The 121896-nt window shown below is 39.4% G+C and overlaps 1 protein-coding gene across 6 annotated transcripts; it reads left to right on the top strand.

The window, feature by feature from the left end:
* The first annotated feature begins 7712 nt into the window (after positions 1-7712).
* Positions 7713-121655, top strand: SPTLC3 (serine palmitoyltransferase long chain base subunit 3). 6 transcript variants are annotated; one of them, XM_064707069.1, is made up of 14 exons: positions 7740-7789; positions 40172-40252; positions 40576-40744; positions 71096-71287; positions 72744-72898; positions 73803-73951; positions 84607-84731; positions 87329-87422; positions 96539-96644; positions 103885-104104; positions 106232-106358; positions 117480-117615; positions 118615-118744; positions 121046-121655. In XM_064707069.1, the coding sequence occupies exons 3-14, from the start codon at positions 40628-40630 to the stop codon at positions 121157-121159; spliced, it is 1665 nt and encodes a 554-aa protein (XP_064563139.1). In that variant the 5' UTR covers positions 7740-7789; positions 40172-40252; positions 40576-40627; the 3' UTR covers positions 121160-121655. The 6 variants fall into 6 exon arrangements, with proteins under 6 accessions (XP_064563140.1, XP_064563139.1, XP_064563142.1 ...); XM_064707070.1 differs by lacking the exon at positions 40172-40252 and having other exon boundaries at positions 7713-7789; XM_064707072.1 differs by lacking the exon at positions 40172-40252 and having other exon boundaries at positions 7751-7789; positions 40579-40744.
* The last annotated feature ends 241 nt before the right edge of the window (positions 121656-121896 follow it).

Raw genomic sequence — 121896 nt, forward strand, 5'->3', positions numbered from 1 at the left:
AAATTGTAAGCAAAGCATCCAGTTGGGATTTACTGGAATGTTTGATGAGGGATAAAGTGCTGTGCTCACACCTTTCTATCCAGTTTGTGGTGTGACACATTTTCTGACAATCTAACCTAATACTTGCAGTATGATTGCAGGGACATGAGGGAGAAGGTTACAAAAGCAAATTTTACCCTTCTAAAGGTTACATGCCCAAGGCAGTTTCTCCATCACTGTAGAAAGATGCTCCAAATTCCCTCAGTAAGTTTCTGTACAGAGTAATGCAGGACAACATCTCCTTCCCTCTCTTCTCTCTTCCTTCCACCTGCCTGGGACAATAGATGAAGAGATTAACCTTCTTAGTTTAAACAGAGCATGGCAAACAGTTCCCAGAACATTAAAGTGACAGAATTGGAAAAAAACCTATGAAATCTTCATAAATAATAATGAAAAAGGTGAACTGATAATAAAGGCTTCATGCTTGTGAATCTGAAGGCTGCCTTCTGCCCTAATGGGAAAGATAATTTGCAGAAGCTAATTTTCTGGGTCTATTTCCAAAAAAACTCATAAGAGCACTGATTATTTTTGCTGGTAATCTGTCAAACCACAACTGGAGTGAAATAATTACTTTATTTCATGTAGACCATCAAATAGTTTTCTCCACATTAATTCTCAGCCACCAGTGATGCTGGTTACATCTGAATCACTGACCTGGAAAAGCTCTGAAAGTTGCTGCCAATTCCCCAGAGCCATCCAGATTCCTTCCCAGTGTGAGGCAATTGTATGGGAGACCAATTAAAATAGCATCTGTGAATTAAATAAATCTATAAAAAGCATCTATTTTTCTCTGCAGTGTGCATGGAAATTAGCAGAGTATTTTTAAATAAATGCCTGATGAACAAGTAGGCCTCTTGGGGGAGGAGGGGAGTAGATAAATTTCCTGTATCAGCTTGGAATAATGAAAGAGTAAATGATTAATTGTTGAAGGTTCCACTTGGTATAATTTGGGATTTTTGTGGTTAAGATTAATTTCAAATTTTTTACATAGTAAAAAATAAAAATCAAAATAATCTGAATGTCTGAAGAACTAAACTGGCTTTTTAAAATGTCCCTGTTAAATACTTTTTGTATAATTTTTGCCTTTTCCACTTCAATTTGGAGCATCCAAATTCTGTATCTTTTGAGGAACAAAAATTCCTGTTTCTCCACACAGCATTAGAGATCTTGTCATTACTTCCAGTTAAAAGAATGATGAATGGTGTCATTACGGCTTGATAGTAGTTTAGGATGGATTAACCTGCAGTACTAAATCAAAATTCTGCAGACATCTTCAGAGATATAGATTCTTTCTTTCTTTTTCTCGTGGTGATGCTTTTTGATTGTTCCTTAGACTATGAGAACTTTCCTAGTTTTCATGTAGACTCATAAATACATGGGTTTGATAATTTAGCATAATTTTACTGCTGCTATATTTTATCATCACTAGCCTTGAGTTTTATAGATCTGACCAACTGCTATCCAGAGATAGGTTTTATGTAGTTTGTACCCAAAATGGATTGGCACAGGAAAAAAGGGAGCTTTGACAGGAAAACTAAGCCTGTTCATTCTCCAGATTGTTTTCAAACTAAAATAGGCCTTAATTATGTAAATACTTTTACATAATTAAGTTATACAATAAGTTATACAAAAATTCAACTTTATATCTTGTAGCTCATATCAGTAATAATATAGGAGCAACAAATGCTCAGTATGTCAAAGAATGAGCTTTGATTGTTCTGATGCAGAACTGCAGGCATGGAAATGGACAGTTTGCAGTGATTGGCAAGTCAGGTGGTGAACACAGGTGTGTTTCTGAAGCTCCTGCTTCTCTGTAGTTATTTGTCTTGCAACAGGCATTTGCCAGCAAATCCATTTTGATGGTGATCCTCACAACCTCTAATTTTCTTCCCTGCTCTCTTGCCATTTGCCAAAGATGCTTGGCCACTGCTTGCCAAGAGAGAGCAACGCCCTGCAATATGGCCATGTGTGTTATGCACCTACAGCTAAGGCCCAGGCAGGTCTGGAGCAGATTGTCCTACTGCTTTTGGGGACCTCCAGGGCCTGCTGTGTGACAGATTTTCTAGGAGTTTGTCAGTCAACAGATTTGCCACCCACAAAAGTACAGGCTGCTTCATGCATGTCAGGTTACTTAATGTCAGATTTTTTGCTAGACAAGATGAAGGATAAATTAATAGGTTTACCTTGAAAACATAGCTTTGCAAATGTGGAAAACATTATTTTTAAACAACATGCATGTTTCTTTTATGTTAGATTGCAGATGCTCTAGACATTCTTGTGCTCTTAAGCAGATAATTGCACTTGACAAACTTGGAAAGTTTCAAGACATGGCACAGGCAACCTGTCCATTTTCAAGCTATTGTTCATGTAGCTCCTCTACCCCCTTATTTGATACTGTTTCTGGGAGTATTGTTCACCAGAAAATATCATTCAGCCTTATAGATAAGAACTGTACTTAGACTATCACATGGCCATTAATCTGCTAATGCTCATCCTTTTGGCAAAATGTGACTTTATCTCTGTTCTTTCCTGTCACATCCCAGTCTCTTTGCTTCCATCCAGCTCTTTATGGCACTCTCTAACAAGTTCTTAACTTTAACAGACATTGGGTCTTTTTCATGCATCAGAACCCAAAAACTTGACACCTGTTTAGGTACTGAACTGCACTCTTGAAAAGCTTTGCTCAGGAGGAGCACAGTGAGCTGCTTGCAGCCTGGCACTGCCGTGGTGCTCTCTGGAGGTGGGTGTTGGACTCCCAAGGTTGGCAGTGGAGACTGGGAAATGCTGTGTTGCTCTCATGGACCTGCATGTGCAAATTTGTGATACTCTCATGGACCCACCTGTGCAGACTTGTGGCTTTCTGTGTGATAAATTGCATCTCTCTCATTCCATCTACCTTGGATGGAACTATCCATGAAAGGCACAAAAAATGTATGCCTTTCTGGAAGAAGATTACAGTACTCCTGATTAAACAGTTGGGATTAAACATAGAAGCAAAATTAAAATAATAATAAAGTAATAAAGCTCTTGGCTTTCTGGCCCTAAATACTACAACCCTGTGTCTACAGTGATCATGCTTTGTGTTGTCCTTGTGTATTTGTACATAGAGAATGCTTGTATCAGCTTCTTGGTTATTCTCATTTATATCCACAAGTTGCAGAGAACTGGAAATGATCCAGTGCTTGCTCCCAACAATAGCACCTTTAACCAGTCTCTGTTTGAAGGTTGGCAGTGTAGACAGGGAACTGCTGTGTTACACTCATGGACCTGCATGTGCAGACTTGTGGCTTTCTGTGTGATAAATTGCATCTCTCTCATTCCATCTACCTTGGATGGAATTATCCATGAAAGGCACAAAAATTTTATGCCTTTCTGGCAGAAGATTATGGTACTCCTGGTGCAATTGTGGTTAAACACAGAAGCAAAATTATAATGAAGCTCTTTGTTTTCTGGCCCTAAATCACTACAACCCTGTGTCTACAATGATCATGCTCTGTGTTGTTGTTCTTGTGTATTTGTACACAGAGAATACTAGTATCAGCTTCTTGGTTATTCTCTTTTTTTTCCACAAGTTGCAGAGAACTGGAAATGTTCCAATGCTTGCTCTCAACAATAGCACCTTTAACCAGTCTCTGTTGGAACAGATTGTATCTCTGGAGTTTATTTGCTTTTTGCAGACATATTCTCAGTTCTTCTCAGGTCTTTGTAGCTACCATTTGAGAAAGAGGGGAAAAAAAAGAAACACATTTTGATTACAGCTATTGATCTTTAATATTTGCTGCTCAGGTACAGGTATGCCTTGCATACTTCTTGACAGACGCTGAAGATTTCTGGAGCTTGAAAGAATTAACCCTAAATTCAAGCTCTTGGTATTTTTTTCCTCCTCATTTAGGGTTTATTTTATTATTCAATGGATGGACTAAAACTAGCTCCCTCAAACTAGTTCTTAAGAGCACATGTATAGAAATAGACCTATCATCCTATCAACTCAGGGATTAAATCATATTAACATTAATACTTCATAAGCAAAAACATATTCTATGCATGGGTTATGTGTTAGTGCCCTGAATGAAAGGTAATTTTTTGTCCCAAGTTTCAGAACAAATTAAAGCTTGTCCACGCTGACTGGTTTTGACTGATAGGTATCCAATAGATAGATATTTTTATAGTATTTCTGAAAGAGTTTTTCATAAAGGATTACATATTCTGTAGGAGTCTGCTACTTTTCCTGCACTATTGCTTGTTATTCCTGACACTTTCTCCACCACATTTTGCAGAGGGGAGGAGAAAACACCTTGTTTTGTGGAGAGCAGTGAGCAAGCTATGGGTGGTAGCCAGGAAGAGGGGGAATGCATTTATTTTGGCCCTCCTTTCAGCCCTGTCTTTGTCCATTCCCCCTGCATCTTTGGAATCAATAGCAAGGCTCTTGGGTCAGAGCTATCACGAGAGATCTACCTTTGTGGAGTCTAAATAAATTAGATTCATGGTGTGTCATTTCTTGGGCAATAGGGACGCCACAGTTCTACAAATGACTCCTGTTCATTGAACTGCTATCACCCTGAAAGTGAGTCTTTTCTTTCACTCTACTCTTAGTTCTTCTCATGGGACACAGTGATCACTCACTGTTCAAATAATCCATGCATAAAGTTCAAATCTAGACAGATGGATACTAGTATGGATTCAGCTCTCCAGTAACACAAATACCAATATGCTTCCAGTAAAATTTCCTGAATACACAGTCTTCATGAACAATCTTCCCTCCATGACTCCTTCATGTATTCCTCAACCTTCATTCCTTCTGCTAGTGGAAAAGTCCTTTTTATGTAGAGAAGTAGTTAAGATGTGCATGTGTTGTTAGACATCCATGGAGCTTGATTAATTAATTCCCATACTATCTGCCATCACTCATTCCAGAAATAAATTTCACAATATCAGCTAAAGAACCCTAAAATAGCAAACAAAATGCTGACAAATGGAGATAAGGAAAATCTTTCACTCACAAAACTTGTGCTGTGTCAAGTGGACTGTTGTGAGAAATGTGTGTGGCAATTAAGAATTGGTAGAATGTTATACTGCCCAAAGAAAAATGTTTTTAATTAGCATTATTCTCCAGTATTTTTTGAAAAGGGCATATTTGAATATTCCAAAATGTTCATACAGTTAAGTGCCTAGGGCCCTGACATGTTTAGAACTGATACTACACTCATATGCAATTTAATCTCTTTCATTTCAAATTATCATTGAGGGATGTCATACTTGTAAAGCCAGCAAGTATGTCTGCTGTGGGGTATTGAGAAGAAATACATATATTTTATAAAAGTATGTATGTGTGAATGTATGTATATATCTATATATATGTGTGTATGTGTATATATAGACACACTTCATATATAGATATGTGTGTATATATGTATATATTTATTATTTTATTATATGAAAGAAATACATAAAATATTTAGCAGGAGCAATAGGAAGCTGGCAGTCATCTTCACAGATGTGATGACAATAAAAGGTACTAAGATTCTCTGCCAGAGGTTTGAGTTATGACAATGGGTGCAGATATCTTAGTAGAACTTGGAAAATTCCAGATTTAATGCTATTGTTCCTGTCTAAATTGTTGGAAGATATAGGTTTGTATGCTAATTACATTTTTATCTTTGTCATTCTCTAATAGTTTAGAAATGCCAATCAGTGATCGCTTCTCAGCTTTTCAACATCTGTTTTTTAAATTAAATCCCTGCATGATTTACAACACATTCCTCATCAGCTTGTCCCCCAAACTGTCGTCAAAACCAGTTAATTTGTTGCCATGTCTAAATAACTAAAATGGAAGAAAAAAAGGCATAAAGCTTTGTTAATACTGTTTGATATGAACAGGTCTAAAACAAAGCACTACCAAACCTACAAACACTGGCAGTACTGTCTCTTTGCTTTTGATGGCTCTACATCTCAAACCCATTGGTTATTCTTTCTAAGCACTGTACCCTGTAGGCTTAATTTCCTTGTGTAACCCAAACCATTAATCTAAAAAATAATAAAATATATTCTTGCAAGATCATGTTTGAGTGATAATGTTGGTCTGCAGAAACTCCAACACCCAGTCTGGTTCATTCCGTTTCTTCTTCTCTCAGCCTTTGTGACAGGCTTTGAATAGACACCTTTGAATAGCAAAGGTGTCTTTTCCAGGATAGCAGAGGTAGATAGCCATGCTCCAAAATCACAAAAGATTTTGTAAAGAAAGTGTACAACTAGCCAGAGTTGAATATATACAAGTGTATAGGGAAATGTAGAAATGCTTTGCTTTCAAACACAAAGGCATTTCATCTCTTTGCCTTCTTTAATAGAAATGCTGTGTCTCTGCAAGATAATTTTTCTGTTTGTTTGTTTAACTTCTGCCTGTTGCAGGGATTTTTTTCAATACCCATTATGTTTGTTTTCAGATTGTATAATATTTCTTTTTGCATTAGGCTGTTCAATTACGGCAGGCACACAACAGCAGTGCAGGAAAACAATAAAGAAATTTTTACAATGTGGGTAAAATATATGAAAAGAAATACTATTTTTCTTTTTAGCAGCCCTTTATTAAGCCAGAATTTTCCTCCAGGGGACAGACAAAAGAGATCCTCACAGTGCATTGCAATGCTGGTTTGGTTCATCTTTCATTTTGAACTTGCTGTGGATACAAATTGAAACCTTTCCAAGCAGCCTGGAATCTTTGAAGCCTCCCAAGACCTGAGCCTCCATCTGCAGCTAATTTTGCAGATGATTCATCTCTTGTCTTCAAAGATGATATGGGTGCAAATTATAATCACACTAAGTCATCTCAACTTTTTGAGATCTTCAGCTGAATACATATATGCATCTGTTTTCTTTACAACAGAATGAACCAAACTTTAACACTTAATCCCCTGAGCTCTCAGAATACTGGGTGCTCTGTAGTTGTGAAAAAGAGTCCAGTCATTTCTGTGCTTTTCCATAACTCTTGATATCTATGCTGAGTGCCAAGTCCATCACAATCACAGTTTGTCCAAGGGTAGAGCTAACGCAAAAGAGCATTTCAACAGCTGCCCAAATTACAGCCAGAACTGAATCACAGTTCTGAATAATACTGAGCCTACTCAGTGTGCTAGATGGTGAATCTTCGTCTAACATTGGGGAACAGCTGGCTGTTCCTTTGGACCCAGAGAAGCTTCCTTTCACATGAGGAGGAAAAAGGTGTTTGCAGCTTGGTCTGCAGTACACTGCCTTTACCAGCCTTACCTTTCTACCACCTTTCCAGTTTCCCCTTTGGTATTTAGTGTGCCTGCTGCCCCTGCCTCACCTGTGCTCTCAGACATTGACTAGGCAGAAATATCAGAACAATGCTTATGCAGTTTTAATGCCAAGTTTAGGGTCCATGTCTGCACTTTTAAGAAGGGTGAATCTCCACTGATTTACTTCATTGTAGACAGTGCCTGATCAGACTATTTAAAATGTTCTTTTCATTTTCAGTCTTTACTTGTGTCACCTTTCTGTGTCAACTCTATTACACATCACAGAAGCTCTGAGCTCTTACCTCTTCCTTTCATTGTCACTTCTTGCAGGGGCTTTTACTCTGCTTTGGAGCTGCTCTTTCCCACAAGCTCTGTGCCCTCCTCAAAGGTGTGTCATGGACTGGCTCACAGGGAATGGGTCACCACCCCAGCCTTCCCCAGGACACAGCCTGGTGCATCTGACATCTCTCTCTGATTCTGCCAAGGAGCAGCTGCTGGTGGGTCACTTTTCATACACCTCTTTTGAGAAACTCTGAGAGGCTTTTAGTTTCTCTTGCAGAATAGCTTTGACTCTTTGTGCTAGCTTTCAGGAGCAGAATGTTTTCAGCTTCTTCATGATCCTATGTAATCTTAAATTTTACACACTGTTCTTTTTTGAAAATGCTGTGGATTCCTTCTATGTTGTTGGGCTGGGTTTTTTCCCCTTCCTTCTTAGCTTTTCAGCTGCTAAAGATTTTTTTCACCTCAATGCTGCAGACAGCAAGATCCCCTTTAGAGGTAATCAAAGAGTTTCTGGTCCCATTAATCAGGGATAGAGACTCCATATCAAACTGCCCTGTTGATTTTGTTACCACATCAATGGCAAAATCTTGGCCATTTAAGCAGTCAGGTTGTTGCTTTATCTTGTTTCAACTCCCATCTTGAGTCTACCATTTTTATGCCAGGTTGTTCATTTACAGTAAATCATCAGAAAGTGGTTGGGACAAAAGAGATTTGCATGGAAACTACAGGATCTGGATTTGAAATTAATTTTTTCTGTACAATCAGCCCTGGCATGCTGGTAATACCTCAGTTTTAGCACCTTGTTCTCAGCTTCAAATAATCAAAAAATCTTTGCACTTTAATTGTATTTGTGTGTACTTTTGTTTTCATATATGCAGAAATATATGTGTTCTATACCTTATGTATGTTAGAGTGTGACAAAATGATTGTTTCTCTTTTAAAAATATCATAGAGGAAGTATAGAAATATACTGATTTCACATATCTTGGTAGTTCTGTATAAAGCTTACAGCTAGAAAGCACTAGCATGTAGCAGTGAAATCAGAATGCAGAACAGAAGCATTTTGTATTAACTTGTAGATTAAATTGGTTGCATAGCAAATGTATTGCTGAGCTCTACATCTATTTGTGTTTCTGCAGTACAATATAACTTCTTAATTCACTCTGTCTCTGAGGAATGCCTCATTCTACAGGAAAAATGGAGCACTGGATAGTTAGTCTTGAATAACTGGGTAGTTAGTCTTGAATCTGCTGTTGACATCATTGACTTAAGGGAGGAGACAAAGGACAGGAGAGGGATCAAGGTGCTTTGGGAAGGAACAGAAAGGAGAAAGGGGGCAAAAGTTACTGATCTATTGCTCACTGCAGTTTGTCCCGTATTCTCAGTTATCTCAATTTCTACAGGTCCTGCTGGGTGAGGGGCTCTATTTTGAGTGCATCTGTGTGTGCAAGGGGGCTCAAGGACAGGGAGTAGAATTGGACCAGAGAATGGGCTCATGTGCCTGCAGTGACAGCAAAAGGACCAACTGTGTGTGCATCTGTGTAAGACTGGACTACCAGTATGAGAGGCCTGTGAGCTGGGTATCAAGGCAACTGTGAGTCATGGTCAGATAGATGTGAGACCAGGGAGCCTGCAAGTTGGTTTCAGGAGGGTCCCAGAAGCCCACAGCCAGGGAGACTAGAAGATCCATAAGCTAGGAGTGGGATCCATTTGCATGTGAGTGTCTCTTTGTGAAGCAAACAGAAGTTAAAGGATCCAGGGCAAGATGCTGGACAGGCTGAGTGCCTGTGGCCAGTCACTGGAGGGTTATCTAATGTGCATGGAAGAGTGTTTGTGGGCCAGCAGCTGCACTGGGGCTGCTGAGGTGCTGCAGCTGGGGAGAACAAGGATTGGGGGCAGGCTGGTGGATAGACTGAGGCCAGTTAGATACAGATATGTAGATACACCTGTTAATGTGTGTGTGTGTGTATTTTCCATGAAGAGACTTTAATCCTGTTCAGCCAGAGAGGAAAACAAGAAGCTATTGCTGTTTGTGTGAGTGCTTGGTGTTTCTGTCTGCTGTGAGCTGTATAGCTGGCCATGTGCCTACACATCTGTTGGTCATTTATCTATGTTTTATGGGCACCAATTTGGCATAGACACTACCTGTGTTTTATGGGCACCTATTTGGGATAGACCCTCAGCCTCACTGCTCATGGAACCTGGGAACATGGAGTGCAGCAGCCTTGCTCTATCTGGCTAGTGCATTTGACAGCTCCTAACATGTTTGTCACAAACCCTATGAATGCTAAAAAGCAAAAAGGTATTCACTATATATTTTTCTATTGTGACTGCTGAGAAATAACAGTAGGTCTTCGCCAAAAAAAAAAATTGCTTAAATTGCTTCAGACCTCCTGCAGCAATAATTTGCTGCACTGTTTGGTGATCACTGAAAGGCTAAGCCAGAAAACAATATTCTGTTCTGTACAGACAAGAACAGACTGGATTTTTTTTGTGTGTGTCATAACATCCATTCTGTAACAGGCTGGAAAAATCTGCTGGAAAAAAAATTCTGATGAGGAAGAAAAGTTAGTTGGCTGAAAAAATGTTACTGAACAAACACACACTCCATTTTGAAGCAAGTTCTTGTGCAGATGATAGACTGCCCTCAATTGGTACACTTAACTTCTGCTGACAGAAGTCCTGCTGCAACTTGCTTATAAAACATAGTGACAGAAGGCTCTGAACAGTCTTCCATGTTAACCCTAGTGAGTATGTGATGTAAGCCCACCAAACCAGCATGATGTCATTTGTTCTGCATTCTCTATTCATCTGTACCTTAGTTCACACAGAGCTCATTTGAGGGAAAAGCTTCCAAACCTCTTACAAAAATCTAGACAGCAGCTCTTGAAATATGGCTGTGAATGTACTTTACAGGGCTCTATTCCATTCACTGGCTTTGTTTTTGTGATCTTGTTGTTTGGTTCCCTTTTGAATAAAAAGAGAAAAACAAATTGAAGTTTCCAAACCATTACAAGGTTTAATCACACAAAAAAAATAATATGTTGCCATCAGAAGATGAACACCTCACAGAGCTCACTTCAGGATTTGACATCTTCTAGACAAGCAGCTGCAACCTTTGAGATGAGCTGCTGTTTATGCCAGATCTGAAGCTCCTCCTCCCTGCTGTCAGTCTGATCAAGCATAAGTAATGTTGCATGGTGTCTTCTGCAGGGGGTGAAGGGTCAGAAAATTGGCTCTTCCTGCACTGGAATACATTTAGTTATGATCTGTTTCGAGCCTTATTCATTTTTGGGAATGGGCCATGAGTAGCTGTAGGTTAGGCAACAATTTGCTGACAGACTGACTGTCAGAATAATCTCTAATTATGGTTTTCTTGGTCTGACTGATGTCTCAGCAGCTACTGTCAAGACCAGCCTTAGGTAGACAAATCACTGCTGTTGCACCATTGAAACCATTTCAAGTAACACCACTGTTACACCCACAGCCTCCAAATGATGATACTGAGTGTCAGCAGGGAGGGTGGCTGAGGAGGCAATTTGCATTTAGGAACATTTGGTTGCTGCTTCTCAGGAGAGTCCATTGCTCTACAGACCCAGGCTCCTCCTGAAACCTAAATTCAGTATGTTCACATCAAAATGTTTATTTAGGAACATTTAAATGGTCAGATAACAGCAGCTGGGTTTCTCTTCTACATGTCCAGGGTGTTCTCTCATCTGACATTTCTCATAAAAAATCTTTTCCACTCACCCAATCAAATCTAGATCTAAGCACAATCCCCATCTGTCACAACCTCAAAGCCTGGTGTATCCTCCTTACTCCCCCTGACTCAAAATGGGAAGATCCAACTACATTGTGCCAAAGAATATTTCTCTTTCTTGAGGTGTCCCTTCAGACTGTGGTTTTTTATTATTATTATTATTATTATTATTATTATTATTATTATTACTGCAATATCTGCAGGCCTGGCTGTGCTGGGAATTGTAGAAACAAGGATGGTGGCTCTCACCCTTCTAATCTACTGTCAGAGACAAGATGCAGCACACAGGGAAAACAAAAGCCTGGGGTTAAGGTGGGATGAAGAAGTAAAAATTATGTATTTGACAATGCAGTACTTGGCTGTTTATTTGCTAAGCTTTAATACTTTTAATACTCACCAACATATACATAATGTTATGAAGGCATAGGGAAAAAAGGAAATTCACTCAACTGTTATATCTATGAATTTTTGGTAATGTTTCAGAACTGTAAGGACTTTGTGGTGATTCATCAGTATTGCCTGAATTTTTTCCAGGTGTCTCTGATAGGCATTTGCTGAATGATTTTTTATGCTGATGCTTGTATAATTCAGCTCAGAAATATTTTGAGTCTGCTGTTAATCAGATCTGGGGAAAAAAAAAAAGAGCAGTATTGCTTGCTTCTAAAATTAATTTAAAGCTTTTTGAATGCCCGGATCACAAATGTTCCATATCTAATTACCCAATGCCCTCTTTCAGTGTGTCATTGTATTACTTTTTTTTCTCTTTTTAATATTATGGAAATGTAAAATAACTTGACCTTGAATAGATACCTTGTGGGGATTCCTGTAATATATGCAGTGAATTAGATGAATGCCCGTTGATAGCTGAAAGAATTTTAGCTCTTCTATTTGGTAATAGAGCTTTGCACTTCAGAAGAGCAAAGTTTCTGGTGCTCATTCATTGAATTTTTATTAATTTGTAATATGTCAAATGAATAAGTGATCTCTCCTACTTCTGCTGATTAAAAAGTTCCATTAAGAACATAGATGATAAATATATATTATATGAAATGAACTGAGTTATAAATCCAAAATGTAGATGTAATGTAATTAATAAACCCACCTTTTCTTCCACCATCATACTCCATTTTTCTAATGTGTAGACACCTATTGTCAGCTTAATTATTGTAAGGTAAGATCAACCTTAATTAATCAAAGGAGAGTAAGACTGCCTTTGTAATAGTTAATTTTTAAAAAGAAGGGGAATAGATGTATCTATTGTTAACAGAGACCAGATAAATCCAGATATAAGAAGATATACTAGTAAATTGAATCAGAGTAACCAAGGATGTAGTTGAGGTTTATGCATCCTTGACACAAAGAGGGATAACTTGCTGTCTTCATCTCAGAAATAAATATTACTGTGTTAGCTGCCAGATGCACCAAGCAGAAAGCTGATTTAATGACTGGTGTGCAAGGGAGGAAGAGGAGAGGGATGCATCCTAAGATTTCAGAAAAATGGGCAGATGTCAAGCTTATTACCAATTGTTTGAGTTGTCTAGTTTCTGTGTAAAATAATTCTGAAATCATAAGCCAAGACCAGCCACCGTCTTAACCAGTTCAAGCAGTCCAGCATCATCAGGGTGTTAGAACAAATCCAAAGCTTGCTGCTAAACAGCTCAGGTTTTGTTTGAAGTGTGGTGTTTGGGCTATGGTTTTTTCTTAGATGGATTCAGACTACATTGATCCAGGGTCTGTTTCCTGTGAGTGAGCACTTTTAGGAAGTCATTAATTAAGCTACAAGCTGAGTTCATTCCTCCCTGTAGAGGCACATTGGCTGCTGCTTTGGCTTTTGTGAAATCCATTGGGATCTTAGGACTTGCACCGCATACGTTTGAAGTTCCTGCTTATTCCCACATGAATTCTCTGCATAGGGAGAAGCAGGATCCACAAACTATGGCAAGCCTTGGAAGAGAAGGCCAATGCTGGCAGCACCTTCATCCAAAAGCCAAATGAAGTCCTTTACCTGCTTGATTTGATAGCCTGGGCAAAGGAAAAGTAAATTCTGCAAAGGGCTCCAGCACTGCCTCTGCTCACACCTCATTATTCCCATGTTCTCCTGTCTGGGAGATGAGGTAGGACTGGCAATGTCATCTTTGTGTCCCTGCCTCACTCAAGTGTGGTATGCTATATAAGGACTTTGGAAATGACATTCCACATCTAGAAACAAATCAGTTTTAAATTGAAGATTGGTGAGAAAGATCTAATTTTCCCTTTTTCAGTGTGTGTATGTATATTTGGGGGAAGGGGATAAGAAGGGGTGAGTAAATTCAGACCTGAATGTGGTGGGATTTTTGGGTTGCAGGTATTTGTATGTTGGTGTTGCAGCCCTCATTTACTCTCACCACAAATCTGGCTGATTCTCTTTTCCTCAGAGTGGAGCTTGATTTATTTTATTTATTATTTTTCCACACAGCTTTAGTGCAGTGTTTTTGTGGCAGTTATGCAAATTATATGTCACACCACCACATATTTTCCACATAATTTGATTTGACCTTTAAAACTAATAAGAGAATTATCATTTTTATGGGTAATTTGTGTTTCATGGTACGAGACAGCAGGACAGGGACTGATGGGAAGAACATCAGGATGCAGGAGTCGTGTTGCAGGATGGAGGGCCATAAGTAGGTATCCAATATACAACTGTGGCTGCCGTGAGCTCCTAAAGAGTAGATTAGAAGATACATTGTGGAATAAACTTCCCAGGGGGGAATTTTCTTTCCAATAACCTTCAGTGAGCTCTGGGCTAGCCATTGTTCTTCTGGCTCATTATTGTTTATAATACCTACATTGATATCTTATAAAATATATACATGGATGTGGCTATGTATGTATTTTAGGTAATGCAATACAGGATATTCATCTTTCCATACAAATGTTGATGGCTTATATGTCACGATACATGTGCATGTCTAATCCCACTTAATCACAACAATATACTGCTATATTTTCCTTAGTTAATCAATTCTGCTGGTTAATAATACACTGTGTAATTTTTCACTTATTTTTGATGCTGCTATAGTCAACTTTTCTATGCATCCACGTGCTAAACTACTTTGAAAGGTAAAATGCTAAAAGCAAACAGTATTATCTATATATTGGCTATAGAACAAATGTGATTGCTAATAGGCCTATTAGCAGCACTGTAATACTCTCCTTTCAACCTCCTTCTCCCTCAGAAAGACCTCTGGAAAGTTCAAAGTGTCAAGAAAATTGTTGCAGAACTGTGATAAGGCATGACATTCAAGCAGTGAAGACTTCCATAACACTGGCTAGATGCTTTATTAATCTAAGATGTGTCAGTAAGATTTTCTGTGTGCTTGGGATGATGCCTGGCAGGAGTGTAGGATCTTCTGTGTGGGCTGTAGTTTGGGAAGAGGGAGGCAGAGTATTGTTCTCCTGACAGAAAATTAGTATTTTATGTGTACTCAGCTGGGCTGGGAAGTCCCTGTATACAGAGCCCTAGGATGTGATGGGAGGGCTCCCAAATGGAATAATGTACACCAGTATTTTGATCACACTTAGCACTTCCCAGCTTCCCTCATTCCTTTTATATATTTTGTCCTCTTATTGTTTGATTAGTCATCAACAATTTTGTTGTGTTTTGTTCCCTTTTTGCCCTTTCCCTGTTCTTCAGTTCCTCTCTAGACTTCTTTCTAACTGGTGTTTGCTTGTACTGCCACATTTTGGGTGGGTGGTTCTGTGTCCCACCACAGCAGAGCCATGTGGAACTTCAAGTACTGGAACATGAAGTTCTGCTCTATGCTTATCATGCAGTGAAAACCAACCTTACAGTGTTAGTGTCAGATCAGAAATCAAACTAAATAAAAAATCACAAGGCATTTTTGGCATAACCTGATTAATTTTGCAGTTACATAAGACCTGTGAGTATCCTGTAAATACTTTTCTCACCTTGAAAAGAAGATTGCACCTGTTCCTCCTCATCTTGCAATGCATTTGGTTCTTTTCCCGTGTTCTGCTTCTTTCCTTTTCTGAGCATGCTTTTTCCTTTTCCTTGACACAGCAATATCTTGAGGCTTTTCTTCACATAAGAAATGTAACAAAAAATATGAAAACCATCTGACTGGAACACAGAGGTACCCAGAAACTTCATGCCAAATTCCAGTTTTTTCAAGACAAATTACAAAAATGCTAAAATCTTGGTAACTATAGCAGCACAAACACCACCACTACAATATGCCGCAACAGATTGTTCATATGTCATTATTTTTCCAAAGTTCCTTGGCAAACGTTTCCATCAGTAAACAAGTCAAGTGAAAGAATTGTAAAATGGCCAGCAAACCACTCAGATCTTCTCTAGGTAGTGAAATAAAATTCTGCTACTTATCACTATTATTGTGTTCCTCAGCCCCTCTTCTTTCACCTGTGCTGACAGACTGCAGTTGTCTTTGTTTCTGCCTTCCCAGCAAGGCTTTTGCCTGTCATGTCACCATCTTCTTTATACTGCAAGTTTATCAAAGTAATGTCATGTCTAAATGTTGGGTCACATTCTCACCTGGGGAGAAAACGTACACAGATCCATTAACTTTGTCAGAAAAATGACAAATTGCATGAACTGCTGAGCTGGCACTGCATGTTGTATGTAGCATGGCAAGCATCAATGGAACTGAAAGAAACATTAACAGTGCCAGTTCACTAACAAAATGATGATTCGTTTTTTTCCCATTATCTATTTTTCTTTGCTGCTTAATGTGCTGGTATCATCAGAATTTACTGTTCAAAGAAATGCCTGGGGTATGGGCCAGTTTATGCTGCGTCTTAATGATGTGCAAATGCTAAAGGTTTGGGAGTTCTTAATTGATTATTACTGGAATAATCTCTTGAAGCCTAAAAATATGTATTTCTACCATGCTAGTACATATGGCATTTGTAAAACTGGAGTTGGAATATTGGTGAGTTTATGGAAAAAGTAATCTGATTAACCAACATTTAAAACTGTCTTCCTGGTTAGAAATGGAGGGGATTTTGCCTTTTATAACTACCTAAAATTTGAATATTCCTTAAAGCTATATAAAATTACAGTAAATTGCACTGGAACATTTTTCTCTTCATGTATTGAAATAACCTGGAAAACTGTTATATTCACTGAAACCAGCAAAAGCTTTGTCGTGAGCTTTGAAAAGAATGAATTTAACTTCCAACTCTTAATGGTTTCACTTAGCACATAAAAAGATGTTCTAGCTGTGCTTTGACTTTGGCATTGTCTGGAGTTCAAAGTGACAGGGATGAGTGAAAAAAATTATATAAGAGAAAGAAATATTTCATCAAACACCCAATGAGATTTAAAAAACCTGAGAGATAAATGTTTAAATGTATATTTTACTGATGAAAGGAAAAGGAGATATAAGTGGACACAGATGCAAAATATTACGGATGTATCAATAGCATGTATCTTTAATAATAGAAAAAAATTTAAAACATCAACATTATGGAGGTCATACAGAAGAAAGGAAGGAGGAATTTTTTTTTTTCTGGGCATGTGAGAAAATGAGAAAAGTCCAAGATACTTAGCTATGTTTAATCAAAATGTATAAGGATGACTTAGGACAGGGACTGGAGCACAACAGCCCTTGCTTCTTCTTTATGGCCTCCTCAGTCCTGAATTCTCCTTTCACGCCCCTTCTTGGGATGGGGCAATGAGTGTCTGTGGAGCTGACTGCCAGATGAGAAAAGCTTTTAGATTTGGGAGGGTTGCATCCCTTTCCCTCCCAATCCCAAAGTAGAAATGGAGTTAGTGTTCCATTGCTCAGGAGGTGGTCTTTTGGATATACTGCAGTGTTAAAGAAGTGGGCAGTCTTGCTGAGAAACAGATCTTGTGAAGCCCAGCTGCAGTTTGTACAGGGCATGGGTAACTGGGCATTCTCATAAGTCATGATGTGTATCAAGTTGTGTGCTAAAAGAAAATGTATTTTATTTCCCTTCTCTGAAAGATATGTTATTTACTCCAGGGTTGACTTTAGCTCTGTCCCTTGAATCAAAAGAGTGAGGGGGCTTGAGGGGCCTCTGTTGTTCCCACTTGGCTGGCCACAGTGTTTTATCATAGCAGTAGCATAAGCAAAAGAAACGATTAAGCACAAGTCCTAGGTTGTCCCCTGATCCGTTTTTAGCAATTTAACACATTCATCACTTACTTTTATGCCATCCATCCTTGACTTAGCAAATGTAACGGACTGCTCAGCCAGGGCTTTCTATCAAAGCTTTCAGAAAGCTCCATCCATCCATCCATCCATCCATCCATCCATCCATCCATCCATCCATCCATCCATCCATCCATCCCTTTCTGTGTTTATTTCTCCGAGTGCCCTTTCACAGTGCTCATTTCTCTCCATGCAGCATCACAAAAGCTGTGCTAGGTGAGCTGAACTCTGGGTTGCTTAACTGCTGTCATGACCTCAGATTCCTGCCCTCACTAGCCTGAGTTGATTGTGACAACATGAGCAACAGGACTTTAACCCTAACTTTTCTTCAAGGACCCTTCACAATTCACACCTAATTCCCATGGTGAAATAGAGTTGAACAGCCTGGCTTGTCCTCTTTCCAGCATTTATTCCTGTGTATGAAAGCAGTGAGTTCCCAACAGGTTTAAAAAGGCAAGAGTACAATACCAACCCATGTGCGACCTTCTGTTGATTTATTCGCATCACCCAACAGGTGCCTCATACAGAGTTCAAACTAATAAATGCTGAAAGACAAAACTGACAACCTTACAGCAAAATGTTGTCAGGGACAACTTCTAATCCTTTCTGTTTTTATAGCAGTGAAAAGATGAGAGGGGAAAAAAAGAATAGGGAAAAGGAGGGGATGGGAGACAAAGAATAAAATTCTGAAAAAGTTAGTGCCCCAGAGAGCCGCATAATGATTAACAGTTCTTTTTTCAAATTGTGATTCCTTTTCAGTCCTGGATGACAACAGAACCATAACTTCATCAAAATTACTTTGAATAGCCTCATTAATGACACACAGTCTTGGTTTGTCCCTGCCTCAATGTCTGATAATATTTTCATACCTCCTATTGAATGTATGTTTAGCTTTGTCCTCCTCATTTGCACAATGCATTCATACATATCAGATAATCTTCTTTTGTTCTTTGATGTTCAACAATTCAATGTGATGTTAGCAATACAGGGGAGGGGGTAAAAAAGGAGGAGGATAAGAAGAAGGTTTCTTTTCAGTTCAAGCCAGCTAAACAATGGAAAGGGAAGTGTATTATATGATCTGTAGAAAGCAGCCTTGTTCATCCAACTCTAGCTGCAGAGAGTATTTAGAAAGCACAGACCTTAAATATGATTTATTGAAGTACAATATTGCCTTCATTGCACATATTAGAGGCATTTTCTTCTAGAATAGCTGATTAACAGAAGAAGCTCCCTTAAGAACAGCTGCACAGAGTATTCCTGTCAAGCCTCTACCTTGTACAAATATTTTTAATTAATAGATGCCTTCATCAAATACAAGAAAAAATTAAGCACTAACACTCACCAGAGACCCTGCTATTAGAGTGATTATTTTAGATTTAGTTTCATTTGCAGATGTCATTAATTTATTTTTAATAGATCACTAATTTAGTTTTGTCTATTTCTTGTTCAGTTTTGTAGATATTAGCAGGCTGTGCTTCCTTCAAAGCTTTCCCCTCCCTCTTCCTCCAGGCTCTGTACTCTCCACAGTGCATCTGTGTTTAAATTAGCTGGACTGCTGCAGGCTGAGATAGCGATTAATCTGCACATCTGCCACAAGAGAGAAGTTAACAGTCTAGCTGAGGGACTCAACGCAAAAAACAGCATTACCACTGCAAGTCATCTGTTCAGTTTGGCAAAGCAGTAGTTGTGTCACACAGGAGCAGGCTGCCCTTGAAGTATCTTGTGTTTGAGTGAGTGGCAGTGGTGTTGTTGTGCAGTACATAAACCTCCTTTTGTCAGCTTGCATTAACCACAGAATTGACTTGTAAGACATTTGTACTTGGGGAGAGAGGGATGAGCAATGTCCTGCCTGTAACAAAGGAAACATCAGTGCCACAGCACAGAGCAGAGATACTAGACCTGGTTTATTGGAAAACTACAGCAGCCTGTTCAAATTCCTCTATTGCTGCAGCTCAGCTACTTGTGCTTCATAGGTGCTCAGATTCAGGGTGTCTGTGCAAATGGACAGGATGAGGTGAGTCCCAGAGCAACGTGTCCAACAGCTGCCTGTTCCCAGGAGCTCAAACAACCCTTTTCTTGGTGTCAGTCTCCGCAGTTTTAGGCTTGTGCACACAAGAGCACTTCATTGCTATGAACAGGCTAAGGAAGTTGGGGCTGTACAGCCTCGAGAAGAAAAAGTTGTGTGGAGACCTCAGAGTAGCCTTTGAGTGTCTGAAGGAAGTCTACAAATCAGCCAGAGAGCAACTCCACAAGAACTTTATGGGATAAGGTTCAAACTGAAAGGGGAGATAGAGGTTAGATATACAGAAGAAATTCTTTACTGTAGGGGTGTTGAGACGCTGGAACAGATTTTCAGTGTTCAAGGCCAGGTTGGATGGAGCTCTGAGCCACCTGGCCTAGTGGAACGTGTCTCTTCTCACAGCAAGGGATTGGAACTAGATGGCCTTTAAGGTCCCTTCCAACTTATACCATTCTGTGATTCTATGTTTCTACAAATATGGTGTCCAGGATAGTAAGAGATGGAGATAAATATTCTTTACCCTTTTAGACTAATATGAGGAGTGAAGAAATAGAAAGTTTCTTTGCCTTGGTTTTGATCTGACAATTCTGATTCAGAGGGATGGCATGCCTTTTGGTTTTTTTCACTCACACAGGAAATTTAAGAAAGAGCTATGAGATGAATATAGACCTTCTTTGTCCTAATTCTTTGTTGTTTTATTACACATGAGTGGCATTTCCTAAAGGGCAGTGCCATAGTCTGGTCACCTCTGCTCCATTGCAGTCAATATCACTTTATCACTGACTTTAGAAAAAGCTGAGTACACACTTGTTCTAAAGTGAGTACATGGTCAACCACAACAAGACAAGAAACTGCTGACTGTATGTTGGTTGAGTGAATATGCTTCTCCAGCAGTGTGTCAGTTTCTAGCTGAGGATATCTCTAGATTTAATTTTAATCGGATCTCTCCTAAATGGAATTAAAGAGTGTTGGTTGTAGTGGGAACCATGGAACTTCTATCTTCTGCAAACATTTTTGTTTTACTTCTGTGGGGATAATTTTGACTTGTACCATTCTTAGGCTGAATATGCAACCTGTAAGATTTAAGTGTTTTTCCTTGTCAGTTTGCTGTCTCAGTCAGGAAACTGAAAATGTTCATTCATAAACTTTTCCAGTAAGTGACTGGATGGAGACAGGTATTCAGAATTTTTAGACATTCTATTAGTAAGCACATCATAGTAAAAGAAGACAAATATTAATGAAATAGAAGAAGGAAATTATGATTATTGTCTCCAACCTCAAGATAATACTGGATATTTTTTCTGTCATGTGTGTGATTTACTTTTTACTTCCATACATTTTTCTCTTTTTTTTTTAAGTATATGAAAGGTTTGGGGTTTTTTAATATTAGTATCATTACACAAAGTATTACTTGCTTAAAGAAATCTTTATCAACATACTCCATTTAGAAAAACAGGATGTTTTCTCCAGCTGTGTTGTTACTTCTGTAAATGATTCCTCCACAATAAATATTTGTCCTCTCCTGAAGAGTGTAAAAGCAGAGATGGTTCCCCTGTTTAAGGAAGGATAAGTGTTTTATGAGATTAACCTAACTGGGTGATCTCTGGGATCTTCCTGCACTCTAAATTACCTCTTTCCTATGATAGCTGTTATTATCTCTTTCACAAAGACCCTCTGCTACACAATTTCTGTAATAACCTATGCAATCTTCATCCATTTAGGTATTGCCAAAGATCTACTGGATTGTGGCACCACGAGAATCTTCCAAGACCATTTTTTTATCTAGGAATGAGATTCCTGTGGTTTGCCAGTCACTTATCAAGTACATCTAGAGAAAAATCCACTAATTGCAACCTAATCTTACCAACACCCCTACAATGAGCATAGGGATAAGTGTGCAGACATGAAGCCAAAGCATAGTTGCCCCTTTTGTGTCTTTTAAGTCAGCTCCAGTGACATTGGGATGTTGATCATGATGAGGAGCTCAAGGAATGCAGTCTGTACATCCCCTACATCAGCAACTGTGAAAAATTTCCCAATAGAAAGCTTATTGCTGGGCAGGGCTGTGAGTGACTGCAGAAACTCAGGAGCTCTGGGTGTGAGGAGCACTGCCTTAAAGACTTTGATAGAGGATGAGATGTTCAGTCCATATCTAGAAATGTGGTGCTAAGTCTGCTGACTTACAGGCCAGCGGGTCTCACTAGCTTCAACTCAGAAGCATAAACAGTTGCAATATTCTGAAGCAGATGGGAATTTGGTAAAAAGGGATGGAGACTCCAGGGAAGAATTGCAAGTTCTAGTGGAAGTGATATGAAAGCAAATTAAAGTAAGAATAAAAGGTTTGACAGCTCCATTATGAATGCATTAGCTGTAAATATGAAATGCAGCCTGCTTAGCAGAAGCTGTGGATAGTGTCCATCAAGGCTGGAATGAAAAGGTACTAATATTGATAGAGATTTTGGGAATATTTCACAGTGACCTTTCCAATACACTTATAGGAAAGGATGTTACTTCTCTCTACTGCTAATGGCACAAGTTATTTTTGGCTGCTAAGGATTTTAAGTTTCATCTAGATGCCAAGCTAACCTTGGAGTGTGTTAAGGAGACCTGGCTGTAGTTGTTCCTCTGTGGGTGATAGCTTCTGAGGAGACACTGTCAGTCTCTCTATCAGCCCCACATGGAGATGAGTGTCTGTGAAGAAGTTGTGTGTGCAGTTTCAGCAGAACCCAGAAATCTGGACAATTCCCATCATCCTGGCTATGGAAAACTCTTCTGTTTAAATAAATACGGTCCTACAAGAATACATTGTATGCAAGATAATCTATCTCCTGTATGCAAGATAATGAGACCATAGATTTTAAGAGTTGCTGAGAGTCTGAAAAGAACTTGGTTCTTAGCAGTGAGGGTGTTGATGTTTGCTTGGTGAGTCCCCACCGTGTAAACAATAAAATTTGCCTTAGGCTGCAAACTGTGTCAAGTACTAGGCCAGGAACAATTTTCCTGTGGTTGTTCACCTCACAGATATACTGCTCTTTAATACATTCTGCTGCCATATAAATGTGGGCTACATATTTTTCCAGAAAAAAAACCCTGGTCATTGTTTTCCTTTTTATGCTACACAAAAACACTTGCCCTTTTATTACTGCAGATTACTAACCTGTTCACAAAAAATACACCACAGTAAACACAAGATTGCATTAATTTGCAGAAGAAATGTGAGTTTCTTATTTACTCTCCTGTGTCCAAGTGTTGTTGCAGGATGAAGTGTCAGGGTGGATGGAACCAAAAAGACCTCAGGAGTATTGTGCCTGTAATCAGTGTCATATCCCTGCTGTTCTGGGTGTTCTTGCTCTCCAGCATGTGAATGTACTCATCATCCTCCTCACAGTCTTTGGCAAGTTTGGGAGGTTGGACTCTGGTGAGACTCCACACAAGGATATTCTACAAAATCATCATCTGTCTCTTCCTCTGATTCTGAGCTCATGCTCATGTTTGACTTCTGCCATGTCAAAAAAGAACTCTTCCCAACACTGAGGGAAAAGATAAGATGAGGATTTGATACCCTGTGGACTCTCTCCAAAGTAAGTAACTGTAGATTTTTATTTTCTGTCTTAACAGAGCCTTTTGCTTAACCATCATTGCCCTCTTTCCCTGGAAGCCCAGTTTTGTAAGCCAGGCAACTGCAGACTGCGAAATAGTGTGTAAAGGGAAGTAGGGAACAGCAGAAAATGTATTTGACACATTTAACTTTTCCTTTCTCTTTAACTTTTCCTTTCTCTTTAACTTTAGCAGTGGTGTTTTGCCAAGCATATTCGTTTAGAATGATTACCTGGGCGACTCTGAGCTATAAATTCCTTTCAACATCTGTTCAGAAGAGTTAATAATTTATTTGATGTGTTAGTTGTGTGAAAGTGTTTCTGTTCTCTTAATGGCTGAGCCATAAACATTTTTATCAGGATTCTTCATTTTATCCTAGAATAGTTAATATGAAACTATTTTTCTATGTAGATTGGGAATTTCATTCTGAAAATGCTGATTTATTGTAAATCTTTAAGTCCATTATAGACTAGAAGTGTTCAAAATTATTCTTGATGAACTACTGAACTAAATTTTTTTCCTTCTGTTCCTGAACTGATCAGCTTTTCTATGAATGCATTAATTACTCAAAAACTTCTAATATTTCCCACTTCAGAAAAAAAGAAATTGTTATAAAGGCTTTTTATAAATCCCCTGCTACTGGTTCATTACATATCTGGTAATTTTTTCAGGCATTTGATTTGTCTGCTTACTCAAGTCTTCTTTTTCTACACTATGATTAGATAATTTAGTCTTCAAATGAGAAAATCACCAAAAATATCTAACCCATAATGACTTGCAATATTACTTTACAACATGAATAATTATTCACTGACTATTTGCAAAGTATTTAGGATTCATAAACATCTTCAGGGCAAAAAACATTTGTCATGCAGATACGCATATGCAGTCGTTAATAATAAGCCACAAGTAATAACTGAAAGAGCTGACAGTGCTTATGACAAAATTATTCACTATTTTTTGTGGTATTCAGCCAAGTCTGCCTAGGCTTTATAAATAACTGCTGACTTAGAGATTCTGAAGGCCAGGCAGAACTACTGGGTCTTTTTTTTTTTTATTTCCTAGGTAATATTGATCAGGTATTTTTATTTCCTAGGTAATATTGATATTCTTCCCTAGTTGTGCTGGATGATGATTATATCCATGTGCATTTATTGTTTTAATTCTGCTGAATGTAGATAGACTGAAAAGTTTTAAATAAAATTTTAAATAAATAATCTGGCATAGTAGTTGATGAGGCCTAATAAGAAAAAGGAATGTTTAGTACAGCAGTCACATATTTAAACAGTGCAGCACTCAAGTCATAGTTAAAATATTTTCCATGTACAAGGTAGAATAGTTTAGAGACTTTCTTATTCCTTCTTTTTGCAAAATCGTGTAGAATCCTGATGGGAAATAGATTGCAGAGAGCAGTGACAGTCATTTCTCTGTAGCAAATGCGGTTGTTAATGGAAAGAAATGCAAGACAGCCATCTGTTGGCTCATGCAGAAACCTGTTTGGCTCCCAGTCCCAGGGCAGGCTGCCTGCAGCCCAGGCAAGAATGAGTACAGTGCTCCCTGCAAGGGCAGGTGGTGTTTGTGCCCAGCTTCAGTTCAGGCTGAGCACCAGTGCTCTGAGAGGGAAATGTATGCCTGTGAAAATGGGTCCTGGAAGTGCTGCAGACACCTGGGACGCAGGCAGGGCTCTGCCATCAGCACCTTACTGGTTGGACAGAGCATTTCTGCATGTTTTCCCTGATATTTGGTCTCTTCCAGCCAGGTCTCATAAGCTCTTGGTGATTTATATCACACCCAAGATAGCTCAGCTACCTTTGAAGGCATAAAATCAGCAAGATGGCTTCTGTGGTAGTGTTGGAAACAGAAAAGTTTTAATAAAAGGCAAAATAACAAAACCTCTTACAGAGAGAAACTGAGCCAGGTGCAGGAAGTTCTTGCCCCTGGTAAACCACCTCACAAAAGCCATTGGTTTCTTTGTTCTCTTCTTTTTCTAGTAAATTGCTTAGGCTGGATTTTTTACCTCCTGTCCAATTAGCTATCCTTAAGTTTAAAGTGAAGTCCCCCAAGTCCTATGAAGAGTCTTTTTACCTAATCAAAAAACCCCAAAAACTTCTAAGATTTTTTCCTTTTTAAAAAGACAAAAGATAGTTTTGTCACTCCACCAATAAAAAGCACATTCCTGTATTTCCCAAGCAGCTATTGTGTGCTGCAGGACGATGTAGCCAGGTGCTATCAAGGGTGATGGACTCAGCACTGATGCACTTCCTGAGGAGAGCAAATGCACAGCTGATCTCTAAATGTGTGACAGTGTAGAACAGGAGATTTGTTTCTCCTGGGCTTGTGGGACACCTTCATATCTACATTGCAAAGAGCACACAGGTGAAGGTAATAATTTATCTTTAAATACTCAGGGTTCTGCTAAATTTGAATTAGGTATCTTGGATCTTTATGGTTTTTAGGCTATTGGCTTTTATTAAAAACCTTTTTCATCATACAGATCATTAAATGAAAAAGTCAATAATTGGGTCTTTGACTGTCCCAGATCTCCTGACACAGATTTACACCGATAAACAAGACTAGTTACTATCATTGCTATTTGTGCTGAGGGGCTGACCAGCACATCTTTCCCATCTGAGATACTCTCCCAGGCTTCTGTTTTGAACTGGGACTATTTTTAACTATTCCAAGATCTGGGACCATTTAGGTAGGTTCAATTCCCAATAAAAAAGAGGTAACTTTACTCTGCTGTCTGTCTCTAGATTTTTTATTAGATACAGATAAAATAGTGGCTATACTGGCTCTCCCTCTGACCACAGTGTAATGATTGAGCAGGTTATATCTCTTTCAGTGACAATGACATGAAGGAGTGCTCTTAATATGTTACTGTGGTGCTGTGTGCTTGGGCAGGGATTTTGTGAGCCTCTCACATATTGCTGCTGTCAATAGCCAATACAGCTGCATGCTGGTACTCAGGATTAAGCTCCAAATCACAGCAATTTCAATGGAAATTTTATCAATGTTCTTATCTGGCACAAACTACAATTTTCTAGAGGTCTCTGACTTTGCTTTTTTTTTGGTCCCTGCTGTGGCCAATTGCAGTTAAAACTAGGAAAAATTTGAAAATCACACCCTATACATTTCTGAGCAAAGACAGATTGAATTTCAATAAAAATTAGAGTGAAATACATGGCCCCTTGTTAAATCTAATGTAATTTTAAATGAGTGTAAATTAATTCTGGGCATTTTTCCTCTAAGTTCTTCACATATCCTTTTGTAGATCAGTGAAATCATAAGAAGGGAGTACAACCCTTCTTGTAATCACCCATTGATGTGGCAATATACCCTTAATGCACAGAAATATTCTCAATATGTACAGGAGTTAAATCTTGTGGTCTGAGTCCAAACTTAATGGACAATTCAGCTGGAAAGGCATTCCAGTCTATGTATGAACTATTAGAATAGGAATATTCCTTACATCCTCACATTGCTAATAGAGTCCTCTTAGCTGAGCACAAGGGCCCTGAAAGAATGGAAGGAGAAGGTTTACATGATTTCAGGGGAGATGCCTGACAGATTATGTGCTGGATTTGAGAAGCTGGCATTTCTGCTAGGTAAGGTTTTACTCTTGCTTCATCAGCAAATCATGACAAAAGGTCTAGACTGGTGGTGATTTTGTTATATTTAATATGAATTTCATGACTTTGCCTCCATTTTAATCTATAAAGTCTGGATTTTCCCCTTTAGTTTAAATGACCTGGTTTTGAAATTGCTGACTGCAGGTCTCTGGGGGTATTCACTTCCAGAAGCTTCTGGGGAAGAAGGACTGATCCTTAATGCCAGAGGAAGGTACACCTTTTATCCTGCATGAATAACTTCATTCTCAGAGCAACTTGGAGTGGGATGTGGGAATTGATACATTATGTTTGTGTTGATGGCAAGGGAAAGGTAAGACAGCTTTGACAGACATGGTGATGGGGGCTTTATGTTTACTGAAAGCTAATGAAAAACTCTTAGAAATTTTGGAACAAAACCAAACCAATTTCTTTAATAGAATGGAATGGTTTCCCAGGAATTCTGAATATGTTTGATTCTGTTAATAACCTTATCCAAGCTTTGCCTTTGATCCCAAAACCAAGATAAGAAGAAGGTTTTGTTGCTCAAAACAGATGAGCTACTACTGTTAGAGCAAGCTAACAGGTGTGGATTATGTCACTACAAATACAGAAGGGTAAGGTGACACTTGAGGTGTTTGCCTCTGGCTAGCTGTGTGAGGCCAGTGCTGTATTCCTGTCCAAGCAAAGACTTTCTGCTTACCTTACAATAAATTAAACTGACTACTTGTCACTGGGGCTGAAGCAGCTTTTTTTTTTTTTCCCTCTTTCTTCCTTTCTTTTACCTCAGGGTAACTAATGCACCTTTGTTTTCCTGTGGTAAAGCATAGTGAAAGCAAGACACTTCAGTTTATAATATCCATGCTATGCATCTGCCTAAAGCTGACATATCTCCCAGTGAAACTGAAGTATTCTGACATTGCTGCTTTTTTGTTTGTTTGTTTTGTTTCAAAAACCAAAACAACCCTACAACCTAGTGTGTGCTAATTATAGCATCTTGAGCAATGAATGCGTTGTTTTAGGTGCAGAATTCCTAATATATGCTGGTGTGGAGGTTCCAATGCTGACAGTAGAATTTCTGTCTTGGAAGTAGTCAATCTCCTCCCATAGGCAGGCAGTGTTCCTTCTTTTCCTGGCTGTTACTCACTTGCATATTTCAATTTGATTCACTCACCTGCCATTCTGCTCTTCTCTTCCCAGAGGTAGCTGCTCAGATTTAGTCACTTTTAAAGTGCTTGTCCAGCTGTGAGCTTCCTGTTTCACTGTCACTTGCTCTCCACTGAAACAGATATTATTAGCTTAGGACCAGCATTTGCTATCTCTGCACAATTTATCCTTCCACCTCAGAGTGGCAGCCTGAGATTTGTTGGTTTCCTACACTTAAATAGACAAACTCCATTTCCCATGATTCTTATTTAATTGTTTCTCTTCTCTGAATTAACAGGTGAGATTTTAACCCTATTCCTGTGCCACTCAGCTTCTTCATTTCACTGCACAAAGGAAAAAAGTCTGTATATCGATGTAAAGAAAATAATTTCTTAATTCCCACTGCACTCAGGATTTCCTGACTATACTCTTAAAGAAGTTATACTGGATTATTTTAGATACTTTCTAGCACATAGTCTCACTCTTGGAAGTTGCTGCCCATAAGGCTCTGTTAAAGGAGAGGCACAGGGCTCAGCTCTAGATATTCTCAGAGTTTGCATCAAGGACAAACACAAGGGAAAAATCTTGTCAGAATGAAGTCAGATTCCCCCTTGCCCCCTACCATTTTTGGTGGCCCAGGTTGGTCCATTCCAATAATCACAAGGTAGTTTCTGCCATGCTGGCAGTGATTTAAGTACAAATGTTTCTCCTGACTTAGCAGCCCTAGCAATTGGATCTTCTCTGGTGTATTGTCAACTCAGCGGCTGTGGAAATTGTGACAGTAATTTTTTTTTCATGCTCATGTGTCTTTGTTTTCTGCCTTATGAAATCATTTATAAAGAACAAATAAAGTGGACAAATGTTTTAAGAAAACATTATTGGGAAATTTCCAAACACACAAAACAGAAAACCCAGCTTCCCACTGAAAATAACTTCTTTTTTTTTGCAAACACTTGATAATACATATTCACCATGCTTTCAAAAGAGAATGGTGATGCAAAGCAAAAAAAATCCCAGGACTCCCTTATAAATAATGTAGTTTCCACCTCAAAAATTCTTCCTTCTTGTTGTGTCAGCATTACTTTAATTAGAGCACTGGAGCTCCTAAGGAAGCACAGATAATTGCAGGACCATGTTTCATGCACATTCCCAGCCATCAGAGGTCAGTACAAGTTCATTCATCCAAGCAGCTTTCAGGTCCTTTATTCCTCCAGTTTTGCATAGCAGGTTTTTGCTAATCACACAAATGACCCTTCACATCTCTAACACCTTACTGGGTAGGAAGGTTCTTGGGAACAGAAGATGATGAACACAAAATATATGCTTAGGTATATGTCTGGGCTCCATGCAGTGTCCCAGGAAAAGCACCACTTCATGTTTGATCTGGTTTTGGATTTGTTTGTTTGTTCTGGTTTTGGATGTCCAACTCAGCAGTTGAACCAAGACTGGAATGGGTGGAATAGCTACACCCAGTGCTCTTCCAGGTTTTGGTTAATTCTTGTGCCTCACTGAGCTCTGTTTGACATTAATCCTGCTGGTTATGAAGCTTAAGGTGCTAAGAGGGGCCCCAGGACAGCTGCAGCAAAGAGCCTACACCTTGCCATGTATTATTTCAGTGGCTCATTGGAGTCCAGTACTAATGGATCACAGTGAAGTGCACTTGGAAAAAATATCTAAATAGTCTTCAGCTAAAGAACATAAACGTTCAAAGGCCACATTCTGTGGATTTATAAGTGATTTTAAAATATATTTATTTTAAATTTAAAAAAAAAATGCCCATGCTATGAACTGCTAAAAATTTGAAAGCTCCAAGGTGAAAAAAGATTGAAGAAGTTTTGAATTTATTTTCCCAACCTAGTGCTTATTTCTGTATTCTTCTGCATCTGTTGCACTGAAAGATTTTCCCTAAGGGAATGTGTATAAACTTTTATTTGACTATAGAGGCAGAGAGTGAAAGCAAGCAGTGAATTTGGTGGTTTAAGTCCCTGGTGCAGAAAGGAGCTGAGAATATGTTATGAATCTGGCAGAGAATGAATTTGAACTTCTGTCTCTTACTATGAAAACGGTCTATCAATTATGGAATCTTTGCCCTCTAGAGACAAATGGAAAAGGTAAAAAAGAAAAAAAAAAGGCAACTAGAGTGGGCTTAAGTGTTTGGGAAAAACTTGCTAAACAATTTTGGGTTTGACCCAAAAGAAATATTGAAGCATAGGAAAAAATTTATGAAATATGATTATTCATTCCCTGGACAGCAGAAATAATAATGTGAACTGCTTCTTATCTGTAACTAAGGTCTGAAAAAAAATTCAAGTGTAGAAGGTCAGTTGAAAATTAAAAATGCAGTTCATTAACTTGATTTTATTGGAACACTGAAACTTGGTCTCAGAGGATAATAAAAATTGCAAAATGGTGCACAGCCAGAATTACCAATGCTTCAGGTTCAACATGGGTCTCACTATATTGATTGTTTATTTTGAAGCCTAGCTCCCACAGCTATTTATCATCTCAGCTTTCATTAAGATATCATGAATTTATCTTTGTGCCTGTAGAGGACCATTATGAACTAGAAAAAGCACTGAACTAAAGTCAGTTTAAAAGAAAAAAAAAGTACTACTAAAAATAACGAAAAGTCATTAAAAAAAAAAAAAAAGACACTACTCTCACAAAGTTCCATTGCTTCAGGAGCTGGATCTACAGGAAAAAACATTAGATCCTGTTAGACTATTGATAAAACTGTGCCAGTTGTAATGCTGAGTACGGGAAGAGAATTTTCTCCCAGTATCTAGCTCAAATGTGAGTCCAGTAAATACATGTTAAGAGAACAAGCTTTGAACTGACTAGAAAGCCTTCACAGCCCTGCTGAATCATGTATGCTGTGAGGTCAGAAGAGAGACTTAGCATGGCAGTATCCTGACTTTTGTTGCACATTAGCTCTGTTAATCCAAAAGTCTTTGCTTTTTGCTGGTGTTCATTCAGTCATAATTACCTGTCTCATACCTTTAGGAGATTGCAAAATAACTTGTATTTTACTGACAGTGATGCTGAATAACAAAGGTACAACATGAGGTCTTAGGAAGGTCATGGCAACCCTGGAAAGAAAATCCCTTAGAATTCAAACTGTAACCACATTTAATAATCATGATCTGAGGAATGTCATTAGAAGGGTCAGGAATTTTGGTGTAATTTATAAACAATTATTTTCAGCCTTAACTTTACATTGTAAACAGTTATATTGATTTGATTGGAAGTGTCAAAAGTATGTATGGAACTGTAGGAAGGCAAAGATGTCTGCAGGAAAAGCCTTGGTGTGTGGAGTGACTAGTTTGTTAAAAAGATTTAAGTTAAAGGTGGCCTGTGTTATCAAAAGGTCATGATAGTGAGCAGTGGTTTGAATTCTTGTGAAGTCCACCAACAGTTCTGATTAGGCTTATGTGGGAAGGAGCAAATGTGTGGATGGCTTTCTTCCTGTTCTATAGTATATGAAATCTGGGATTTATCTTTAATTACTTCCTGAAGTTAATTAAAGTATGTCCCTAAGCATCATGTGTAAAGTGGGTTTGGTCTGAAACTTCTTGTGCTTGGTGTCAGGGTTGATATCTAAGTTTCTTATCAAGTTCAGTAAGATAGTGAATTAAATAGTAAGAATATAAACAAATATAATCTAGGCCTAGATAGACCCAGGTATAAATCTTTATCTGGACAGAGTGCCTGAAGTCAGCAAAGCCCTGTAGAGGCACATGTGTCTTCTTAAGGAGAAGGCCATGACTCACTGCAAGAGTGATAAGAGAATTTTTTGGTTTCCTCTCTAGATTTTGTTTTTATACAGAACTAATGATTTTGTGTGTGTGTTTGTTCGTTTGTCTTAAACATCAAAATCTGGTCCTGGATAATTTTGAACATGTTAAAAAGGTGTTACATTTCCCACTGTTGAGCAATTCTAGTTACATCAGGGAATTTTCCTGAGAAATGCTTTAGTCAAACTGAGATCACTGATAGAGCCCCAGGCTTTGGTCTAGAAGAGTGCTACACTGTCTGAGTAAAACTGTCCTAATCTTGAATTTAATTATTTTAATCTTGAATCTAATGATTGTCAGTGTCTCCTGGCCTCAGAAATTGAGTGATAAAGATGTAATTAATTGTCACACTGCTTTAAAAGGCTAAAAACAGTATCATAATTCTGAAATTCTTCCATGACAATGAGTGGCACATCCTGTAGGCACACATTGATGTCACCTGCTCCCAGGGCTGTAGAAACTGGTCCCCATGAACAAAAGCTCCTGCCAGATCTGTTCCACCACTGCCTTACACAAAGAGAGCAGTCCGAGGGCCATGGCTCAGCTGTCTGCATCACCAGGACCAGAAATCTTATGAGCTAACCTGGCTGCTAGGACTGGCAAAGGTTGCAGTTTGTAGCATGGCAGATGCTGTGGGAAGGAAGGGAGGAGTAAGGGCTTTTCCCTGGCATTTCTTTCACAGAAGTACAATAGTAAACCTTGATCTGGAGAATTTCTCCTGGCAGTTCTCAAACCCTGCTCTATTCCTTCCCTCTATACACCTGTTTTCAATGACAACAGTCTGTTATTCTTCCCCCACCCTGCTGGGGGTGATGCTGGTCCATCCTGCGCAGATTAGCAGGTGTACCACAGCCAGGCCCCATGGTGAAGGGGATGAGCTGAAGCTCTGAACCATCAACCAGGAGAAGACCTTGCAGCAGCTCTGCTTTTGCCATGGTGAGTGCATGGCACTCTGGAGAGGCTGGGGTGGGGGATCCAGCCAGGTCTCCCATGGTTGTGGCACAGTCCAAGGGGCTGAGGTGGTACCAGGAATACATCTATCCCATGGATGAACATAAGCAGGGAACCAGTTCAGGCAGTGGAAACCCTAGCAGAGCCTTTAGTGCTGAGTATTTAATTTTTGCCTATCTCAGTCATGAGTCATGAGTCACCTCTGTTCCATTTTTAGCAGATAAAAAGAGAAGGAAACCTTATGCAAAGAAATTGTAATGATGCAGTAACTGCATGACATCAGCTGCTGTTTGCACAGCAGGTGAGGAGAGGAGCTACTCCAGGTAAGAGACAGTTTCAGATGTCTGTTAGCCACAGTGAGAGTGCAGGAGCTGGAGGACATGCACTGCTCTCAGAGCACGCTGCAGCTGATCACTTGATGGCTTGAAAGTTTAGCAGCATTGAAAAAGCAGCTCAGGACCTCTATCCTGTGTGGAAAAGATTGCTTTGAGAGCCACTGCAAGCAATAGGCTGCTAAATGTGGCTGTGATGGTTGCAACAGTTCCCTCCCCAGCTCAAGGATGAAGGGCTGGATAGTGGAATGACACCTATCTGAAAGTACTCTAAAGCTCAACTTGCCCAGCTCTTCTCCAATGATATGAAATATGCTTTTTTTGAATAGGGATTTGTTTCATAAGAGAACTGTAGAGACTGGAAAATGGTAACATTTGTTTCCAATTCTTTACTGAGCTCTGACAAGCTTACTGTGCATAATATTAAAATTAGAGATTACATGGAATATAAAATCAAACAAATATCACAGGAAAGAAACCTTAGTTTTCTAATGTCTTGGCAGGAGATTTAAAAGACTCCAATAAACTTGAGAGAGTTTAATGAAAATCTTTTGTGACTGAAGCTGTGTTGAATAGGACCTGCTGCTCTGGGAAACCTTCAATTGATTTTATTTCCTGTTATATTTACCAGCTTTGGACTGAACTCTTGGAGTTGTAGCTCCTGAAACATGGCAGTGTTTCTGGAATACCAGACTGTGCTCCTAAAGCCTCTGTAACAAATGTAGGGTGAAGTAAGGAATAACATTTAATCTTGTTGTTAAAATGATAAATAGAAATATAAGTCTTAAACCAGCTTCAAAAAACACCTTTCTCAGAACTCATGGATTTTAAAAACTCTTGAGATAATTTTGGACAATTACCCTTCCTGTATTTGGCAACAATTTCTAGAATGAATTTCTCAACTCTCATTCCCCCTTTTAGTCTCCCCTCTGACACTTGGTGCCTCTTCAGAGCTCCATTGACTTCAGTGAGGCATGAAATTGAGAAAGAACTGCAGTGAAGTCTGCTTAAAACAGATTTGCAACTGTTTATGCCAAGCCATAGGAAGACCAAACTCTGAATAGTCAAAAGAAAATCTCCACAAGTGAAAATAGAGAAAAATTGATCTGAAAAAGCTTTTGAAAGTTTGAATGTTTATAGTTAAGTAGGTAAAGTGAACAGCATTTTGGTTTCTTCCATCTGTTTGACAGTGTAGGGTAAAAATATCTAATGTCAACTGTAATAAAGTATCATGAGGCAACTGAACAAAAAATATAAAGTTTTTATAAGGCAGCACAGCTACCACCCCTTTACCATAACTGGCAAATACAGGTTTTGGAGTTTTGTTTGGGTCTTTTTCTCTCTCAACCCTGTACTTCCCTAAGAGACAGGATGAACAAAACTGAAATGGTGAATAACAGAACTGTAGGCAGTGACAAGAGGAAATAAATCTCCAGAGAGCCCATGTATGGAGTCACATTTAACACCAAAATCTAATTCTGTGGCAAGTCTGGAAATGATTTGTTCACTGGCAGTGGGGAAGGCAAATAATCTACTGTATCATGTCAATAAGTTTAGTAATGCTAATAAAAAGGTTTTGAAGCATAACTACTACTTGCATTGGGTAGGGCTATTGACCTCACTGGGTCTAATTCAGTGAAGTGCTTCAGTGAATGAGTAAGAATTGCAAAACAGAGCCACTTGTTAGATTAAAAAACGGGTATTTTGCAATGCTACTCTTTTTTTTTTTCCCAACTGAGTAGCATTACGAGTTCTCATCTGGGCCTGCATAAATCTCAGGCTTCTGGAAGCACTGAAAAATTACATTGCAAGAACAATAAGCAATAACTTTTAACTTTTGTGTGAAATCACTTCATAATTTCCTTTTCAGAGACTGACATTTCATCATTAAACATAGGTTAAAGCTATGTCTGTTTTGTTCAGTTTTATTACTTATAGTAATAAGAAGAAGAATGAGATTTGTCCACCTGGTTAAATATTAGTTGTCTTAATGTTCCAGATGTTTGTGGTGGAGAATGCCTTGTCTGAATCAATGTGGTGATGACACAGAGCTGCCCCTGCTCCATTCATCATGTCCAGTGGAAACAATGACAATACCATGCTGGTTCTCAGCAAATGACAGAGCTCTGCAAATTAATCAGCCTGACTGGCAGAGGTCTTGGAAAAGTAAACTGAAATCTGCCTTGCATGGCTCTAGAGGTTACGTGGCTATGGATCACATTGCTGCTGAAAGAAGTCAGTAAAGAAATGTCCCATGAAAGAGATTTTGCCTCTACCTAGTGCTTGTAAAGTGCTTTTTTAGCCTTTGGCTTGGCTGAGTTGTTCTATTGGCATCAGTGGGTCTAGCTATCTAAGCTTTTTTATTTAAGGTGTAAGAATTGCAGGTTCAACTTTATGAGAAATTTCCACATAAGAGTGTAGTAATGGCATCAGCCTTGTAATTGCCAGAAGATAGAGCAGAAGGCACACCGGGCTCTCTTGCACTTGCTGCTGGATTTTTGCAGCAGGCTCTTAGTTGCTTTATGGTTATTTTTTTTTCTTGGTGTGATTTTTGAATTTGTGTTGGTTTTATCTGATTATGACATTCTAGTCAGATTTATTTTATTTTTGTATCAGAAGATAAGGACAGAATTGTATCAATTGTGCAATTTATGAAGCCTTAATCCTTGAAAGGAGATAAAGGTCACAAGTTCTACAACTGTCCTCAGGTTAAGTACAAATTCCTAACCAGATCTGTGTATCATATATCAATCAGACACTTGTATCAGACAGAAAATCCCACAATTTCCTGCTGCTAGGAGTACTCAAAGCCTGTTGACACCCAGATACAGTCAGAAAACTGGTTCTGGTAATATTGCCTAAGAACCAGGCTGACAGCATCTTTAAATGCTTAAGGTTTTCAAGCATTGTCTTGTCATCTTACTGTGCCCCATGAAGAACAAGGAGGTGCAGAGGTGTCAGAAGCAGCTGTGCCAGCCCCAGGGCTCTGCAGGGGCTGTGTGGACCTGCAGACACAGAGGAGCCCTGCCTGTTGTGCCATGCCCTGCCCTGTTGCAACACTGGTTGCATGTGTCCACCTGTGCCATGGCTTTGAGTTGCTCTAGATTATTCTCTGACCAATATCAAACCATTTTGTGTATCCTTCAAGCTGTGCAAGGGCAGTTGAAAGGATCTTTCAGCATCAGTTTTATTTCCAGGTGTAGTGGCTTATCCCTACTCAATCCCATGTATGTATTGCTAGATAGGGTGTAAAGAAAAAAAACACAGCTGGGGGTTCTTCCATGTAAGGATTTAGGGAATTTAGTCTATAGCTGGTGCTGATGAAATGTGGATGACTCAAAAAACACCCTGGGGGTGACTGACCAGCTGATGGCTGGTACTTGCTCTTGCTTTGTTGTTGTGATGTCTCCCCATTTGTTCATGAAGTCTTCTACACATCCAAGGCAGGAATTGCCTCCAACATCCATGTGTCCACATTTGTCAAATGTAAGTATAAGTCATCAATGGTACACAGAATTTAAGAGATGGATTTCTGTTTTAAGGAAAATTATTGTGAGAACAAAAAAGTTGGTTTTTACTCTGTACCCCATTACCATCATACTCTGCTGCCAATTTAAACACTCCTAGAATCTTGGATTTTAACAGAGAAATAGATTTGGATTCCCAGTTTCTTCAGCTCTTGTTTGACATGGGTATTTGTCCACTGAAAACAAGCATAAACCTGGTGTCTTTGTTAAAACCCTTATTGTTTCATGTAGTATGTAAATGGGAATCTGTCATGACCTGAAATTATCAAGGTCCTGCCATTAGATTGCAAGACCATTTCACAACACTGCTGTAAGTAACTGTACTCTGGAATGAGCAGGAATCCTATGAATTCCTCCCAGTTTATGACATTACAGCTTTTTGGGATGCGCTCTCATGCTTTCTTCCAACTTTTTTTTTTTAATTGGTAGGTAATGCGGTACTGCTATTATAAATGGGGACACTGTGAATCCAGTATTGTTATTTTAAATGGGGACACTGTGACCACTACAATGACATTGCATGTCTGACTGGGCCAGAATCTAATAGAATGTTTTGTCCCCATTTCTTGAGTGGACCAGCAGAGTTCAGCCTTTTAACCTGTCCTATGTAACAAGAGAATTTTTACTAGAAAAGTGATTTTCTTCAAACACTGAGAGACTACTTAGAGCCCTACCCCTCTCTGTTCTCTCTGCTCTGTTGCTAAACCTTGGCTAATTAAACTGCATATATTTTACCTCACTTTTGCACCATACTCCTCAGCAATTTGTCTCAGAGCATTTAAAAAGGACTTAAACACTTTTCTTCTCATTTCAATGTGAGTTAGCAAAAATGCAGTGGTGTTACCAGGATGATGACAAAGCAAGGAATAAAACCCAGAACCTGGGGATTCATAACCTAGAACCTGGAGATTCATTGGTGGTTTTCCTACAGATAGTAATTGTAATCACATCTTGGAAACTTCACTAGCATTTTTGTAGAACATGGTGTGTGGTCTGCTGGTAATCTTAGAAATTCAACATCTTCTTGTCGAAGTATGAAGAATGACCAGCACCCAAGCCACTAAAGAGAAGTGCACGTACAATCTTAGTAGGATTGGTGTCCCCTGCAGTTAAATACACACAATTCTTGTACAGCACAGCAGATGATTTCCTTCCATTTCCCAGAACAATACAAATAGGATATCGCTGGTGGTGCTTTTGGTGTTGCAAAGCAGACAACTACTGAGTCCTTCCTCCAGTGTCCAGCACAGATCCTCATACATTTGAGTAATAGATTTAGATGCAGGTAACAGGTAACATGACAGATATGTGTATAGAAGTCTGAGTAATAGATGAGATGGCTTTGAGTAAGATAGAGTTCTGAAGGGCACAATGATTTCTGGTTGTTATTTTTTTCTGGCTTGATTTGGGTTTTTTGTTTGGTTGGTTTTTTGGCTTTTTTTCCTGCTTATTTTTTTGTTTGGTTTGGGGGTTTGCAGGGTTGTTTATTTGTTTGTTTGTTTGTTTGTTTTGGGGGAGCTTGGGCAGGTTTCATGGGGGCTGTTGTTGTTGTTGGGGGTTTTTTTGTTTGGTTGGGTTTTTTTCTGTTTATAGATAATTTTTGTGTATTTGTTCATCCCTTCTATAACTCTTTTCCTCTGAATAGGATCAGGGTAGGAATTTTAGTCGGCCTCTAGTGGTATCTGTTTTGTGAGCCCTGGCTTTTAGGTCATGGTTAACAGATATCCAAATGGGCAGCTCTTCTCTGAGTTTATTTTTTTAATTGCTTATTTAAATGAGGTATTTTTTAAAGTTATATTTGTTTGTTATCTTAAATAATATAGGCATTGAAAACTAAAATTACCATAACATATTTAACTTGCTATTTTATTCATCCTGGTAATTTCATGGGTCTTGAAACATAACAAGTCTAGACCTAGAGCCTTTGCATTATCTGAACTGTTGTTTTAACTGGAGATTCCACTTCCCTCATGAACTTAATTGGGGAGGAAAAAAGACACGTATGATATGTTAATTTTATTGCTTTGTGCCTTGAAAAGTGCAGAGCCTGTTGGGAAGAGCAGCTGGCAGAGGTGCTGGCTGGGACAGGGGAAGCTGCTAAGGGGAGCAGCCCTACTCTGGTGAGTGTCCTTATCTATATCACACCAGGAGGAAGATGATCAGTGACTGACCAAGCAGATGGCATGTTTTACAGGAGTTTGGTTTGCTGTGACAATCAAGGACACAAATCCCAAATGAAGAAAGCTCCTGGATGGGAGAGGGTTGCCAAGTGCAGAGAGAATTCCTTGCATTACCTTGTTCCATTTGTCAGCAGCCCACGGAGGATAGGTGTGCAGGAGATGTTACCAACCATTTTTCCTGCAGGCTTATCCTCTCCTCAGTCTCCTTTTTTCTTTGCAAATATGAACTCTTAGCCACTTAAGATCAACATCCCATTTTGCCACTATATTTGACATTATTACATTCACAATTCATTTCTCAGTGAGCTATACTTACAGATGCCTTAAGGAGACCTAAGCAAAACTGATTATACAGAAATGAGATATCTTCTTGCCTAGGAAAAGCACCAAAAAGATAAAACTTAAAAAAATCTGATTTCTAATGGTGAATCTAGTAAAACTGTGAGTCAAAAAACTTTTGGTGTTTTACTGCTTTTGTGTCATTTTAATCAGCTAAGGGGTATTTTCTTCCCCCAAAATACTACAGTCTTATTAATTTAAGTTTAGATCACTCTTAAACAAGACCCAGAAGTTTTCTAGTACATTGATGATACCTCACTTTGCAAATACTTCAAAGAAGAAAATGTATTTTAGCAACTTAATATGTGTGTAAGATAAGTTTTCAAAACCAACACAGTGTATTTCCCTGTGTATTTTCACAGTGGTTTGTTTAACATTTCATCTCCTGCATTTCATGTACTCAAATTCTAGGCTGCTCTTTCTGTATATAACTTACATTTCATTGCCAGGATGCCATAGCAATTTTTTCTAACTAAAGAACTTCAAGTATTTTTATTCTCCCAGCCTTTCCTTCAAACTGTTTTTCAAAATTGATATCATAATACAGCTTTCCTTTAATCTATCTCCACACTAATTTGAATTATTTTGGGAGGAAGAGATTCTATTAAATGCTACCAGAGAGGTTTCTACATTTACTTTTTGTCACTAAAATCTGAAGTACAAGAATTTGAGTCAGCAAAGACTGTATATGCATTTTTACAATTAAAACCCTTTTTTCATAAAAGAAGGGATGTATGTTAGTTGTCCTAGTAGTTTCACATGTGATTAAAGCCTGACTTGTTTTAAAACCAAATTAATCAGCTTTATAAAAATCCACTTCCCATTCATTGTAACAGCATGCCATTTATCCTACTACTGCCAAACTGAGTTTAAAGGGACAGTTCACTCTAGTGAATACTTGGGCACGTTCTGTAGAATCTATCTCTAGATAAATTTTCATTTTATTACTAAAATGCTTTCCATTTCTTTGCAGGTATAATGCTGTGTCTATCATGCTACTTATATAAGAAGAGATTAAAAGAAATTTTTGAAGCGTTTCTTTGCTTTACTCAGGGAAATACTACTGGTTTTCAGCTAAAATACTCTTAAGATGAACCATGTAATTGTACAGATTACACTGTTAAAATTTTCAAAACATTTTGGCAGTTTCTATGGCGTGACCTCGCGCTATACCGCGTGTAATTCGGAGAAAAGAAACAAAGTTTCTCCCTTGGAGGTATTTAAGAGGTAATATATCTTTAAGTGTCTCCGCCTCTGAATCCTCCCACTTCTTGATAGCTGCCGCAGCCTTGTTGACTCACGGGAGCCGCGTTCATGCAAGAGCCAGCAAGGAGCAGTAATTTCCAGAGATTTTAACAGCACACCTCCTGCCATGTATTTCACATTCTAGCTTGCTGGGGCTGAAGCTGTGTGAAAGAAAGTTTTATGTTTTGAAGAGATTGCAAAAGATAGTTCCTCCTCTCATCCTGGAAAATCCTGACAGACCAGTTGGATACCTTTCAGGCCTTAACCAAGAACTTTATCTTCTCATCCCACTGTCTTTTTTACAGTAGAAAGACCCGAGACACCCTTAAGAACTGAGAATCTGACTAATTTAAACAGATGGCTAATCCCAGTGCTGTGTGCAATGGACATCTACATCATCACAATCATCAGAAACAGAATAACCTCTTAAAAAGTGGAATATCTAAGAAAAATGGAATCACTAAAGGAATGAAGGTAAGGTTTAATTGTTTACCCTAATTGCCTCAATATTGAAAACAAATAAGTAGTTGCAACATTACTTATTAAGCTATTTTTATGACCATCTTAGTGTCCATTGAACAGCTTGTACGGATTAGGCTTGTGTGTGAATTTGTAATCTTGAGACCTTATGCTGCTTTTGTCTCTCCTAAACTGAAGAGAGAGTTGGGAGTGCTCATGCAAATGCTGTTGATCCCATGGACTGACTTTGTGTCTAGTTCATATCAAACACAACAAACACAAGTAGTAACTTCCTTCTGAAGCTTAACTGGTGGTGGACTTGACTTTGCAATGTATCAATCACTAGTGTAAAGCTGTTTTGTCAGCTTCAAATGTGTGTAGAGTAATTTTTAAAGTGGGATTTGTTGCTGTACAAATATAACAACAGATGTACGTAGGCAGGCAAAGCTACTTTTTCATGATGTTTACATTTATGCAGGGATGGCATAGCTGATCCCAACACTTTGCTGATGCCTTCTATCCAGCCTTGGACTGCTTAAAATCCAAGCCAGTTTACTTTCTGTTTTCTTAGGCTGTTCTCTTTGAAGCAGCACTTCTCACATACATGACTGTTTGTAGAACTGTTGGCCTGTAACATCCTGAAGAACGAACAAATCTAAAAGTATACTTTTACAAAAAGAGCCCAAATCTTAAAGGCTGTCTCTCTGTGATACCTGTTCTGACTGGGAGCTTGCTGTCTGTCTTGGAATGTCCTAATTCTGGATCTTGATGTGATCATTAGGAGAAAGTCTTGCAGTGACTGTAAGAGGGCTGGCTTTACAGCACGGTGTGGTAGTGACAGGGGGGATGGAGAAGGGTGCTTGTGGAGCCTGTGCACTCACCTAACCATCCCTGCTAGGTTAGGAAGCTTTGGACAAGGACTGTGGTGAGGGCTCTGCTGTTTTACAAATAAACTGCTATCTTTTATCTTTCTCTAAATGGGGCTCTCACACGCCTTAGCACTCTAATGAGGGCACGCCCAGTGTCATGCTTAATGGTTGTCTGGCTTTAGGTGTCTCCCCTGGTATGAGTATTTCCCAATCACTGGCTTGTGTTGGATGAGGAAAGCAAAAAATCTTGCACAATGATTGAAAAAAGCCTTTCTTGGATTCGCTTCCAGAAACCTAATTCAGTATCCTCTTGTACATTATATACCCCTCCTTGTCATTTTGTACATTAGCTATTTGCCTCAATGAAGTTCTAAGTTTTTGCTTTCCACTTGGGACAGATTTCAAGGACTAAGTTTTGTCATTAAGTTACTGCTAACCTGCTGCAAATAAGTAATTTTGAAATCCCAGAAGGGCATTAATTAGGATTTCCTCCTTAATAAAAAAGAGAAGTAAACAGGCAGAGAAGTAATGACTAATATTACTGAGCATGAGCAAAAAAAAAAGGAAATAAATGTTGGTCTGAAAGGGGTGGCAAAGAAATGAAGGAACTTAGGTGCACGTACAAGATTAGTGAAGCCTTACAAGCACCACATGGTCGGAGGAGAAAGTTTTTTACCCTGCTGTGTGACATCTGACAGTAGCACTGAGCCACTTGTAAATGCCATCCATGGCTGAGGGAAGTGGTGAGGAAGTGAAGGCTTAGAAAGTACAGGAGGCTTATCAAAGGCAGATTTGGCAAGTCTGGGTTGAGCCCTGTGCTCACAATGACATACTATTTCCCCTTTCTTCCTGCTCCAAACACAGAAAGAAGGAAACAATAACATACAGGAGTCCTGAATGAACCAGGAATCTCACTCCTGGCAGGAATCTCCCCATTCCTGTCTGGTCTGTTTCCCCGCCCCAGCTGCCTCACCCTGTTCAGTGCTTATGCTTGATGCTATTTTACAGGAGCAGATTCTGTTCCTTCCTCCCTGTGTGTTTAGGAGCCTCACTGCTGGAGGTGTGTACTCACACTGGCCACTCCTCGCTGGGGTGTGCTTCCCACTTTGCAAGCTGGGATCTGAGAGACAGGGAATATGGCAGCTTGGTGCACAAGGAGGCCTCCACAAGGCTTCCAGGTTTCTCTTAATTCCAGTCATTCTTCCTTCTTCCTCTTTTGCTTTTCAGCCACCTTGTCCCCATTTCCCCTAACACTCTGACACACACATTTATGTATTTTACTACCCATGCAGTAAATTAATTGACCGTTAAACACTTCATATAGCAGAAATATAGTGCTGGTATATTCAGGGGATGTGACTGGTGATTCTAGACTTGTGATAGTTCCAAAACTTTTGGGCTTAGTTACAGCTGTGCTACTTTGGAAGGAGGGGATGAGGGAGAGATGCTGTGGTTTGAGAGAAACAACTATTGCAGGGACTGGAGTGAGTGAATGGCACAGTGAAGGCTTCTAGGCCTATGCAATTGTCTGACTGGAACATCAGGCTTTGCAGCAATCAGCTCTATAAACCCTTTTTTTTCCAAGAGAGCCCCCAGGAAGCACTGGCTTCAGGAAATGCTGGCTTTGGAAACACTGTTTGTGAAAACACTTGCTCAGGAACAATGTGTTTTGCATCTTAATGATGTAAGAACATTTTGTGTGTCTGTGCGTGCTTAATAGAAATAGAGAAACAATTCTGATACCACAAACCCCCCTGGGTTTCTAAAGAAAGGATTTTGTTTAATGGGTTGGGAAAGGTAATTAGGGATGATCAAATGTGGGGGAGCAGGGAGGCTCTGTTTGCTGCTAGCAATCTGTGGCACGCCAAGGACAGAGAGGAGGTAGCTGAGTGATAAAGAAGCAGTGAAGCATCCTACCAGAAAAGAAGCTGTTGCTTTTGGGGAAGTGCTGGAGTGCTTTGGGGTGGGACTGCTTGTTCAGACAGCTTCTGTGATTGTTTTAAGTCAGGTTCACTCAATTCTAGCTGATAGCACAGACTCTCCATGTACTAATGGACATCAGGCTTAACCATGTCCCCACAGCCATGCTGTATCCTGGTATTCTTTGGAAGCTGGGCTGTAGTAAGACCTAAACTTTGGGAGGTGGGTTGTGGACCATGTCTTCTACTTTGTTTGTGCTTTTAACAGAGGCACATGCTTCATGTTCTTCCAGAATCCATAGTCTGGGCTTGCCTTTGCCCAAAGCACAGTTCAGTACATAACCTGTTTATTTATGTAACTGTATAGGCCAGGAGAAGGTATTTTCCTAGTGATGTTTTCTTTGCTGTTATATTGCTGTTGATTGGGTATCAATAATAGGGGAAATTGTATTTTTAAGATAAATATGTTTGTCCAGTGGAAACTTTTTTCCCTTATAAAACACATGTAACAGTTCCATTTCTTCAATAGATTATTTCCTTGGATGCTTTAGCCTCCAAGACATTATAAAGCTATTTGTAAACTCATTTTTTTTATGTTCTGCACTGAGAATGGCAGGGCTTGGAAGAAATGTGTAGTCAGCAAGACTATGGGCTTTTCCAAGGATTTCAAGCTCCTGTGTGAAAGCAAAAAAGAACCCAGGATGAGATCCAACACAGTAACATCTGTCCCATTTATCTGATGGCCCAAAAATGTGATAGTCTCCAACAATTGGAAGGTTCAAAATTCAGAAATTGTTTAAGTTCTGTCCTGTTACATCTGAATCTCCTCCTAGCTGTTCTACTTAGCTACTTGGTTCAATATTTCAGCATCTAGTCTCAGTCCTTTCCATGCTCTTGGCACCCTAGTTTCTTTCCTCTCTTTTCTGCTTTCCAATGTCATTTATTGCCCAATGACCATCTTAAAGAAAACATTGATTGTTTAGAAAGAGAGTCATGAAAGGAATATGCCATGCAACTGTTCTCATGGCAGTAAGTTTCTTTTATGTTGTAAAGGCCTCCTGTGATCTCTTTGCTTTCTCTTCACAAATGTGGGCAGCACTTCAAGTGTTTTTGCAAACCTGGTGTAAGTAGGGCATTTGAGATGCATACTCAATGTAAATGTTAAAGAGTCTGGTAGGAACAGAAATAAACTAATTCCCACAATCAGAGTCAAGCAATAAGGGTTATTATTAATAAGGGAAGAGCAAGGAGAGATCATTAAGGCTGATCAGGCCTTTCCAGCAGTTTGCAGCTTCAGTTGTGCAGCCGTAATGATCTACCAACATAATGGGATTTTTTTCTGAAATATCTTCATATTTTGATATTGGTTTGGGTAAAAACAAATTGAAAGGGAAATTCATTGAGTCCACCCTGTTTCACTTGGAGCAGGTCAGCTTTTCGGGCATTTTTTATTGTGCATGTGTTTGTGGAAAGTGCAACTGCAATTTTCCCTCAGGAAAATGTTGAGATTTGGTTTTTAGTCAAATTCTCTGCCAAATACTGTACCTGTTGCTTCAGCTGCACTACAGATATGATCTCCTCATCCTCAGCTCCTGCCTCCTTTTCTCCTTGGTTTCAAGCCTGAGAAATGTGTTGCTCTGCACCTGCCCTCTCAGATGATAATCACAGGTCTCGGATCCACGCCCTTGTTTCTGTCATCTGCCCTGCTATGTGATGAGCTCAATGCATTGGAAGCAGGAAACACTGGGGATGTCTTTCTGCAGCCGAGGTGTCACCACTGTGTGGGCACATGTAACAGTCTCTGACTCTTGTAGCAATGCTTTGAGCGTGTTGCATGAGACTTTACATGCAAGGCTGAGATTTTTCACATAGCTCAATATATAAGGTTGGTCTGAAGTTATTACCCTCTTAACACCTGGAAACCTCTAAATGCAGGTAATTAAATTTTGGAAGGTAAAGGCTTTACAGAAATAGCAGATAGTAATTTACTTTGGCTTGAAAGATTCAGCATGTTGGTTCTTTAAGGTCAGCCTCCTCTTAGCACAGTAACAGCTCATCCTTCTACTCATGAAAGCAATAAATATGTTGGGAGACTGGCTTAGCTACACACAACTAACTCATGGCTGAGCTCCAGTGCAAAAATAAGCAGTATACAAGAGATAGAAACAAGAATGGCCTTTGAAAGAGAAATTTTGAAACATTCTGGGGGCACCTTTGGTAAGCCAAAGATCTTCCGGAGTCAACATTTGCAAGGAATATCAAGGGAAGCAAGAACAGATCTCACTGCTACATTAGTAGTAGATGAATGAAAAAGGAAAATGTGTCCCATGAACAAATGGGGTGGATGACTTAGTGACCACAGATGCAGGTAAGATGTACTCTGTGCTTTCTTTGACTCACTTTTCACAACCAAAGTCATCCAAGCCTCTGTGTTGTCAAACTACCAGCAGTGAAAGAAGGTTGATTCAAGGATCTCTTGAGAAATGGCAACCCATACAAGGGCGTGGGATCAGGAGGGAAGTATTCATGTGTGGTAGGTGATATCACAGGGATCTCACACACTATCAGCTTTGGAAGCTCCCAGGTGTCAAAGATCCCTGATAACTTAGGAGAAATGTCCCACCTGTCTTCAAAAGGCAGGTCATTTCTAGCAGAGGTTGCTTCTGGGAGCATAGAGATTTGGAACAGCAAGCATAGATGTACCAGAGCTAAATAGTGTTTGACTGACTATCTTCTATGCTGAGGTGACTAGATATTATTATGAGAGGCAAGTAATAGATGTCACCTACCTTGACACTGGCCCCACCACCCTCATGTGCTGCTTGGGGCATTACAGTCTCGATGGGCAGACTGCTGTGTGGGTAATAACTGGCTGGATCATCAGGCTCAGAGTGGTGGTTAATGGTTTATACTTGGCCTGCAGGCTGGAGGGGTTTCACATGTGTGGAGAGGGAGGGGGAATCAAGACACGGGTAACAGCAATGGGACATATGGAGCCTTTCAGGGCTCAGCTGGGCAAAACCCTGAGCACCCTGCTGGGAATTTGATGTTGACCTGCCTTTTAAATATGCAGATGAAACAGAGGCCATCCAGTCACAGTGAGTTTGTGACCTTTCAGTGCAAGGAGGCAGCACTTCTGTGGTGAGTCAGCAGTAGTGATCCAAAAATGGATGGAATTGATGCAGATCCTCAGTCAGGCTTCAATGAATATTTGTGCTCAATAGAGGTAACTGGTAATAGAAAGCCATGGTGTGGCTACTGCTATTCCCTGCCTGATAACATCCCTTCAGTATGAGAATTCATTACCTTTGCAAGCTTTATGCAGCAGTCTGGCTTTCAGAAATGAGAAAGGTGAAATGCATCTTCTACCTGCGATGTCAGTGAGGGATGTGGCTGGATGTGTTCCATTACAGAAGCAAGTCCATGAATAATAATGAGCTGAATGATAAGATAATGATTGCTTAGGGCCTGTTTGGGTCTTTGTGTGCGCTGCCATATACAGGACCCAGGGATGACCACAGAACACTGATTGAAATGAAAACAGTAAATTCATTTCCATTACCTTGTCAAACTAGGGATCCCCAAAGCAGCACCTGGGCAGACCCACATGGGCAGGGACACCAGAGAACTCAGTTCTTGCTCAGTCCTTGCTACAGGATCTCTGAACCTGCTGTTTTCACCTGTATTTCAGGGGCTGTCACAGGTGTAGATTACCTCCCTGCTGTGATCTTTCCCACAGCAGGGAAGGAATCTCAAGCATATTTGATTGAGTGCCTGTAAGTCTAACTCAGGCCTCTTATTGAAACACAGACATTGAACTTAGCCAACACACAAAGCTGAGCAACTATTGGTATGTGTGTTTTTCTACACCTCCACTGCAGATCGCTTCAGCATGTTTATAATTCTCCTCAACAATCTTCTGTTATGTTCCCACAGTTTCTATAAAATCTGACCAGATTTCACCAGAAAAATGTTTAGTAACATGCTGCCTCTCGCACAGCTTGCTCTTTGCATGTGTGCAGTGGTGTTTCAAATCCTGGTTTATAGGGTACAAGACAACCATAAAGATCCTAATTCATCATGATATGCAGGTCTGTTTGTTCTGCCAATAGACGCATGAACTCTCTCGTGGAATTTTGTTTTTTTACTTTCCTTTTAAAGAAAAGTGATTTTTGTTGTGGCTAGGACTGTGGTATTAACCAGCAAAGCAGGAAATTAAATTTCCCTACAATGACCAGTGGCTCAGCCAGAGAATTTCTGCCATTCCTGGCAGCTAATTTTTCCACAGAAAATACTTTGAGAAAGCAACCTAGCCAGGAATTTTGCGAGGCTATTGTCTGAGAGTTGTCATTGTGGGATGCATATGGAATTATGGGATGGAATATGGAAGAAAAACACCAGTTAAGGAGAAGAGCAGGCAGCAGGACCAGCAGTGTTTTGTGCCAGATTGAAGAGGTACTGAATTCAGATTGATGACCAGAACATTCTGTGAGATACCTTTAGTATAAAACTGTGAGGTGAACAGCTGAATTTCCAGGGTAGATGCCATCTATAAACACCCCTGTCTTCAGAACAAAGTAATATTTAACCCATCTTGGCCAGGTGTCTTTCTCCCACCTGAGGTATTTTGAATTTCTAGAACATCCAGTGTAGATGTAACATAGTAATGCCTTATCTGTTCTACTGATCATCTCAGGGGTTTTTTGGAAGTTATTCAGCTGTATTCTTGCCTTCATTCCTTTGATCAAGCACAGGCATGTACTCTGTCATTTCCCTCTCTTCCAAAAAATTTGGTCTTCTCCATCAGCCTACCAAGACATGAGGGTTTATCCACTTAAAACAGAAATATAGAAAGACAAATTTGAGGTGCAGAGCTGAGACTTGTAGCCATTTCAGCTGCCATGATGCTGCACTCTGCTTCCTCCAGGAATTTCCATTTGAGTTTCTACTTCCCTGTTGCTGCTGCTGATTCATACAGCCTAAAGAGTTGCCACACATCTCTCTATGTGACTCACATGTAGCTAGCTGAGACTTCAGCCTGGCTAATCTCTGTCAGCTTACACTGGTATCACAGCAGCCAATTTGTATGTTCTTGAGCTTCCCGGGCCTGTTCAGCAGGAGAATGCCTCAATCTATCTTAGAATTTCCATTTCCTGCCCATTTGTTGTGTTTCCACAAAAATTTGATTGTCTTCCGAAAGGAACACTTCTTCCCCTGTCATCACCAGGCTGCATTTCCTGCAGGTAAAGGTAAGCTGCAGCCAGGTTCTCATGCACACTGTTGTGGGGCAGATCTGTAAAGAACAGCCCCACTGCTGCCTGGAGAGGGCAGGACCCAGATGGTTCCACCCAGTTCCAGCAGCCATGTGTCAGTGACTAGTGATTTACATGAGACCTGGGAGGTCAGGAAATACAACCTGAGAAATAAATTTAGGACCACCTGTGGTTGTCACGTTGTACCTCATTGTCAGCTATTCCCTGAAAAAATCCCAGCCCTGTGATCAGATCAAATGTATTTCCTGCTGACCAACCTCAAAACTTTGGGTGCTGCACAGATCCCAACACCAAACTACAAAACAATTCAAATTGAACAAGATTTTTTTGAAGGCATTTCATAGTCCAAGAAAGCATTTGAAAAGTCATGTTTCCTCTGCTTTTTGAGATCATATTCATGCAAGTTTCTGAGTTTGAGCTTTGAACTTCCAGCAATCTCTTGACATCAGTCATGCTCAGAGGGAATGTTTTACTTTGTCTCTGGCACAAAATGTGTGTCTGCAAGTCTCTTGAAGACATCTCTTTTTTATAAAAGGGTCTTTATAAATTGCTCCCCTGTGCAATATTTTCCTCACATCACTGTTATATAAACAGCTTCTCTGTTTGCATATGTGGGTGGTAAAAGTGTCTGGGAGGTTCTAGCAGATAGAAGGGTGTGTTAATCTTGAAGGGGGGAATCTTCTTGGCTTTTGATTGTTCTATTTTGAACAGAAATGAAACAAAACTCTTCATCAAAATGCTTTGATGCAATCTCCACCCTTTTCCTCTCTTCTAATCACAATCATCCACCCCTGTGGGCCTTATCCTTGGTTTCTTTCCATATGCTTTAGGTTACAAAAAACTCTTGGGGAAATAAGCCTTTAAGTATTGGATTGGTGCATCTGTGGGTAAATAAGTAGTAAGGGGTGTTCCAAAGCAGATTCTCATTTCTCTCTGTGTAAAACCCAATTTTATCCCAAATAAGAAATTACTTTATCAAATGATCTGGGAAGAATCCCATGTGGCCAAGACTTGTCTGTTGTTACTTTTTGGCTCTCAATACATATTTTAACAATGTCTTTTCAGGTTGAAGTCAGAACCTTTGCTTCTTAAATTTCTTACCCATAACCAAGCAGGAAGTACAGATTCCAAAACAAAAAATATGTGTTTGCCAAAATCTACAACTTTTAAAGAAAAAAGTTGGTATTTTTGTTTTTCATTCTGAGATAAGTATGATGTTGATACATGCCAAGTCTAATTGCTTTTTCTTAAAATCTGTTTTCAAGTGTTGGAAAATGTACCAATTCCATAATTTGTGTCTATTTTCAGATGTATACTAATGGTGTGCATAGTGTTAAATGTGGGATATGCTATGAGCACTAGCAAGTTAGCAAAATAATTATGAGGCTGTGTCCAGAGACGGGAAACTTGTGCTTTGGGAATGGAGATGCAACTTTAATAAAATCTGGTTTCACCTTGGGCTGAACCTATTGTCCATGAAGAGGTGTAATTTATTACCTCCCTGAAGAGGAATTAATTGACCTCCTTGCATCTCTTACTCACCAGTGAAAGGTAAAGAAATAAAATTGTGCACACTGTGACTGTCTTGAGCCAAAGATACTCATGATCAAGAAGGGTTTCAGGCAGGCTGTCCTTTTTCCACGTCTATCATAAGGATGGGGAGCTGAACAGACTGGCCCCCTGGTGCTCTAGCAGAGGATTTGTTGTTACAGCAGCAGTTTTCAGTATAAAGTAATGTCTGCAAGATCATTCCACCTCCTTGATGTACAATGCACATGTTCCAAAGCACTCAAGATCACCTGTCCCTTTCCAACAAAATGTTCTCTGCACTTCATTGGCATTGTGGCTCTTAATAAATTTCTGTTGAGGTGAGAGAAATCTTTTCCTTTTATTGTCTTCCTCATTATGATTTGGTAAAGAAATCACAGTAGGTTTTGTAGCAGAGATACATATCTGGAGCTTATGCAAGAATTAAAGTGAACATACACTCTAGTAGTAATAGTAGGACAGTATAGCATGACATATCAAAAATGGAGCGCTCTTGGCTTCCATCTCATCCCCAATGCAAAGTATCCATTCATTTATACTTTTGAAAATCTTGTATTAATTCCTTATGCTTCCAACGCAGCGTAATTAAATCAAGCAAGTCAGAAGGTAAAAATTAGCTTTACCTAATAACAGGTAGAAAATATTTTAAATTTGCAGAGATAAGGGGTAACATTAGGAGGTTTTTATATCTGTGATTCAGTATAACCAAAGACCTTTACAATTCTTGCATGTGGGCTGAGAATCACATGGATTTATTTAAGTAAATTGAAGAATGATTTCAATCTGTGTTTTTGGGATCATTATCAGAGACTTGGGCTTTTTTTACTGTTTCAATGTATGCCTGCTGAGAACCAGTGTTATAAACTTGTGATTTTGTTATAAAGATGTTAACATCTATAGGAAACAAAATTTCAATCAATGGCAAGTTATGCAAATTCTTTAAACCTCAGATAGGCATATCTGGTCCTATTCCCCACTGAACACTTTGTGGGTGTCTGAAATGTATGTGATCAGGGAGAGGAGTGTTATATGAGAGGAAAAACCCTACCTATATGGTTTGAGGTTTCAACAGGGCAGCATTATAAAATCTTGGCTGGTTTCCTAAAGAAACAAAATTTATATAGTGATGCTATCTGTCTGTCAACTCCTTAGCAGCTTGTGAACTCATGACCCATTTTCATATCATCCACTCTTTGCTTTGAGCAGGCTTTTGGACACATGAGAAAGGCCCAGCACCTTCCTTTTCTGAAATAAATAGAAGCTGCAGTTTGAACTCATTTCTCCAGTGACCTGGGCAGTCTGCAGCAGGAAGGAGATTTGACCTATGCTCCAAATAAGAAAGAAGCTTCTGTCAGAGTGTTCCTTTATTTTACAGGAAAGCCAACATGAGACACACATAAAAACCCCCAGAATTTATTATTCCCAGAGCTCACACTGCTCTGTTTACTTCTGCTCCAACTCATTTCTGCATGGTATGTATCTTACCATTGCATTTCTCAGGAATTCCTTGAGTCCATAAACTTTATGACATAGACTCTTTATTTTGTTCTCTGCTTGTGAAATACTTGGTACACAAGGGATCAGTGTCTATTAAGGGTACCTTTATTCACAGGGATTTTTGTCCAAGGGTGCCACTTTTTCAAATATCAGTGATTTGTCATCAGTATTGTGTAAAGCAGTTGCCTGTCTCATGTTCTAGCTGATGCTACTAAGTGAGAATGAAGTGTTTTGGTGTCATTTCTCATGGGACATTTCTGTTCTACCAGTCTATCTAAGAGATGAAACTTGAGTTCATGTTAAACATTATTGTTTTTCCATAATTCACTTCTAATCCAGTCAGGCATCAGTTCTTCATCTTTAGAGAAGTTTGATCCAAATCCAAAAGGGATCAGACATGGAACTTTGCAGTTCCAAACCCATCATTGTTGTCTGCCTGGTGTTTCTCCTGTTCACAAGGGCTGTGTGATTTCAGTTCACCTCCTGTTGCTCCAGTCTCTCACCTGCTCGGCAGCACCATCCTCACTGGAGCTGTGTTTCAGGACACCAGTTTAAAGACAGAAATGCAAACCTCTCACTCGGTGACAGGTAATTTGTGTGAGCTCAGGCTGGAGGTTGATGGACAGGCATTTTGGAGGTCTTTGAGTACCTCAAGTTTGAAATTAACATGACCATGATGAGAATATTTTATTTTTCAGGGCTACACACAGAATTACTTCATAGTGCAGAAAGACTTTTAGCCTTTAACCAGATATTCAAGAAGGCTTGCACCTTTAAAATATAGCTTAAAGAGACTGACAGAAGATAGTTCTCAAACTATCTTCACTTTTTTTTATTGAGTGATTTTTTGCTGGAGAAGCTAATCAAAACATCTCTGCACTTTGACACTTCTCAATAAGTAACCACCATGGTTGACTGACAATAATTTGTTCTCAGACTCCACTGTTTGCAGCTTATTCCTATATTTCTTTTCTCTAGCCCTGGACATCTTCCTGATTTATGGCTACATTTCAAGGCTACATTTAATCACTACTGCACAGTATGTGGCATGCTTAGCTGTGCTACATCCCCACTTAGATGCATGGCCAAAAAAAAAAAAAAAGACATTTTCCACGGGAAAATGTGGAAGGAAATTGCAGGGTTTGCAATGCAATATTTCAGAAGAGGTAACAGAGATGGGCATCAATCATCTGTAACAAATTATGTTTGCCAACTGGACCTTGTTGGAATAAGAAACAGCTTTATCTGTGAGATTATGGTGATAAAAATATTTACCAAGTCTGATGATAAATCTTCTGACACCATTTCCTGAAACTTGTGGTAGAGGCAAATAAACCAGTGTTACTTTCTATGCTATTGGATAAAGGAATATTTTTCTTAACTTGAAGCATGTGCTGGAATCTTGTTTCTTTATTAGCTTCATTTAGCCATGGTTAAAACAAGCTGACACACCTGTGCTTTATTTATTCACATTTGCAAAATTGAATAGGAGTTTGTGATTTTGGAGTGTTTTTTCAGTTGATATTGTTCAACATGTAAGGTTTAGCAGAGCTCATCAACAACAGTGTTTTTACAGTTGAGTAGGTAAAAGCAATAGCAGTGCATTGAAACACTCTGAGTTTTGAAAAGAGAATTCATTTAGGTGGAGGAGATGGGAGGAATAAAAAAGTGCATGCGTGCAAGGCTTTGAAAGCGAAGGATGTCTTGAACACTGACAGAAACAGGTCTTTATGTATGTATACTGGTTACTTTTGCCTTAGAAAAATTAATTGTTAAGCTACCTGATATCTAATTTACCTAAAAATGGTTAGTTTCACTTTAAGGGTGATCATCAGCTGGAAACAAAGCTGCTTATGTCATAAGCATGTTAGAGCTATAAACAAACACTTTGGTTTAGGTCCCACTTTCATGCCTGAGAAAGACATACTTGGAAATGAGACACTCATGTCTACAGCAATTTGTAATTATTTTACAAATTATTTAGTATTTATTTATGTGAAAAATGCCAATCACTTGGGTTTAAAATTTTAAAAGTTTTATAGTAATAAAATGGCTATAAAAATAGTCATATAATTAGAGTAATAAAAATTTGGACAATTAGGATTTAGGACAGTGCAAGACAATAAAAACAAAGAGTTATGGACAGTCTGGGTACCTCTTTCTGGGCAAAATAAGCCCAAAAAGGGACCCACATTAACAGAGGATTAACACTTAAAAGCAACAGCCTGTTGCATATTCATACCCCTCATCCATGATGCATAAATTCCATTCAAACACAGGATTCTGTCTGGTCATTGTCAACTTCTTCCTCTGAATCCTGACAGCATCTTCAGGGCTGAGCAAGGTGGGAAGAAATTCATTTCTTCTGATAATGGAGCAATAAATTCTCTTTCTCTGAAAGATTTAGGTGTCCTGGGGCTGCTATCTCAGTGTGAGTACCTCATTCCTCTCTTTAAAAAAAGTGTCTTACATAGCATAGTTTCTATTTTAACGTTATGTTATAGCCTAAACCTGTATTTAACACACTACTTAAGAAAATCAAGACAGCATAATTTTCTAACATAACACATATAATATTCATTTTAATATTTGTGAAAAGCCAATAATAAAATATGCATTTTTCACAATTTTTAATATAATATTTATTTAATATTTAATTATCCAGGTGTCAATAGCGGGGACAAGGAATCACAGTTGAACTGTTGTAACTTATGAAAATGCGTATTTCATGATGACTTTTCACAAATATTAAAATGAATATTATATGTGTTATGTTGGAAAGTTAGGTTGCATTAATTCTCTTAAGTAGTGTGTTAAATATAGTTTTAGGTTATGACATAATGTTAAAATAGGAAACTATGTTAGGTTAGATACTTTTTTTAAAAGCGAGGACTTGCACTGAGATAGCAGCCACAGGACACCTGAATCTTTCAGAGAAAAATAATTTATTACACCATTATCAGAAGAAATTAACTCCTTCCCACCTTGCTCAGCCCTGAAGATGCTGTCAGGATTCAGAGGAAGAAGTTGTCACTGACCAGACAGAATCCTGTGTTTGAGTGGAATTTCTGCATCATGAATGAGGTGGATGAATATGCAATAGGCTGTTGCTTTTAAGGGTTAATCCTCTGTTAACTGTGTCCGTTTTCGGGGTTATTTTGCCCAGAAAGAGGTACCCAGACTGTCCTTAACTCTTTGTTTTATTGTCTCATATTGTCCTAATCCTAATTATCCAAATTTTAATACTCTAATTATACTACTATTTTATAACCATTTTATTACTGTAAAACTTTTAAATTTTTAACCCCAAGCGACTGGCGTTTTTCACAAACTCCTCCTCATTTCCAAGCCAGTCTCAGCGCAATCTGCGCTCGCGAAGGGCCGAGGAGCTCTCTCCAGGTGCCAGCGGGCCCGGCCGCCTGGAAATGAGGGACTCCGATAAAGCAGCGGCCGGACCGGCGGGTCCGGCTGGCTGGGTTGAGCCGAGCCGCTGTCAGCAGGGCGGCGCGGGGAGGCTGCGGGGAGGCGGGGCCGCCGCAGGGAGCGAAATGCGCTGTGAGAACTGGGGCAGGGACGGGACGTGCCGGCTGCGCTGGGGGTGCCGGCGTAGCCCCGGGCTCCGGGGAAAGGCGAGAGGAGGTGAAAGGTGGACGGGCTGGGTCTGCGGCGGGTGAGCTCAGCCGGGGTGACGGCGAGCAAGCGCAGGGAGTGGTTCAAGGAGGGGAGATGGAGATCTGCAAGCAGCTGCAGTCTTGAAGGGAATTGTGAAAAATGCGTATTTTATGATTGGGTTTTCGCAAATATTAAAATAAATACTGTATGTGCTATGTTAGAAAGTTATGCTGTATTTATTCTCTTAACTAGTGTGTTAAATATAGTTTTAGGTTATAACATAATGTTAAAATAGACAGCTATGCTATGTAGGATACTTTTTTTTAAAGAAACGACTCACACCGAGATAGCAGCCACAGGACACCTGAATCTGTCAGAGAAAGAGAATTTATTGCTCTCTTATCAGAAAAAAACGAACTTCTTCCTGCCTTGCTCAGCCCTGAAGGTGCTCTCAGGATTCAGAGAAAGAAGCTGACACTGACCAGACAGAATCCTGTGTTTGAATGGAATTGATGCATCATGGATGAGGTGGCTGAATATGCAACAGGCTGTTGCTTTCAAAGGTTAATCATTCTGTTAATGTGGGTCCTTTTTTGGTCTTATTTTGCCCAGAAAGAAAAAGTCAGGCTTATTTTGCCCAGACTGTCCATAACTCTCTGTTTTTATTGTCTCATATTGTCCTAAATCCTAATTGTCCAAATTTTTATTACTCTTATTATGGCCATTTTATTGCGATAAAACTTTTAAAATTTTAAAAAGAAGTGATTGGCATTTTTCACAGAATTGATTTTCTCTTTGTTTTTTGTTCTTCATAAATGGCAAAGAAATAAGACTATGAAGTGGGGATCTGCAGAATCACAAATAATTTCGCAGCCAGCATGTGTATTGACTTGCATGTAGTACTCAGCAATGAAGTACTTTAATGTTGACTGAAGGTTTATTTAAAACAGAGCAGCTGCTACTGCCAGGTCTGTTCTATACTCCCATTAGGAAAATTCTAGCTCTTTTGTAACTTCTTGCAATACTTTTCTTCACTTTGTCTGAGTCTGTAAAAGTGCTTTAATCCATTTTGTCATACATTCTTCAAAGATATACTTCTTAAAAATTTTCTTTCTTGCTCCAAAATCGTAGTATTTCTGGGGAATTGTGATGTCCTCTGCAGCATGCCTTTTAAGATAGCAAAAATGGATTTGAGGGCTGTGTGGGACTGAGATGGATCTTAGGAAATAAGGATAGAATTGTAAAGATTTGTGTAGGAATGCCAGGCTTCCACGTTATTCTACTGAGATTTGTAACACAGGAAGAAGTTGTTAGTACTTAAGTTGACTACAGAGACAAAGGAACATATATGGAATTTCAAAATAATTCCACTCAACTTTGCAAACAAAGTTGTCGGGTTCTTGGAATGGCTCCCACAGAAAATAATTTCAAAATTCTGTGGTCTGTGATCCTCTCTCTTGACGGTGCAGGAATGCCTGTGTCAAATATTTTCCATTCCTGCCATGGCTTTATTGCCCCAGTTATTTTCTGTTTTAATATAAATAATCTATATGATGTGATGCACCTGAGAGAGATACTTTAAAGATTTTACATTCCATTACAGTCAAGACCCATGAAATAATCTGAACTTTAAGCATAATTACATTTTCTTCCTGAATCTTCCTGTATATCTTCACTGCAATGTCAGTTGCATTTTCAGTTCTCTTGGTGTAGGAGCAAACCTTATTCCTTGGCTGATAGAATCCTTATTTGGATACTCCTCCATTGGTCAGGTTTTTTTTAAATGAAATTCTGATCTTTTTTGTTCATTAACAAATAACAGAGGATACTGGATTTTACCCCATGCTTTGGCTTACTGAGATTCTGTCAGAATAAAGGAGAAATGGTCATTGGTCAAGTAAACGACTCATACAGAATCTGTGTTTTAGAATATTTGATATGAAGTGATATCCTCTCCTGGCATGCTTCTGTCTGGCTCTTCCAAATTTGGCATGACTTTTTGGTGATACCTTTCAAGGTCTCTTGGGAAAGCCATTGTATTTCACTGGACATTTCTGTATCATTTTCACACAAGAGCTCCATGGAATGGCTGTACTGAGCACTGGACTTAGTCTGAACTGCCTTCATCCAAAAGGGGAAACCTTTCATTCACTTCTCTCTTGACCTAAAGCTAGAGCTCATAGAGCACTTCAGGGATTAGGCTCTGGAGCTGTTTTTCTGGAAGCAAGTTTCATCATTTTTCAAAGTTTCTCTAGAGCCTTGTTCTGGTGCCCCCAGCTGTGCTTCCCAGGTACCAAGTTGTGCTTTTTTGGAACCTCGTACTGCCTTAGCTGCATTCCCCACTGGGAAATGTGCATTTGCCTCATCACGTGCTGGGGAGCAGCTCTACCTGAGTTTTGTTCAAGGGCTTCCACTGTCTTCCTCCTGAGCAGAATGCAGACAAAAAATTATGGTGTAGGAAGTGCAAATGGTATTTTACTATACTTGCTATCTTCCAGCAGCGTTAAGATTAGCTTTGATCCATGAAAATAAAGAAAAACGAGGGATGGAAAAAGAGACAATACTATCTAGGATGAATATGGTCCTCAGAGGGGGATACTCAGAGGGGGATATTCCTGAATTATGATGGTTGTTCTGCATGTCCTGCTTACCATTGATTTTGTATCAACTGATATTTTTTGCACAGGCTGATGTTATTCCTTTGGTCCATAACATTGGCGATTGTGCCCAGGATGGGCACATTCAATTTCTTAATTATTATTAATTTCATATTGAGTATGAGGGGAGTGCCCAGCTTTCCCTGTGGACTGGGAAAGAACACAAACTCAGGAGTTATCAGAGTATACTAAAATTGTTCCAGAATCCACTGTAAAGCATTATGTCTGAAATCTCTAAATACTTCCCCACAGGAGTGTTTCCTTGGACATATTTTGCTAGGAGTTTCTGTCATGAGATCTCAGGTAGTTTGTTGGGGTGTTTTTTCCTTGTAGCTCAATGTTATTCATTCTCTATTAACTGATTTCTACCATGGAACACACTATTGGGGCAGTTTTGTATATGTGGACATTTTTCACAAGTAAATTATACTTTTCTCTGCTGGATGGTAGGCTGTAAGTATGTAAGTATCCTCTCAGGGGAGTTCTGGAGGGACTAAAGTTGTTGGAACAAATTTGAAACCTCTCTCCACTGCAGTTGAGAGAGAAAACTGGGACCTTTTGTCATTGCCATTATTTGACTCTTTGCAGAAATACATTTGTAACAGTCGTTATAGAAGGATGCAACATTTCTCTTATGCTCAGATTTGTATTTTGGGGGTTTTTTTTGTTTGTTTTTGTTTTTGTTTTGCAAATGTGAAAGGGTAGAGGTAAAACATGAAGTCTTCTGAAAAAAGTTTCTTTATCTTCTGTGTGAACTTTTATTTGCTTATCATGTATAAGTTTCAGCAGTAACTTCTTTCTTTCAGAAGTAAGAGACTACTTTACTAGTATTTTAAAATCTTTACATTTTATTGGGCTTTAAAACCACGTTTCATTTACATGAGCCTTCCTTTTGGATTGTATTGACAAGGAATCAGATTGGTGTCTAGGCATCTTCTGTTGCTCTTGAAACATATCTGGTAGCTCAGAAGAGTGTTCTTGGCCAGAGCTTCTAGATCCTTCTAGGTGACCCTGCCAGTCTTTGCTTTGCCAACTATTGTTGCTGTATCTCTGTACTTTCCAAATTTGATCGATAAATTTAATTTTAAGCAGAAAGTCTGTATACCTATTTCCTTCTTCCAGCATGTCTGAATCAGAGGTTCTTTCTATCTACTTGCATTTCACCCTCTGAAAATATGTACCAACTGTTTTTGCAGTTCTCAGTCATTTCTGTTCCACATTTCATGTCATAGTGAGCTTTAGGAATGTGAGGTAAGTAGGAAAATAGGACATGGGGCTTATATGTGTTTTGAGATGTTATCTAGTCTATTTCTGCAATCACTTTTATCCAGAGCTGGTTTTCTGCTGGAATATTTTGAAGGGTCTTCTGGAGCCTCTTACCTCATAAGATGTGTCACTGTGTTTTGGGGTTTTGTTAAGACTGACAGCACTGCTTTCTTCTGTCTTCTGACGGACAATATCAGCTTTGACTTTACATAAAATGTCCCCACCAGAGGTTTATAACAATCTTAAACACCTCCATTGCTCTAGATTCACATTTAACTGATATTATCAGTACAAAGTTGTTTCTCATATCTGATGAAGATCACTTTGGGTGTAATTTAAGCATATTGATGCTTAACAGAGCACAGATTACTGTCCTTCTTTTGCAGTTATCTTTTACATGTTTGAACACTCTTAGGCTGCCAGTCATTAGGGTTTTCTCTTCTCTTTAAACCAGACAATTCAGATTTGTTCATTCTTTCCTCATAACTCACTTGACCAGACTTTATGCTTCTTTTCCCAGTTCTCTCCATCTGGTTCACCTCTTCTTTCTCATAAAGCTGGATGGACACTTCAGCTGAGACATGCATCAGTACTGCTCAGTAGCTCTAGAATGGTTTGTCCTTCTGCCCTTAACATGCATTTATTTCTTAAGAGATGGCTGTTTTTTCTCTAACTCCTTTTACTTTTAATGTTGCTTCCTATAGCATTACTTGCTACTTCTGGGTACAGTTATGCTCTCCTGTAATCTGTGATTCTGCTGTTCCATTTCCTGCTTTTCCTAATTCCCTTGATTTCTACCATTTTATGATCAGTATAAATGAAAACTTTGAGGTAATACACCATTAATGTCTCCTGAAATTACTTCCAAAGCGCAGCAATGTTTTGAGTATTGTCTTTCAATTTGCCCCATGGCAGTATGGGAAGAAATAATAATGGAGGTAAGAGAAAGACTTGTGAAATGCCTGTAAGCATTTGTTCCCACAAGCAGTGATTTCACGTTGTTACATATCCAGCATCTTCCACCACCCTGGAACATCCCAGCTTGCCTACACATCCTTTCTTTCCAGAGGGGAAAGAGGAAGAGTGTGCTGAACCTTGTTCAGACCTAAAGAGATGCTGGTTCATGGGTTATTGCAATTGTCTTGTGTAATTCACTCCAAGAATGGCTAAAGAGCCAAGTTATTGCTGTCTGTCCTTCAGTTCAGGGATTTAGATCCCTTTGACTGTCAAGGTTACATTTTCCTGAAGCTTTTAGAAGAGTTGATATCATGAAGGCCTAATTTGATTTGATTGAAATTGCTCTATGAGCTCAAAAGCTTTAGTAGATGAGTGCTTGCAGACAGAGAGGTACCATGAGAGAGAAGGCCATTGCTTTCTTTAAAAAAAAAAAAGGTTAAGATTGTTCGAACACTAATTTTCAACTTTTTTGCTATGCATTTGTAAACGTGTCTTCTTTTGCTGAAACATCAAAACACTTCAGTCACCCCTTTACCTCAGAAACCTTGCACCTGATTTTTGTCCCTTGAACTTCTCATGTGCTTCTTTTTCCTAACCCTTGTCTTTTCAGCCAAGAACCACAGGCTTTAGGTGTTTACCTCTAGGTAGGCATTGATCCACTGGTGAAAATCAGTACCTGGTGGGGTGAGGACTTCCCTTTTTGTCTGTATCTAGGCTGCTGTAAAATCTGAGGAGAGATTTATTTAAGGGTGTTTCTGCAAACCTGGATAGGTACAGAAGGTTCAGAGGAGTGAAAGCCATCACGTCTCATGTTCAGTGTTATGACTTAGATAATTACTGGAACAACTTAGAAAGAACATTTCAGTGTATAATGCACTTTTAAAAGAGCATCAATTTATTTCTAGATTTTTTAAATTGATCTTCAAGCAATTGAAGTAAAATAAAATTTTTTGAACTCTGATTGAATTATTCAATTTAATAATAGTTAATATAAATTAACTATTAAACAGCAATTAAGTCATATAGGCCAAGATCATCTTTTCCAGTAGTACCAGGCAGAAATTGAAATTGATGGGAAGAGGAGAGAACCTCCTGCAGAACTGCTGTACCTGGAGGCATCCAGTTGTGAGTTTCTCATAGGTGTAGATGTGGGCACTACTTAACCACTTTTCCTGGCAGTTTTCAAGCAAAAAAATAGCTGGAGCAGTATGTTACTGCTTCTGTAGATTTTTAGGTGAAAAATAAAAAGGTAATTGGTTGTCACTGGTTAAACTATGTACCTTTTCTACATTAGGGAACAAGCTGGTGAATATGGGTTACTCTAGACTGGGGTTCTCTGAGGACACTTTGATGATAGGTGGGTTGGCAGCCATCATCACGTTGTTAAATTAAATGGTGCAGAGATTTGATCACATGTACCAGTTGTGATGCTGGCTTTGGTGTAGGACAGCTGACTTTAATTAGCCATGGTCACTGCTACCAAGTTGCCTAATGATTGGCTAAATGAGTTTTTGTCTTCTTGCTTAAAACATCTTTTATTGTGTTTGAAGGTGTCAAGCTATTAATTTTCTTGACATGTTCTTAAGGATGGCTATTGCCTTCACCTTCCTCGAAATCTTCTGTCCTACAAACCTATATGCTATGCCTTAACTGAATTTATTCTGATTCTTTTTTCACCCTAGGGCTCTCTTTTGATGCTGAATTCTTATCCTAACTCAGAGGTGGTCCTTGTCTACCCAGATGGTCATCCTCCTACTGAGTTTTTAATCCCCCTGTCTGTCAAGCTGGCGGCACAAATTTGATTGCCTCTTTCTCAGCTGTTCATGAGAAATTCTGCTTTCTCTGTTGGGGATTTTTGCTATGGAATTTCTTATCTCTCTCTCTCTCCTCTCCATCTGTGGTATGTCAAGATATTTGTACTAAAATATCATTTCAAAGTAGTTAATTACCTTGGAGGAGGTGGCATAAATCCAGTTAAACTGATTGCATTAACAAGATTGGCAATGACTTTCTCTTTCATCACATTTTTGAAATATAAGGTACTCCTTGCAATCATAGGAATGTCTTGGAATGCACACAGTTTCAGCTTAACTTGTGCATAACTCTCAGAATCAGGAAAATAATGTGCAAATTATCCTGATGATATGCAGCTTTCAGGTAAGAAGTGTGAATACATTTGTCCTCTTTTAACAAGGTTATTGTGCCTACCAGAAGTCTTTATCCAAACTGGTGCCATACTCTTAGGAACTAAGAATGGCCTGAGACTGCTTCTGAATGTTTATTTGGCATGATCCAGCATCCATGTCCACTTCCATTCTGATAGGGAAGGTGTGTTAAACTCATTATTAAATCTCTGCAAAATCCTGGCCCTGTTTGAAGCTGTTGTGCCATATAATAGGGAAAGGGCAGGGGTCCAATGAGGATTCATTATGTTAGTTTTAGCAGAAAATGAAGCATTTTCTCCACAAGGGAATTTTGCATGAAGAGGACTCTGATAGCTAACCTAAACATTTTCTGGTGCAAAGTCACTGTGTAGGAAATATGTAGGAGTTGGTGGATTGCATCATGTGAGTATTAATTCAGAATCCACACTGGGCAAAATCACTAGCAGTCTGCTTAGCACATCTTGAGAATCTTTACACTATTACAATCTTCATCTCAATAAACAGTTTCATATCAAAAATGTATGTGATATCCATAGGATTAAATTCTAAATGCTAGATCACTTCTGATAGCAGATCATCACCAGTCGTGCAGAAACTGGCAGCCTTTGAAGTGATACCACTTCATCATTATAATCTCGTTTGTTTGTGTATTTTTAAAGCCAAAGCCATAGGATTTTTATGATCAGGAAATATTCTGATGCAGCTAAGCAATGTGAATCCTGTAATTTACCCTAAGCCTAGGAAATCATAGCAAACACTGCAACTTGACACCACCAACAATGTGGGGATTGCTGTAACCCAGGTGTTTCATCCACTTCTCTCTGATTCCACATGCCTGGCTTTCTGCTCTGTAATTGCTGTGAGGTTAGGAAATACCTTTTAGTGTCTGTAAGTATTTCTCTGGGTAGTGAACTTCATTGTTTTGTGTCTAATAATTTAAAAATATTGAGCTGCATCTTTGCCCTCATGATTTCCTATGTACATTGGGTCACTGAAGTTTCTGGGAGTAAGAGAATTACAGCTGTATAAGACAATCATGTTACTTTTTCTGTCTAGTGTTTCTTACTATTGCTTCAAATGTACAAATGTAAAGCCATTGGGAAAAGAGTTTGCTGTGCATTTTTTTTTATCCCCCATGTACTGTTTGATCTAAGTGCCTTAGATATTTGGTATTGGGGAGTAGCTGTTATGGTTTACATTGCAATTTATGAACCTTGAAGTTCAGAACAGTGTTTTCTATGATTTTTCTCCCCTTCATCAGATTGCATTTTCATGGTTTACAACTGGGTTTTGTCCTGAGTCTGGGTGCATCAGTCTAAGTTTCTGTGCTATAAAGAGTTAGAGGTGGCTTTTCTTTTGACAAGCACTGTGGCCATTCTGCAGTGTGCAGTTCTGCCTGCTGGACTAAATTCATGCAAGATGAAAACACCTGCTGATGTTTTCTGTAGGTTTTGCAAAAATCGCACGCAGAAGGAAGTTTCTTAATAGGAGAAATTAAACATTCATTGAAGCTGGAGTGCATGTTGCCTGTAATAATGTGTGCAGTGGTAGAATTTCAGATATATCAGATAAGATATTTACTAAATTCATATAAATATCTCAATAAAATCTGACAAAACTAAGATAAAATGTGTACTTTCTGAGTTAATATTTATTCTTCTTTGGAACTCTTGCCACTGTTGAATATTCTTCCTGAATGTTACTTATGAGAAAGTTTTCTGTATCATCCCAGCCTCCTATATTGCAATCAAAAGTTTCATTTTAGCATCAGAGTAAAGTGTTAGCCTGAAAATTATACCATATGAGTATTTTTATCCTCATTACATAACAACATTTCACAGTATATTCTGTTGTGTTTGTCATTCACATCTGTATTTTCATAGGGTTAATGTCATAGTCAGCATTGAAAGACTTGTGTATTTGATGCTAAAAGAATTGCTGCAAGATTAATATGTTGTAGTTTAATTTGTGTTCAGCTGAAAAGAATAGGCAAGTCTTCACAAGGAAGGTGAAGATCCTGTCTTTTCATACCTTTGTGGTCTTTGCCTCTAGTGTGCTGTCTTGAAGACAGGCTGCAAGTTTTTAGTCAGCAGTTAGATGACGGTTCATTAACAAATGAAAAGCCATTTCCTGATGCTTGTGAAAAGTGTGGTGAAGACCCATCCTTCTAACAAACCTCAAACAGCAGAACAAGCAGCATTTAATAGTGTATATAGGGAGTGAACTTTTTAGAGTTTCTGAATTGTTAAATCCTAAATCTCTGCCAGTTCAAGAGTACATTTCCTAAGTTATTTAAAGGGTGTCCTATATTTACTAAACCTTCTGGACTGTCTTGAAGATTTTACTCATAGTCTTTATTGATTGTATTACTACCAGGTGACTATTTTTTTCTTGAAACTTCAGTAGAAATCAATCATCAGTCTAAACAAGGATTCTGCAGGCACACTAATAACAATCAAAGTTTTTTTGGCTTGGTTGCTACTTGTAGTTTGTGTTGTAGCCACTTTCTTGTGGCTTTGTCACACTGCAAGAGGCAGTGACCTTCATTTTAGCATTTATAAGTTAATTTCTAAGTTATAAGTTAGAAACTTATAAGTTTCACAACTATATTTAATTTAAGTCTTGTCTTTATAGCTCAGTAATCTATGAATTCCCCATGTAACTATTTTTGGCTTATGGTTTAGAAACTTGAGCCTATAAGATGTGAAATGTGTTGTTACAGAAAGGAAATCACTCATTTAAAGTGAAGGATATCACTGCCAGTAAGTGGGAGATTTATGAAGTAATCTAAATCAGTAGTATATTCATTACAGGGAACTTCTGCTTTCATAATTTCAATTTCCTTTTTTTTCTCCTGGGAACTGCACACAATCACCCAGATTCCTCCAGTGTCTAATGGATTCCTAAGTGATTTTGGGAAAATGTAGTAATTGTGACTGTCAACATGGTGAGTTTGCACAGAACCTGACAGTTTTACTCTTTGGGACCCAGCCCTCTGGTGGCAATGATCTATAGGAGACAGAATTGCACACCAGACCATTACAGTTGTGACTATCCAGTGGTAAGTGGGATTCAGCTGGATCATGCCCTTCCCTTGGCTGAAATGGAATCCTGTAGTACTCCAAAAGATTACAGGCCTCTGGAGATCCTGTCACTCATTTATGTCATTATTTATGGAGATATTTATATTCTTCCCCATGTGGCTGTCTCACACATCCTAGGACATGTAAAATCATCTACATTTAGGGTCCTGTCCCAGATGCTCTTCAAATGCTGGGGGGGAAACATGCATTTAGAACCAAACTGTCTGCAAGCAATCAGATGTTGCATTAGCAATTATGTCTATCCTCTCATGGTTTTTTTGGTTTTTTTTTTGTTTTGCTGTAGGAGCACAGTGTCCTAATTTGCTTAAGATTTCACTCTCACCTTGTAGGTCTGTCAGATATTGAGCAAACATGGCTGTCACTGGGTTTGCAGTTTTCGACACCTCTCTCTTCATGTACATATCTGTATGGGAAGCATTATGGAGATCAGTCAGCTTCCATTGTATGAATGTATAAAAAACCTTGATAAAATCTGATCCAGAAACATACATAAAGTTGCATCCACCTCTGGATCAGATTTTATTCCTGGCAGGGAACTTTTATTTAAAGACAAAGACTTTATTGTTCCCCCAGTAGTTTTATTTCAGGAATATAATATCTGCACCTACTGCTGCTATATTGGAAGTGGATGTAATAGCAGGAGAATATTTAACTAGAGCTTGTTGTCTCTGTAGAACAGATTTGCATGAAAACATGGATTTTGGGGCTCAGTTTCCTTGATACAGCTCCACTCAACCAGCATACCTGGTTACCTCTTTGCTGGGGAGTTACTCATGGCCACAACACAGGTTTGGTATTGTGGCACTCTGTGCTGTTCAATTCTTCATTCTCCCCTTGATGCAAATTTGGCTCATGCAAATCAGCACAATTCCAAGCGCTGCAGGACCTAAATGCAATGAAAAATTATCTCCTAATTTTAACAGTAGTGTGAACAAATATTTAAGTATTATTCATGCTATTGCATAGCTATAATTTTTTTCTTTGCTAATGAAAATATATAAAATATAAATTGTAACTATTACTTGTAAAGGTGTTACCAGAAGTGTGTTTAGTAGACTTCAAGATGAGTTTACATTATTAGTAGAGCAAACTATTTCAATTAAAATTGAAATTTTAAGTGTGTCCCTTATATTCAGTATTTTATACTGATGTCCTTTCTAATAGCACTCTGAGATTTGTTGTGAGAATTGATTTCTCCATTTGAAAAACTGGAGGCATTTTGGAAAGGGTTCCTCATTAGGGGAGAGTTTTGAAATACTACAGCTAATGGGAAAATGGGAATCTAAGAGATATTGTACTTAAAGCTGACTTTGCTGCATTGCAAAGACTTCCTTGGCATCAAAATCTTGCTGCAAGGAATTCTCTTGCTGCAGTATCTCACTGGAAACCAGCTAAGCAGGGGATCAGCACACAAAAGTTGCATATCCTGATTACACTTTTGGTTTCCAAGAAGCTGATGAAATCCTAGACTTGTAAAACTCCTTGGTAAAACATCCATTCTCTCTGAATTTCACCCATTGCCTTTCTGTGTTGAGTGTCTTTATGTTGCACCAGTAGATTGCCTGCATTTGTGCCTGGAAGGTAAATGTACTTTGTGGCAGGCCACTGAGAAACTATTTTGATTTGAGATGCCAGCAGAATTTTTTAAAACAAGCCAGTAAATTGTGGATTAACATATCCTCAAGAGATGTTTATTCAAGATTTTTAAAGGAAGCCAAAGATTAAGTTGCTGAGTAACTCTGGGCTGCTGTTTATGTTGCCCTTTATGCAATTTTTTGAGAAATTAGGGGTTACAAATAAACAATTTTTGAAAAGATAACGAGGGAAATGCAGGGAATGGAATCCCCAGTGATCACTCTTTGGACATGTGCTCTCATATTTTCATCAGTGGTGTGGAAAAAGGAGAAGGAGATGACAATATATGTTGACAGTATGGAATTCTTCAGGTTGCTGAAAAATTAGATCTGAACAAGAAACAGTGCAGAAGTTTCTCGTTGGTAGTTTGTATAATGTTGACAAAGGATCAGAAAAAAATTGCAGATCTCTAAATAAAAACCAAATAATTAATTGGAAGGGAAAATGGTCCCAAAAATGCACAAACAGCAATGTTCTATAAATTTGGTCTTTTTGCAACTGAGGAAGGATATATGTAATCATAAGAGGTGAAACTGTAAACTGTGGCAAGGAGGCAAATAGAATGTTAACAGTCTTTAAAAAGCAACAGAAAAGAAGACAAAGCATCATTTGCAGATTTATAAATCCCTACTGTGCCCTCAAGTGGGGTATGCAATTTTAATTCTCATCCTCTCCATCTCAAAAAGGTGTTGAGAAGTGAAGACAAAGTTGAGCTTGAAAATATAGAATTTTTAAATTTTTTTTTTGGAGTTTAAATCCATGGAAGGACATGGAGACTCGACTAGAATTATATAGATTAGGATTTTTCTAGGTTGGGAAGAGACAAATGGAGAGGCAGAATTTTCTAAAGTATAGAAAATTATGAGTTGTGTAATTGAGTAGGAAAGCACAGCAGTTAAAATAAACTGTCTGGTAGTTTCATTATAAAAAAAGGAAACACATTTTTACAGATGAAATTAATTATCAAAAGTCACAATTTATTTCCCAACATTTTTAGGTTCAAAAATGATGAACACATTCATAGTTATCCCCTGATGGCTGTTACTAGTGATAAGACAATCTTAGAGTCATAAAACCTCAAAGCCACCAATTGCTAAAGTTGGAAGGATTTATATGTTTTTTAGAATCTTTGCCCAACCAATTGCTACAGTTTAAGGTATGGAGTAGAAAATGTTCTGTCTACTGCTGGTGTTATTACAGGTAATAGGACATAATTCAGCAGAGCAGCTGCTGTGTAATGGTGTGACTAATGATCTCTGAATGGTTTCAGGCATTTGTAGGAAATCTGCTGTATTTGATTTCAGTGCCAGCAGCAGTTGAATTACATCTCCCTTCACTGTATAGCTGCTGTTCTAAAGCACAGTCTACAAATCCATCTCCTTCTGAGATAAAACTTTATGATAACACAGAAAAAGTCAAGAGTAATGCAGTGCAAAATGACAGCCATTGCTTCGCTGACCAATTCAGCCAATTTAGACTGGCTGAAGTTGAACATCCACATGACATTCAGTCAGTCACTCATATACCCCATGCTTGGATCAGAAATGCTGCACAAAAACATCCCTGCTATCATTTTCCCACTCTCAAGAAGCAGCAAATCCACTTGTTTTGATTATTCTTTCTTGAGGCTCTCTCTTTACTTATTTGTGGGACTCTAGGGTTAGTTTAAATACTCTTTGTTTTCCTCACTTTATTTTTAGACAGAGTGTCACTGTGTTGTCTGAATTTGTTCTCCCAGCCTTGTACCAACTGTTTGAAGACTCTTGGGTTTTGTCCTTCATAGCCTGAAAGATGTGAGTCACACCTGGCTGCACATTCTTCAAACTTCACTACTGTCTGTGCTCATTCCTCCCAGCCATTTGTGTTAAGGTGACAGTGGTTACCTGGTTAAATACTGTGTCACACTGACTGCATCAAATGGCACCTGCTGAAATGAGAGTTCCACAACAGCACGGTTTTGTTGTGGAAGAAGGATGTTACAGTGCAGAAATCCGATAGGAGCTTTCCTGTCCCTTCACCAATAAGGTTTACAGCAATAAAGTGTTTCTTAATAAAATCAATGAACAGAAACATCATAACTCTCTCCTCTGGGCTCAGGTGCATTATCACATCATCATAGCTTGATGCCAATTGATTCAAGAACATCAAACTACAATGCCACTTGAATTTCCACAGGTGACCATAAACATGCTTTTAGCCCATGGCAAATGTAATAGTACTGAGCTTAATCCTTTCTGAAATATTTGCTTTATCTCATCCCTATGTGCACACAGCTGTTGTGACTCATGTGAAATTTGACTTCACCATGTATTTAACTCATACTCATAAAATGTTTTTCATGGTAAATAGGTTGCCCTAAAAGAGCAATTAGCTTGAGGTAGGAGTGCAGGTGTATTATTTCTTCAAAGGTGTTCCCTCACATGGTGAGAGCCAGTCCTGCATTCCTTCTCCCTTGCAGGGCAGTAAGTGTTTCCAAACTCTAAATATGTTTCTGTTCAGCCCAACCAGCATTTTTTTCTTTTTTAAGTTTCCTTAACAGCCTTTCTATTTTCTCTTGTGCCCAAAAATGCTTTACTTTTTTTTTTCTTTTTCTCCTCCAAAACCATTGGGGAATCCAATGATTGGACCAGCATGTTACAACAGAAATCTAAATCCTGTGAGGGCAAAGACATTTTAATGCAATATGAAGATCAATAGTTATTCTGTCCTTACAAGTCTAGTGAATTGGCAGTTGTTCTTAATATGAATATTCTATTTCAGCTTGCTACATTACATAACTAGGTAATCTACATCTTTAGTTCATCCTTCCCACAGACAGAAATGGTATTTCTTCATATGCTGGCAGTTTTGCTTTATAATATGTCAAAATATATGTAATGGGTATTTGTTTGGTTGGTTTTGGCTTTTTTTATCAGGGTACTTTTTTTTTCTGGATTGTGTTTTGTTAATTTTGGATTAGCAGATTGGCTGTTACTAGACAGTATCTGTAAAGGCCATCATGTTTTGCAGAAATAAGGGAGTTACCACTCTTCCAAAGAATAGTCTAATGAGGCTATTGAATATAGGCAACTGAAAAACTTAGCTTCTTTAATTTGGAAATTGAAATCTTGATATATTTTAGTTACAAAATATATTGTCCACACACTGTTGTAAATTTCTAGAATTTGCTCACAATGGAATCACTGACTCCAACAAGCAAGACTGTCTGTGTGTGTCTTCTTAGTTTTTTTTCTTTACTTTTCCTCTTCTCTATTTTGTCTTAAGTAGCCTTAGAATTAGGGGAGATGTTACTGAAAATAGGATTAAAAGCATTTATGAAATCAGAACAGAGATAGAAGGCAGGGATCATAAAGTTTTGGATACTCTTTCAGGTCTGGAGAACATGACAGCAAAGATGCCCTGGTTTAGGCAGGATTTGTTTTATATAGGTTAGTTGCTGCAATGGGTTGGTTACTCAAGACTTCCAGAAGCAGTCAGGAATAGTGTAGGTGAGCTTTTAATGCCGCCCTTCCCTTTTTATAGCTCTCTCTTGCAAGACAGAGTATTGTGGTTTCCATTTAATCACCTTTGAAATAATTGTCCAATTGCACAATAATACACAGCCAATCTTTCATAAGTTTCATATGTTTCAAAATAGACAAGGGTGTGGTGTTGAAGACATCTGCAGCTGAGGACATGAGAGGAGGGAAAATGAAATACTTGTAGTGGTCAGTAGCAACTGCAATGTTAAAGGTCCTCTTCTTCAGCTGATAAATAGTGTGAGGTCTAAATGTCTTTCCTAATTAGAGAAAAAGATTTGCCCCAAGGTCAAAGCTGCGATGAGATTAAATGTATTAATTAGAAATTTCTCTTCTGTTTTTTCAGAAGAATGGAGTATCAAACGGAACCCTCTACAAAAAAACATTTATTGAGCACTTTGAACAGGCACCAATGTATGTTGCAGTTTTTACTTTCGTGGGGTTTGCAGTGGGAACAATATTTGGCTACCTGCGAGATTTTATGAGAGCCTGGGGACTAGAAAAACGTAACATTGCTGCGGAGAGAGAACAACAAAAAGTATGTATGAAAAAGTCATTCTGTGTCCACAGCTGAGTTTTCCTCTGGTTGCAAGTGATTTACAGCAATTTGTGGGAGTAACAAGGCAGACAACTTTCATTTTACAGAACGTTGCACAGGGGTGAGAGGAGTGACACACCCTGCCAGTGGAGTTGTATGCATGTGTATGATTATGTACCTACATTTATGTAAAATCATCATTTTTACCCAGGGACATGTTCACCTCATTCTAAAAGTGCCATAATACTCTCAGCAAAACAGAATCTCAGTTTATTAAGTCAATCCACGGAAAAAGAAAATTCATAAATGCCTTATTGTTTAATATTTCATCTTTCCAAATCCCTTCGACCCAAATTTTCCTTTGTCCCATCTAGCTATCTTATGGTGCCTTTCATAGTGAGGAAGTTCTGATTTTGTAATAATTGAATTCTTGTAACTCCCAACATTTTTTCATCCCATATAGTTCCAAGTGAAACTTGCACCTTAGCAAGATCAACTGCCTTCCAACTTTGCTTACAATTTTTTGTTCCTCCTCCTACTCTGTGCAGTTTGATTCATCATTTACGGTAACACCTGACATAATGAAGGAAAAACATGGAGAGTTTTACTGTTTCTCTTGCAAATAAAACTCCTGAAATTGTTTCCTGATTTAGATTTTGAAATATCACTTTCAATTCACTTCATGATCTGGCCATTTGTTAATTCCAGTTGTGCCAGTTAAATTTTTTTGTCTTTCACTATGGATTACATGTTTATTTAATTTTCCCACATATGTTAACTGCATGCCATGTTATTTTATCAGTTTATTGTATGCAGTGCTGAACATGGATATATTGCTGTTTCATATAGAGAAAAAGCTATGTTTAAATTTAATTTCCAAGTAAAATCCATAGATATTCATTCATTCTCAACCAAAAAAATTGTCATAACTGGATGTTTGCATTTCCACCCTAGGCCAGTAATGCCCAAGTCACAAATATTGGACTAGCTTTTGTCTTATGTGTCCAGCATTTCATGAAAGGTAGTGAGTTCTTTATCCTACTTTTCTGCAATCTGCTCCACACATAGAAGAATGCTCAATTTGAAGCAATTGGTTTCTTCAAGTGAAAGAATCTTGATTTCTTTTTTTCGATTTCCAACTTTCAGTACATATAGAGAAAGTTAGACCAACTTGTTTACCATTTAAAAAAAACCTGACCAACCAAAAAAGAAACGAAAAAACTCCTAATCTTTAAACAGAAATAAAATACCCTCAAAGAAATACAACACTGTGTTTTAAAGAAATTATAGAAAGGATACAGTATTGCTGTTTGGAGTTGTAAGCAACACAGGACCATGTGGCTGCTGTGACTCTCTGTTTATTGATTAATCAGTTTTTCCTTGCTAATAGGAATGACTTTGGTACAGAAGCAGTTATTTTCACAGCAACATAACCCTGTACATGTTTTCAAACCAGGATTTTGTGCCACTTTATCAAGATTTTGAGAACTTTTACACCAGGAACCTCTATTTGAGAATACGGGATAACTGGAACCGTCCCATTTGCAGTGTCCCTGGGCCACAGTTTGACCTCATGGAACGTGTTACAGATGATTACAACTGGACATTTAGGTGAGTCATCTTACACTCTGCAGCTCTCAGCCTCAAGAGCATGCTCCCGACATCTCTGCAAAGCACACAAAGTTGTGTCCAGGTCCTTGTCTAATATCCACCAGCATATTTCATTCTGCAGTCAGTACCATGCTGGCAATCTGACCCTTTTCTTCTGAGTATTTGTTTGGAAATGCAGTATAGATTTCCAACTCAGTTGCAAATGGGTTTGACTGTGTCAGCACAAGACTGCTCATGCACCATTTATAACAACAGACCTTCTCAATATTACAACAAAATTTGTTTTATCCCTTGGTTAGGTTTTATATCATAAGTTTTTGCACTGCACGAATATGGCTACCTACCTTCACCGGGAGTCTTTGGCAGTGGGTTTTAAGCAGATTACAGCTTGAAGGTTTTGGTGTATTGCAGCTGAATTACACAGCAATGGGAATTCACAGCATAGACAATGTGTAGGTTCGCTATATTTGAGCTTATTGGGAATGTATCATAGTGTTTCCCATATTTTCATCAAGTTTAAGTTCTGTGTGTGAGAGAGAGCACTGGTGACTTAATGGAAGCAGTTCATAATTTGCTTGAAAAATTAATGTCTGTAAGTTGTTCCTTAAATAAATTCCTATGTTTGTTTGTTTATTTAAATCCATAAAAGCAGACAGTGATCACACACCAGTTTATTGCCATCTACAGTGTGACTTCTAGAAAGCATTCTGACCATGAAGAAGTACTTAGGAAAAGAGGAAGGCTAGAAAAACTTTCGGGGTATTAGAATATGAGGATTGTCAATTCACAAGTAGAAATTTAACACTGGAACAAAATCTGGTGGGAAAATTTTGGCATTTTTTTTCTTTTTATTTGGGATTGGAAGGAAAATTGCACTATTGTTCAAAATTTGCTTTAATTACAGGTTTACAGGAAGGACTATCAAGAATGTAATCAATATGGGTTCTTATAACTACCTCGGCTTTGCAGAAACAGATGTTAATGCTTTGAAAACTGTGACCATAGAGTTAGAAAAATATGGGACAGGAGTCTGCAGTACCAGGCAAGAGATGGGTGAGTAAACAGAGACATGGCCACCAAAGGTCCTGTAACTACACTCTTCTTCTCAGGCATCTTAAAAGAATTGGATGCAGATACAAAGAATCACACCAGCAATTACTTGTTTCACAGTTAAAAGAAATGCTGTGTTTTATTTGTTCTCACATGAGGGGTTTTTTCAAAAGGAAAACCAATACTGATTTTTGGAAAAGCTAAACCAAGTGTGTCATCTACTGGCCTGGGATTTTTAATGATGGAAACACACATTGGGATTTCAACAATTTTTCTGGGGCAAATTCAACTGCATCACAGATTTATATCAGTTACCACACACAGAGGTTTCAGATTAGTTAAATGATCTTTTGCATAATGTTTTTAATCCCATGTTCTAAGAATGTATTGGAATGTTTTATCAGATACTATTGGCACAAAACAGAAATTTCTAGTTTGCCATTAGCAAATAAATTCAGGAAGGCTCCATCTGACATTTTTGGTTTTATCTGTTATGATTGTCTGCTTTGTTTGTTTGTAGGCTGCATGCAGTGTTACCTTCTACACAAAGCCTTGCATTGTTTAGGGTACAATCATCTTACATTAAAAAAAAACAGTTTCAAACAGAGAAATGCAAGGGGAGGTTTCCCTTCAGACTTTATCTTTCTTAGGAGTATTAAAAAAAGGAAGGCTTCCCAGAATGGAGAAGTCTATAAAGTCTGTAAAAGATTTCTTTTTTTTAATCCAGCAACCTAAAAAATTGCATTATCTCCAATGTAAACTATGTTCTTCCATAAAACTTACAGAAAAAATACTGTATTTAATTTAGTTTTTTTATTTAAAGTCTCAATTTCAGAAGAAAAAGTAATGCAGACTTTGTGATCTGCTTCTTATCTTGTCATTGTGGTTTGATTTGCCAATAATAATTACGTCAGTGACACCACTCAGAGAGGGTTTACAGATTGACCCCACTTTCCTTGTGCAGGTGACCCATCTGGTGACTGCAATATATTATTATTTAACCTGAATTTCATGCTTGAAAGTGGTCACCATTGCTAGTCCTTTAAGGTATTGAAGAAAGCTTTCTCTCTTTTTCTTCCAGATTCCATTTTGTCTAAGAACATTTCAAGTTGTTTTCAGGACATCTAAGATTATGGCTGGTGTTCCTTATTCTGTAGCTTTTGCTGAAGTTTTTTACTGGAAGATTTATTCTTAAAAGCAAACAAACAAAAACAAAAACAAAAACAAAAAAAAACAAAAAAAAAAAAACCACCAACCCAACTTCTTATTAAAAGAGGATTCTGTGTTCAAATATTAAAAATCTTACTAAGTAACTTCATCCTATCAATCTGAGAACCTCTTCATCTGTGCTGTACTCAAAGTTGTTTTGACTGATTGAGCAAGGATTTAGATTCATTCTAATTGCCTTCACAACACACAGTCCCATGAGCTGCATCAAGGCTATTCACAATGCAAGAATGGGCTGCAGATAAAGAGCGTCCTGAAAGCCTTGTGAGTCTCAGTCTTTTGGAAGTGGATTTTGGAGAGCAGCTTGGACAAAGGAAAGCAGGGTGTTTAGGCCTGGCTTAGCTGGTGTAACTGAGCAGTCACAGCAGTTTATCCTGGGCAGGTAACAGAGGGGCTGTGTTTGTGTTCTCCTGATTGAGAGGTGGCTCCACAGGGCAGGGCTGAGCAGTGGCTCCTTTGTTGGTGCTGGCTCTTTGGAACTCTGTCACCAAGGTCTGTATAAACAGCCTAAGGAAAACAGCTTCTTATCCAGAGTGGATAACCTCTTTCCTTGTTCCTTTATGTTCTTTTGCTTCATTCTCATCACAGTATGACAGAAAAATTCTGAGTTAGATATATTAAAGAGAGAGACAGGGAAGGGTCTGAATGAAACATCTTACCTTTATAAATTATCATTTCTCAGCTTCATCTTAGATAAAAGGAACACGATGAGTTTGTCTCTGGGCAGATCACATTTCAAAACTTCTGTTGTTATTGTTTGTGGAGCTAAAGTGTTTTGAAGTAGAAGTGCAGTGAGCTGCAAGAGCCAAGGCTGCAAATTGCCTGTAGGGTTCTAATTCAAGAGAGCACTTGAACGTATTTATGTTTTCAAGCTAATTCACTTTGAAAGTACTGCTCTGCTTGTGTGCATTTAAGTGTCTGGCATGTCTGAGTTTCACCAAGATCTCTCTCTAAGCAGTGCTGGCTCTCTTTCTGAGAAATCATTCCACTACTTCCAGAGGATTTCAGATAGAGGGTAAAACAAAGAGGACACAAATGAAAGTAATGTGAGTGGTGTTTGAAAGAATACATGATGGTAAAACTGCCCTTTATGTCTTCTGCCTACACTTCTCCTCCTAAAACTATGGAGGCTGTGGAGAGGACACACAATGCTGTCATATCAGAATGCTGTTGCAGGTAGTTTCCTCTGACAACAGGGTTAAAGCTGATGAAAACAGTGGCTGAACTTCCAAGGCTTATCCCTCATAAAAAGATTTAAGGCTTTTCAATCCATTTTTAATTCCATGCTCTTCTTAATTATAATAATCATAATAATTAATGTCTTACTATAACAGTGTCATTTCAGACATGTTTCTAAGGGGTTTGTGGGACTTTCAATGTGAAAAAAAAATACTTTCCTTTTTTTTAAGACCAAGCTAGCTATTAGCCCCTAGGAGCAAGATTTTGAAGTTATAAGGGGTACATCCATGGAAGAATTAACTTGCTGTTCCAGATCAGAAAGCCAAACAAACTCTAGAAATTAGAAGAAAGTACATAGAAAGCCAACCATAGAGCCTCAGTACACTACTGCATAAGGCTGCTGTTTGTTGTTGTCGTGAGTACTCTGTGCAGGTGTGATCAAAAATATTTAGCAAAACTGGAAAGTGTTAAGAGCCACAGGGATCATCAAAGACCACAGACAGCTTCTGGATGAAGAACTACTGAGCTTGCTGTCTCCAGCTGTCACAAATGCTTGTCATCTGTCTCAAAAAAAGAGCTTCAGTGGAGAAATTATAGGCATTCTCAACATAATGTGTGATGTGGAAGAGTGGTCAGGATTCACTGTCCTTTCCCACTACCAGATATAGGGGGCATTGTATGAAGCTGGTAGAAGGTTTTCACCTAAGTGCTGGAGGCTGCCACACCTGAGGAGCTCAGCACTGCTGTGAAAAGCATGTTCATTCTCCTGTGAAAATGTAAAAAGTTTAACAAGGAGACCAGGACCATAGAGCAAAGGTTATTATGGCCAGGTGCGTCTTGGCACTCAGCTGTCACCTGTCACCTTGGCACACACTGTCACCTTTGGGGACACCCTTTAAATGCCTTTTCCCTTACAAAAACCTGTTGCATATTCATATATCGTTATGCATATCCATAAACTACTTTACATATTGTGGGAACTATTTTACATGGCCTCTCCTTGGGTCTGCGTTTTTAGAGCATGTGTGTTTCTTGGCTGTGGTTTTGGTTCCTCTTTTTCACTTCCAGTTTGGGCCTTGGTCCACTCTGTCTTCAGACAGCAGTTGCTGATAGCTGGCATATCAATAGCAGGGTCCTCATCCTGTGTTCATTGAATATTATCCCATCCAAGCATGAATTTTAACACAAGCACAGCTATTTCACTGCTATGTCTAAGCTTAATTATCAACAGAAATAAAAAACTATATCTTTATAACAAAGTTACTTTAACATCACACATATAAAATCCATTTTAATATTTGCAAAAAGGCAATATTATAATATGTATCTATAACACTGCAGATACCAGAACTTCACTCTCCCTTGTGTTCTAAGGGAGAGTGGCCATGTGTGCAGAGGTGCTCTCCCTGATAGTTACTAGAAATAACCAAACTGTACCTGATTCAGGATGTCCTTATGAACTCTGAGAGATGCCAAGAGAGGATACAGAGATATTTGCACCTACCAAACCAGAGAAAATTGACCATGGGTGTTATTTAAATTAAAACAGTTTTGTTCAGCAGCAGTTTCTCCTGCAGGTTCAGGAAAATGTAATTTTAAAAATTTCTTTGCCTTATTCATTATACGTCAAGAAACCAACTTGGACATAAAAAAGTAGGAAGTTTTGTCTTTTAGGACTAAATGTTGGGTCTGAGAAAATTACTCATGAATGTTGAAGGATTTAAGTAGCCATCCAGTAACTCAAGGTGGTTACAAGAGAGCTGAGAGGGATTTTTTACAAGGGTGTGGAGTGACAGGATAAGAGGGAATGGCTTCAAACTGACAGAGGGCGGGGTCAGATTAGATTTCAGGAAGAGATTCTTCCCCGTGGGGGTGGCGAGGCTCTGGAACAGGCTGTCCAGTGGATACCCATTACTAGAAGTGTTCAAGGACAGGCTGGGTGGGGCTTGATGCAACCTGAGCTAGTGAAAGGTGTCCATGTCTCTGTCCAAGGCATTGGAAAGAGATGATCTTTAAGGTTCCTTCCAGCACAAACTATTCTGTGATTAATTCTGTGATTCTATAAGTAACAGAACACGAGCTGTTCAACTAACTTGAGTGTTGGGAATGTTAGGGCATTCCATATAAACTGCCCCACAAAAATATCTCTACTGTTATTTGTATTTTAATTTTTCTCTCAAAAGTGTTATTATTTTAGCTTAATAAAACTGCCAGCACATAGGAAACTAATAAATATGAAATAGCAAGTGTTCCCTCCATATAGTGAAAAAAAATGAAAGAATGACAACTTGAATGTAAAGTCCTATTTTTTAATGGCTGGAATGGAAGTTGGCTGCTGTTAAAGGCAGATTCAAAAGCCTTTTCTCTGAGCCCATCCTGGTTTTCAGTGTTTATAGTCAGCCTTTTCTAAGCAATGTGACTGCGAATTGTTGAGAAACATGCAAATTAGTTTCCTGCTTGCTGCTTGCAGATAACAAAATCAGCAAAGTTACACTTTTTTTTTTTTTTTTTTTTTTTAAGATAAGGCAGATTATCATGCTCTGAGTGCTCCTAGGGCCAGGCTGGTGACAGGACTGTCACATGGACAGCCAGTGCTAACAATTCTCTGTTTATCTAACTCCCCAGTGTTCCTCATGGAGATGACATACGTGAGTAACCGGAGCAAACGTGTGATTAGTGCTGCTTAAGCAGCCAGGCAGGATTCCTGCCTTTTGAAATCCTTCTCCTGTGATTATGCCTTGGACCAAAAAACAAGATGGAGCCTGCACAGAACACTTGCAGGGTGATTCACTCTGGAGGGCATGTTAGGAGATTGCCCTTTAGCACCTAACTTGCACTCAGTTTTGAGGCTTTTTCTTTGTTTGAGGATTTTTTTACGCTTGATTGTGATCTCATTTCTAAAAAGCTGATCTGAAAATCTGTGCCAACATTTAATACAAAAGTAGTTCAGACTCATTCAGCTCTTTCCACTGGGTTTTAAGGCCTAATGTGAATTTCTAGCAGCATTTCAAGAAGATGAAAATAGTTATTTGGCCGTTCTTTCTTTTATACTACTTCAAAGCTTTAATTAGGGCCAAGACTCATTTTAAACATAATACTGTACAAACATGAATAAACGTTTCATTTTTCAGTTTGGAGAAAGAGATAAAGAACTGAATATCCCATAATTTACAGTTTCCAAGTGAGATCTTAAGGAGAAAAAGCCACAAAAATGAGAATTTGTGTGCATGTATGTATATATATGTATATATACACATATTTAATAATCTTAGCTATTTTCTGATAGGGTATGGTATAAATTAGGAAACAGTTTTGTCATGTTCACTAACATCCTTTTCCTTTGTGTGCCTACCCTTTCATAAATAACTAATCCAGCTTACAATCAATTTGTAATCATAGGGTCAGGTTTGTTCCTTGTATTTCACCATTGCAAAAGTATGCTTTGCAATGCAAGATTAATAGTCTGGATAGCCCATCTTCTAGCAGGTGGAATTGAAGGCATCTGTAGGAATTAAGGGCTGTGTGACTTGTTTAATACCTAAAGTATCTCTGATATATGATTTTATCTGCATGCAAATATTTAGATACTTAAGATGCTGCCACTCAGGCTTTGGCATGAAGATGCTGGAAATTTTAACTTTGTGTTTTTCTAAAGGCAAAAGAAAAAAAAAAAGAAACAAACCCAGAAGATCTAAATTCAGCTGGAAGTTCTGTTAAAACTAATCTACTTTTTTTTTATGAGAATTAAATTACACAGGTACATTATTAGATTTATGACACCCATGGCATCTTTGTGGTATGAAAGCCCTGTCAGTTGGTAGCAATGTTAAGAAAACTTGAGCATTTCCTTTCCATCAAATGATTCATCAAAATCCCCTTATTTTGGGACTCTTTTCTGCACAGACAGTGCTAAATGAGGCAACTGCATAACGTTACTGTGTGCTTCTCTCCTTTTCTTTCCAACAAGTCTCATTCTACAAGTTGAGGCTTTCCTCTGTAGGACAGTGATACCATCTGCATCCTCTGCTCTGGTAACGTGTAAAGAATTAATATAATTTCCACAGTTTCTGTTTCTTCATCTTGCTATTAATAACTCATCCAATCTTGCTTTTTGTAAAAGCATGTATGTCTTTCAATTATACAGATTTTTTTTCATCTCTGACAAGCATCTTACCATGCAGTGTACTCATCTTAGCAGAGTGAGTTTGTAACCTTAAGTTTCAGCTGTGACAAGGAAGTTGAGATGTTTTGTTCTGCTCCCCACCCTCCCAAGGATGCTGCTGACAAACCCTCATTTCCATAGTGCAGTGGTTCTCAGTCACCTTGGTGAGTCACGCCAGGGATGCACAGGGTTCCCAGCCACTCTTTTTTCTTTCAAGGCCTTGTTGCTTGTATCAGTTTACTCTTCCAGCTTTTGTTTAACCTCAGGGGAGCAGGTGTTTCCCTGTCTTCTCTGGCTGTTAGAATTCCAAACTTAAAATTCTACGACAGGATACTGTTGCCAGTGTTGGCAGTTCAACCAGTCTGTGTCATTAGTGTATAAGAACCTGAAAGACTGTATTGGGCAGACTAACCAGTGGCATAAACCACTGAAAGTCCCAGCTGAAAATGTCAAACTAAATAATGACTCTATGGATCATGGGAAGTCCATTTTCCAGCTTTATCTCTCTAGTAGTCTGGCAGTGACTTTCAGCCCAACAGCATGGGTATGAAAAACAGCAAGTGTATGAAAAAGCCTGTCAAAACACAGTGTACTTCATGTTCCCTGTCACCAGAGTGCAGTGGCAAGTTAATGGAGGGAACTGGGTCATCAGATTTTGAAAAGGAGGGGATTTGCTGTGAGAAGTGTGGGAATCTGTGGAGGTGGTTCCCATTGTGAAAGTCCACTTTTGATATGATCTGTAATCTTAATACCTATATAGTCTTGGATCACAGTAACTCCTGCTGTATTGTATTACTTACAGCTGTTCAGCAGGGAAGAATAACTTTCAAAAGGATTTTGTCTCTTAAACATGCAGGTACCTTTCTCTTTTTTTGTCTTAAATCTTTCCTGGTGATTTGGTGTACATTATTTAGTCGTATCCTCATTTGTTGGGTCAAGACAAGCTCTAGTCACTCAGTGGGGAAATTCTAATTTCTGTTTATAGGACAGGTGTGTGTATACAGTAGATTAAAAAGATATATCTAGTATATCACTTTTCATTCACCAGATCATGATACTGATCTTGAATCTAGTACAATACAAAACATTTAAGGGCCAAGCTAACCTTACTTGACATCTCTAAGGTTGTATTTAATGAGGAGCTGTGTAATTACTGCCTTTGTTATATAGCTTGAGATGCTGAGATGTTTCAGCTTGTGCCAGTTCCTTTGGATCAAATTTGCATCTGTCTGGCAGTGCTGTTTATGCTTGTCATGGTGGTGGCTGGGACCAGCTGGGAGTGCTAGTGGACAAACCTCATCCCAGCAGCACATGACTGACCCCTTGTTTCTTCCAGTGGAGAGAGGTGATAGAATTGATGCCATTTGCACAGTGTCCAAGGACATACTGTATAGAAATATCTCCTGATATGATTAAATAATTGCATAATTATATGCTTTTTCAACTCTGTTCAATGTATACAGCTGCCATGAACCTCCCACTGAGAGTACTGGTGTGTGTTGTATTGCTTCTGCAACACCTTACTTACCACCAGCAATATTGCCATGGCAATTAACATGATTCAAAACTAGGGCTCAGTTTGCAAATCTTTGTCATTCAGGATTTTGTTTTGCTAACCAATTTCAATTTGTATTCCAGGATTTGTAGGGAGCAGTGATGCTTACAAATGCAGTATCATCTTCATTCGCATTTAGGATTAGCAAATAATAAGTAGGAATCAGTCACTATCAAAATGAGTCATTCTTCACCATGACAAAATCAATAAAAATAGGGGTAAAATGGGCTGTTCTTTTATGGGTCATCTAATAGGAGCTTCAGCAGAACAGTGTGTATTGAGTCAGGCCTTTCCTGTTTATAAAAACAGAAAACATGTGATGCAACCCCAAAAAGCAATTTAACTCCACCCCAGTGTCAGACTTATCCCTGGAAGAGTCAGAGACAATTGTGTCATGCCTTAAAATGCCTGCCTTGCAAAGCACACACTGCTTGTTTCTCATGCTTTCACAAACCTTCTAATTTAAGCTGTGACCATAGTGTGCTTGGCTTTGAGCTTCCATTTCAGACTTCATCTTCTTTTGGTGTGCTGAAAACCCTGGAGTGACAAAAATATCATCTGCACGGAGCACTAAGGCAGCTGATCCTCCTGGAACTCTTAGTTGTCCATGGGTGCTGTAGATTGAAGACTAGATGGGCCCAATTTCCAAAAATACAAAACCACAGGAACCTGCTGGGTCCTGCTGGGCTTTCACCTTGAGACAGATTCTTACCCACATTTCCAGTGAGCAGCTTAGCTCTGAAACACTGTTTTGTATTTCATGGAACCTGGGTTCTAAACAGTGGTTGTGTGCAGAGCCAGCTCATATCCTCATGTGTCTTGGGATGTACAAATTCAAAAAATAGCCATCCTCAAAGACCTTCACACAGACTCAGCTCACAGGTAGTGGAGTTTCTGCACATTTTCTGTGAGAATGAGAGAGCGCCACATTTTCTGTGTCCCATTACCTCATTCTCAGAGTACAGAGACAACCCAGCCCCAGGTACATGCAGTGTGATACAAGGAGTGCAGAGACACTCTTGAAGCTCTGCTGGAGTAGGCTCAGCTCTAGCACAATCCAGGAAGGCTCTGGCAGAATCTCAGCATTTCTGCTGTTCTTTACTGTCCATGTAATCCAGGTTTTTCAAGAAGCCACATGATCCTTGCTCCTTATCTCCCTGATAGCTGGAGAGTTACCTGCCTGCCTGATAGATATTTGTCACATTCTATTTCCAAATGGATGTCATTCTTACTTTAAATATTTAATGAGAAAAAAATAATGAAAACACTCCTTCACTGTAACCAGCTGCTTATTGCTATTGCTGAAACTGTTCTCCTGACATTTATATTTGATTTTTTTAATGAGCTCTGCTCCATGATGAAGGTAAGATCATCTTCCTGACTCATCATTCTTGTTGAGACGCTCTAGCCAAGCTTCTGCATTTCTCCACTCATCTGCCTTTTGTCCATCACAGTGAACACAGCTTTCTTGTTCCATCCATTTAATTCCCTTTATATCATTGTGCCATCAGCTTGTGCAGTGCGAGTGAGGTAACATATTCGCTTGCCTAATTTTTTTCTTCTGTTCTCTGATTACAGCCTTATTCATAGGGGAAATGTTCTCTCAGAATCCACAGGCCACTCTCTTTTCTTCCCCACAGATCATCCTGTAAGAGTTCCTTCTGCCTTGGTCCCTGCAATGCACAGCCAGGCAACCAAAGACTAGAGAGCTGGCAAGTTGAGATGATTCCTTACTGTTCAAAGCTATCTGTTATCTCAGTCTCTTAATATCACTCTTTTGTTTGTTTGCCTTCTGTACTTTGCCATCCTTCTCTGTGAGCTGGGCAGGAAGGATACTGCTTTTGTTGGATAGCTGGAGAGCCTTACTTGTTTGGAGACTTCAAGCACTAATATTAGATAATTAATATGCAATAAAGAAGAGTCTAGTGTTGCATTATCATTTGTGTTTGCTGTTGAGAAGAAAGAAAGAGCAGAGTTGTCATCAGTTATATATTGTCATCAGCTTTTACCTTCCAAGGCAGAGAAAAATATGGAGAATGCTTTTGTTTTTCTAGCCATATAAGATCCTAATTAAGAATTTTGTACACATATATCGACAGACAATAGAAAAGGAAGAATTTTGTTGTCACCCATTTTTGTTTTCACATCTGGAGAGAACTCAAGGATGCCTAAAATGTTTGTCCCAGGTTTCCTACAAGAAGAAGGTATTTTTGTCCTCACTGCAGGGGAGAGAAAAAGACAACAAATTAGTCTTCAGAATAAACTATGTCAGAAGTTATTGTGGGAAAATAAAGCTTTTTTCCATAGCAACTGCTTTGCTGCCTTAACAGCAGCAGTGTTTGTTAGCAGCAGTCACAGCTGGTTTGTACCTCTTGCATTAGCCCACATGAGCAGGATACAAATGGAAAACCCTCATCAGAACTTAATGTCACATAGCTTAATGACACACTTCTAGCCTGTTCTTTTGTGTGTTTTGTGTCATACTAACTTTCACAGTTCAATGAGATTTAATATTCCCTGTGCTTCTTTCTGCAGGCACCCTAGACAAACATGTAGAACTAGAGAAACTCGTGGCCAAGTTCCTTGGTGTGGAAGATGCTATGGTGTTTGGCATGGGCTTTGCAACTAACTCAATGAATATTCCAGCCCTTGTTGGAAAGGTGAGTACTCCCTTCGGGAACACAGAGAAAATTTATTAATTGTTTTAACTACTGTTGCAGTACTCTGGGCTTTCAGTGAGGGGAAAGGCTCCATCGAGGAACAGAGCTTGGTATCAGGAATGTGTGACTCATAAAGCTGATGACCTTGTGACTTTAAATGTGCTTTTTTATCACCTGTGCTGGCACTGAGTGTTGCTATCACACATACCTAACATCTGCTTAAGGATCAGTGATGCAGCTCTCTAGCTCCTCTTGATGAAGTTGCTTCTCCTTAAAAAGTAACCAAAGGTTAAATCCCATGTCCAGGTCTTGTGGGATGAAGTATTTAGGCTACTTGCTGAGATATTTCCCAGCTTCCTGTGATGAAAGATGATGATTAGGATAGTTTTTACAACACTTTGATAAAAGGAAAAGCACAGTGCTTAGCATTCCTGGGGAACAGAGCTCCAGCCAGCCCTGCCAAGAAAGCTGGCAGCAAAATCAAGTCTAAAGCTGTGATCATGTTACAAAAGTCGGGTTCTTGGTGCTGAAGGAACCTCCTCTCCAGTTTGGAGTACTTAACTCAAAGGCATGGATTTCCATCATCCTGTCACTGGTAGCTGTGTACATCACACACATTGTGCTGATACTGATAGCTGGAAAATGGGTAACTCCTCCTTGGCTTGTCCAGGTGTGGAGCACCTTGAAGAGTGCCATGCAAGCACAAAGCATGACCTCCTTCTTGGTGGAAGTAGAATGAATTCATTTTGTTGTGTATGACCAGGACTTCTGAAACACCAGCGTAGAGCTGAAGTCGCTTCACTCTCTGTTGAAGATGACTGCAGCTTTTGCAAGATCTCTAAAATACATGTACACAAGTGTTGGGCAGGGAGAGTTGCTTCAGTCATCCAGAACATGAGCTTCAGTCTTCAGCAATGCTGGAGAACTTGTCCAGCAGTTTCAAGGGGAACAGATACAGAGAATTAATGAAGGTAAATTTATGAAATTGGAGATATGCAGTGTGAGATATGCACTTGTCTTAGCTGTATAATAATTTTCCCTCCCTTATCTGGCTTCATGTAGAGATTCAAGCCTCTGTCAGAGGTGGGATAGATATAAGTGGCACAAATAAAGATATTAATGTATGTATTTTTAATAAATAATGTGTAATTATATATATATATTTGAAAATTCTGTACATATTCTTATATATGTTACAAATATTATTCAACTACCCTATGTCTGAGAGATTTACTCCTATGTTTTCCACTATAATTAAGTCTAGCAGCTACATTTTCTTGTCAAGCTGTATCTACACTTATTGTTAGTTCTGCAAACCAGTCTCTGTGGAGATTGTGTGAGTATCTCTCAACCTAGGCCTATACTATGATTCCAGAATAAGTTTTTGCTTAATTATGTGTTGCCCTTTGGGTAATGAAACACAGCAAAACATGTTCAATAGAAAGCAGAGCTAAACAAGGGCTCAAGCTTGGATTTCAACTGTGAGTCCTGTCCCTTGTTAATATGATAGACAAATTTACTTCTACCACATTTCTATTTTCATTTCTAAAAACAAAAGTAGTTGTCAACTGAGTTAATTAATAAAAAGTATACTACAGGTCAACTCTATATGCATTTACCAGAGAAAGACTCTGGTTCCTATACTTCACTCACATCCTAATGGAGGTGGGACTGACAAGGTATCAGTCTCTCCTCATCTCATTTCTGCAGTCCAAAGGGCTGATGCCAGGCCAGCCTCACTATTACTGCTCCTTACCCTACTGCCATGCAGCCTTTATATGCGGGGTGGTGGCTGCATTTTCCTTACAACTCAAAATGAGCTGTAAACAGGTGATAGAGGAAGCAACATTGCCTGATTTTATATAAAGCACTCAGTCTTTAATAGGGTTATTTTCTGCTTTCCAGTTACAGGAAATATTGGGCCCCTGTGCATCACCTGGGAATGCCTGAGAATCTGATCCCACTATTTCAGCCTGTCTTTGCAGTGCACCCCTGTAGGAATGTGCCCCTTTACTGACGGAGTGACAAAACAATTTTATGTCTCTTAAAAAAGGAAAAAAAAATCTTAGAAGTTTCTCTCCTCAATTAGGTAAAAAGACACCTCATAAACCTTGGGGACTTCACCTCAAACTTAAGGATAGCCAACTGGACATGAGCCAAAAAGTCCTGCCCAAGCAATTTACTAGGAAAAGAAGAGAACAAAGGAACTAATGGCTTTTGTGAGGTGTTTTACCAGGAGCAAGAACCTCTTGCCCTGGCTAGGGTTTTTTTTTTTGTTATTTTGCCTTTTAATAAAACTTTTCTGTTTCCAACACTACCACAGAAGCCATCCTGCTGATTTAATGCCATCTGAGGTGGCTGAGCTATCTGGGGTGTGATATAAATCTCCAAGAGCTTACAAGACCTAACTCAAAGAAACTCTATATCATATTCCAGCACCTTCAGAAAATCGGCAAAAATTTCATTTAATGTTTAATCCTTACAGCTGAACTGGTACAGTGCTCTATCACAGACACCTGTGTATGCTGGCACACACATGCACACAAGTCTGCAGCCTCCCAGTTGATGCAGATGCTCACTGTACTCCTTCTCCACAGGGCTGCCTCATTCTCAGTGATGAGTTGAACCACACTTCTCTCGTTCTCGGTGCGAGGCTTTCAGGTGCCACTATCAGAATCTTCAAGCATAATAGTAAGTATTGAATTGGAAAACTGTACAGACAGAGTTATTCACACCTCAAAGGCAAGAATGATTTCTTTTAATGCTTATTTTGCTGTCAGTTGCCAGATGATGCTTTTGTCCAGGCAGGAGAATCAACTGCTTAATATTACGAGTGGTTTCTGATGGGAAAAATTATAAGTGCAGTACTATAATTGCTATTGTGTCTTTTTGACTTGCTGAATGACTGTGTGCTGCCACAAAAGTTTTATTGTTTTTGTCATTGTAGCCCAAACAGTAGAAACATACTTACAGACGTGCCTGTTTCCAGCAGGTTCAGTGAAACCAGAATTACCTTACCATGGCATTCATTTGAAGCAGTTAGTCTGAATTCCCAGGGATCTAATGGCAAAGATGCAGATGGTTATATCAACAACATCATCCCAAATATTCTTTGAAATAGTATTTTAGTATAGAAATCACACATCAACTTTGCAGTTGTATAGTTATCTTCTAAAATGCTCATGCTCTCTAACTTGTATTTAGTTAGTGCTGCTGTGGTTACTGTCAGAGACGTTGGGACTGCCTTTGTGACAAGAGCTTCTTCTTTTCCCTTATTCCTCATTAGAGTTCCCTTTTCTATCCTCACTGCTGCCAGCAGGCAAGAAAGGTTTAGAAGCTACTGTAGTGGTGAGAAATCAGAAGAGTGGTCTGATTACCTTTCTTAATGGCTAATACAAACCCTTGTCCTTACTAAGTGTTGCTTAAGGGAAGCAAAAATGAATTATGCATATGTTGTAAAAGGCCTAAGGAGGAGTTGGAATGAAAAGAACACCATAATTATACTATAAGATGTTGTTATACTTAATATCAGTTCATAATTTGGGCAAGAAGCAATTTCTGAAGATCATTAAAGACCATCTGAACATGAATATTTTTACAGAATTAACTATTCATATAACAACTGTAGCATAGCCCAACTTGGTCCACTTCCACAAATGTGGATATGCTAAGCATAGTTTCCACACCAGTCTTTTCTCAACTTTTGCTTGGTTGTTCAAAGTTTTATCCCATTCAATCAGGTTGCATCATACTCTGAATGCTGACCTCTTACTACTCAAATCCAAACACTCCCAGCCTCTCCACCCACCTGTGCTCTGTGCAGTCCAGCTGGCTTGTGTCATTTCCCACATCATTTCAGAAAACATTTCAGGTTGAGGAGTATGTTACTCTCAGCTGTGAAGATATCACCTGGAGCTGTCATGCTTGCTTTAAGGAATTCAGTTTCTGACCATTCCTCAATATCTCACTCCCCTCCCCAGAACCTAATGCCTAACCAGCTTGTTGCACTGACAGTAAATTAAAGCTAATGCTCTTCTGAATAATGGGTGAGCCTAGAAATAATACTGAGCTACCCAAACAGCACTAGTCTAGCACTGGAAAATGCAGACAGTTGCTTTAAGGATCTTGGCAAACCTCAGTGGAAGCCCATCCAAGTTGCTTTGGAAAAACTCATTGGTTTCAAGATTACAGTTCGTCTTTGCCAAAGATTAAAGCCCTATATGCCATTGCTGGGACATCACCTTAGCTTGCTTCCAAAACGAAACTTTGGGAACTTTTGCAAGTGATGGGGTCTTTGGTGTTGAGATGACTTTGAGGTGTTAGAAAGTCTCTCTTTCTCAGCTTTGAGACTGAAGAAGAAGGCAGAATTTTTTGGCTTTCATTTTCAAGGTTGTTTATTGGCCTTTATTTAATACATTGTCTTTCTCTGACTTGCTGAGATCTGTCTAGCATGTCGGTTTATGGCATACTGACCACCTTGGGGCAGTGTTATCTTTTATACTAAAAATTATGAGTACATTATTTACAATAATTTTCTAATACTTATCACTTATGTTAGACAGTTTGTCTTTACTCTAAATTAATTTAAAAGTGTTACTATCACAGCAGAAGATGGAGGCTAAGAAGAAGGAGAAAGACTGGATTCAATTCTTCTATTTTGTTTCTTGAACCCCCATTCTAAAAACTTTAAAATTCTACATTTTCACTTGGTGATAAATTCACTATCATTCTACTCAAACTCTTGTGGCTTGCAGCTCTTCACACAAAGTTGGTGATTGTTTCTAAGGATTAAAATCAAAGGCACAGGTGTCTTTGACTCCGTGCCAAGGTCTCTGAGCCTCCATCAGGGTCTCAAGTCTTCTAGGGCAGTCAGATTAATTTCTTGGGTTCCGACGTGCAAGTACTGTTTGGAATTGAGTGACAGCTTTTGTTGTCACAATTTTGTAGTCCTGACTCTAAACTTCATTTAGAGAGAGCTTCACATGCCCATGCTTTCTCTCAGCCCACTCTGAGCCTCTCAGTTAGTTATTTCTGTGGTTAGAAAGTTGTGTCTTTTAGTATTTCCTTAATCATACCATGAGTTACACATCACTAACAACTAAAATCACACATGCAGAGATGCACGTGGATGCCTTTTGCTTTGGGGGAAATAGGATGTGTTTTGGGGGAGATAGCAGTGGAAAGCATAACCCAGCAGGGCTGATGCTTTTGTAGGATGCATGCTTTCACGCAGAATGGAGCAGACAGCCTTGTGCCCTCTGAATCTGTCAGGGAGTAGTGTAACACAAGTCAGTACAGCACAAAAATTAAGGACCAAAACTGTATTAATTAAGTGACCAAAAATTCCAGCTCGGGTTGGGAAGGTTCTTTTCATTCAGACAGATTTTGTTTTGTTAGACCAGAGCTGTGTTGCTTGTGCTGCCAGAGTCATTCTTGCTATATGTGGGTATGTGCCATATACAGGCATGCCCAAATTGTCAGACTGTGCTTGTGCTGTTGTTGTCATGCTTAGGAAGAGGAGAATTGAGCCATGCTCCATGTCACAGTGCTTGCTGTGAATGCAAGGTTCCTTCTGCTGTATTGGCCCTGTGCAGGAATAGAAAACTTTGCACTTTGAGCTACTGCTTTAAGATCTTTAATAAGCATTGATTTCACCATCAGGTTCTAACAAGTGCATAAATCTCTCTCCCCTTTACTTTCCATGCTCTGTTATGGAAAAACTCTCTGTCTAAAGAAAAATGATACAAAACTTTGTTCTATGATAAAAATATTTCACAGAAAAGAGAGTAAAATCTACCATTTTAAACGTGCTATGAAGTACCTTCATGTCTCAGAGGCTGAACTGTAGCTAGCTAATTCTGTAAAACTATTACTTTATTTCAAAGCATGAAATCTGTAATAGAGGATTGATTTGTCATCTTTCAAAAGTAAATAATTATTATTTTATTATTAATAGAGAATTCTTTCATTTGTAAGATGAGAAAGAATCCCTACCTATTACCTTAATTATGTATAATGTAGTTCTTATTCTTATAGAAGTTAATGAAGTTCTATTTCAATAAGTGGGTAGCTCTCTTAGACATTACACTTTCCATAAAATTCTGTATAGCTTTTCAAGAACAGACAAAATCCTTAGACATCTATGCTTTTCCTAGGCGAAATAAAAGGCATCTGGGTATCTTTCATTTTGACAAAAACATTGCATGGATGTATGAGAAGGTTTTTAAGCCCTAAAGTGAATAATAGGGGAAAAAAAGTGCTGTGGACCTGTAAGTCTGTTTTTATTTGGACATAGGAATGCGCCCTGCATGCTGACTTCCAGTGAACAATCCCTTCCTTGTAAACAGACAGGAATTTACAGGTCTGGGCTGAGAAAAATGCACAGGCACACACACCTACAGGTCATCTGTGTGAGAGAAATGTAACAGAATATTCCATCTTAGCCGAAATCTACTGAACAGGGACTTCCCTTCCTGTGGGCTCTCATTAGCTCTGTCTCCAGTCCATACCCTACTAAGGGCACATCAGTATTGGCACATGGGTTTTGGCCTTTAAGGGAGTTTTTCTGTGTCAGGCATCTGTGAGGTTTTGTTTGCAAGCAGCAAAGTTCAGCTCCCTGGAGCCCCTGCTCTGAATTACAGGTCTAGGGGATTTAATTTTTTTTTCAATTTTATTTTAGGGTGTAAGCAGTCCTAAATGTATGCAGTAGTGTTTTAGTGGACTAAAGTCATTCTGACCTGCCCACAAAGCACCTGCCTTTGTCTCCCCTGCTGTGGGGTGGACACGACTCAGGTTGCCATTTCCTAGGCAGCGATTTTTTTGGGAAGATAGGACAGAGCTGCAGTGCTGCACTGGAATTCAGGCAGCAGCAGTGTGCAGTGGGAGAAGGTGGGATGCTCAATCACCTCTCCACCATTGGGGCAGTAGTGGCCTGGGCTTGGTCAGTTTTTTTGCTAGAAGGTTTCTGATGTTACCCTCACCAGCTTTGGTCTCCAGGGAGTTTCTCCCACCTTCCCCAAGTGACAGGCTTGGGGAGTCCCTCAGTTAAACGGGGGCTAAACTCAGATGCTTTTACTTTCTGGCTCAGGGAGAGATTGACTGGGTTTGGCCTTTTTTTCTTTTTTTTGTTTTTAATTTCTAAGGCAATCTTTTACTAACATCACACATTTAAAAGCCCTTTTTCAGGACCTCTGACCTTTATCTGGTTAAGTATTAGCTAAAATCCTTGACCATTCCAATAAAACCTGAAAAGCAAAACCAAATATTTAACCATTAATCAGGCTGTGATTTTATCAAGGTGTTTCTCTCACAGCAGTTCTGGGTCTTATACAGGTGTCAGGTGCTCCTTCGGTGAAAAGATGAGGGTGTTATGGACTGGTTATATCCAAGTGAGTTCTGTTCTGACCAGCCTGTAAAAGAAGGCACCATACAAGGCTTAGGATTTGTTTATTCTTTCTAATTCTACATTTTCCCATTAAGCAACTCAATTGCAGTCTCATGTTCATGTTTAGATTTGCAATTGCCTGAAAAGTTAGTGGGAATGTTGCGACAAGGCTCAGAACTCAGGCCATGGGGGAAAAAATATTTGCAGTTCTCTTCAAGGGATTGCAATGCATTGATTGCATTCAGTGAGCAGTCAAAACAAGTGATCCTATGAGAAAGGCAGGAAATTACAAAGCATAACCAAGCACATTAGTTAGGTGAAAATCCAGCCTCAATGTGGTGCTTGAATCTGCATCTGAAATGGCAATCAGGGCAATGCATTTCTAGCTCCTCCTTATGCACCTTTTCAATGTTGTGAAAGTAGTAAGAGATTTTTTAGTTTCTCACAGATCGAGTAGTTGTCAACAATTGTGTGATGCAGGTGTGAGCTGTCCAGGTTTTCATACAAAACACTGTTTCCAGCTTGGACAACAATTGTGAATTAATGTTCATCCAAACTCTGACATTTCTCAAATTACTGCTTTGCAGTTCAGATACAAGTGCCCTGAGGACACCATGAGAATGCACAGCTACCTGGAGGAGCTGTACTTAAAAATGAAGGAAATTCTAGGTGGCAAAAGGCCTTCACCTTTTAGAGCAAATATATTCTCTAGCTAAAAAGAAGGAAATTAAAGGAAAATTTGAAAAAAAAAAAAGTGGAAACTAAGTACAACTAATTAAGCAAGCAAATAAAATAGGGGGGGAATGAAAGAGATAAGTAAGCAGGTAAAAATTTTTAAAAAAAGATCTTTTTGGTTGGTTGCAAAACTCCAAGAGTTTGTGGTGGCTTAGTACAAGATGGTTCCTTAATTTTTAATTTTTTTTTCCAACTGTGTAGGTAGCCCTTGAATTTCAGAAGAGAGGGCAGTGTTACAGCAGTTACAGAGTAGGATGAAAGGCACATTACCCACTAAGGTTTTGTGCTCCATGAAGCCTCTGGCCACTATCAGAGACAAGATTGCTGCCCAGATAGGTGGACTGCAGCCTAATCCAGTTGGGTGTAATTCCCTGTGACACACACAGACGCTGCCAGGGCACGGAGACTGGTCTGTCCTGCTCCCTGCATGCTGCAGCTGCCTTCCCCCTCTCTGCCTTGAGAAAGCCACATCTGACTTGCCAAGTGTGCACAGGGAGCTTTCTTGAGCCATTGCCCTTTACTTTCAGAGAGATTGGTATTTATTGAGGGGCAGGGAGGGGAGTCTCAGACTGGTGCTGTGGCTGCAGTGATCACCACTCCCACGTTCCAAACAAAGATACTTGTGTGGAGCCACGGGGTCTGTGCCACCTTGCATGAGAGTACAGAAGGGAGAAACTGAAAATCAGAGATACAAGCACAAAGCAAAAAGAAGAATGTGATAAGAATAACAGCAGTCTATTTATTTTAATTAAGCTGACATCACACAGGTTTCCAGCCCACACAGGGGAATGGTGATGACATCCCCAGCATTGCAGTGTAAGGATGAGGGGTGGAGACATCATGTCTCCCTGAGCATGCTGTGCTCCCTCCAGAAGCCTGCTGTCCCACCTGCACTGCAGGCAGCATGACACTCTGCCTGCCCAGGTTCAGACTTGCTCCAGCCCACTGGCAGTTTGTGTTCCTGGTATTGCTCTTGAATTAACTATGAGAGATCTCAAACAAGGATGATGCAAGTCCACCAACCCACTGATAGATGCACTGTCCCCTCTTAGGAAACTTTAGCTTCCATATCTGGGGAAAATGCTGTAAGGAGAAGGTGGAAAGTGAAACATGAATAGATTTGGTTGTACTGTGACTGATTAATCAAGTCAAATTCTTAACTCCACCTCTTGGGCTGGTGAGCAGCTGTTGGCCATTGCTGCTGCAAACCCTGGGCTGGTGATGGTCAAACAAGGAAGGACTGTTATTTTCTCTATAACTGGTTATTCAGGATGGACTCGTGCAGCTCATCATCTTAACATCCTAATGTCTCTCAGTCTAACTATATTTAATGAGTAAATAATTTGATATCTGAAAGTCATCTGGGGTTGTGCTGTTGTTTTTCCTGGCATTCAATGGATCCCACTTTCTCAAAAGCTTAAGCAGAAGCACATAGAGCATTGATTTCACCTTGAAGAACAGAAGCAGCCTTTTGTGGGGAATACTAAAGATTCTTTTCTTTCTGCCTATTTCCCCTTTCCAAATGAGGCAATTAATAGATCAGTAAAATTGATTTGCACATGAATAAATTGTGTTGACTATTACAGGCTTCAAAAAGGGTCACACAATCATGTTTTTCAAAATGAGATGTCAGAAAGAAAGAGAGATAGCCCTGATCCTGCAGACAGATGTGTTCTTAGCCTGTACTCCAGCAGGACTATATTATGTGTAAAATCAGGGAACTTCATCCATTGGAGAGATTCTCCCAGTCTGAAGTCTCATGTTCCATGGTAGTTTGGATAGAGGACCTATTCACAGCCATGTATTTTTAAAAACAGAATTATATACATTTCACTTCATTTCCTCTCTCCTTTTATTTTTCTTTTCCTGTGCATGTGCTAAAACAACTAAATCTTCAAGCCATGCTTTTAGTTCAGAGGCAGAATGGCTTTTCTGAAGTCAAGAGCAGATCTGGACTGACATATAGAACACAGAATTGAAAAACCCTGTGTGATTGAGAAAAGGGATTCAAAGGTCCCAAAAGGATTTAGAAGACACTGACATCAGTAGAGAATAATTTGGTGGAGAAAAGGGGGTGTCCACATTTTACTGTGAGCTCTCTGTCATCCTGAGGGAGCCCTAAGACGGTTTCTAAATATTGTCTACTTGAAACAAAAGACAAGTGAGCAGCTGCAAATTCTCAGCTTGGTTTTAACTTTCCCATGTAAAGCACCGAAGAACTTTCATTTCCTTGATTGCCATCTAGTGGAAAGTGTGCTGTCTGCATTGCATTATTCCTAGCAGCATTCTCCATCTCAGAGCTCACTGAGGTGTGCAGGCCACTGCACCACTGAAACAAGGGGCAGCTGATATTGTCCATGCCTATTTTGTGCTTTGTAGAGTACAGCAGGGACTTGCTAGGTCAGGTGCAGAGTGGCAGCGTCGTTACTGAGAACTTCACCTTCCACCAGCATCACTGAATGTTCCTAGGAAGAGGTGAAGCATCAGGATCTGGAAGGGTTCAGGTCATAACCTGGCCTTCTCTCAGGGCACAGGTTACTCACAATGGCCAATTAATGCGCAGATGGCTCCATTCCCCTGGGGCAGAAACCAAACTATGGGCCAATATTAATATTTCCAAGGTGTGTTTTATGGTTTTTTCCTCAGAACAATTAATTTTACTCAATAACTTTGTGCTGTTGTAGAAGGTTGTATCAACTGTGTTGTGTTGCTGAAGCAAATGTGGTTATATTGTGGAAAAATGCCATTGATTTTCTCCGCCCATGGTTTGAGCTGATCTGTAGTGTTATTTGGGTGATGTGAGACTCTACAGGATGTTCTTGGGAAACATTCTGAAATGCCAATCCAGATTCCTGAAAAGCACCCAAATAATTCATTTTGAAGAGTGTCCATTCTTTGGAGACACCAGAATGCTGGTGCATTTAGAGTCACATTTGGCCTGACCCTGATTTCTGTGGTATACTTTCTTGTTTCTTCCATCTTCTTCAAAATTTCAATGGCTTTCCTTCAAGATATTTTTGATGACCTCCACTCAGCCCTTAAGGAAGCAGCTGAGGATCATAACCTTGTTCTAGGCCTCCTTTTATTGAAGTCCTGCCAGTGCCAAGCATTTGGGCACCAGATCAGTGTGTCCATGCCCTGTGCTTGTATCCACCTGCCTCTTCCTCTCCCATCAGCAACCTTCCACGTGCTTTCCTTCTTGAGGAGGACAAGACTTCTCTTGCTGCCATCCTTATGTGCTTCATGCAGCCTTGTCAAAGCCTTTGCTGAAGAAATGCTTGTTGTTTGTGAGCTTGTGGTTGGAAAGCAACCAAAACTCAAAACTGAAGCCTTGATAAATGATGAGTATCAGCAGCCCCTACACAGAACTGCTGGCAGTTAGCCTCAGTACTGAAGCAACGTGATTCCCTTTTGCCTTTAAATACAAATGTATGCTGAGTATTTCTAGAAGTTTCCCAGATCAGGTAAATAATGGAAGCTTTTTATAACTCTTCTTGTCACTAAATTGCATTCACACTAATGAAAGGAATTGTTGGGTCTTGCCTAATAATAAAAGAAGTTTATCTTTAGGACACTTTTTTTTTAACGTTGTCTTTTTCTGACTAGGAAAAGTAGCACCCAATTGAAAGTTCTTGACAAAAAACTGTTAATGTTTTTCCTTCCTCCTTTTCCTTATTTTTAAATAAAGATATGCAGAGCCTCGAGAAGCTGCTGAGAGATGCAATAATATATGGACAGCCTCGCACCCACAGAGCATGGAGAAAAATTATCATCCTGGTGGAGGGCATTTACAGGTATGTCTGTGTGGTAGAAAGATGAGTATTCTATCATTTCTGAGGACAGAATGATGAATTGAGTAGGGCAAACTCTGACTCTAAGTATCTGAGGGAAATCTTAATGAGGGTGGAAGTTGCACTAACTTTCTGTGATCTCATGAATATGTTGATTTCCATTATGACAGCCTGAACCTTGTATCCTGTAACTCCAGTTAGATCCTGTACATTGTTCTGAGTGTTGATTTAGCAAATCACAGTTGAGTGGGAGATGTACTGAGAGCAAGACAGGTAAGGTGATGTATGTTGTGACAGATGTGATAAAGTTTGTGGAACTATACTTGGTGAGGGGTTCTGCTGAGTAGGAGTTGTTTGTTACACGTGGGCAGATCAAAAGACATCTACACAGAATTGATTAAGCTGTGCATGCCCACTTCTTGCCCAGCTGCTGAAATCTTAAGCTAAACTTAGGTTAAGTGATATCAGCACCTTTTTAGTAACTAGTGCTGCATCTAATAGACTCACACTTTAACAGGAAAATTGAAAGACTGGCTTTCAAAGAATTATGTAGTGGTATTTAACATAGCCCTAGTCCCTGGAGGAGTTCACATGAGAGAAGTGCCTTTGAGAATGCATCTGATAATAGCAGCTTCAATAATACAATGTAATTATAACGCACCTAAGTCAGATAGCTACACAGTGTGGTGCAGCTTACACCCAACCAGAAGAGCAAACAGTCACTGGAGTTGAGCAGCAAAGCAGTGGCACCAGCCAGGCTCATCATCCTGGGCTTCATCCTGGCCACTGCTCCAGTCTGGAGAAGGCAACCAGGGAGTTCATGGAGGGGGAGCCACTCATGACTTGGAGAAGGGAAGGGCTGAAGAAGCAGGGATATGAACAGAAAGAAGGTTTGCAGGGATGTAGTCAAGGCTACTGCAGTGATGACAGGAGATGGGGGAGCAGGACAAGGGTGGTTTGGGGAGTAGCAATACCTGCCCCAGAGAGAAGGAAACCAGAACCACTCATTCACAGGCCATGACAGGGTTCATGAAAGTGACATTAAAACTCTATATGTGGGGATTGTATCATGTGTTGCTGAAATACAGCCAGTCTCAATGGGCAGTCACTTATGCCATTTTACTGAAAAATGCTGGCACAGCTTAGCCAATTAGCTTTTTTCTTTTGGTAAGAAATCTTCTAGGATCTCATGTCATCACTACTTCTTAGCTGTCAGTGCTTTCTTTTTGCCTAACATTTTCCATCTGCAACGAGACCAAATCAGTCCTTATCTAAACACCTGTCATTCAGAGGTGAAACAGGATCAGCAGATCAGCTGATTCAAAGCAGCCTGAACATGTCCTTTCAACCAGAATAAACAAAGCAAAACTACAAATAAACATTGCTTGGCACTACTAAAAGAAAGCTTGGATTTAAGGGCTTTGATCACACAGAAATTAAGTGGACCACCAACATTTTACTGACAAATGTTCCCAAGGGTCACATGGCTGCAGAAAAGGCTCCAGCTGCTGAGCTTTGTTCATTTTTAAATCCTTTGTCCTGAGTATTGATCACTAGGGAAGAAGGTAGACTGGTAACAAAGAGGTGTGGATCAGCCCAAGAAATTAAACAAACCCACTGTCAGCTATTTAACTATACTAACTTATAACTGTATTTCCAGATTTATGTTTGGTGTCGAGTGGTTTTTTTTCCGTATTTTTACAGTTCATTCTCAAATTAGCTTTTATTTGCCAGAATTCAAAAACTTTCAGTTGGAATGAAAAAAAAAAAAGCACCTTAAACCTCAGAATACCTACTTAAAGGAACCATAAAGTTCCTTCAGCTCCATAAAGGCTAAATAATGTTAAGACCACTCATGCCCTGAGTGTCTATGCTTCTGAAAGGCATAAGGTTCTGAAAGAACAAAGCTCAGGTCTCTAATAATCTCTTATTGGAAACTGTCCCTAGCACTAGCTAGGTTGGTTGGTTAGTTAGTTAGTTGTTTTCACAGTCTAAGCAGATCGGAAATTGAAGAGTGTGGTTTGTAAAGCAAATCTGCTGTGGCTTGAGGGTGAATGCCACAATGTGCCACCGTGCCGTGTCCCTGCCACCCCTTCCAGCCTTCGGGACATGTGACACTGCCAGGAGCAGGCTCACAGCACAGGCACCCTGAGCCTGTTGGTAGCTAAGAACATTTCATATGCAAAAATTAAAAATTAAAAAAAGAAAAAGAAAGCTGGAGAAGGACGGAGTAGAAATGATCTTACTCTTTTCGTATGTTCTTTCCTTTCTTGGCCCAGGTTTTTGAAAGACTAAAATTTTCCAGCTCCATATTGGCTAATGATAGTTTTCTTGAAGGTTTGCCAAATGTCAAATTAACATTCATCAAGAGGGTGTAAGAGGAGTTAGAGTGCAGTTAATGTATTCTTCTTACAATAGTTACTACTGCTTTTTATTTTTTTTTCCTTAAGTTATGCTTCAGGGACAGCAAATACAGAATTTAAATAACTTGGTCAGAGCCATTCTCCAAGTTAAAATATCTTGATTTGCAAGTTTGGCCTGGCAAATTTTTACAGAAATGCTTTTTCCAGAGAAGTAAAAGAAAACACTAAGCTTTCCCACTTTAAAAAAATACTGTTATATGGGACACCATAGTCTTAGTATGATGAAGTTTATGGTATGGAAAGAAATTTGCCTTCTGTTTCCATTAGGAGTATCTTAAAGTGTTTACACTTACCAGCTGGCAAAATTTGAAAAGGGTCATTGTTAGCCAACATGAGCATTTCTGGAAATCAGACTTGTGTTTGGAACAATAAACCACAGATTTTGCTTGGTTAAGGCAACTTAAGGCAAAATTGGCCCCTTGACTTGGGAAGCACTCAAGCTACATGTCAAATAAATAGCATTAGGTATGTTTTTGTTTGCTTTTTAATGTCTCTGTTATCTTAAAAAGAAAAAAAATCGTCAAAAGTAAATGTAACTCCTAGTGAAAGCTGGTTTTTAACTTGGACCAGCCTAGGAGCAAATATATTCAGTTTGTGTTCCAAACTGAGGGAGACCATCTAGCCATCAATCTTGACTCCAAAAAGCATGAAGAAGTTTTGGCAGTAACCAGGGCACAAGTTAAACTGACTTGCTAAATAATATTTTTATTATTTGAATTCCAGCTAATGTTTTCCTTGGCTTCTACCATTTCCAGTTCAGGATTAATCAGTTACTGTGTTCTTACATGGTTTGTGGTAGACTTCTGCTCTCTTCCATGCATTTTTACTTAGGAGTCAGATAGGCCAAGGCTCAGGGCAGAAGTTATGGAGAATCAGAAATTGATCAAAACATATTGGTTTTCATTTGTTTGTTCCTTACTTTTAATTTAATTTGTGTATTTTCCCTTCCAGCTAAGAAAATACCTCTGATCAGTTAGATATTGTCCAATGCCTTTTCATGTGCATTAGAAGTTCCTTGGGATTCAATGCCAATAGTGTAGGAAATTTAGCAGGTTATTTTTTTTTTGTTGTTTTTTATTTCCTGGGATTAAGTGACTGGACTTCCAGAAAAAAATGAGGTAACATTTAATGTCTTTGGCCAAAAACCAGCATTAAAGGTTAAAATTTCTATAATTTCACTGTTGAAATGGAGTTCTATTTGAGGGCAGAGTTGAACGATTTCCTTAAAATTATTACTGTAAACTACAAAACAGGGATTGTTGTATGAATGTACGAAGTTTATGTAAGAAAACAGTACCTAAAGTAACTGTTAAAGTGTAACGTTTCTATCTTGTGAGTAGCAGGCCAGGAAAGGAGGGATTTTTCCCAATTACAAACTAGCCTGAAAGGGGAACAGATAAACTCTTCAAATGTTGAAAAGATAGTGGTAGTCTAGGGCATGTTTAGAGATTAATTAGATAAGAGGTGGAATACCCCTTTTCCCAAGAAGTTTCACTATATAACTGGCCAAAAAACCCCATCAATATTGTGTCAAGGGCGAGCCTGTATTCCAACTGAAGTGACCAATCCAAGCACGCACTTCCCATCTCTCAAAGCACCTGGATCCACAATTCAACAGCTGCATCAGGAAGAACATCAGTGCTTTGGTGGGGATTGAATCAAGTTCCAAACTCGAGTTTTCTAAAAATTTGGGATTATCTCCTCACTTCTGGAAGTACATTCAAAATGAGTGTGTACTGACCCAAGTTTTTGTGCGTGTCCACCACACAAGGGAGATGAGGGTCAGCTGCAATCTGCAAGCTTTCCATCCCTGCCACCAAGCTAGGAGTTTGTGCTACAAGACAAGATGTCATACCATGTAATGAGAACACCTGGCCTGGGCAGAACCAGCTTTAGTTCATCTGCATGTGGAGTTTTTTTATGTGCTCTGTGTGCTTGAGCAGATCTGGAAACAGATCAATACATTTGTACATAAAGCTAAGAGGCCAGAGTGAGACAGAACCAGTACAGTTCACTTCTGGCTCTTTGGTTTAAGCTCACTTGATATAAACATTTACTGGAGGATTCAGTAGACTTTGCATCTGGGCTACTCAAGGGCTTATGTGAAGCTTTATCTTAAAGCAATTTCAGAGGGAGTGGTGTGCATATCACTAACCATCTCCCAGGGTCAAGAGAGAGACCAAGACCAGAGCTGGCAGCAAAACACAGCCATCAGGATGGCTGAGACCTGTTGCAATGGCAGCACAGAGCATACACATGACTCCAGCAGCACTTTATCTGTTCCATGGATGCTTCAAGGCCACATTAAGACCTCTGTTAACTATTGTATTTATGTCAGCCAGCATCTTTCAAGAGCAGTAGATCAAAACTGAAATGGAATACAAGTGCCTTGTTTTGCTAAGCAGCTTAGAGTTCCAAGAGAAATCTCCTAGTCATATGAGAAAGAAAGGATTTTATTAAATCTTCCAGATGGTTAAATCTTGCATCAGCCATGTACCAGCTTCATGTATTCTGAGATTCAGCACAACTTTCCTTCCATTACACTAATACCCAGCATTTTTAATTTACCCTTTTTCATTCTTTTTGAAGTTAAATGCTGTCTCTCCTGCCTGAATGTCCATTAGCCACCAAGCCTAATGACGACCATATAAATGTGGAAAAACTATTATTGTCCTTCTGTGCCTGGCTGTTGTGCTCAAGCATGCAGGAAGGTGGAGGGTGGGATGGCAGTGTGCAGATTGCAGTTTGCTCCTTGGCTCTCTGTCCCTGCAGACCCACCAGACACAGCTGAAAGCTGCCAAGCCCAGCACAAACGATGGTGCACATCCAAGCACATCCAGTGCCTCAGTGTCATTATAGCTGACTGATGCTTTGACTCTGGGCTATGTGAGGACTGTGGGCCCTTCCCTTGTATTCACTAGGAAAATAGCTGTGGTGGTTTAAATTGCTTCTCCCCCAGCTGCCAAGTGCCGTTTGGGAAAAGTGAAAAAGCCGAGTCCTCAGGAGATTGCAGTACAAGCCCACCCTTCTTTGCTGCAAGGGACTGTGGTGCCAACACACAGTCCTACAGCTGCCTCTTTGATGGCTGGGCAAGACAGAAGGACATGATTTGCCAGCAGTCAGCAACAGCCAAAAATATGCCTCCAGGCACACACAGCCAGGCTCTCTGAACCTCCCAGTATGAACAGCACAGGCAACCCTTGTCCATGGCTACTCCCCCATGCTGTTACACTAATGGAGACTTGTCTTTGGCCAGGTCTCCTGCAAAACTGGAGACCAGTTTCCAAGTTTATTCAGGAGACCAAAGGATGAAGAAGGACTGAAATTGTGAGAAATTTCCCAAGTGCTAAAAACACATCGTGCTCCTTTTGTGGTGCCAAACTTCCAGCTGCACAGTACAAGTGGCAACAAAGCAGCCTGTGAAAGCCATTGGTCCAGGATTCAAAAATTTCTAAGACGCCATTGATTTCACTTCTCTTTTGTACTTGCTGTTTGGGACCAAAGTCCATGTTTCTGGTCATCTGAAACTCATTGCATTTGCAAGTGGATACACCTTAGCTGTGGGCCTCAGCTGCAGAGCCATCCTTTCACTGGCCCACAGCACACTGAATTTGTGTTTGATAAGAAGTTTTTAGCCTTTGAAGACCTGCTTAGTAAAGCCAGTGGAAGAGAACTCATTATGAAATTAATACTGAGCGCATCTGAGCATATCAAATCATAGCTGTGGTCATCTCACAAAGGTTTTCAAGACACAAGTCTTCACAGCAATACTTTGCAAATGCCATCTTTATGGGATCAGAGAGCATTTCTTATTCATCTCCCTGTGCTTTCATTTTGCTGGACACCTCCTCTGTGCCTTCCCATTTACTGACACGACCACCAACAGTGCAAAAGATCATCTCTTCCCCTTTCTATAAATCTCAGTACACCATTAATCACAGAATCATGGAATGGTCTGGGTTGGAAGGGACCTGAAAACTTATCTTGTTCCAACCCCCCCATCCCCCCGTGACAGGCAGGGACATCTTCCACTAAACCAGGTTGCTCAGAGCCACATCCAGGCTGGCCTAGAGCACTGCCAGGTATAGGCATCCACAGCTTCTCTGGGCAACTTGTGTCAGTTCTGGATATTTTGTTTTTCTGCATGGCTGTAAGAAAGTAAAGAGAAAAGGAATGGAATTTTTTTTACTTTTGATTACTAGGTAGCAGGCTACATTTCCTAAAAAGTTCAAATCGAAGCAAAAATTGGCAAGACTGGATTTCAGCTGCCTGTTTTAATCCCTGATTCTGTGAAGACTGGGAATGCTTAGAGTTTATGGCACCAGCTGTGGGTTTCACATGGCCCATCTCCAGTGTATGTTGGACCCAACTCCTCTGCACCAGATGAATTTGCTCTAGAGCTGTTATGCCCAAATACTGCCACAGTAGCTGACAATGAAGTAAGGACCAGACTGAATTATAGCCGTTCCTTATAATATTTGTTTTGTAGAGAAGAACCGTAGTGTGCTGCTTAGGGTAAGTATCTCTGTCTTGCTTTACGCCTTTCCTTCTCTCCTCTGACACGTTGGCAATTTACAAACATCCAAAGACTTTTTGACTGGTTTTCAATGTTTGAATTCTAAAACTATTTAACTCTTTTGTATACTCACCTGCAAGTGGGAATGGGTTGCGAATTTGGGGGTTTTTTTTGGCTTGTAAGTAAAAAATGAGATTCCAGAAGAACTTTGGTGGACTAAGGCAATCAATGGCTATATTTCCTGCCAGTATGGGAAAGAGTACAGGGATTTTTGTTGCTCACCCCTGATTCTCTCCATGAGCAGCATGGAAGGGTCCATCGTGCGCCTGCCAGAGATAGTCTCCCTGAAGAACAAATACAAAGCATACCTCTACTTGGATGAAGCTCACAGCATTGGTGCAGTGGGAGCAACGGGCCGAGGAGTTGTGGAGTACTTCGGGATGAGTCCCAATGATGTTGATGTATTAATGGGAACGTTCACAAAGAGCTTTGGTGCAGCTGGAGGATACATAGCTGGCAAAAAGGTAGGAGGAAATCATAAACAATTTCACATCAAGAGCATGCAAACTGCTTTTGTATGATGTATGATATTTTTCAGTATCTTTTTGAACAGACTGCTTAATGCAAGCACTGTTCTAAAGTTAGCATCATTTTTGCTTGGATCCCAAATGTACATCAAACAGTCAGACTTTCTTATTTTTGTCTCATGTTCATATTATGTAATTTGCTTGAGTTGGATTATTCTGTGCCACTCTGATGATTGTTGTTTGTCTTGGAAATGTTTGGACATGTTGTGGTTGGCTAATATACTTCCCTACATTAATTTGCATGCGGATTGCTCATTACTTTGTTTCACATTTGTAAACAGTATGTGAAGCAATATTGAGAGATTGAAACCACAGTTTCATCCACTGATAATAAAATTCCTAAAGAGTTGTGAATTGACATAGTTGCATTTTTTAGGAGAATGGAGAAAGAGGTTATGGGGGCCTTTTGCAATAGTAAATTCTGTGTCCTCAGTTGCTCCGCATACATTAACAAAACAATCTCTTGCCAACAACAGATGTCAACAAAAAGTAGAGCTGAGCTTGCTTTAACTGGGGGTCTAGAAGAGAAAGCATAATCAGCACCATTGTGAAATGTCATTGGTTTTGTTGCTTGACAGAGAGATCAAATGGCTGCTGATTATTTTCTCTTTTCATACCCAGCTGAATGTGTTTTTTAAGCAGTCTGCTGAATGAGTGGGAAGCCTGTTTATTCAGCCCATATGGTTGTTGTCAGGATAACATTAATAAGGATAGCCCTACAGTAGAATAAAAGGGCTATAAGAAAGTTTAAACTGTGTATTTCTTACTGTCTTTTTTGGGTTTGCCCCTGGAGATCTTAAAACCAAGTGTAATAATAGATCAAGAATCAATTTTCTTTGTTTCCTTGGCTTCCTGAATTTGTATCTGTACATTTATTTCTTACCAAAAATAAGATGGGTAATGTAGCTAGAACGTATAGAAAGATTAGACCTATGAAAAGCAAAGTCCCATGTAATTTATCCTCTAATCCTTGGGAGGTTTTTTTGAGTGAAAACAGGTCACTCTTTTCACGCCTATGTGTATCACTAAGTATTGCCTTAGGCTTCTCAGCCTTGGAAGGCTGGTCACCCATTCACCCACTTATGTTCCTTTCTGTAGGTAAAAACTCACAGTGATGCTGTTTATTCTGCATCAGCTGGAGCCCAGAAGCCTTCTTAGCTTTTAACCAAACCCTTAGGAATACAATATGGCCATGCACAACCTATGTAAGGTTAGGTAAATCTTTATCCTCAGCACTGGAGTTACTGCGTAGACTCATACAGCATTTTGGTAGTGATTTGTGTTACTCTCACTGGATTTTCTTTTCTGATTTTATTTTTTTATCAAAGTCAATTTTCAAGTAGGCCTCATCCCTTTCTCACTAACACACACTCAACTTTTAGTGTGGTAACTGTTACTCTGATATTTTGCACTAGGAGATATTTATAACAATCATGATCTTAGTAAGATCAGAATTCCTACTGCATGCCTGAATTCAGGAGAGTTACTGGTGTTTTAGACATGCCTACAGTATATCAATGGTTTTTCTAAGAGGACAGATTGTGTTCTTAGGAAATGTTAAAGCAATTATACCAACTCTGACATGACTGTACCTGCCACACTGATTGAAAGTTTTGATTGAAAATTTATGTGCTTATAGACAAAGATAGATCTCAGTGAGGTTGCTTTTCCTGGGCTAAGTCGTGTGGCAGAGAACCTATACTGATGTCATATAGCCTTTGTTTCATTACCAGAGGGGAGCTGAGCAGCATTATTTTGAGTGCGGCTGTTCATTGGTCTTGAAATTATTTTGGCTCCTTTATAATAAGTCTGAGCACAGAAGTAAATATTATTCTATTCCAGGCTTTTGTTTCAGCTGTAATTGTCCCACTTATATGATAAAGCATTTGGACCTGCCTGATGTTTCTTCAGGCCATGTATTAACAGTGGCAGTCAAGAATGCAATCCAGTAGCTGGTGAAATGTCCTCCTCCTTCTGCACATTCCCACTCCTGCAGTAGTTAAGAGGGAGATCTGCTGTTTGGCCAGCTCAAAGCTCATTCATGCTCTGTTTTGCTTGTGTAAGGACCTTGTGGACTTTTTACGAACTCATTCTCATAGTGCTGTGTACGCCACATCCATGTGTCCCCCCGTAGCAGAGCAAATCATCAGGGCAATGAAATGTCTCATGGGACTGGACGGGACAACACAAGGTAAGCCCCCTTCCCTTCCCTTCCCTTCCCTTCCCTTCCCTTCCCTTCCCTTCCCTTCCCTTCCCTTCCCTTCCCTTCCCTTCCCTTCCCTTCCCTTCCCTTCCCTTCCCTTCCCTTCCCTTCCCTTCCTCTTCCCTTCCCTTCCCTTCCCTTCCCTTCCCTTCCCTTCCCTTCCCTTCCCTTCCCTTCCCTTCCCTTCCCTTCCCTTCCCTTCCCTTCCCGGAACCTTCCCGGAACCTTCCCTTCCCGGAACCTTCCCGGAACCTTCCCTTCCCGGAACCTTCCCTTCCCGGAACCTTCCCTTCCCGGAACCTTCCCTTCCCTTCCCTTCCCAGCAAAACATCATCCATCAGCCAAGTATTGCAATAGCAGTGCAAAAGAAATCCTTCTTATTGTAAAATTAATACTTAAACCTTCATATTCTAAGTACTGTGAACCCTGAGGTTTTTTCCATACTCATCCACATGCAGCAGGGATGGAAATATTTTGGACTTCTGGTTGTGTAGTTGCCAGCCCATCCTGCTTTACAGGAAAAAATTGAGATACATATATTTCCCTTGGAGTACATTGTCTGACTTTGTAGTGGGTTTCATAAGGATATGACTTCATTTATGGTCTAGGTGCTGTCAGTTTAGCTTCTTTGTAAGTGTAAACCTTCAAAATGGCAAGCAACTCAGGCATGGTGCAACATTTCAGAACAGGTATTGTATGTTAAATAATAGTATGAGAAGATGATTATAATAATTCCTACCTCACTCAGGCATCAATTATGTTGTCCTGAGCCTAGTTTTGTACTGCAATTTGTCCCAAAAGAATTGACTAGTTGGTGTCCTCATGAAAAATTAGGTGTATTTCTGTTCATCTCTTGAAGTTGCAGATGCAGCTACTGTCCAATCCTCTGTGTGACATCCTTTATCCTCTGTGTGATGTTTTATCATTTGTGTAATGTGTTTTCTATACAACAAGCAACAAAACAACTGTGACATACCTCTCTATTACTGTTTCAAAGCAATGCTGGTATGTTTTCAGTATTCTAGAACTTAAATCCCAACATGGAGAAAAAGTGATTGAATTTGTGTAGTTTTCTTCCAGGAATGTGTGAAAGTCATGATATTCTTTAACGTGCAGCTGAAGATACAGATTCTGCACTGAATTGCAATCTTTTTTATACTGGTCCAGCAGTGCTGTTTTGTGTTACAGAATTAATTCTGTATTAGTCCTCCCTGATAGACGTGACTGGGATAAGGTGGGAATGGAAGAGATAAAGAGTAGATGAGACCAGGTAAGATACTCTGTGCACTGTTCTGTTGCAGTGCCCTAGAGGGCTGCTTCGAGCCATGATAGATACAAGGCTGTTAATGAGGCCAGAATTTACAAGACTCAGAGTACAGAAGGAAGGATGGAGAATCCAATCCCAGTGCCAAATTCTACTGAGTGCAAGGACAAAAAGCAGCAAAACTCCAGCGCGATGATAAAGCGATGCTTTGGTCATTTTCGCAGAGAAGCCAGAGTATAAAAAACTGCTTCCAGCTTGAAATTTGGAAGGTCCTGGTTGCATGTGCTGATGCCTACATGTGTTGGGGATAAGAGACGGTCTCTGACATCCTTCTCGTAGCCTGGGGCAGTGGCAGCGGGCGCAGCTCCTGCCCCGGCGTTGCCGTGAGAGGGCGGTCTGACACTGAGCCTGCCCGGCACTCGCTGCTGATTCAGGCGCTCACAGATGCTCCGTGTAAAACACGAAACATGCAGAGCATTTCCCGGCCTTCAAAGCCTGTTAAAAATGCTCCTCAGCTAGCGTGATTCTGCATGCAATTCAGTGCAGGATAACGGGAGAACTGGGTTCAAGATGGAGTATTTTAAGATGTGCGTGTCTGTCTTAGGTCTAAGAGTTTGAAGCATTTTCTCTTCAAGAACCAGTGTTATTTAATGAGACAGTGTTTGGATTTCTGCACAAAATAAGAGCTTATTAAGTCTTCTGCAAATCTGTTATGAAGTAAATTAGTGTTTTTTTCAAATTTTTAAAAATTGTCTTGTAATATGAAATGCAAATGAGTAGAAAAACAAATGAATAAATCATATATCACAACTTAGACCATTGCACAAAGGCTAGCAAGCTGGCTGTGATGTGTAAAAATGTTTCTTGTCCTTCTGAGCCAGACTCATTATTTTAGTCTTTTGGGTTTTCTTTCATGTGGGCCTTTCCCTCATTAGGCTGTCTTGTGGACTACAAAAAAACCCCACAAGCAAAAAAAAAATTCTGTGCTGGGCCAGACTACATACAATGCATTGCTTTGGCATTGGAGAGAGAAAGGTGGGGGCTTAGAAAGGAGCAAGGAACAGAAAGAAGGGAGAAAACACTGCCTCTCCTTAGACATTTTTCATTCCAAGGAAAATTACTTCGGCAGAGTTCTTTTGGTGCACTGTCATGGAAGGTGGGGAATCCTTGTGAGTCGTTCTTGTGAGAGCATGAGCTGTGGAGCAGAGAAGTTTCAAGTAAACTGAACTTGCTGCAGGGCAGTGTTGGCCATGTGTCCTCTGGAAGCCTCTCTGATCTATAGAACAAGTTTATTTCTGCAATTTATTTCAAATAACATTCTCTTCCCACTGTAAAATTTGGGGAATCCTTTATAAGGAGAGGTCCACCAAGGGCTTATCTTCCAGAGGTTATTTCTCTAGGGGGTGAGCCTTGCAAAAATCACTGGGAATGTGTTAGAAAATAATGAAATTAGAGTTTGCTAAAAAGTTCCATGTGAATTAGAGGGTGCTTGTTGGAAACAGGATGAAATAAAGGGACAAAAAATGTGTTGACCCAGCATGTTCTTACTTCTGAACTTTGTGACTCCTTGGCAGATTAATAGACAACTAAGAGAAGGAAAACTGGCTTGGTCATTTAGGTTACCACTCAGAAAAATCCATTTTTTTTTAGTCTTCTTTATTTTCCCAGATATAAGAGCTTATAATCTCTTTAATTTCTTGCTGGTTATTCTCCACTAATTTGTTAAGAAGCTGATTTAGAAAAGAGTAACACAGGTACAATTATATAGTAGGTAATGCCAGAGCCAGAAGTGCAGATACTGCTTGTGTATCCTGATGTGTGTCCAATTGATTCCCTATTTTCCTCTTTTATTTTCGATTAGTAAGAATATGGTTGATTGGAAAATGAATCAAGATAGGCATTTCCAGGATAGCATCTGTTTAGGGGATGCATGACTGCAGGATGTGAATAGATGTTTATGGGCCCAGGGAGTACTGCTTCACCACAAGGAAGGAGCAAGTTAGCACCTTCAGAGTAATTCTGTGAAACCTAAACTCTTCAGCTGGAAATTACCCACAGCCAGTGTCTGTTCCACACTGAAAGGTGTAAACATGTGGGTCTATCTCACATCAATATTTGTGATAGTTGTGGGACGTCAATATCATGATAATGTCACTGGGAGGATATTGCAGAGCCCACAGCCAGCTCTTACAGTTTCATTTATTTTGCCATATTTTCTGTGGTGACTCAAGAAAATGAAGGATGAGAAATGCTAGCTTAGGAGAAGGTAGTAGCTTCCTCAAAACTGATACACAGCATTGTTCCTGCCTAGGAAGGAGGAACAGGTTGAGGTCAATATTACTATTATTTCTTGAGCAAGTTGCTCAAGAAGAAATTGAAACGAAATATCTGAAACTGATTGCAAAATATGCAAATGGGAAATCAAATTTTTAGTGGAGTAAAAGTCCTGTTTTTCTCAGTGCCATGTTTTACAGAACTCTGAAAATCGATGTCTCGTAGAACAAAACACATTTGTTCTTAGTGCCATAACATCATAGACACTTTCATAGTTCCTATAATAGAGTTGTTCAAAAGTGTATGAACTTCTGGCAGCTGTATTTCCTCTTGTAATGTCATAAGGCAGCAAGTTTTGCAGTTCAGCTCATGTAGTCTATTAAAAAAAAAAGAAATAATTTTATCCCTCTTAAGCCTTTGTGGCCTTTTCATCTCAAATGTGTCTCTGCTCATTTATTAGGAAATATGGGAAGCAGAAGTTCCCATGGCATTTACTCTTTATAATTCATAATATAGACATTCTTTATGTGTTTTCCTCGTGGCTTTCTCATTACACCACTGGAGATACCTCAGGAAACTCAACAGCTGCCTTAGTGGTTTTATCCCATGATGACACTGGAGTTGACTCAGAGTGTTTGGACCCCGCACAAATTTGCAAGTACACTTACTTGCATGCAACACAGCCCCTCCAGCTGTGCCCTCAGACCTTTTCTTCCTCCCCACTTTCTGCATGAGAATGCTGAAAGCATATTTTTACACTTTAATTTGATAGGGATAAAATAGAACCACCAGGCAGACGGAGTTAAAACTGCTGGGAAGCCCAAAGCAATTTTTTTGATGACTAATAATAGATTATACGGGTGTAAAAAACAAATCACAGCATTTGTAAAGGAAACATTTTTTTCTGTTTAATGCATGGCAAACAATAATTCACCAACAGAAGTGGGCACTTTTTATGTTTTTATGGGATGCTGAAACATTTAAAAGCTTCTCCTCAGGAATCTACAAGTAAAATATGTTTTGTTAAAAGATAATTCCTGAAGTTGTTTAGATTGTGTTTCTTTAAAATGTTCATTTACTTTACCATTTGTTCTGATTGGTTTATCTTTTTGAAACTACTTGTTTTCATTTGTGTTTTTAGCATTTGAGCTTGTTCAGACTGTGAGAAATGGCAGAATGCTGCTTTCTGTTTTGGTTTGGCATTAAAGAAATTGTTTTTAAAAGGTTCCTTTTAAAGATATTTTCAGCAGTCTCAGATTTTTTGTATAACTGGACCAGCTCCTTAGAATCAGTTTCCATCTTCCTCTGCTATCTGTTCTCAATAGTCTTTTGAAAACATTAGTTTTGCTCTGTCAGGATGCTCTATAAATTCAGAAACCTTAGTTCCACATCACTATGGCCTGACATAAACCAACACTGGTGCAAGGAAGTGCATCCTTATCCTCAATTTCTTCTCCCCCTGCCTATCCCCTTTCTTGTGCCCCTTCTCCCTATGCCAGTGTGAGTGCTCATGCAGCCATGCAATGAACTGAATCAGAGCATTGATGTAGCTGAAAAATAACCAGCCCTCCCACAAAATGGTTAGCCCACACCCAAACTGGTTCCCAGAGCCAATCTGCCACATGGCTCCACGAATGCCCCTATCAGGACTTGAGCAGCTGGAGCCAAGATGAACAATCCATTTTGCAGCAAAATAAATCTGTGCCAGACTGGACTGATCATGAAACTATTGCTATTATCTTTAAATCTGCAAGTGGCTTAGTGATGGACCCCTTGGACCTGCTCAAAACAGTTTGCAGAATCAGTCATGCTAAATAAAGCCATTTTCAAATTCCCATTTTGCTGCTTCATTCAGAGGGGATTGTTTCTCTTAGGTCCTTAGCAAGCAGAATGCTTGAACTGTGGCTTAATTTAAAGTTAATATTCCCAGTAAGGATGTGGTTACATTTCAAGCCCTTAAGCACATTTATTCCCTGTTTGCATGGCATTGGCTCCATGACTAGTGCTCCCAGTCATGACTACAGTGAAGATATTAGTGATGATAATATGCTGCCACAATTATTGTTTGTCTAAGGTGAACATCACAGTGGATGATGAAACAAAGCTAAATTCTGACATCTTTGCTCAAAATGAGGGAGACATGCTGTTCTAGTACAGACACTGCCGTGTCATCCACCTGCCACAGGACATCAGATGTATCCATGGAGGGTCAGTGGATCTGAACAAGCAGGGTCTTTGGACTGAGAGTGTTTGCAGTGATTTCCAACATCTCTGAGGATTAATCAAATTCTGCCTCATTTGCAGTCATTTTTTTTATATTCAAAGTTATTTCATACTCAAAGTTAAACCAGTGCTGTTGTTCTCTAGTAGACCCTGCCCATGGATAGATGTTCCCTGTATCCTGACATAAGCATCAGAGGTGGGATGGAGCCCTCTGTGATTGATCACCTGTGCTGGGAGGAAATAGGGCTCAGCCAAGGCTGTTCCTGCACTCTGTATTTGCATGTAGATAAAGTGCTGGATAGGTAGATCTGACTCATTCGAGAAATAAAGTACAAATGACCAAATCTTTTCAGTTTTTCTCCTTTCTGCTTCAATTGAAATGGCTATTTTTCTTCCCTTAATCTTCTCTGAAAAGTGTTTTACAGCAGTTCACAGTTAAAATAAGTCCTTAAGGGATTATTTAGCAACTGAATTAAGTTGAAATTACTAGATTTCTAGTCAGCAGTAGATTGTAGAAGTAAATGTCTTCATTTCTCTCCAGTTTGTAGCAAAGTTATTTTTTATGAAGATTGTTTTATCTGAGAACATATTTCCTTCAGGTGCCCTGGTTTTATAGCATTCTATTTGTGATTTAATGCACATGGAGGTACATGTGTGTTACTCTTATAATGGAACCAGAGGAAAAGAAAGGAAATATGTCCATCTGCAATAGTTTAGTGGGAAAGAGCTATTGTTTTCCAGGGGTTTTTTTCAGCCTATAGAAGATTGCTTTTTCCTAGCTAGTTGTTAGTAGAGGAAGGCAGGGAGTTGAGTGCTCCATCCAAGGAACGCTGACACTGACAGTGTACAAGCTCAATTGTGTAACTAATTATCTAGAAAGACCCTATGGAACAACAGCTGGAAAAGATTAAAGCAGGTGGATTTGTGTCTTGAAGAGTCCACCTGCTGCCAAAAACCAGCACGGTGTGGGGTTAGCTTTGCTGGCATGGGTTCAGGAAAAAGATCTCTCCTTCACCTCCTACACCTGAGATCTTGATATGAAAGGCTCCAGGTTGCTTATTCCTCTTTTCAATAGACTGAGTCACAACTTCCAAGGGTAGGAGCCAACAGGAGAAGTTCAAAGGTGGAATGTTTGTGCGGGAATTGGATGCAGGCAACTTCTCTGCTCATGAGCATTTTGCAGGAGGCAAAAGCACACATCTCTGGAAGAGGAAAACAAAGTTTTGTTTTAGAGAGCTGATAGTTTTATTGCTCCTTTTGCTGCCAGGATAAGGTCCTCAGCTGGCATGAACAGTAGAATTCTATTGAAGTGCATGGGGCTGTCCAGGTAAAGCCAGCCTAAGATCACGCCCTCAGATATGTAATCAGAATACCTTCCTGATGTCAGGTGCCCTGAAAATGTGTGCCAAAGCTTCTGCCAAGTCTGTTACTCCAAGTGGCTCTCTTAAAAAGTTGGTTGCTTCAAAGAAATTATGAGCTACTGCATTTTATTATTTATCTCTCTCTCTTGCCTCCTTTTGGTATTTTTCTTTCAACTAAACCATATTAATTTTGAGCTATAAAGCTTTCTAAAAGCCTGCATAAATTAATGAGCTAGAGCCAGCAGTATGCAATGATCCATGTCACATAAAAATATAATCAGCATTTTTCCCAGAATTGCCGACACCTTAGAACTTTGCAGTAAACCAAATATTTTTAAAGTGGTGCAACCAAATGAAAACTCTAAATTTGCTAGCAGAAGGTGGATTGCTGATGCAGTAAATCTGCTTTTCTTGTACCATCCAGGCAATTAATCCTTTATTTCAGAAAAAATCCCATAAACCACCCGTGTGTGTTCCCAGCAGCGTGAAGACAACTTGTGAAATTTGGGAATTGTTTATTGTTCATTTTTTTCTCCTTCTGTCCCTTCTTAATTTAACCAATAAGAAGATATAGAGCACTTAATAAAGTTACTCTCAGCCTTAACTGAATACTCTGGAGCATTAGTGTGCTTAGTTTCAAATAGAGGAGTGTTGGTATTCCCTGTCCAGGCTGGTTTTTTTCCAAACATATGCTGTGTTGTGGTTCACATATTTCATGGAATATAACTCTCTGGATATGCTGCATGCTGTGCTCTAAGCTCTTTGCATAGACTGTAAATCCTCAAGGATTTTGCAAAGTAAGAATTTTGTAACACATATTTACTGTCTAGGGACCTGATCTTCTAATTAGTTTCATACAGGTAAATTCTTACACTTACATAGATGCAAGCATATTCTTTTAGCTCAAGGGTCTGCTTGGCAGATTTTGACTCAATAAATATTAAAGGATGCAAGATCCCAGCCTCAGGAATCAAAGAAAATGCTTCCTAAATGTGGTGCTTTTAGTTAAACATCCCACAGTGAATTTGGATTAAGACCTGATTCTAAACTGAATTCATCATTCTTAATCTGCAGTGTGGGGACAAAATCAGGCCAGTGAGACAAAAATAAACATTTTGCTCAGATCTGCCTCTTTATCTGATGTTGGAAGGTCCCATAAAAGAATGAAAAAGAGTGTTGAAATACAGCTACAAATTTTAATGGTTTTATTGCTCTTATTGGGACAGCATATAAGAAGTGTGCATATATGATGTGTGTCTGTGGTCTTTGACCACAAAACTTAACATGAGAAAGGAAAGTGTTGACATTTGGTAAAGAAATAGGTTCCTCCCAGCCACCCACCCACAAATAGTGTGTGTAGCAGTCGTCCCCTAATGTGCTTTTTTTCCCCTCCAGATATATGTGAGTGCTCTGATCTTTTATTTGGCTCTTTAATGCATCCCTGCAAATGAAATTAGTATTCTGGAATATTGCTAAAACATCCAAGTGGCTCTTTTGCATCAGCACTGGCTGGCTTGAAATGAGCTCCAGAGGGAGCCTTGAAAGGGGGGATCTCACATCACAAACTGTTTGAGGATGTAGAACCAGGAAAAGAAGATTAGAAAAGGAAGAGGGGTTTGACTTTTGGGGGGTTGCCTGAACCTCCTCTTTCAGCTCTAAAGTTTCCTTAGCTGGAGTCTAAATTTCCAGCACCAAAAATAAGTGGAGACAAAACTGTTCAACTCTGGGTCCTGCCCATATGGTTTGATAAATAGCAAACAGCACAGCCTGGAATCCTGCGTGGCTCACACTGTGTTTCCAGCTCTGCGGTAAACACATGAATAGAAAGGAGAAGGCAGCAAGGCTTAAACTGCACTCGCCAAGAACATCTGCATTTATGAAAAGCTTTCCCTAATTGAAAATCTAGTAGTTTCAAATGCTTTCCAACTGAGAGTTTTGGAAACTCGCTCAGGGGCTGCTAAGATAGCAAGAAACAGCAGTGGCTTTGAGCGCTGAGTTCAGGTTACTCCCCCACCCTCCTCCTCATAGCTTGGACATTGAGGAGGTGCTAATAACATCTTTACAATTTCTAAAAAGGGAAAAATTCTCTCTTTAGACTTCAACCACGTTATTCTGTAGTTCCCTAACTCCCTGTCCTTACCATCATCTCCCCTTCCCTTCTCCTCCTCCTCAATACTTCCTCCTGTTTCTTTGAGATCTACTACACTAAAAATATTTTTGGAAATACCACAGACTATTGTTTTTATTAGTGACTGGAAAGCTTTGTAGTAGGATGCTTTTGTGTTTCATTTGTTTTCCTTGCTCTGGCACAGCTGTTTTTGCTTTAGCAGCATTAGAGAGATAGTTAAACTATTTGTGGCCTTTTCTAACCCAGCAGATCTCTTCCACTGAGTGCTTTAAACTGAGTGACTGAGACTGTAAGTAACAGGTTGTCTGCGTGGGCAGTTTTGTGCATAAAGTTACAAATGCACTGTTTTTATGAGATCTCTTAATTTGTTCAAGCAAAACACCGAACACTGTGAAGCAAGTCCCAGTTTCCCTATAAACTTCCCAGCCAGAACACTGGCAGAACCTTGACTCTGGAGGATACAGAACAAATGTAGTAGATCTTGTTCGACCCTACACATGTTCAGAAATATTAATGTAGAAGATGTTCATGTAAGTGTGCTGTTCCCCACTTCAGCCAAGAAGGAAAAGGAAGAAAAGCCAGAGCAGATGTTGGGGGCAGAATGTGGTCTGAGGACAAATCTACCAAAGGTAGCATGTAGCTGCTACAAATGCCTTACTGGCCACTGTGATTATTCAGAGCAAGATGGGGAATTAGGAAGCTGGCTTCCAGTCAGAGAATGGTGACAGCAGAAAGTGGTAAATGAAGAATGAAGCCAACGAAATGTAAAGTAAAATGAAAACATAAATGGAGAGTGAAAACATAATATCTGTGCAAAGGCAAAGGAAAAAGAGGAAATGAGTTGCACTGGAGGTTTCAGTGTTCATGTCTGGTGACATAATGTAAGTGATATTGAAAGTATGGGCTGATGAACAGAAGGAAAATGAAAGCTAAGAGTGTAACTCTGTCCTGCTAACTCCCAATCTTACCACACATTCTCACCACCTCTGCTGGGCAGACACAAGCTACTGAACAGTGGTTAGGTTTGGAGATTCCATCTGCTTAAGGGTGGCTTGGCAGTTTTGTTCCTGGCAAGGTCAGGCAGATGCAGACCTGGCTCAACTTGGCTGTGTGAACTTGAACTGGCACTGGGCAGGCATGTGGGCATAGAGGAGGTGGCACCATGCCTGTCAGCACCTCAGAGCAGTGCAAAAGCAGCACATAGATCAGCTCACTGGGTAGATATAATGCAGGTGGAATGGTGGAAGGACATAATATGTCTCCTACTACTTGCCTCTTTATGCAATGGGTTGGGAAGCAATTGCACTTGTCAGAAACCCTCTCCTTTGTGGCACTGCAAAAGAAATGGCTGAAATGTCCTTTCAAGCACATTTTTCTCTGCTGTTTTTTGTCTTTTTCCTTTATTAAAAATAATTGTTTTCTCTCCTGTCAGTTTTGCTGGGGTCCCATCTGTGGATCCATGGCCAAATGAGGGACGATGCAGAGATAATAGTCAGTTATGCTGAGAAAGAAAATACTTGATTTCCAGGTCCTGTCTGCACAACTTCTCTGTAGGTGTGTGTCATCTAGCAGGCTTTATTAAGCACCACAAAGTCCAGGGAATTGTCCTGATGTCTATCCTCAGACAAGGACTGTTTCTGTCCATGGGAAGGCACCTCACAAGTACAGGAGTATCAGCCATCCATCCTACAATGCCATAATAATCAATGCAGCTGCATTGATTCCATGTTTTTCTTCTCAATCAAATAGCAACATTCACATTTCAACCAAACTGTTATCCCCCAGCCCTGATTCTTACCTGTGAATAGACTCCAGTTATGATCTTTGCACTGACTTTTCTCCTGACTGGCTCGTTTCAGGGCTCCAAAGAGTGCGTCAGCTGGAGAAAAACACAAGGTACTTCAGACGAAAACTGCATGAAATGGGCTTCATCATTTATGGCAATGATGATTCTCCTGTTGTTCCCTTGCTCCTTTATATGCCTGGTAAGATAGGGTAAGTACTGAAAAAACCTTGCTGGCAAAATAAACACTATTGAAGTTTGTGGGTTATTTGGTACACACTGCAGAAGATGATGTTCTCTGTGGTGGGTGCTTCCCAGGGGAAACATACACTGTAGTTTGAATCTGTCATTTAGTTCTGTTTTCCTTTTGCCCCTAGGTTTAATTTTGAGTTGTTCCAGATGTCAGAATTTAATTTTTTTTTCTCTTTTCCTTTTTTAACATGGTCTGGAACAATACTTTTGATAACATTTTGAATTTGAATTTTTTTGATTTTGAATTTGTAATTATTAAAGGAGACGCATTGCCTTTGATGTATGAACTGGTTCAGAAGGAACCAGCTTTTTTTTCCCATCTGGTCTTTGAATGGTCTTTACATGTTTTATCATTCAGTTCACCTCAAGCACCACTTGTGCACTGACTTGGACACAGAGACCAGAAGTCAGAAGTAGCATAATGGAAGTGTTGAGCTGTAGAAAGTATTTGTAGGTAGCTTAGGGTGGCTGTGGGCTTTAGGTCTCATACATGTTACACAAGCCTTCCTAACTAGCAGATCAATTGTGAGAGCAAATAAACCATCACACAGATTTTAGGTTTATTCCTATTGGTGTTCAAGAACAAAGAATTTGTACCTTCCACAAGGTTCCACAAGTCCAACCTCTTCCATCCTTATGGACTGTGAATGCCCACATGGTTTGATTTGTACTCAGAGACTTTCATTGACATAAATGAATCGTGTCTACCTGCAGAGCCCTCTGTGCCATCACATTTCTAGTATTTCACACCCACTTGGCTTCATGAGCTGCTAAGCAGCAAAGAATCTCAGTCCTGCTGGTGAAATTCTGGCTTTTACGGAAATCAGTGGGAATATTCAATCAATTGAAAACAGGATTTAACCTATTGTTGCGTTATATGTGAATGTTTTCTGTCTGTGTTCAGTTTATTGGGAATAATTTCTTTTTGATTTTTCTCCTTCTGCTTTTTCTCTCCTCAGGGCTTTTGCAAGACGCATGTTAGAAAAGAACATCGGGGTGGTCGTGGTTGGGTTTCCAGCTACTCCTATCACAGAGTCCAGGGCTCGCTTTTGCGTGTCAGCTGCACATACACGGGAGATGTTGGACACGGTGAGTGCAGCACATGTCCTGCCCAAATCAACTTCAGGTGCCAAGGAGACCGGGAGAAGCTCTGCCTCTGTTACTTTGAATCTCAATAATTCACTTTTACATTTGTTTTCATGGCCTTGGCACTTGATCTTTAAAGGCATTTGAGCCTTATACATTTTACTTTCTGAAATTAGTTATGTGACAGTTAACTTCTTATGTTCTTCTATTTCTAATGGTGACCAAATCTGTCATCACTAATAAAAACCTACATGAAAAGCACAGCAAGACAAAAGTTAAATCCTATGTCAAAACTATGAGAGTAGGAAACCTGAAACTATATGGAAATAATTGAAAATCAAGTTTTCCATACCCATAGTTCCATTCCATATTTCCATGTGTTTCTTGAAGTGCAGAAGTATATGGGACAGCCTTGGGGGTACAGGTGGAAATTGCAAACAGTTTTGGAACTGTTTGAGCCTAATCAAGTTTAATTGGTGCTGTCTGGAAAGTCTCAGTTCTGTATCTTTCTCTGGTATCAGAAATACCATTAAGAGTGTGTTGGGACTTCCATCATAAACCTCTGTTCCAACATGGAAATATGTTTAAAATAAACTCTTTGAAATTTTTCATTTCCTTTTTTTGCCGAAGGTGTTTTTGGCCTGGCTTGAGATACTTTCATTCTCAGAATGAGCCAACTTAGAGGCATGAAACAAAGAGGCTTAACAATAAATTTCAGGCTTTGCTTTTCCTCTCTTTGCATGAGTGTTGATGGTCAAAGCAAAAAATCCTTGAACATGGAAAGGCATTTGGGTTAAATGTGCCTCTGGTTCATGCAGACGAGCACTGGGACTCTGCAGAGAGCTCCTGAATCTCCTTTTGCATCCTGAGATACACGTGGATGTGGGGCTGGAGTCCTGCCCTGCTGAGCAGCTCCCATACCAGTGTAGGTAGCTTTAAAACAACATCAAAAACCTGCTTTGCATGTGTGCAGTGTAAAATTCCTGCTGCTTTTAAAGGTTCAGTAGTTATTAACAAGGAACAACACCAAGGTAGCATTTTGTAGAACAAACCATAGCTACGTTCTTGTGTTGGTCCTTACTAGCTTTTGCTGTTTGACTGTAAGGATTTTGGTTGATCTGAAGATTTATCTCTTGAGGCTGCTGCTTTGATTTTTTCCTTTCTCCGCACCCCCAAGTGTCAAGCCCACCTCATTTTTGGGCCATCATGGTGCATTCATTTCCTGCTACCTGCACCTTGCTGCTTCCAGGGAAGGTCTGCCACTCCCCAGCCATCACTGAACATGCTGTGCTTTTGCCACAGTACTTGTGGCACTCTTACAGCATGGGGGAATGGAAATGCTCTGAGTTTAATTACTTGCAGGAAGAAAGCTTTTAGGAAAAACACTTTGTGGCTGTGCCTAAATCCAGGGTAACAACAGGTAACAAGCACAATGAAAACATTTCCCTTTTGTATCTCAGCCTGCAACTAAAGAGAAAAGATCCATGCAAGGGCAAGCTCCCAAGAATAACTTCCTTAATGACCTGGAAGCTATCTTTCTGCATAAACCATTACTAAATTACTTCTTTTTGTTCTAAATTACTTTTTGTTTATGAGCTTGTTTTAGTGGCTTAACAGAAACAGGCTTAAAATCAAAGTTGCAGTTTCCTTCTTTGATGCCAAAAAGTTGGCTGCTCTTGAATGGGGGTCAGATGCTGCAAAACACTGAGCTGCTTCCCTATGGTACAGAGTTCCTCAGCTAATTTTTGTATCCACTGAGAGCTGGGGACACAGTTCAGCAAATTGCATTACACTATTAATGAAGAAAAAATTGTCCCTGTGATATAGAAAATAATGGCATTCACTAAAATGATCTTAAACTATTCAGACTATTTATGCTGACTCTGCTCAGCACTGTGGGCTGAGTACTACCTAAGAAAAGACATTGGCAACCCCAATCTTTGGGAGCTACAGAGGAATACTGAAGTATAGCCTCACACATTTCTGTTGCACATGTAAAGATAACTTTTTATTTTGGTTGTTACCTCTCTGTGCTTTTGGAAAAAGTAATTTTTTTCATCTGTGCTCAATTAATGTACTTACTAATAACCATAACCTACTGAAGGAGTAAATTCCTTTCTCATAGATGCTGTTGTACATCTACAACTGCACTGATGTTCACTGTTGTAGACTGAATGAAAAATTTGCCTATTTGTTCTTTAAACTTTAATTGATTTTTTAAAATAATCTTCTTGTTCTGCAGTAAAGTAAAAGTTAGCAGAAGTTCATTTCCAATAGAATTGACAAAGTCTCATGGTCTTACAGGTCTTGAATGCTCTGGATGAATTGGGTGATTTTCTACATCTGAAATATTCCCGGTATTCCAAGTCAGCTCATCCTGAACTGTATGAAGAATCTAGGCTTGAACTTGAAGATTAAGTTTTCCACCCATGAAAAGAACATTATGATGCTATGAAAGGGCGGAAAACCTGAAAACGAAACAATACAAATGCATTTCTTCCCTTCTAAGGACAATTTTTATTTCTCAGTTAATTGAACGGAGGGGAAGCTCATGTTGTATCAAACTTCTGTATCCAAGAGACTGAAATATTGATACAGATTTGCCTCTCCAGGAGATCTGTCCTTCTTAAGGTATTTTTGATGCAGAATGAATGCATCCATTGATCCAGTTGGTAACGTACAGCTTTTGGTATGGCCCTTTTTTATGAAGAGGCTTCAGATAGTCTTAATTGTGACTGAAATAATAAAGTTTAAAAAGTTAATAGATACCAGTGTAATATAGCTGAGCTTCATCAGTGAGACTGTTCTGCTAAAGAGCATTAATCAAGACGCCGGTGTGGACTGCTACAAAGGAATGAGCAGAAAGTGATTTCTTTAACTAAGTTGCACTATCATGCATTTCTCCAAGGACAGAAGGTGTTAGAAAAAGGCTAATGCTGAGAACAAGAAAAGTAGCCTGATGAGATCATGTATTTCTGACAGCAGGTTATGGGAAAGGGAAAATTCCTCCTCTCCACAGACCTATTCTCGGTCACCTAAATGCACTCTAAACTTTGAATTGTATAAAAATTTGGGCTTAAACATAAACAGAAATGCTTTTCTGCCAACTCATTTGACCCACAACCTATCACATCTTATCACTACCTAAGTTCTTC

This window comes from Zonotrichia leucophrys, chromosome 3 (assembly GCF_028769735.1).
Source record: "Zonotrichia leucophrys gambelii isolate GWCS_2022_RI chromosome 3, RI_Zleu_2.0, whole genome shotgun sequence".
In the NCBI taxonomy this organism is placed as follows: domain Eukaryota; kingdom Metazoa; phylum Chordata; class Aves; order Passeriformes; family Passerellidae; genus Zonotrichia; species Zonotrichia leucophrys.

Coding starts and splice junctions, on each gene's coding strand:
- SPTLC3 (XM_064707070.1), top strand. CDS start 40,628: ATGGCTAATCCCAGTGCTGTGTGCAATGGACATCTACATCATCACAAT. Junction 73,952..84,606: donor CAGTACCAGGCAAGAGATGG/GTGAGTAAACAG, acceptor TTCTTTCTGCAG/GCACCCTAGACAAACATGTA. Junction 104,105..106,231: donor GATACATAGCTGGCAAAAAG/GTAGGAGGAAAT, acceptor TGCTTGTGTAAG/GACCTTGTGGACTTTTTACG.